Source organism: Eleutherodactylus coqui, chromosome 4 (assembly GCF_035609145.1).
Source record: "Eleutherodactylus coqui strain aEleCoq1 chromosome 4, aEleCoq1.hap1, whole genome shotgun sequence".
Lineage (NCBI taxonomy): Eukaryota > Metazoa > Chordata > Amphibia > Anura > Eleutherodactylidae > Eleutherodactylus > Eleutherodactylus coqui.
Genome location: NC_089840.1, coordinates 7,973,820 through 8,099,169, shown reverse-complemented (window position 1 = coordinate 8,099,169; position 125,350 = coordinate 7,973,820). Strand labels below are relative to the sequence as shown.

At 50.0% G+C, this 125,350-nt stretch overlaps 3 protein-coding genes across 3 annotated transcripts; all 3 read right to left on the bottom strand.

The window, feature by feature from the left end:
* Positions 1-8,662: 8,662 nt before the first annotated feature.
* On the bottom strand, positions 8,663-31,419 carry LOC136625080 (interferon gamma receptor 2-like). Its single transcript, XM_066599034.1, has 7 exons — positions 31,116-31,419; positions 24,505-24,619; positions 19,206-19,369; positions 18,623-18,768; positions 16,573-16,714; positions 15,229-15,380; positions 8,663-12,071 (listed from the first exon to the last, which is right to left on the bottom strand). Exons 1-7 carry the CDS (start codon positions 31,177-31,179, stop codon positions 11,913-11,915), a joined length of 942 nt encoding a protein of 313 aa, XP_066455131.1. The 5' UTR covers positions 31,180-31,419; the 3' UTR covers positions 8,663-11,912.
* A 7,505-nt stretch (positions 31,420-38,924) lies between these two features.
* IFNAR1 (interferon alpha and beta receptor subunit 1) lies at positions 38,925-76,612 on the bottom strand. The gene is made up of 11 exons (XM_066599033.1): positions 76,473-76,612; positions 65,709-65,820; positions 64,881-65,050; positions 63,550-63,671; positions 58,298-58,451; positions 55,750-55,855; positions 52,840-53,009; positions 51,244-51,404; positions 48,413-48,554; positions 43,581-43,735; positions 38,925-43,020 (listed from the first exon to the last, which is right to left on the bottom strand). The coding sequence occupies exons 1-11, from the start codon at positions 76,552-76,554 to the stop codon at positions 42,829-42,831; spliced, it is 1,566 nt and encodes a 521-aa protein (XP_066455130.1). The 5' UTR covers positions 76,555-76,612; the 3' UTR covers positions 38,925-42,828.
* A 12,065-nt stretch (positions 76,613-88,677) lies between these two features.
* TMEM50B (transmembrane protein 50B) lies at positions 88,678-121,009 on the bottom strand. The gene is made up of 7 exons (XM_066599032.1): positions 120,932-121,009; positions 114,127-114,260; positions 110,335-110,447; positions 106,439-106,506; positions 102,295-102,387; positions 99,767-99,824; positions 88,678-95,070 (listed from the first exon to the last, which is right to left on the bottom strand). The coding sequence occupies exons 2-7, from the start codon at positions 114,223-114,225 to the stop codon at positions 95,025-95,027; spliced, it is 477 nt and encodes a 158-aa protein (XP_066455129.1). The 5' UTR covers positions 114,226-114,260; positions 120,932-121,009; the 3' UTR covers positions 88,678-95,024.
* Positions 121,010-125,350: the final 4,341 nt, after the last annotated feature.

Here is a 125,350-nt window from a genome sequence, read left to right as displayed (position 1 = left end):
CCCCATTGGGAATAACCAACATGGAAGCTGCGGTGCACCGCCAGCCATTGGTGTGAGAGGTGGACGTCGGCTACAAAGGTGCACGAGGGACGACCGATACCCTACAGTGGAGCAGCGAACCATGGAAATGAACCAGGGGGCTACCAGACGTGTCTAAAACAACAGTTCAGTGAGCCCTCCTGCGTATGGGGGTCTGAAGCAGACGGATGGTCACTGCCAACAAGGATGTAACGGAAGGAAAGGCTGCAATTTGCACAGCAGTATTGGGATTGGACCCCCGCTGATTGGCAGAGGGTTGCCTTCTCCGATGAGTCACGTTTTCTGCTTCATCGAATGGATGGATCTTAGCGCATCAGGCAAGAGACATCAGAGAACAAACTCCCTGCAACCATTGCTGGAAGAACACAAGCTGGTGGCGGCAGCATTATGGTCTAGCGAACGTTTGTGTGGTGTTCTCTGGGCCACTCATCCATATGGAAGGCACTCTGAACCCATCATTGCAGATCACGGACACCCATACAGGCTGCCTCTCTTCACCGGGGCAGATGGGATCTTCCAGCCAAACAAGTGACATGTCACACGGTAGAAATGCCTGACAGTGGTTGGAAGAACAAGACCAAGTCTTCCAAGTACTTTATGGCCCCGATTTCTAAGACTAGAACCCAAATGAACCTCTATGGGACCCCGATCGTCGCGTTCGTTCTATGGATCCTCCACTGCATTCAGCATGGCTCCAGCTACCTGCGGCCACCTACCTACACCTTACTGAGTCGCTCCTAGGCCGTCTAGCTCCTGTCCGTACGGCACACGGCGGTTACTCCGGATATTAGCAGGTGGTCATAATAATGTCACTCGACTCCGTATGTCCACAAAACAACTGCAGTCAGTGGCTATTGCAGTTTGCATCACGCTGTGCGGCTCACGCATTTCTAGACTGGGGGCATACTAAGTCCTAAGCGTATGCTCGCTTACCATATAATAAAACCTATCTTATAATAACCAATACTTACAACTTCTTGCTGAAAACGTGGGTTGGCCACAGCTTTATTAACATTTTAAAACATATATTATAAACTTTATTTTATAACCTGAACTACCTAAGTCTAAATTCCTCACGCTTTCCCATGCCTAAACTGTCGAACTTTTATTACCGGAACGGCCACAGGACGTTCGTAAGCCCCTTGTTACCTCGGGCTTGCAAACCCTCCTCTAAGCCGTAGCCCGCATGGGAAGCTCCCGGCCTACCATTCCCCAGCTGTGACAACTTCCGCCTCTCTAGAACGCCTTGCATCCTTGCACCCTACCCCTTACCTGGGCGGGTGGGTGGGCGTCTGCTCTCCTCCTACGTCCTTCTTCTTCCACTCCTCGGTCGTTTGTGGCTTTTCCCGCTCTTCTCCTTACTACTTCCTGTTCTAACTCCTCCCACCCCACTACCTTGCTCGCTAATTGACTAACCCCCTCACCCCCCTGCCCCCAGTCCTACGCCGCCTCGTTAATCACTTTGCGGCTTGCAAGACTGGGGGCATACTAAGTCCTAAGCGTATGCTCGCTTACCATATAATAAAACCTATCTTATAATAACCAATACTTACAACTTCTTGCTGAAAACGTGGGTTGGCCACAGCTTTATTAACATTTTAAAACATATATTATAAACTTTATTTTATAACCTGAACTACCTAAGTCTAAATTCCTCACGCTTTCCCATGCCTAAACTGTCGAACTTTTATTACCGGAACGGCCACAGGACGTTCGTAAGCCCCTTGTTACCTCGGGCTTGCAAACCCTCCTCTAAGCCGTAGCCCGCATGGGAAGCTCCCGGCACGCGGTATGCGCCGTATTCCTATGGCGCATCCCGCCCCACCACGCCAACCCTAGCCAATGCCATTTCCACACCGTCCTGGAGTCCTGACAGAAACGTGTCCAAACCAACATCGTTAAGGTGCACTCCATCCTCCCTGAGTGCTCCTCTTTCCTTGTCCTCGAGTTCCCAATGGCGAACTGCCACTCCACCCAACGATTTAACAAATTTGGACATCCTAAGGTTGATTAATCTTCTTACTCTCTCAATCGCGTCACCGTCTCTGGCACCCCGCCAGCATCTCCTGGCCACGATGTCTGACCATACGAGCACACAATCCTGGAAACAGTCCCGGAAACGCATCATGTCCTGTTTCATGAGTACTAGCAATTCGTTCATTTTTGTTTTTCCTAAGTCGTTCCCCCCGGCGTGAACGACCAGTATAACTCTCCGGGGGGTCCACCTGCTAATTTTGAGAACGAATTGCAGAATCCTGGGCCATAGAAGCCCCCGCACACCCATCCAGTTTACGAGCGCGCCACTCAGACCCAGATTCCGTCCCATCGGTCGAGTGGCTGCTCTTCTCTCCGCCCAATGTATAAACGAATGGCCGATGATCCAAACGTGCCATGGGTCCGTCGCTGGAACAAGAAAAACATAGCAAATACCCGCAAATTGCAAGAAAACACGCCTACATAACGCTAAGCTTTTTATACACATCAGTCCTATTCCAAAAGAACGTCTACCGTACGGTCCGGTCGTATATACGACTTGTACGCTTGCGATTTCCATCGCCCCAATCGTTTTAAGCCGTCCTCCGACATACCATGGGCTTCCGCTGTTGTAGCGGCCCCAATCCTAAAAGAATGCGTCCCGAATTCTCCCGGCTCCAAACCGCACTTCTTTAACGCCGAACGTAAAACCGCCGAAAATTGGAAACGCGTGAGTGGGGAACCAGAGGAATGTACTAAAAACTGCCCACTATGTGGGCGCTTTTTTAAGAACTCACTAATGACCTGGACCGGGCACCATCCTGCCCCTAATTGGTTAATGGTGAGCCATTCACCTCTTCCATATACATCCGTCTTCGACTTCCTTATACCTATCCGTATGGCTGTTCCCGTAGCTATCACGTCGGCGGCCCGTAGGCCACCCAACTTGACTTTACTCGCCGGGACCATCTCCCCGATACGTAAGGCCGCGAAAAATGCTATTGAAAAAGCAGTCCTAAACAACAGAGTCTCGTATTCGTTCGCACAGACCGACTCCAAAACTGACAACAGGCTTGTCAGCACTGGAAACGTGATTGGACGGCGTGTGTCCGTCTGGACCTTTTCTTTTTTCCACCCGCGAATTATTTGCTGAAACACGAAATCCTTCGTGACATCAATCATACCGTGTAATTTTAACAAAAACGCCACACCCGCTAGATGCTTTTTGGCTGCTCCCACCGACAAACGCTTTTTCCGCAACTCCGTCAGCATATCCAAGGTTGCTGACTTTGCCCTTTCACCTCCTACCACTGCTCCCCCTGCAAATTGCAACCATAATAACCAGACTGAATTGTAATTTTTCCAAGTTGCAGCCGCCACCGATGACTCCACCAGCTTCAACAACTCTCCTCTGCCAGATTCCATAAGGAAGGCGGGCAGCGTACCCCTTCGGCATCCGCCTGCGGGTACCGTTCCCTGAACAGCTCCATCTGTGAACGAGAGAGTGCATCAGCCGCTCTGTTGTCATATCCCGGGACATGCTTTGCACGCAAATACACATTGCCCTGTAAGCATCTCAGCACCACGTGTCTCAACAAAGCCAAAACCGGCGGGGAGGCCGACGATTGTTTGTTTATCGTCTGTACGACCGCCGCATTATCCGACCAAAAACAGACTCTCCGGTCTCGTAACTCTGCTCCCCATAACTCAATTGCTACCACCACCGGGAAAAATTCCAGCAGAGTTACGTTCTTAGTCCACCGTTTTTCTCTCCATGACCTTGGCCAGGATTCCCTGCACCAATGTCTGTTGAAGATAACGCCAAAACCGCCCGAACCCGCTGCATCGGCAAACAAACTGATTTCCGTTCCTTCCACATCTTCCCTAGGGCAAACCACTTGCCCGTTGAAAGAATGCAGGAAAACCGTCCATAAATGCAAGTCAGCCTTAATTCCTGCCGTCACACGTATAAAATGATGTGGTTCGCGGACCCCCACGGTTGCCAATGACAGTCTCCTGGCAAACGGCCGCCCCATGGGAATCACTTTGCAGGCGAAATTTAAAAGACCCAGCAAAACTTGCGCCTGCCGCAGCGTCACCTTTTTACATTTAGCCACTTCGCCCACTGTTTGCCGCAACCTGGCCACTTTATCCGCCGGCAACCTGAACACCATCTCCACCGAATCGATTTCTATACCTAAAAACGTGAGGCATGTAACTGGGCCCATTGTCTTTTCCTCAGACAACGGAACCCCAGCTAACCGCATTAACCTCTTAAAATTAGTCATTAGGAAACCGCAATCACCCGATGCCTCTGAGCCGACGAACAAAAAATCGTCCAAATAATGGATCACCGATGTGATGCCCGTCTCATACTTCAACATCCATTCAAGGAAGGAACTAAATAACTCAAAAAAATAGCATGAGATCGAGCATCCCATCGGTAAGCACATGTCGACAAAAAACTGGTCCTCGATTCTACAACCCAAAAGATGAAAGCACTCCGGGTGAACCGGAAGCAAACGGAAAGCTGATTCAATATCAGCTTTTGCTAAATGCGCAAATCTACCCGCCGACCTTACCAGCCGAACCGCACAATCGAATGACGTGTAGGCTACTGCTGCTTCTTCTTTTGAGATGCCATCATTGACCGATCCCCCTATTGGGAACGATAAATGATGTATCAACCGGAACTTGCCGGTTTCCTTCTTAGGTACCAGACCCAAAGGAGACACTCGCAAGTTCTCGAAAGGAGGAATACTGAAAGGGCCGGCCATCCGGCCCAACTCCACTTCCTTTTGAACCTTCTCTTTTACCAATTCGATATCGTCCCTTGCCGATTTCAAATTGGGGCATAACACAGTGGCAGGCTGATGCGCGTACGGAATTCTAAAGCCTTCTCGAAATCCTAACCTAAGGATTTCTGCTTCCTGTTTCCTGTGGTACATGTTTAACCACGGATCCAGGTACTGGCTTCTCACCGGAGTTCGCATTACCGCCGGTGCTACCCACCGCGGGTACCGACCTCTGTTTCTTGAAACAGCGGATCGCTGCATGCTGCCCCCCGCATACCGAGCACTCGTGCCGGAATTTGCAGGTTGCGTAAAATCGACAATGGCCCTCGTTGTACAACCAACAGGAGCCATTCGGCCTTGGAGATGCCGCGGGTGGTTGAGATGCCCCTCCCGCGGCTCCCCCGGGAAAAGAAGTCCTAGCTGGACGCTGCGCTAGGATCAACTGAATCCATACATCCGTGGCCTTAGAGGCCCAACTCGTATGCGTTCCCGACACGCGACGCCGAAAATCTTCGTCGTAGCGCCACCATGCTGCACCTCCGTGCAACCGATACGCGCTATAAATGGTATTTAGATATACCATCATCTCCGTCGCTTTGCGCGGCTGAAACTGACACGTTACATGAACCAAAATCACAAAAGCCTGCAACCAATTTCCGAAAGTCTTTGCAATCTTCGGTTTTTTGTCAGCACCTCGCTCTGCCGACCGCTCCTTGTCAACCATGACGTGTTCCGAAGAGAGCAAAGACCATATATCAATATACAAGCCATTTTTAATTTTCTCCACTACATCATCGGGCAGACCCACCCCCAGGGGGGCAACACCACAAAACAACGAATCAGCATATTGTAAGCTGTCCGTTGGGACACTTTCTGTGCCCGCTGCTGAGCAAGCACCAACATTACCCACAGGCGGGCCTGCGCCCCCTGGAGCCACACAGGACACTGAAAGCCCCTTTTCGGAATCAACCTTGCTCAACAGCGACCTCAGAACCGAAACCAAATCATCGTTTTCCGCACCCGCTGCGGGATCCGACACACTTTTAAGGACATTGTATAAGGTAGACTCACCGCCTGGACGGACCTCCGGCGTTGCCAAGGGTGACGCCCTCGCTGTACCGCTCCCTTGGTTCCGTCCTACTTCGTACGCGGACTGCCGACCAATCGATTGCCGAACCCTCCTCGTGTCATCCGATTGGGACGTGCCAGGCTGGTCCGGCCCTGACCGATCCTGCGCAAGCTCTTGCCACCTCCTGCGTTCCCGGACCTTCCGATAAAGGGATGACTGCGGGTCCGCCCTCCGTGGCTGCTCCTCTCGCCCGCAATACTCGTCCTGGTCGCTGCTAGGCACTTCGTCGCTTGACTCTCGCGGCCTGCCGCTGGCACTACGCACTACGCTGGCCTTCTCTAGCTGCGCCTGGAACTCTCTATCCTGCCTCTCCTGCCTGGCTCGCTCTTTCTGCCTCTGCCTAGCGCCTTGGCCCTGCTTCTTAGAACTACGGCGTGGGACCTGGCTATGTGTGGGAAGGTAAACTGCGGGGTCTGCTGGTGGGGGAATGTAGTGGGGGTTCACGTAGCACTGTCTATACTCGTTAGACTGGGCTGGTGGGCGCTGGTACAGTGCATAGGAGGGTGGGAGTTGTTGTTGGTGGGGGTGGAAGGCCTGGAATGTGTCCATGTATCGGGGAGGGGGGGGTTGTTGGCTAGGCCATGTGTCTAAATGTACCCTCCCCGCTCCCCCCTGAGGGCTATATGGGGTCCTGCCTGGCCTGTTGCCTACCCTGTAGTGTGCTGGCCCTGCCACTTGTACTGGCTCTGCAGGGTAGCGTGACCTGCCTCCCCCCTCCCTGCTGCTGCTGGACCCTGTGGTGCTACCCGGGCTGTGTGTCAGGGGGGTGTTGCGTGGGCCCCAGCTTTCCCTGCTCCCCCTCTCTCTCACTCTCCCCCCACCCCCTCCCCCCCTGCCCGCCGGGCTTCTACTTTTTCGCGCCCTCGGCGCTGCCTGTGCCGCCACGTGCGCTGTGCCGCCATCTTGCGGGGACGTGCGGCCGGACCGCGCGCTCCCCAGCTCCTCCCCGCTACTTGCGCTCGGCTCACCTCGGGCTCCTCCGCTCATCCTGCGCCCGGCTGCGCGATGCTTACTCCGTTCGGCGCCCGCTGTCACTCCCGAGCGCCGTCCTGCGAGCTCCGGACCCTCCACTGGCACAGTCCTCTGAGCCTCCGATGCCGGTCCTCCCGCCGTACCTCTCAGTGCCGGCGCCGACTTCCGGTTAGCTCCTCCGTCCTTCCTGGGGCCTGCGCTGCCCTGGCTGGCTCTTCCTCCTCCCCTCTTCGGCGCGGGGCTCGGACTGAGCCTCGCCGGGGGCTGCTTTCGCCGGCGCGGTCTCCCTCGCGGTGCCTCTTGCTGGCTGCATGGCTCCTGTCCCGAACTCCGCTGCGGTCTCCCAGGCGGTGTATCTTGCGTGCTGGCTGGCCCCTTCCTCGGTCTCTGCTGCGGTCTTCCTCGTGGTGTAACTTGCGTGCTGGCTGGCTCCTTTCCAGGTCTCTGCTGCGGTCTTCCTTGCGGCGGTTCTTGCGTGCAGGCTGGCTCCTCTCCCGATCTCCGCTGCTGTCCTTCTTCTCCGGCTGGTTCTCTGGCTCCGGCGGTCGTCCTGTAGCTTGCCAGCACCTCTTCAAGCCATCCGGTGCCGTCTTGCATCACAGCTTCTTGAATCATGGCACGTAAGTCGTCCATTTTCTTTCTTCTTCCTCCGCTGTTACTGTCTTCCACCCGACTCTTCAAGCTTGTCAGCTGATGGCTTCTCACTTGCCCGACTCCTGTCTTCAGCGCTTCCCGACTTGCTTTTTGTTCTTTTATCTTTTGCTGCTCCTATCTTTCTACTGCTCGTCTGCTCTCCTCCTACGTCCTTCTTCTTCCACTCCTCGGTCGTTTGTGGCTTTTCCCGCTCTTCTCCTTACTACTTCCTGTTCTAACTCCTCCCACCCCACTACCTTGCTCGCTAATTGACTAACCCCCTCACCCCCCTGCCCCCAGTCCTACGCCGCCTCGTTAATCACTTTGCGGCTTGCAATGGGAAGCACAAGCTTATTTTCCTACATGCACACACTGGGGTGGATTCCAGATGGGGGCAGTTTGAACGCTGTAGATTTGCAGATCTGCAGTAAGTTCCAGTACAAAGCATGTGGTTGGTGATTTGAAAACATGTAGTAGAAGCATGTCCAGGTCTACAGCATGCTCGCTGTGCTCCAGCTTTACACACCTTTAATGAGGGTGAAATCATCAGCAGAGGTCATAGTAACATCCACCTGGACCGAGTGCGTTGGGCTGGGGATTGCAGCAAAATCCATGAAAAATTCTGCTTTAACTCTTAGCAATCCAATTTTGGATTCAGGGTTTCCTAGGGGGCTTTCACTTTCTGCCATTTTGTAATCTGCTGACTTAGAGCCAGTACTGCAGTATGTGACAAGCCGGAGAGGCCCCCGACAACAGAGAGGCAAGTAATTTACGGTAAGAATACCCTGCCGGACATCTTTTGACATTGGAGCTGTAGATGCTTCAATCAGAATGTCTTTAGACGTCAGACAGTGGATTGGAAAGGGTTAAAGCCTTTAAAGCTTTGGGGTCTCAATGCAAATCTGTAACAGACCTCCACCTACCATGTGCAAATTGTAACACTTCTTACATGGCAGAGGGGTCTCTGCACCCCTCAGGCACCAGGGCCTGGGTGCAACTACTACCCCTGCCCCCTTTACCCCTAGTAAGTCCACAGATACACATGTAAAGTACCAGGAAGTGATGCGGCTGTGACATCACCGGCTTGCAGAACGTCTTCCAAGTATAAGCAACAATCATAAAACGTAAAAAAAACCTCTTTATTAGTGCATTTCTGTAGTTGCATTTGTACAAAATAACAGCAAAGATCCCTAAGATTTGCCTGTCAGAAGTTTTGAGCCTGTAATTGTGAAGAGAGAACAGAATCCCGTCTGCATAGTGTCCCTCTGTACATGCTGCACATTGATAGGGATTGATGCATGCAGGACTGGATGGAGAAGACCAAATGATCGAGCGGCATCCCCGCAGCAGCAATGTGGCATCTCCCAGCGGCCGCTACTGACAGACCAGCGTGACCAAGCAGACCCCCCCCCCCACCACCACCACTATTTAATATAACAGTGCAATTGATTTTATGAAAGCCCATACTGCAGTCAATGCTCTGTTTGGCAGTTTGGAGGGAGTCCGCCAGAGGCGTAGCTAAAGGCTTGTGGGCCCGGATGCAAAAGTTCAGCAAAAGGGCCCTTCCACAACTTTCCTCTGTATCCTTGGGTCTCTTAAGAAGCCCATCAATGCAACACTAGCAAAACGCTCTCATTTGGCAGAGACTAAATGTCGGGGGCCCCAATGCAAAATCTGTAGCATGGCCCCCCAACCATCCATGTGCCCCTTATAATACTGTTTTTTTCCTGTATGATAGAGGGGTCTTTGGGCTCCCAAAGCCTCCAGGACCCGGTAGCAACTGCTACCTCAACACCCCCTATAGCTACACCCCTGGGAGATGCCATATTATTTGGGGAGGAACTTTAGATCAGTGTGTAGCCGAGGGCTCAACCGATTAATTACAGCAACTTTGCTCTGTAAACATTCCAGAATCTTGGCATTTACCCCGATTACATTGACTAGTGGTTGTAACTGCACCCATTTAATGCTTCATCACCCTTAAAGGACCACTTGACCTCCTGAAATGAATCATGAACTATGAAAGATTCTCCCGGCTCCTCAGTGAGCCAATATGACAAAATTAAGTGCAAAGAACCCATAAGTCAAGTTTCCCCATCCTTAGACTAGTTTGAGCCAAAATGCACATTAAATGAGGTCTCTGACCGGTGGAGCGGCCTCTTATAACACTGAATGAAAGTTCTGCTAAATCAAGTGTGGAGGTCGGCTGAAAGAAGAGCGTTGGTTAGACCGGCTTCCCATCCATCAGTTGTGTCTGACCAGTAGTTTAATGCCATAGCTGGCATCCAGCATTGACGTACGGGATGCCATTAGTGCTAGGATCAGTTTCTCATCAGCATTTCACAGCAACATCAGAGAGAAAAACTGTCCGAGGAGCCGAGCGTATGGGCCCCCGGCCTTATCGCAGTAGATAGCGCAGGTCCAATGAGTCCAAAGGAACTGCAGGTAAATTACCTTCTCACACCAACCAAAGAAATGTGGTTTGGCAAGAACCTGAAGATGATCTTCTCTAGAGGAAGTAGCAGCATGGGGACTCAGGGGTCCCACTGAGCCACATTGGGCCAGCACAGCCACGTAAACCATCTGAGGGGTGTTGGTGAAGTTTCGGTTCAGTTAGAACTAATTCAGACTGAACCGAACATTTTTCCAAAGTTCACCAAACTGTCCGAACCAAACTTTACAAAAGTTTGTTCAATATTACTCCTGACCCCGGTGACCGGCCTTGTTACAGCAGGCGTTTGTATCAGCGGCACACAGGAATCTTCCTAATATGTATTCACATCCTCAGATGTATCTTTATTCAGTCCACTAAAACCAACGTTTCAGCCATATTATATAGTCTTTATCAAGCCCATATAATTGGGTCGAACCTGCTTATACAAACGCCTGTTGTAATAAGTGTCTGTGGATTCCTTGCAGTCGGACTCTGGAATGATGAGCGCTTGCTTTCTTAGGTCCCCCATCTATCTTGGTTTAATGGCTGTGCTGCTGGATATTACAACTATTTGAAGCGAACCATGTGACAGGCCTCTCACCCAGCCAACCAGAAACCCAATGTGCACTGATGAGGGGCAAAAACTCCAAACTGCTCTTTGTAGATGGTTATCTTTGACTTCTGGTGAGGTTTCTAGCTTTGGCTTATATCCCAGTCATGTTACAAGGCTTGTTAGAAGGTCAGACATTGACTTATAGGAGAGCTACTTTCTAATGGCTGATGCTATGGAGGCGTTGTAACACCTACAATTGGCATAGAATCTAGGTGTTACACACCCAGCAAATATATACTGCAGTTTATTATACATAGTGGAGGTAGGTTTGATGAAGACATGGCTCCACCATAATGGCTTCACTAATGGTGAGTATAGGCACTTATATCAGCTGCACCAACTCCATACTCTCAACCTGGCTTCCTCCCAATGGAGATGCATCCAATGAGGACAAAGCTTCCTCCAAGAAACCAGATTAGGAAATAAGGATAGGCATTACTATTGGTTTCATGTTTCCCCATGTGTAAGCCCCTCTGGGGAGAGCTGGGAAATATTCACACGGAAAATGGGGTTTGCAGTACTTCCTTGACTTCTACAGTCTTAGATCTACACCCAGTCAGCTAGAAGAGACTCCGTTCACTTGATGTCTGCAGCTCAGCCTTAATGACGTATGTCCTTGAACCCTACCCTGACCCTGATCCTATCAAAATGTCCCTAGTAATCTCTTCTATCTGCCTTGTATCTCCACACTCCTACTAAAGAGTTCAATCCTCCAGCAAAAGCTAACAGATGACCCCATTGTTGATGATCACTTGAGGTCTGCAGCCTTGTATCACCTACTTTGCGCCTCTCCTTCCAGCTGGTGGACCACACCAGGTCCGGTCTCCACCAAATGACACAAGCATTGAACTCAACACTCTTACCTAAGGGTCTTCTCCTCTAGTGAGAGCCATTGCTACTGAAGCTGGAAGTGTAAATTATGGAAGGCAGAAGAGTCTCCATAAGTCTCCAACCACAATCCTACCAGTATGTGGACCACAAAATGTAAACCGCTGAAGACCAAAAGGACTATCCTACAAAAATAACCAAGCCTGTCTCATAATCCAGCCATTGGTGGATCACACACCACCGACTTGTCTATAAACAGTAACCTAAGCAATTCACATCTTCATCCGTGTATCTAGAAAGTAATGCTGATGTCTGTCTGAGCCAGGAGTCGTACGATGAGTCCGGTAAAGGTCAGACCCTCCTTGGCACAAGCTGGCACTTGTCCTGAGAGTTTACATGTCACAGAAGTCAGGGTGTTTCTGCCCTGAAAGTAACGTCTGCACAGACTCCATATGTGCAAAGTGCAAGTTGAGTCAATGTTTAGTCGGAGCGGCTTCAGGTTTTCTCAGCAGGCACCAGGTTTGGGTCCGCACACGTCTGGTCAACCTCCGAGAGGACTGTCAGTTCTATAACCAAATCACTATCATCATGTTCATTTGCGTCCCTGTGATTAAACGTGGCCTCGTAGAGTTGCTGTGGAGGATCATCTAAGAACTGAAAAACAAGGTTGTGCACATTAATACTGACATAATCAAAAAGATCTAAACAAGTTTGAACAGTGGGCAGCGACTAACAGAATCATATTTACCAAGGAGAAATGCAAATCCTACATCTGGGCAAGAAAAATGAAAAAAGCGCATACAGAATGGGAGGAATTGGGCTAAGCAGCAGCACATGTGAAAAAGACTTGGGTATACTAATAGATCACAGACTGAACATGAGTCAACAATGTGATGCAGCAGCCAAAAAGGCAAACACAATTGTGGGATGTATTAAGAGAAGCACAGAGTCTAGATCATGTGAGGTCATTATCCCCCTCTACTCTTCCTTAGTCAGACCTCATCTGGAATACTGGGTCCAGTTCTGGGCACCAAACTTTATAAAAGACATAGACAAACTGGAGCAAGTTCAGAGAAGAGTTACCAGGATGGTGAGCGGTCTGCAAATCATGTCCTATGAGGAACGTATAAGGATCTGGGAATGTTTAGCAGAAGAGAAGGCCGAGAGGAGACTTAATAGCGGTCTACAAATATCTGAAGGGCTGTCACAGTGCAGAGGGATCAGCCCTATTCTCATCTGCACAAGGAAAGACTAGAAGCAATGGGATGAAACTGAAAGGGAGGAGACACGGATTAGATATTAGACAGTGAGGGGGATCAATGAGTGGAGCAGGTTGCCACGGGAGGTGGGGAGTTCTACTTCCATGGAAGTCTTCAGAGGCCGGACAGACATCTGTCTGGGATGATTTAGTGAATCCTGCACTGAGCAGGGGGTCGGACCCGATGACCCTGGATGACCCGATGACCCCCGGAGGTCCCTTCCAACTGTACGATTCTGTCATACTATGATTCAACTGTAAGTAGAACCTGAGTGGTTTTTGTACTACTAGTCCAGCTTGCCAATTCATTGCACTGCAGACATCTAAGGGATCAGCAGGGGCGTACCGGAAAGGTGGGTAACAGGGAGGTGACAGCGGGAACCACTTGGCCTGATGTCAGACCATGGATATGTATATACAGCCTGCAGTCCGCTCACAGGATATCAGGCACTTTGCATTCTGTATTATCCCATTTCTGCCACTGATGAAGTGTTTAAAGGGGTTTTCCGCGGCTCTGGAAAAAGTGGCTGGGGCTGCGCTGGGCACAAAATAACACAATAAGGGCTCGTTCACATCTGCACTTTTGTTTTCCATCCAGCTGTTCCATCTGAGGAGCCGCCAAATGGAAAACAACGGCTTTATTTCGGTTCCCATTCAATTCGGACTGAAGTGCTTAAAGAGACCTTCCATCCTGGACAAAGACGGCGGCACGGCTCCTCTGACTACCTGATGTACGCTGGGCACTAGCATGCCAATCAGATCAGCATGTAGTGCCTTAGACTACCTGATGCACCCCATGTTGGTAGTCAGAGAGGCGCTGCGGCCATCTTTATTTGGCCAGGACAGGAGGGTCACTTTCAGTTAAAGCCAGCTTGCCTGCACTCAGATTGATTTCCATTCTTTAAACTGAATTATTAGTGCAGATTGCGGCGCCATTGTTTCCATAAAGAAAAAAACCACCTGCCACCCCGATGACGGCGTCCAAGACCGCTGCACTGACAGCAGGCCGGTGATCAGCTGATCGCTGGGTTCCCAATGGGCAGGTCCCGGCAATTAACTATTGATGACCCATCCGGAGGATAGTTCATCTGTAGGAATTGCCCAGAATCTTAAAAAACGGTCAGTTTCCCTCAGTTTGTTTCCTTTTCCTTCCTCTTCCACGGTTTCTGTCTATGTCGTTTTTTCTTTTTTAAATGGATCCATGTAAATGTGACCGATCCCTCGGGGTGCTTCTACAACTGCCGATCGTCGCGCATGTTAATTGGCACTCATTTAATCTTCTTTTACACAGGCTTATGGGGACAAACAATCAGAATCGTGATCCCTCGTCCTCGGCGGCTGCACATTTCCCCGCGCTCGCGAAACGCCACCAATCAGCCGAGGATAGAGTGTTTGCTCATCCATCAACTGATCGGCATCTTATACACGGCCTGGTAATCGGGCTAACAGAACATTCGGATAACTGTTGGTGCCGATTATCAGACGTGTGGAAGAGCCTTAATGCACCCTGACCGGTCGGATGTCCCGCAGGTCCATCACTACTACGCCGGTTGCTGCCGCCCGGAACCAGACAGTTGCTGCAGCGGTCCCATGCTGTTCATTGTGCGCATGACTGCTCAGCCAATCACAGGGTTCAGAGGTGATTCTGCCATGAATGGCATGTGACTGCTGAAGCCTGTGATTGGCTGGATGATCAGGCGCACAATGAACGGCAACTGCCTGCTTCCAGAGTGGAGCGAACCGGAGCCGCTGTGATGGACCCAGGAGACACCGGACTGGTGAGGAGGCCTCAGTTTGTTAGTTTTTGCCCTCTGCTTCTCGCCCTTCCCCTCTGAGTGTCAGAAAACCCCTTTAAAGCGACTCTCCAGTTTCAGGACACAATTTCGCAGCGAGGGGGACGTAGAACACCTTCAATTTTTTTCTTCACCATCGTCCCTCCAATCTGCAAGGTTCTAGGTCTCATTTTTGTCCATCCATGATGGCCGACGCAATCTTCAGTCTACGTAATCCCCATAGTATATTGGTAGTGTTAGACTACGAATACACTAACTGCTCGCTGATTGGCCAGTGTTGATCACATGAACAACTATAGCCAATCACTGTGCCTAATAACTGCTTGCTGATTGGCTAGAGTTGCTCATGTGATCAGCACTGGCCAATCAGTGTGCACTAGATAGTTAGAAAATTTCTGCAGCCATCTTGATCAGCTGAAAACAGGGCCCGGAGCCAGCGGATTGGAGGGGAGACTGACGGGAAAAACGCAGGTAATATATCCTCCACCCTCTGCGGCCCTTAGACAGAACCTTGTCCTGACACTGGAAGGTCACTTTAATCCACATGGCCTTCTTATTCAAAGTCTATGGGGATACAGGAACAACAAGGATGCGACGTCTCTTCATCGTATGGGTACCCTCGTGACATTTGTGAGCACCGTTCTCCGGCTAGTCGAGGGTCCCTGTGATTGTTCCTCAGTAGTAGGCAGGCGACGACCCCCTTTAAGAACACCCCTTTAGGGCGAAGGTCACACAAGTCACAATGGACCCCGACACTCACCTCCTGCATGTGATACGGCATCCTGAAAGGAGGATACAGAAGACGCTTGAGGACAGCATGGTTCCTATATATCACATATCCAGTGAAGCAGCAGATCCCGCAGACGGCGAACACGACGGTGACGATCAGCGCCAAATCTTTTCCAGAGTATTCTGAATATGGGAGGAAAGAAGAAAGAAAAGGGTATAAAAGCTTATTAATCAGCCCTTGTATCTCTTGTCACAAGGATTGTATTCAGCGCCGGCGGCGATCGGCATCCCACTATCCCAGGTTCCTGCAGGGATTCTACTCCTCGGGACTCTCCGGGTGAGGCAGCGATAATGACCAACATGCGGGCTGTCACCCTCTGCCTCCAGGGCAATATTCTGTCCAGGGACCAGAGGGGGAGTTATTTTACCCGTCGCCCATCTTCTGCGTCATTGTCCCTCACACCGCTGATGCACAGCTTGTATTAGCTAGATAAAAGATTGCAGGGGCCATCTTGGCAGACTGAAAACCGGGAGACGGAAGCGGCGGATTCAAGGGATAACGGCACAGAAGACGGACGACATGTAAGTAATGATACATATATTATATATATACGGTGTTTCCCCAAAAATAAACCCTGTCATATTAATTTTTGTCCCAAAAAAGGTGCTAGGGCCTATTTTCGGGGGATGTCTTATAACAGCGGCAGAGCGCGATTTTACTTTCACATCGTTCCTGCCTCCGACAGCGGCTTTAGCCCCCCCATCATTGATGAGGTGCGCTAAATGCAAAAAATAGAACAGATGGCAGGCAAAAATAGTGCTCGAGCGCATGTCTGCGAGGCTGTTATTGAAATCAATGGCAGCATTATATCAGGATTACTGCGGCGTTCAGAACGCCGCTGTAATCACAGTAAAAAAGTCTGTGTGCAAGTTACCTAGCATGGTCCTTTCCGCTGGTCTCCGGAGTTTCGGCAGCTTGCCTGCAGTAGCCGACAGAACATTGCTTCCTGATAACAGAGCCTGTAAACCCCACCTCCAGGAAGCGATTGCTGTGATTGCGCTACGGCTCATCCAATCAATGCAGCGCTCGATGAACCAATCCCAGCCATCGCATTGAATGGCTGTGATTGGTTCACCGAATTCTGCACTGATTTGCTCAGCCGCCACATTTGAGAACCAAATCAGATGAATCACTTCCTGGAGGTGGGGTTTACAAACTCTGATACCTTATTTTCCAGATAGGTCTTATTTTCAGAGGGAACATGATCTATATGTATATGTATGACACGTGATACATCAGACACCAATGTGCCACACATGGGATACAACATGCATTATGCAGTATGTTGTGATCCACTCATCCGGGTAGATTTACCTCTAGCCATCGTCTTTGCACATTGGGGGTCACTCGTTTGACCTTCCATTCTTTCGGTGGAAGCCTTTACTTGCACACAGTACATGGTCTGTTCTTCCAGGTTGTCCAGCACGTAATGTGTTAACACCAAAGAAACCTCCATCTGTGGGTCACATGACAAATATGATAATATCCGACTGAAGTGGAAACAGTAACTAATTGCATGCAGGTCCGAGGCAGAGTCAGCGGGTCAGTATTTAGGGTGCGTGCACAAGGGGCGGGTTTCCTGCAGCAGCAAACACCAAAAAGGGGCAACAAACCTCAAAACACATTTACTATCAGAGGTCTATATACCTGTAATCAATCCTCCAACCGCATTACATAATGCAAGGCTCTTGGTATATAATGTGATCAAATCATAATGGCCCATCTACCAACGTCCAGGCGACCGAGCGTTCAGATGGGTCCTAACACTAATCCCACCTTCTGTCCCTCCTACTGGAGCATATGAATGATATCCTACCCTCCCTGGTGTTATTTGTAGGCTTAGTCCCAAGAGAGGAGCATTCTGAGAGGTAGCAACCCAACTTTCCCAGGTTGAGATTAAACCACCTGGTATTAGCGTTAGGACCCATCTGAGCGCGGTCACCTGGACGTTGGTAGATGGGCCAATATGATTTGATCACATTATATACCAAGAGCCTTGCATTATGTAATGTGGTTGGAGGATTGATTACAGGTATGTACACCTCTGATAGTAAATGTATTATGAGCGCTGTTGCCACTTTCTGGTTTCTGCTTCTACTGTATGTTGCAGCCGTGGTTTAACATGCGCCTATGGATTTCTGTTGGCAAGATGTGCAGCGGTCACACGGGGAAAGAATCCATGGTCTTCAATGGAGGCTTTTACATGAGCGAGAAAAACTGCAGCATGTCCTATTTTTGGGTGATAGCGCCCATTCTTCTCATCGCACCCGCATGAAAAAAAATAAGAAATCTTTGGATTTGCAATATTATTCTGATTTTCTCCGATGGATAGCGCATTTACATGAGGTGCGTTTACACGAGCGAGCTTCATCTGACATCTTATCAGGTACGGACAGCAAAAAGTTGATTTTGCTGGGAGAAGCTGCGGTCAGCTAGATGTTTTCCTGCAGCGACCTCTGCAGGGGAGACGTAGTATTACATGAAGGCCATTAAGATGAATGTGGTACAAGGACAGCTCGACTCTGCCAGAGCGGCGGCCATTCTTAGAGAACAAGTCTCTGTTCTGGCTCATAGAGGGGATACTTAGAAGATCCCTAGAATCTGACCGCTGGGACCCCAATAATCCTGAGACCCCCTGGATGCCCCATGTGACCAGCACTCCATTCATTTCTATGGGGCAGGCGGACATCGATGTGCTCACAATCTTCATTCATCCCATAGAAATGAAGGGAGAGGTGTTCACACATATGTACCGCCACTCACTTCATATGGGGAGTCCTGGTGGCCGGTCTCAACATCACTGGGGTCCCAGCGGTCGGACATTTATCACGTAAGGAATGAATGTCAGTAATGGGAAACACCTTTAATAGTTGCTAATACTAGAGTCACTAGTGGAACATAAAACAGATTATTATATGGAGAGTAAAATCTGAGCTCGTCTGTTTGTGCACTTTGGTTGCGCTCTTTGAGTTGGTTCGGATTTCTGAGCATTGCATGGCGGTATTATACAGCCTTGTCAGCTGAGCACAGTATGCTGATTACTGACACAGTGGCTACATTTGAGCACAATGTAGCCAATTTTCAGCACAGTCAGTATTATTTGTGCATTGCATAGCCATTCTTCTTTTTACAACAGTATGCTGGTATTATTTGGGTACTATATGGCGGTAGGATGGTATTTTGTGATATATCATTCTTGCGATCGCTTATGTATATTAGTTGTTAATCGTTTTGCAGATTTGTATTGGGAAAAGCTCATCTTTGCTTGGAGGTCTCCTGTTTACACTCCAGAGACGCCAATCTAAAGCTTCCTGCGTAGAACGGCTCATACCCAAATGTTACAAGGGTCATTGAAGTGACGCACCTTATCATCAGCGCCTTCCTTCCCGTAATACAGCCGGTATTTAAACCTAAAAGTGTCTGAAACTGGTGGAAATGGAGGAGAAAAATCTACAGTCATGGAGTTTCCGTGGGGCTTCAGGACGAGGGATTGGACCGGACCAATTTTCGCTGCAAAGCAGAAGACGACACATAAATTACCATAAAAACACAAGAGGCGAACGACGATAACATAATACAAGCAGGAAAGGTTCAGGTAGTACATAAACATCAGGGCAATATGGCCCAGCACTCCTGAGGCCGCCAGTTTGGGAAATTTGGAGCCCCTGTGCATTACAGGGACAGTCAAGGGTTGTGAATTGGCGCTGTGTAATGCTCCATTTCCCCTCTGGGGGCGCTGCAGGGTTACTGCACACATTATAGTGAATCATTGGGGACCAGCAGCAGGATATCTTGTGATCGGCTTAGAGGGACACTTATAAGTAAAAGGGAAGAACCCCTTTAATGTTCCAACCATAACAGGCCGCCCTTCTGTCCACACAGACATAAAATTGCACAAGCGGGGGAACTCCTAATGTGCAGCAAGTCAAGTTACTCCTTCTACTTACTGTCTTTATTTGCTTGAAATGGAGGTACTTCGGCCCAGGCGGACATCCTCTGTCCCTGCTCAGCTCGGACTTTATATATCGCTCTCCAAAAAGGTTGTATTTTGTGTGTGAAATCACAGTGAGTCTCAGTGATGTTCTTACACATCGGATAAGAACTAATGCGCCTGGAATATATAGACAGAGAACATATACACGCATCACATATAGTATCCAAAACACGGTTGGAAGAGTGAGTCCAACAGTGAGGAGCTTTTTACAGAATATTCTATGTTACATCCTGTATTATACTGCAGAGCTGCACTCACTATTCTGCTGGTGGAGTCACTGTGTACATACATTACTTATCCTGTACTGATCCTGAGTTACATCCTGTATTATACCCCAGAGCTGCACTCACTATTCTGCTGCTGGTGGAGTCACTGTGTACATACATTACTTATCCTGTACTGATCCTGAATTACATCCTGTATTATACTCCAGAGCTGCACTCACTATTCTGCTGGTGGAGTCACTGTATACATACATTACTTATCCTGTACTGATCCTGAGTTACATCCTGTATTATACTCCAGAGCTGCACTCACTATTCTGCTGGTGGAATCACTGTGTATATACATTACTTATCCTGTACTGATCCTGAGTTACATCCTGTATTATACTCCAGAGCTGCACTCACTATTCTGCTGGTGAAGTCACTGTGTACATACATTACTTATCCTATACTGATCCTCAGTTACATCATGTATTATGCTCCAGAGCTGCACTCACTATTCTGCTGGTGGAGTCACTGTATACATACATTACTTATCCTGTACTGATCCTGAGTTACATCCTGTATTATACTCCAGAGCTGCACTCACTATTCTGCTGGTGGAATCACTGTGTATATACATTACTTATCCTGTACTGATCCTGAGTTACATCCTGTATTATACTCCAGAGCTGCACTCACTATTCTGCTGGTGAAGTCACTGTGTACATACATTACTTATCCTATACTGATCCTCAGTTACATCATGTATTATGCTCCAGAGCTGCACTCACTATTCTGCTGGTGGAGTCACTGTGTACATACATTACTTATCCTGTACTGATCCTGAGTTACATCCTGTATTATACTCCAGAGCTGCACTCACTATTCTGCTGGTGGAATCACTGTGTATATACATTACTTATCCTGTACTGATCCTGAGTTACATCCTGTATTATACTCCAGAGCTGCACTCACTATTCTGCTGGTGAAGTCACTGTGTACATACATTACTTATCCTATACTGATCCTCAGTTACATCATGTATTATGCTCCAGAGCTGCACTCACTATTCTGCTGGTGGAGACACTGTGTACATACATTACTTATCCTGTACTGCTCCTGAATTACATCCTGTATTATACTCCAGAGCTGCACTCACTATTCTGCTGGTGGAGTCACTGTGTACATACATTACTTATCCTGTACTGATGCTGAGTTACATCCTGTATTATACTCCAGAGCTGCACTCACTATTCTGCTGGTGGAGTCACTGTGTACATACATTACTTATCCTGTACTGACCCTGAGTTACATCATGTATTATACTCCAGAGCTGCACTCACTATTCTGCTGGTGGTGGAGTCACGGTGTACATACATTACTTATCCTGTACTGATCCTGAGTTACATCCTGTATTATACTGCAGAGCTGCACTCACTATACTGCTGGTGGTGTCACTGTGTACATACATTACTTATCCTGTACTGATCCTGAGTTACATCCTGTATTATACTCCAGAGCTGCACTCACTATTCTGCTGGTGGAGTCACTGTGTACATACATTACTTATCCTGTACTGATCCAGAGTTACATCCTGTATTATACTCCAGAGCTGCACTCACTATTCTGCTGGTGGAGTCACTGTGTACATACATTACTTATCCTGTACTGATTCGGAGTTACATCCTGTATTATACTCCAGAGCTGCACTCACTATTCTGCTGGTGGAGTCACTGTGTACATACATTACTTATCCTGTACTGACCCTGAGTTACATCATGTATTATACTCCAGAGCTGCACTCACTATTCTGCTGGTGGTGGAGTCACGGTGTACATACATTACTTATCCTGTACTGATCCTGAGTTACATCCTGTATTATACTGCAGAGCTGCACTCACTATACTGCTGGTGGTGTCACTGTGTACATACATTACTTATCCTGTACTGATCCTGAGTTACATCCTGAATTATACTCCAGAGCTGCACTCACTATACTGCTGGTGGTGTCACTGTGTACATACATTACTTATCCTGTACTGATCCTGAGTTACATCCTGAATTATACTCCAGAGCTGCACTCACTATTCTGCTGGTGGAGTCACTGTGTACATACATTACTTATCCTGTACTGATCCTGAGTTACATCCTGTATTATACTCCAGAGCTGCACTTACTATTCTGCTGGTGGAGTCACTGTATACATACATTACTTATCCTGTACTGATCCTGAGTTACATCCTGTATTATACTGCAGAGCTGCACTCACTATACTGCTGGTGGTGTCACTGTGTACATACATTACTTATCCTGTACTGATCCTGAGTTACATCCTGAATTATACTCCAGAGCTGCACTCACTATACTGCTGGTGGTGTCACTGTGTACATACATTACTTATCCTGTACTGATCCTGAGTTACATCCTGAATTATACTCAAGAGCTGCACTCACTATTCTGCTGGTGGAGTCACTGTGTACATACATTACTTATCCTGTACTGATCCTGAGTTACATCCTGTATTATACTCCAGAGCTGCACTTACTATTCTGCTGGTGGAGTCACTGTATACATACATTACTTATCCTGTACTGATCCTGAGTTACATCCTGTATTATACTGCAGAGCTGCACTCACTATACTGCTGGTGGTGTCACTGTGTACATACATTACTTATCCTGTACTGATCCTGAGTTACATCCTGAATTATACTCCAGAGCTGCACTCACTATACTGCTGGTGGTGTCACTGTGTACATACATTACTTATCCTGTACTGATCCTGAGTTACATCCTGAATTATACTCAAGAGCTGCACTCACTATTCTGCTGGTGGAGTCACTGTGTACATACATTACTTATCCTGTACTGATCCTGAGTTACATCCTGTATTATACTCCAGAGCTGCACTTACTATTCTGCTGGTGGAGTCACTGTATACATACATTACTTATCCTGTACTGATCCTGAGTTACATCCTGTATTATACTGCAGAGCTGCACTCACTATACTGCTGGTGGTGTCACTGTGTACATACATTACTTATCCTGTACTGATCCAGAGTTACATCCTGTATTATACCCCAGAGCTGCACTCACTATTCTGCTGGTGGAGTCACTGTGTACATACATTACTTATCCTGTACTGATCCAGAGTTACATCCTGTATTATACTCCAGAGCTGCACTCACTATTCTGCTGGTGGAGTTACTGTGTACATACATTACTTATCCTGTACTGATCCTGAGTTACATCCAGTATTATACTCCAGAGCTGCACTCACTATTCTGCTGGTGGAGTCACTATGTACATACATTACTTATCCTGTACTGCTCCTGAGTTACATCCTGTATTATACCCCAGAGCTGCACTCACTATTCTGCTGGTGGAGTCACTGTGTACATACATTACTTATCCTGTACTGATCCTGAGTTACATCCAGTATTATACTCCAGAGCTGCACTCACTATTCTGCTGGTGGAGTCACTGCATACATACATTATACTCCAGAGCTGCAATGTAAGAACAGAATTCCAAAAATGAAGATTATCGGCAGCAGTTCTGTACAGACATTGAATCAATATGGAATACAAGGAGATTTCAGCACTGAAGCCAGCAGAACTGTGAATGCAGCTCTAGAATATAATATATGCTGCGACTCAGGATAATCTTTTTACCATCTTTGTTTCTATTTGTACTTAATTCTATATAGACCAAATCTGAATCGGCGATCGTCACCCGTACGGTCCATCCACGGCTGTCTGCACACATTACAGAAATAGAACATTCGCGTATGCGCTCAGATTAGCGAATAGCAATTTCCACGAGCAGAAATAAAATGGCAGCCTGTTCTATTCCTGTGTGGATTCCGCACGGACGACCCACGGCCCAACAACAGTCATTGCAGATTGGCGCAGGTACCCGCCACCTTCGCTTAGTGATGGCGCGGGGGAAACAAAAAACTAAAAAATATATATCTGTACTGCGCATGACCGACGGCGAGCGTCCGCAGTCATCAGCATTACAGAAGACACCAGGCATGCGGGGTCGCCGGCCGGGACAGGGCTGGATTACACTGCGGGCTCCCACATGCGATATCTGACCCCCCCCCCCCCGCGCGTGCCGCCGGCCTAATGGTTTCCGGTATTGTTTTACAAATATTGACGCTAACCAACGCTCTGCCCCCCCCGATCTGAGTTCTGGATCTATGTAGAATAAGTAAAGAAAACCTCCTGCCTCCGACCGCCATCATTAACCCCTTCACGATCCTAAACCTCATAACAATAAGGTATATACTGTTACATAATATTAAAGAGGTTGTACCACAATTACACGTTATTGGCTATCCACAGCATAAGGAATAAGTCGCTGATCAGTGGGGGTCTCGCTGCTGAAACCCCCACCGACCTTGAAGATCTTACTGTGGGGTCGTTCCTCCCCCAGCAGCGAGGTCAGCATCGAGGGAGGGCTGGCTGAGTATGTGCGGTTGGCACTCCATTCATTTCAATAGGGGGACGGAAATACCCAGGTGGGTTCCGCAGTCTCCTCCTCACTGTGGGGGGTGCAGCAACCCTGCAGTGAGGAGGACAGGGAACGTGGGACCCCCATTCTCTGGATCAATGGAAGAGCCCCACCAATCAGCAAATGACCCCCTATCCTGCAGGGAGGGGAGAACTTGTAATCTTGGTACAGCCCCTTCAAGTGTTAACAACTCCAGCCCTCCAGGGGTATTAGATATTAACCCCTAACCTTCCTACATCAATGGATATCAACAAAAACCCCTTCATTATCCTAGACCACCAGATATTAATTGCTACCTACTGTAGACCCCGGGGATATTGCAAGAATGTTATCACTAACCCCTAGACCACCCGATGCAAAGATGTAGGAAGTTAGCAATGTGAGTATTATACATCTTGCCATCTCTGCTGTAGGCACCAACGCACCCGGACTGTAAAAATCCTGTATTTTCCTTGGGCAGGTTCATAGAATGATCCCTGGTGGTCCTCAGACCGTAGTGATAGAGATATGTATCATGCAGGACTTACAGTTCACATTCTACGCTGTACGTTACAGGCAGCGAGGCATCTGGCACCGGATCCCATCTGAGCACGTGCTTCATGTTGTAGGAATCAACGTGAACGTTAGTTGGTGCCGCAAGATCTGCGAACGGGAAAACACACAGGTAAGTATAAACCGATGAGACGGGGAGTAGTGGAGGGTGGAGGAAACTCAATGGTCACCCCATAGTCATCGCCACTTATTGTCAACATACACTGAATGGCCCCTTTATTAGAGCCCTCGCCCCTCTCATGATTGGCGCCCCCTGTATGGTAATTCTCCCCGTGACCCTGCAGTGCGGTATAAAATCACGTAACAAGTTTTCCGCGGATCAGTTTTAGTGTGAATCCACATTAAATGGGAAAATCCGGCGACCGGAGCGACTTCCAGCGAGGCCGGTCATCAGTGCTAGACTAGCCGGGGGCTCACTGCCAACTGCGGGGGTTTCTCATGTAACGGCGTAGAGAGTATACTGAAAGGCAAGACTCCAGCAGGCAAAACAGCAGAAAACTTGCATCACTGAGCAGTGGAGAAACATCTCCTGGTAAGATGGACACGCCCACTTATGTATAGACCACGCCCACTGATGCGCGTGTGTAGACCACACCCACTAATGTATAGACCACGCCCGCTAGTGAATAAATAATAAAATTAAACACCTGAAAAACAATACAAGAACATAAGATCAGATCGGAGGCTCCGGCTGCGCCGAAATCTGTCTTTTTAACCGCATAATCCAGGAAGCCATTTTTTGGCTGTTTGAGACGTATTTTACCTTTTTACGGTTTATACATCTATAATCTCTCCTATATTTCTATGTTGGATCCTCGCCGCACTCCTCGATGTTTCCAGGATAATAGTTTCCTGAGGGCCGGCTCACAGATAATGTCATTGCGTATTACGCGTGCGATGTACACGCACATAACTGAACAGTAGATGTCAATGAATTCACACAACTCTAAACTGTTCTTCTTCCCGTATCCTCTTATAATGTAACAATCCAGCCAAGATGGCTCCCATTACATCCCCAGGGGCGGGGCTTGGTCCCCATTTACAGTCCCAGCAAGACCGTCCCAGTGATTTCTAGGACCTTTCTAGGGTGTGGCCAAAGCTCCTTTTCACCCTGAAGCCCCAACATCACAGTAAACCATGTGACCTCTGCCTCTGAAGGTCCACAACCACAGAGAAGTCTACAAGCACAATGGCATTTAACCCCTTCCGTTCTCCCGTTACAGTTCCATCTGCTGCATCCTACGTCGCTAGACCTCAACCCAACACAACAGTAAGCAGAAATAATAAACGGCAGATGAGAACAGCGACTTTTCAGACCACATCTGTGCACTTCTGCTTTCATCTGTCCCACAGAATCAAGTGAGATACTCTGCAAAGAAAACCCCCCTCTGCAGGAGCTTGCAGCACTATAAGCAAGCCGCAGCGCAGGTCACACTTCACAGCATCTTCTTACAATAAATGGCTGGAAATCACCTTGTTGGGTGGAGTTATGTGATCACAGATAACGCTGGAAACAGCGGAATCAACAATGAATGGACTGGGTGAGTCAGAAACCCCCCAAAAACAGGATGGTGCCAACCAGAAAACAAACACCGTCAGCGGCTCAACCCCGCCCTCAATAGATGTTAGCGCAAGGCCATCAAATACCTGAAACCAGCGGAACAGCCCAGATTTCCTTCACTTAGGGCAAGGATTCCATTCACAGCCTTAGTACTATGTATAAATAGTGCAGCCAAGTGAAAGGAACTTGTTGGCGTCCCTCCCGGTGTGGCAGGTGGAGGTATGGCGACGCAGGATTTAGGATGTGATACAGCAGATGGGGCAAAGTCTACAGTATTTGAGAACACAAACAAAAATAAACAATGAAAGGATAAGGATTAAGCAGCTGGACTTGTACCTTCGATTCACAACGTTCTATCAGCTAATAGGTAACAGTACCTACAGAGCGATATAGTTAACACTCTGCTACTAGCAACACAGTCTCCTAGAACCATAGAATGGTAGAGTTGGAAGGACCTCCGGGGTCATCGGGTCCAACCCCCTGCTCAGTGCAGGATTCACTAAATCATCCCAGACAGATGTCTGCCCGGCCTCTGAAGACTTCCATTGAAGGAGAACTCCCCACCTCCTGTGGCAACCTGTTCCACTCATTGATCCCCCTCACTGTCTGATATCTAATCTGTGTCTCCTCCCTTTCAGTTTCATCCCATTGCTTCTAGTCTTTCCTTGTGCAGATGAGAATAGGGCTGATCCCTCTGCACTGTGACAGCCCTTCAGATATTTGTAGACCGCTATTAAGTCTCCTCTCAGCCTTCTCTTCTGCAAACTAAACATTCCCAGATCCTTTAACCGTTCCTCATAGGACATGATTTGCAGACCGCTCACTATCCTGGTAGCTCTTCTCTGAACTTGTTCCAGTTTGTCTGTCTTTTTTTTTAAAGTGGGGTGCCCAGAACTGGACCCAGTATTCCAGATGAGGTCTGACTAAGGAAGAGTAGAGGGGGATAATGACCTCACGTGATCTAGACTCTATGCTTCTCTCAATACATCCCAGAATTGTGTTTGCCTTTTTGGCTGCTGCATCACACTGTTGACTCATGTTCAGTCTGTGATCTATTAGTATACCCAAGTCTTTTTCACATGTGCTGCTGCTTAGCCCAATTCCTCCCATTCTGTATGTGCTTTCTTCATTTTTCTTGCCCAGATGAACGACTTTGCATTTCTCCTTGTTAAATACCATTGTGTTAGTCGCTGACCACTGTGCAATCTTCTCTACATCTTTTTGAATACTCTCTCTCTTCCCTGGTGTTAGCTATCCATCCTAGCTTTGTGTCATCGGCAAATTTGATCAGTTTCCCATCAATTCCCTCCTCCAGATCATTTATAACAATGTTGACCAACACGGGGCCCAGGACAGAGCCTTGTGGTCCCCACTTGATACATTCTTCCACTTGGATGTGCAGCCATTTATGACCACTATTTCAGTACGATCACTCAGCCAAGTATGAATCCACCTAACAGTTGCCTTGTCAATCCCATATTTGGTTATTTTTTCAATAAGTATGGTATAAGATACTTTGTCAAATGCTTTACTAAAGTCAAGATATACTATATCCATCGCATTTCCCTGATCAACCCAGTCGGTGGTTTTGTCATAGAAGGAGATTAGATTAATCTCGCATGACTTGTTTGTTACAAACCCATGCTGGCTCTGGTTAATTACTGCATTTTTATCCAAGTACTTTCATACATGCTGTTTAGTAATTTGTCCAAAGATCTTTCCCGATATAGAGGTCAGGCTCACAGGCCTGTAGTTTCCTGGATCCACCTTCTTCCCTTTTTTGAAGCTAGGGACAACATTTGCCCTTTTCCAATCTTCTGGGACTTCTCCTGCTCTCCAGGAATTACCAAAGATTCCAGCGAGTGATTCAGCAATTTCCTTTGCTGCTTCCTTTAGTATCCTAGGATGTAATTCATCTGGACCTTGAGACTTGAATTCATGTAAGTTAGCTATGTGTTCCCTCACCATCTCTCTGCTTATAGATAGCCTGCATTCTTTTATTCCCCCAATAGCCCAGGGAAGATCAGCTGATGTTGCATTTACTTTCTGAGAGAAAACAGATACAAAAGAGGAACCAATTTACCATTTTCATCCTCTAAACATCTTTGATTTTTGCTTTTGACATACTGACTCTGGATGTCTGTGATCTAAAGCTTACACACCTCCACCTGTAAAGATACCTCAGGCTGTAAACAGTCCAGTCCCCTTGGTGCAGCCTCTGTCTTCTGCAGCAGGCCTGCTGACTAACTCCTTGTAATCCTACGGTGAGTAAACCCAGTGTCCATTTGAGGCCAACCTCACTTATAATTTGTTGAGCAGTCGTCGCACCTTCTACCAACCCCAGCGGTCGAACAGCGTTGCCTGCAGGAGTCAGGAGCGCTCTTCTCCGCAGATGTTGAGCGCTCCTGCTCCTCCCTGGGCAGTGCTGCCCCCAGCTCTCTCAGGCTCAGTCACCTCAGCACTGCTCTTTCAGCTTCTTTAGCCTCTTCTACACCAGCACTGCATGCCATATCCTTCCTCTATTTAGCACCTGCTCATCTCATTACGTGGCAAGAAATGGTCCTTTTTAAATCAGGGTAAGCACAAAATCCCAGAAAGCATCCATATATTTACCAATATACTAATAGAAGAGGGCAGATAGAAGCACCACAACCCTCAGCATGCAAACAGCCAAACTGCTATATGGAAGAAAATTGCACAGCTGAAGTTACTGATGAACAACCACTCACACACCTTCCATATATTGAGGGGAAGGCTGCTTAGTACAATATCTGCACATAGATAAAGAATGCCAAGAGCGTCAGGCCCTATAGTACGTGTAGTGCACCATGCAGGCTTGCAACCTATTGATGACACCATATTTCATTCCAGTGGGTGGCTCTGCACCTCATAGGTGAACGACACTGGAGTGGCGCCCCGGGCTCCCTCAGGGTTCAAAGCCGCCCCGCGTGTTACTGATAAATACGAGGTATTGGTGAATATTTTGGCCAAAACAGCCCCCTTATACTATATGCGCAAGTATCGGGCTAAGCAGCCACCCCGTATGCTTTCATCTGTCCTGTAGTGCATAAAACACTGCGTGAGTCACTCAATGTTGTACTGCTGAGGAGCCGCCGGTGACCGGCATATCATACACATACTGGGCCAAATTAGACCAAAATTAGTTAGACCAAATATCCTTCCGCCAAGCGCTTGGGTGTAATGATAGCGCCCCCTATCTCTGGATGGCAGACAATGAAACACTTGGAGCTGCTGGTGCTTGTTGGACGATCAGACCCTCCTCTCAGCTGGTGGTCTGTAGGGGGCATCCTGAGCCCGGTCACCTTGTGTGCCCTCACACATCCACTAGTCCCAACACTTCCTAACAGTCTGGTCAGAAGCTCCTCTACTAGTGGTCTTTATGGAGGTCCTGAGCCCGGTCACTTTGTGTGCCCCCCATCCACTGGTTCCAATACTTCCAGACAGTCTTGTCAGAAACTCCTCTCTACTGGTGGTCTGTAGGGGGGTCCTGAGCCCGGTCACCTTGTGTGCCCCCATCCACTGATCCCAACAGTCTAGTCAGACACTCCTCTCTACTGGTGGTCTGTAGGGGGCGTCCTGATCCCGGTCACATTGTGTGCCCCCATCCACTGATCCCAACAGTCTAGTCAGACACTCCTCCTTACTGGTGGTCTGTAGGGGGCGTCCTGATCCCGGTCACATTGTGTGCCCCCATCCACTGTTCCCAACACCCCCTAACAGTCTGGTCAGACGCTCCTCCCTACTGGTGGTCTGTAGGGGGCACCCTGAGCCCGGTCACCTTGTGTGCCCCTCATCCATTGGTCCCAACACCTCCTAACAGTCTGGTCAGACGCTCCTCTCTACTGGTGGTCTGTAGGGGGTGTCCTAAGCCCGGTCACCTTGTGTGCCCCCATCCACTGATCCCAACAGTCTAGTCAGACACTCCTCCTTACTGGTGGTCTGTAGGGGGCGTCCTGATCCCGGTCACATTGTGTGCCCCCATCCACTGTTCCCAACACCCCCTAACAGTCTGGTCAGACGCTCCTCCCTACTGGTGGTCTGTAGGGGGCACCCTGAGCCCGGTCACCTTGTGTGCCCTCATCCACTGGTCCCAACACCTTCTAACAGTCTGGTCAGACACTCCTCCTTACTGGTGGTCTGTAGGGGGCGTCCTGATCCCGGTCACCTTGTGTGCCCTCATCCACTGGTCCCAATACCCCCTAACAGTCTGGTCAGATGCTTCTCTCTACTGGTGGTCTGTAGGGGGTCCTGAGCCCGGTCACCTTGTGTGCCCTCACCCATCTACTGGTCCCAACACCTCCTAACAGTCTGGTCAGACACTCCTCTCTACTGGTGGTCTGTAGGGGGCGTCCTGAGCCCGGGGTCCCCTTGTGTGACCCTATTACCTCCTAACAGTCTGGTCAGAACGGCCGGTGGGGGACAATTCATGGATACGACCATCCAGCTTCTCCCATCCCAATAATGCGCCCCCTCTGGTAACGGGGTGACATCTCTTCTCTGCGTCGTAGAGGCGTCTAGTGGTCAACAAGATCTACAAGTGGAAGAAGAGGTCACTACACACAAGGAGCCTCCGAGAGCCTCTTATAGGCCAAGGGGGGGGGGAACCACTTTTAGGGCCTCCGGTGAGAAGACCGTTCATCTAATCACCACAACTCTCATCATCTACAGATCTGCCTGAGATGGAACCACAGGACGGGGTCTGCAGCAGAATGACAACTTCGTCTGGGGGCGGATTGTTTTTGACACAGTATACACACACATTAATATATATATATGTATATACACACACAGTATATTCTATCTCTACACAGACTGTTGCCGTATTGCTGATTTAGCTGTCCTTTGTAAAACCTATTGAATAGATGCGTTATCAAAATGACAAACTCAGCTCTACTACATCAACAATGCAACAAGCCGAGCTATTCAGAACATATAACAGTCTGGGAGCCATCACCCTCACACACCGCTGCCAGGCTGCAGGCATCAGCCCTGGCAGCAACTCACCCCTTGTAATGCTGCTGAAGGAGACGGGCATCAGGGTGGTCAGTGCCAGGAGAAGGGGCCACATTCTATAGGATGTCTTCTTGATCAGACCCAGGAAGGTACAGGGTCTCCAGGAGGCCTACAGCCGCTGCCAGGCCCTGATGGCAGTGAGCGCTCTTCCTACCCCTCCCTCTCTGGAGCCCAGCCAGGACCTTCCCAGCATCCAGGGCCTTCCCACCGGCTTGCTCCTTCCTTCTCTGCTCTTCTGTACCGAAATGGATGTCAGCAGAGCTAAACCTCTTCCTTGTCCCGGGACAATGGCCACACATCCGCTAAGACCACAATATGGCGTTAGGCTGCGTAGTGCTATAGTTACAAGGTCTCCTCAATGTACAGAATGCCAGAGGTCGGCAGGAGGAAGTTTTGTAATTTCACACGTTTCCTCTTTTGTATTTTGCAAGAATGTGTTGCTTGTGATTCTTAAAGGTAACCTGTCCTGCCTTAGAAGAAGCATAAACTAAGGTTATGGGGTCACAGGACAGGGGGCATTCCCACATGTATGAGGGGAGTCTGATGCATGTACCCGGCCCTGGCTTCCTGAGCGGACAGCTGGGGAGAGGGAGCCAGGTAGAAAGCACAGCCTTGCACTCAGTGACCCTTGTCATATGCAAACTATTGATGGATTATCCAAAGTACACGCCATCAAAAGCACAGTGGCAGGGGTCCGCCACCTGGGACCCCCGCTAATCAGCTGTTCACAGGGCAGGTGTGCTAGTACAAGGAACTGATTTCTGCAGGAAGCAGCTTCATGTCAACTTCTGTGGCCATGCATGGTATTATAAGCCAAGTTCCCATTCTCTTCAATGCCGGCAATACCAAACCTGGCCACTACTGTGGAAATGGAGCTGTCCATTTCCTGCAGAAATCTGCTCTGCCCATGAGCACACTGACCCAGCAAACAACTGATCAATGGGGTTCTGGGCAGTGGACCCTCACCGATCTACTATTGATGGCCTTGTAAGAGGGAGGCACTGCTTACCCTCCCACTGCTTACCCTCCCACTGAATGGAGCTGCTGACAGAGCAACTGACACTTCAAGACCTGGCTGGGAGGGTGAGCGGGAAGAAATAAAGAGACCAGCGCTTGCAAGCCTAAAGCCTGGGGAAACAATTTGTATACTAAGGAGTATCTTACTCACCTCTATGTGTATATACTAAGGACACGCTAACTGACCTCTATGTATATATACTGAGGGGAATCTGCCTCACCTCTGTGTGTATATACTGAGTAGAAACTAACTTGCCTCTCTGTGTATACACTGAGGAGAATCTACCTCGCCTCAGTGTGTATATACTGAGGAGAATCTACCTCGCCTCTGTGTGTATATACTGAGGAGAATCTACCTCGCCTCTATGTGTATATACTGAGGAGGATCTACCTCGCCTCTATGTGTATATACTGAGGAGGATCTACCTCCCCTCTATGTGTATATACTGAGGAGAACCTACCTCCCCTCTATGTGTATATACTGGAGGAGAACCTACCTCACCTCTATGTGTATATACTGGAGGAGAACCTACCTCACCTCTATGTGTATATACTGAGGAGAATCTACCTCACCTCGGTGTGTATATACTGAGGAGAATCCACCTCACCTCGGTGTGTATATACTGAGGAGAATCCACCTCACCTCGGTGTGTATATACTGAGGAGAATCCACCTCACCTCGGTGTGTATATACTGAGGAGAATCCACCTCACCTCGGTGTGTATATACTGAGGAGAATCCACCTCACCTCGGTGTGTATATACTGAGGAGAATCTACCTCACCCCTGTGTGTATATAGTGAGGAGAATCCACCTCACCTCTCTGTGTATATACTGAGGAGAATCCACCTCACCCCTATGTGTATATACTGAGGAGAATCTACCTCCCCTCTGTGTATATATGCTGAGACGAATCTACCTCCCCTCCGTGTGTATACGCGGAGGAGAATCTGCCTCCCCTCCGTGTGTATACGCGGAGGAGAATCTGCCTCCCCTCCGTGTGTATACGCGGAGGAGAATCTGCCTCCCCTCCGTGTGTATACGCGGAGGAGAATCTGCCTCCCCTCCGTGTGTATACGCGGAGGAGAATCTGCCTCCCCTCCGTGTGTATACGCGGAGGAGAATCTGCCTCCCCTCCGTGTGTATACGCGGAGGAGAATCTGCCTCCCCTCCGTGTGTATACGCGGAGGAGAATCTGCCTCCCCTCCGTGTGTATACGCGGAGGAGAATCTGCCTCCCCTCCGTGTGTATACGCGGAGGAGAATCTACCTCCCCTCCGTGTGTATACGCGGAGGAGAATCTGCCTCCCCTCCGTGTGTATACGCGGAGGAGAATCTGCCTCCCCTCCGTGTGTATACGCGGAGGAGAATCTACCTCCCCTCCGTGTGTATACGCGGAGGAGAATCTACCTCCGCTCCGTGTGTATACGCGGAGGAGAATCTACCTCCCCTCCGTGTGTATACGCGGAGGAGAATCTACCTCCCCTCCGTGTGTATACGCGGAGGAGAATCTACCTCCCCTCCGTGTGTATACGCGGAGGAGAATCTACCTCCCCTCCGTGTGTATACGCGGAGGAGAATCTACCTCCCCTCCGTGTGTATACGCGGAGGAGAATCTACCTCCCCTCCGTGTGTATACGCGGAGGAGAATCTACCTCCCCTCCGTGTGTATACGCGGAGGAGAATCTACCTCCCCTCCGTGTGTATACGCGGAGGAGAATCTACCTCCCCTCCGTGTGTATACGCGGAGGAGAATCTACCTCCCCTCCGTGTGTATACGCGGAGGAGAATCTACCTCCCCTCCGTGTGTATACGCGGAGGAGAATCTACCTCCCCTCCGTGTATATACACTAAGGAGAATCTACCTCACCTCCGTGTATATACACTAAGGAGAATCTACCTCCCCTCCGTGTATATACACTAAGGAGAATCTACCTCACCTCCATGTGTATATACTGAGGAGAATCTACCTCACCTCCGTGTGTATATACTGAGAACCTACCTCACCTCTATGTGTATATACTGAGGAGAATCTAAGTGTTCTTTCTCATGGTGGGCAGCTCCTTCAGAGATTTCCCACTGTGTAGCCCCTCTGACATAGGTACTGTGGCGGTGGCTAAGGCGCCTAGTGCTGCTCTGCCTCAGGGTCTGGTCTGTGACGCAGCTCCAACCCTTTTATATGCCGTCAGCCTGGCACCAAACTTTCTCCTGCACTTGGGAGGAGCGAGATCCGTCACCTCATTACCGCAGGGACAGAGCCGCCATCTAAAGCCTCACTGAGGTTGAAAGAAAATGGCGCAATATGGTGCTGGCATGCTCTGAAACTCTCCTTCCTCCGACTCGGCTTTGGCCAGTGGAGAGGCTGTTTGTGAAGCAGCGCTGTTCAGACCAGCACCTCGCGGGAGGGTACCGGGTTGGAGGTGGGGCCTACGACCGCTTCCGCTGTCAGCAGCGCTATACCGCTCCAGTCAGTAAGGAGGGCAGGCAGCGCCTTCCGCTTACAATGGCGGGAGGCAGTATTTTGGCCCATGAAGTCTGACTTGAGAGAGCTGGTGTGTGAGTATAACATGCGGGCTTCTCCTGATGTGGCCGGGCCCGCAAAGTTTGATGCGCCCGACGCCTTAAAGTGACCCTCTGGTCCCAGACAAACCAAGATGGCCACACTTTTTTGACTACCCGATGTACATTGTGTATAGCCCATGCAGTCTAACATGCTACCGTATGCACTGCTCCGATTGGCCAGCACTGCTCACATGACAAGACATGGTCACCGACTACCAGACTACTCCCTATTGAGAACTAAACTGGGAACCATCACTCAGGAGCTCTCAAACTTCTGCTTCACAAATGAACGTCATGTACTCCAACGCAGAGAACGAATATTAGTATTCAGCATGAACAACACGAGACTCTTCCTCTTCGCCACAAGACCATTTACCAATGTACGCCATCAATAGTAGATTAGTGATAGACTACTGTCTGTGACCCCTGCAATCAGCTGTCCTCTGGGCCACTATACTTGTGCACTGAGTAGGAAGCAGACAGCTCCGCTCCCCCTATAGTGGCCAAGCTCGGTAGTACAGGGCAAGTTCACATTGAAGTACCAAAGCCTGACCAGTGCTTTCTGCATTTATCAGGCCTGTACATGAGGACACTGGCATCGTAAGCTAATCATCAATTAACCTGAGGACACCCCCCAGCAATCTAGTATTTATGGCCTATTCTAAGGATCCTCAACAGTTCACAATTGGACAATTCCTTTATTGCCTTAGTGACAGAGCCAAATTTTGGAGACCTGACGTGTCAATCTATAATGGAATAACACCATAAAATTTTGCAGATCCCAGTGATTCTGACATTGTTTTTTCGCCAAATATTGTACTTAATTTAGGTGGAAAAAACAGATCCATAGAATTTGTGCATTTTTATTCAAACTGCCAAAATTGGAAACATTTTGTAAAAAATGTTTTGTTTTTTTCTTTACATTTTCAACTGTAAAATCTCAAATATGTGCGAACACACTGTACAAATTTTTGCTAAAATACAATATATTTCCATCTTTTTACTTTATTCTGGAAGCACATTTGAAAAACTTTAGTTTTTTTTAACCATTTAGGGGGACGTACAAATTTAACATTGATTATTAACATTTTGAGGAACACGTTATTTTCCAGCACCAAGCCAAGATAAAAAAAAAAAAAAAGGCTCCTAGGTGTCAGAATGATAGATCCCCCCGCAAATGACCCCATTTTAAAAAATACACCCCTTAATGTATTCACTGAGGGGGGGGGGGCAGGAGTATTTTGACCTCACAGTTTTTTTTTTCAGGAGATAATGCAATTTAGAGGAGAGAAAAAAAATTGCATATTTTCGTAAATATGTTATTTTAAAGACATTTTTTTCATAGTGCACATGAAAATAGGGATTTACGCCCCAAAATAGATACTTGTTTGTCTCGTGTTCAGAGGCACACCCATTGTGGCCCTAATCTTATGTCCTTATGCACAATGGGGCCCAAACCGAAAGGAGCATCAAACTTCAACTGTCTTTAACTTTTACGTGATCGCCATTATCCATTGGATAACTGCGATCAGGTGATCGGAGATGGCTCACCGCACCCCTCGGTCACTGCACCAGGCTCTTACCTACCTTTAGTAGCTAGGAACAAGGGGATATTAAATTTCCCGTGCCCTCCCCCGCTTCTGCGCTTGCATCCGCCATTTTGGTGACAGGTGCATATGCCGAAGTTGGGGAAAGGTCCACAGATAAAGACCCCATCGGAGGACAGCGCCGCAGGCCTTAGGTAAGCAATTTCACCTCTCCTCATGAATCGGATCCGTGAGGTGACATTTGAACTTTTACATGTTCGCCGTTATCCATTGGATAGCGGCGATCCCATGACTAGGGAACGCGTGCTAAGGTAAGGGTAAGGTCTGCAGATAAATCCTGGGGCCTTAGGTATGTCATTTCATCCTCCCTCATGGATATAATCCCAGAGGGGAGATAAAACCAACTTTTTTTTTTTTTTACTTTACATGATCGCTATTATCTATTGGATTACAGTGATCATGTGACCAGGACCCGCATACAACGGTCCCCACTGATTTCTATTTGCAACTGGCTACACATGCTGGCCGGGAGCAGAGGGATTTTTAATTTCCCGAAGCGCAAATACGCAAAAGGCGACGCAAGGTCATGAAAGGACCATATCACCACGGAGGACAGGGGTGAGTATTTTCCCCTCCCCTCATCGATCTGATCCATGAGGGGAGGTGAACCACTAACTTTATTCTACTTTTTTGAACTTTTTCGTGATCGCCGCTATCCATTAGATAGCAGCGATCACAGGCAAAGTGACCGCGGGCGCAGGTGACATCTTCTGCTAACATCTCTTACTAAAGGTAGCCGGGAGCCAGATTTCAAAAGTTCCGCGACGATCTGGTCATTTTTCCTTTGGCGCGCATGCACAGAAGACGGACGAAGGTTCTCTTTGGGCCAGATCATCACAGCCCCCCTCATGGATGCGATCCAGGAAGGGTGCTGAAACCAACTCCTTTTCACTTTCTACTTACTTTATTGTGATCAGCACTATCCATTAAATAGCGCCGATCACATGATCGGGGGGGGGGGGGGGGGGTTTGCCCTGTTTTTCTAACACTGAACAACTCCTTTAACCCCTTAACACCACCCGACATAAGTTTACCCTTAAACGGCTGTTCGAGGACTGCATTCATGGATGGCATGGACAATTATGGCGCACATTCTAAATGGGGGCCGGACAGGTAGATTTTACATGAAAGTAATTATTTCCTGGTCCCCGAGACACTAATACCGGGTCGCCCGCTGGCTTAGGTTTGCTTTATACAGCCCTTCTCTGTAATGCAGTTGTCATACGGCTCAGAAAATCGCGTGAGAATTATGCGTTACAAGATGCACGAACATTAACCCGTATTTTAAATGGCGTCATACACGCAAGCGATTTTTTTTCCCCCCAGGATCACACCGTGGGAAACTAATGGTGGCACGTCCCATCATGGGGAGAGCCCTGCCATCGCATATCCCATTGTTTTTAATGGGGTAGTGACTGCATCGTACCGCGCGACAGTTGCAGGCGATATGAGGTTTCTCCATTGAAAACAATGGGAGAAACCCTGCGGTTCTCCTCCGCGCCCGAGGATCGATACTTCCGCAGCGAAATGGAGCCAAAATGCTTGTTTTCTGCAATTTTGAATGCAGAGGTGCAAAAAAAAAAAAAATGTTTTTTTTTATTATGCAAAAGTGGAAAAACCTGAAAAAAAGAAAATACTAAATTATAGTATATTTATCACGCTGTATAATTAACCCTGTAAATAAAAATCGGTTTGCCCCTTTTTAGCCATTTAAAAGTTACTGCACGATTTTAACCCTTTCCAATCCCCTGTCTGACCTCTGCAGACATTATGATTTAAGGCTGTACAGCTCCAATGTTGGTAGACATCCGTCGGGGTTCTCTTACTGCATATTGCCAGCCTCTCTGCTGTCGGAGCCTATCCAACGTGTCACCTCATGCAGTACTGGCTTTAGCCAGCAGATAACGCCGTTGTATAACGGCAGAAAAAGAGTAAGCCCCCTAGGAAAACCAGGATACAAATTGGATTGGAAAGGGTTAACGGTGGCTTCTAAATAGTTAAGAGCTTTGATCAGTGTTATGCTGTCCCGGCCGGCTATTCGCTGTGGAAGACGTCCGGCGCCTGCTGTGTGTGCAGCGAGCGGGCTTACCCAGGCTCCATACAAACCCTGCCGCCAGAGGAGGTACAAGGATGTCCTTTAGGGCCCTCACATGCGCTTTTCACCGCATCATTATCTGCAGTAATCACGGTACAACGCACACATTGATTTCAATGGGGCCCCGCCAACATGCGCTTGATTGTCGCGCTAGTTAGCTCCCCAATTTTCGAGTGCTTTTAGCTCTATTTCGCTGTGTTTAGCGAGCCTTATCACCCATCACAATGATAGGGGAGTGGGGGGGGGGGGGGGGGCTATAAGCCACAGGAATCTGCGTCCGAAAACAAAAGTAAAATAGCAAAACGCTGCGACCGGAATCTCGTTTTGCCGAGCAAATTTGTGAGACTGGCCTTCGTGTTAAGGTGCTAAAATAAAGGCACACAAAGCCTGGTTACTGACGGATCTGGGAGATTGGATAGTGAGAGCCGAGCCTCCATGAGCTTTCAGAGGACCTCCGAAGAGAGGTTTTTCATAATATCTGTGGGTGATTTTCCCTAACGGAAAGGAAAGGACACCGACCATCACACTGGATATTTTATTGGAAAACATAGAAAAGCAAAAATGGAAGCAACTTATTTTTGGTCCCAACCTCAAAATATCACACAAATACATACATACATTAATAAAAATATACATTAAAGGAGCCGCTCCCCTCCAGCACCATAGACTAAGTTACTGTCCTGTTAGGGGAAGTCACAGGGAGCTGGGCCAGGGATTTTTCATACTCTCCCCATGCATGGTTCCTGCAGTGTCCTCCTCAGAAGTCCACGTGGTGCAGGAAAAGCTGACTTTCTTCAGAAGGGGACACTGCGGGAACCAGGCATAGGGAGAGTATAAAAAAAAAAAAAAAAAAAAAATCTCCCGCCCGGCTCCCTGTGACCTCCCTCCCCTAATGCCACATAACTTAGTTTATGGTGCTGCAGGGAGGGGACCGGTTACTTTCAAGTGCAAATTGCCTTATAGGGAAAAATAAAAATAAAAAAAGGCTTTAGGCACTTTTAACACTGTGTTTAATGTAGTTTCCGTCCCCTTGGAAGGACTAAAACAGGTGACCACTTTTCTGGATTTCCAAAATGGCATAAAGAAATGTAAACCAAGTGAAACAGAGACCAAAGTGATCTCCAGCTGACACATTAGATTAGATTGGTTGGGAATAGGGCCACGGTCCTAGAAGTGGAAACGGAAAGCCTGGCCCATCAGCCATAATGGGCAGCCTATCTTGATCCGCTTAGGGTCCCCGCTCTTATGTAAGCCACTGATTGACACTGCTGATGTCCAGGAACAACTGTACGACCGGGCAGGTAAGATCTCACCTGTTGGATGCCCCATCACCAGCAGCCCCCATGTTCACACAAGGAGGATTTCTGATGGAACCCCCAAATCAGAAACTTGGAGCAGAGAATGTTGTGCAAAGAGCCTTAGACTTAAGAAGGACCCAGCCACCGTCTGCATATGTAATTCTTACTCGCCAGCAGAATTCTCGTCTGTTTCATCCCAGATCAGTTACAATTTTTCTTTTTTCACACTTCTTCATTCCCCACAGGGGACTTGAACTTGCGATCCTTTTAATCGTCTCTACTATATACTTGCAGTAATTCAGCTACACCGAAACGCATGACTCTCCTGGAGGTGGACGCCCGTCTCAAGGAAGACCGAGTGCATCCCTAGATCGATCTCCATAAAGGAACAATGTGCCGGGGAGCGATCTCTGAAGAGCGTTGATCTGGGGATTATTCTGACTGCCATTATGGAGTCGGGAAGGAATTTTTCCCCCCCAAAAGGGGACAATTCGTCTTCTACTTCACTAGAGTTTTTTGCCTTCCTCTGGATCAACACAGGGAGGTGCAAACAGTCTGAGCTGGATGGACACGTGTCTAACATACTATGTTACTGTAAAGTGATCTTTGATGTTGCCTCGGGCGGACCTGATAGGAGTTATGCAGCTCTGTGAGTCTTCGTCAGGATCCACCTGCCGTGCTAGCCCATCGCTCTCACTCGATATTTGCAAGCTCACCCTTCATGCCAAGGACTGAAATCTCCAGCTCAGGCTGGAAACCGTGTCAGCGCCACACTTCGACTTCAGCGCAAGCGTGTGACATCATTGCACATGTGCGAAGCCAGAAACGTGACAGATACACAGCATCTTCATCCCAAGCTGGAAATATCAAACATCAGCATGGGGTTGTGCTTGCAGGTACAGCAAGAGAGAGCCCGGACAGCTTCAGCAGGGGAATCGCCCGTCAGACGGTGTAACCCCTTTAGTTGCTGCACGGACCATGTAGTTAAATCCCGGAGGATTTCCGTGGACAGCTCTAGTGCTGAAATGTGCCGAGCACTGAGCCGTCATCTGAAGTCATCGGGGTTTTAATTGCATTGTTGACTGCCCTGTGAGGCGTTAATGGTAATAATAAACCTGCCACTGAAGGGGTTAATAGTGATTTGCACACCGCACAGAAGTTTCATCAAGTTGCATTTTTCATGTTCGAAAACATGTAGGGAGGTAAGAGGTACGATTAACTTTCATCTGTCGTTGGCACATCGTAAGTCAGGATTAGTGTCATGTACTATATTGATGGACTTCTTTAACTCCTTAAAGGGGTTGTCCCACGATAGCAAGTGGGTCTATACACTTCTGTATGGCCATATTAATGCACTTTGTAATATACATTGTGCATTAATTATGAGCCATACAGAAGTTATTCACTTACCTGCTCCGTTGCTAGCGTCCTCGTCTCCATGGTGCCGTCTAATTTCAGCGTCTAATCGCCCGATTAGACGCGCTTGCGCAGTCCGGTCTTCTCCCTGGTGAATGGGGCCGCTCGTGCCGGAGAGCTGGTCCTCGTAGCTCCGCCCCGTCACGTGTGCCGATTCCAGCCAATCAGGAGGCTGGAATCGGCAATGGACCGCACAGAGCCCACGGTGCACCATGGGAGAAGACCTGCGGTCCACCGTGGGTGAAGATCCCGGCGGCTATCTTGGTAAGGTAAGTAAGAAGTCGCCGCAGCGTGGGGATTCGGGTAAGGACTAAACCTTTTTTTTTTTTAAACCCATCCCTTGGGTTTGTCTCGCGCCGAACGGGGGGCCTATTGAATAAGAAAAAAACCCGTTTCGGCGCGGGACAACCCCTTTAAGTACCAAGAGCTGTAAATTTACGGCGCTTGGTCCTGGGCTTTAATCGCGCCCGATCGCCAAGATACGGAGCAGAATTAAAGTTAAAAAAAAAAAAGAAAATGACCCTCAGCCGACGCCAACCAAGCCAGTCGCCGTATGCGCCTTGTAATCCGATACCATACAGATTATATATCAAAACGTCCAAAACAAAACGAGGAATCCATTCCTATATGGATTTTAGCGTAAATTTGCTAATTAAAAAAACAAACAAACACTATAAATATTAAAACAAAGTCAGTGAAAAAGACAATTTAAAAAAATAACCCTACATGTCACAGGGAAAAAAATGCAGCAAAAATTATTTTGGAAGCTGAAGGTAAAAAAAAAAATTAAAATTAAAAAATAGGGCAGTAAAACCCCCACATGGGTAAAATCCTTAAAGGTACAAAACAGCCTGGTCCTTAAGGGGTTAAAAAGAAAGCATGCTAACTGCCTGCAGCCACCACTAGGGGGAGCTTAAGAGCTGACTGCATACAGTTTATACATTGAACTCCATAATACCGCCGCATGCAGTAAGCGCCCCCTAGTGGTGGCTGCAGGTAGTCATCTTTTAAACCCGATTTTATGCAGGGGACTTTGAACTTTCTATGAGAAAACTAAATCTGATCACTATAAAAAGAGCACCTTTACAGCAGAGACTTTTGAACCTGAAAAATGGCACGATGATAAAAAGTGGAGAGACTATGACTATGGGCCAGGATGTGAGGAGTTGGAGTACGACTCCTGTGCCTCTTCCTCCATGTGTAAGAGTCAGCCGGTGAGATTCAGTCTTAGTACAGACTACAAATGATTGAGGTTAGCCAATGACTAATGTCGGTGTGATCTGTGGTCATTAATGCCTTCATGTCCCTGAGTACGAGATACACCTTGCAAGAGGTCGATCATTTGCATAGAAAAGGGTCCAGAAGTCGGTACTTTGTAGAACCAAAGCAAATATAAAAGCTTGTGCCCACGATGTGAAGGTCTGTATTCCAGTAGCCTAGAGGTAGACTTTGCGACTGTCATGGGGCCGTAAACCCTTGTTGGTCCCATTAAACTCCGCAACTGGGTAGCAGTATTGTGTGCACCACAGTCGCTCCAGAGGAACTGCGTGGTTAGTAACAAGGGGTAGGAAACCAGCCCAAGGGCGATAGTGAGGGCATCAAGGGGCTCCTCTATCCTGGGTGGCAAAACCATAATAAACCACCATTGCATGTAGGAATAGAAGAACTCCGAGTCTTCGGTTATGGCTGTAACACGCCCAATCCATGGAGATCAGTGGGGTGAGGCAGCAGTCACCTCACTGCTTTCAGAATCCTGGCTGCTGTCCTGAGATGTACTTTTATAACTAATTTGCCCCAAGTCTTCTGCATTGGAGTTCTGGACAATGTGGCAACGGTCCAGGATCTCCTCTTGATGCAACAAAAAGGGATGATTGATGCAATTCAAGGGCGACTCCCCAAAACCCTGCAAGAAATACAATTTGAACATCACAGTAATATGATTGTGCAGAAGAGAAAAAAAAAAAAGGTTAAAATGAAGGCCCCCCCCCCCCTTGACCACCACCAGGGGGGGTGTGGGAGCTCGCTGCATACTGTTCATGGACTGCCTTTAAAGGAGTTGTGCCAGGATATAAAGCTATCCCCTATCCACAGGATTGAGCATAGGTTTTTATTAGTGGGGGTCCAATCTCTGAGAACGGGGGTCCTGAAGGTCCTGGCATGAATGGAGTGGAGGTGCCACATGCATGCCACAACACCAATCATTTCAATGGGAACATCAGAAATTGCCAAATACAAGCATTTCTGGTGCTCTCACTGAAATGAATGGAACGGCGGTGAGCATTGCATGTACAACCTCCATTCCCTTCATGCAGGGATCTTCGGGACCGCTGTTCTCAGGATTGATGGGGGTGTCCCAGCAGTTGGCCCCCCACCGATCACAAGGGTGGTGTCAAGATATAAGGAGGCTTTAATCTGCAGTCCAGTGAAAGCATGCAACGTTTCCCTCTGTAGCCGGTCGCTCACCTTCTCGATGCTTGATGGCAATTTGTTGGATGGGAAGAATATATGTTCTAAGTAACGCTTTAAGGGGCAGAAGCATAAATAAAGAGCGACTGCAATCATGACTATTCCCAAAAAGGCGAACGGTGCGATCCAATGAACCAAATAAGACCTGGGATCTAGGAGGAAAGAACAAGGACATTAAGGATGGTATGGTGACCTAAGGCCGCTGCAGCAGGACCACAGGAGGTATTGATATGGTGATCTAAGGCCGCTGCAGCGGGACCACAGGAGGTATTGATATGGTGATCTAAGGCCGCTGCAGCAGGATCACAGGAGGTATTGATATGGTGATCTAAGGCCGCTGCAGCGGGACCACAGGAGGTATTGATATGGTGACCTAAGGCCGCTGCAGCGGGACCACAGGAGGTATTGATATGGTGACCTAAGGCCGCTGCAGCAGGACCACAGGAGGTATTGATATGGTGATCTAAGGCCGCTGCAGAGGGACCACAGGAGGTATTGATATGGTGATCTAAGGCCGCTGCAGCGGGATCACAGGAGGTATTGATATGGTGATCTAAGGCAGCTGCAGAGGGACCACAGGAGGTATTGATATGGTGATCTAAGGCCGCTGCAGCAGGATCACAGGAGGTATTGATATGGTGACCTAAGGCCGCTGCAGAGGGACCACAGGAGGTATTGATATGGTGATCTAAGGCCGCTGCAGCAGGATCACAGGAGGTATTGATATGGTGACCTAAGGCCGCTGCAGCAGAACCACAGGAGGTATTGATATGGTGATCTAAGGCCGCTGCAGCGGGACCACAGGAGGTATTGATATGGTGATCTAAGGCCGCTGCAGCAGGATCACAGGAGGTATTGATATGGTGATCTAAGGCCGCTGCAGAGGGACCACAGGAGGTATTGATATGGTGATCTAAGGCCGCTGCAGCAGGATCACAGGAGGTATTGATATGGTGACCTAAGGCCGCTGCAGCAGAACCACAGGAGGTATTGATATGGTGACCTAAGGCCGCTGCAGCGGGACCACAGGAGGTATTGATATGGTGGATCTAAGGCCGCTGCAGCAGGACCACAGGAGGGATTGATAAGGTGATCTAAGGCCGCTGCAGAGGGACCACAGGAGGTATTGATATGGTGACCTAAGGCCGCTGCAGCGGGACCACAGGAGGTATTGATATGGTGGATCTAAGGCCGCTGCAGCAGAACCACAGGAGGTATTGATATGGTGATCTAAGGCCGCTGCAGCGGGACCACAGGAGGTATTGATATGGTGATCTAAGGCCGCTGCAGCAGGATCACAGGAGGTATTGATATGGTGACCTAAGGCCGCTGCAGCGGGACCACAGGAGGTATTGATATGGTGATCTAAGGCCGCTGCAGCGGGACCACAGGAGGTATTGATATGGTGATCTAAGGCCGCTGCAGCAGGATCACAGGAGGTATTGATATGGTGATCTAAGGCCGCTGCAGCGGGACCACAGGAGGTATTGATATGGTGACCTAAGGCCGCTGCAGCAGGACCACAGGAGGTATTGATATGGTGACCTAAGGCCGCTGCAGCAGGACCACAGGAGGTATTGATATGGTGATCTAAGGCCGCTGCAGAGGGACCACAGGAGGTATTGATATGGTGATCTAAGGCCGCTGCAGCAGAACCACAGGAGGTATTGATATGGTGATCTAAGGCCGCTGCAGCGGGACCACAGGAGGTATTGATATGGTGATCTAAGGCCGCTGCAGCAGGATCACAGGAGGTATTGATATGGTGACCTAAGGCCGCTGCAGCAGAACCACAGGAGGTATTGATATGGTGACCTAAGGCCGCTGCAGCGGGACCACAGGAGGTATTGATATGGTGGATCTAAGGCCGCTGCAGCAGGACCACAGGAGGGATTGATAAGGTGATCTAAGGCCGCTGCAGAGGGACCACAGGAGGTATTGATATGGTGACCTAAGGCCGCTGCAGCAGAACCACAGGAGGGATTGATAAGGTGATCTAAGGCCGCTGCAGAGGGACCACAGGAGGTATTGATATGGTGGATCTAAGGCCGCTGCAGCAGGACCACAGGAGGTATTGATATGGTGACCTAAGGCCGCTGCAGCAGGACCACAGGAGGTATTGATATGGTGATCTAAGGCCGCTGCAGCAGGACCACAGGAGGTATTGATATGGTGACCTAAGGCCGCTGCAGCAGGACCACAGGAGGTATTGATATGGTGATCTAAGGCCGCTGCAGCGGGACCACTGGAGGTATTGATATGGTGATCTAAGGCCGCTGCAGCGGGACCACAGGAGGTATTGATATGGTGATCTAAGGCCGCTGCAGAGGGACCACAGGAGGTATTGATATGGTGATCTAAGGCCGCTGCAGCAGGATCACAGGAGGTATTGATATGGTGACCTAAGGCCGCTGCAGCGGGACCACAGGAGGTATTGATATGGTGATCTAAGGCCGCTGCAGCGGGACCACAGGAGGTATTGATATGGTGATCTAAGGCCGCTGCAGCAGGATCACAGGAGGTATTGATATGGTGATCTAAGGCCGCTGCAGCGGGACCACAGGAGGTATTGATATGGTGATCTAAGGCCGCTGCAGCAGGACCACAGGAGGTATTGATATGGTGATCTAAGGCCGCTGCAGAGGGACCACAGGAGGTATTGTTATGGTGATCTAAGGCCGCTGCAGAGGGACCACAGGAGGTATTGATATGGTGACCTAAGGCCGCTGCAGCGGGACCACAGGAGGTATTGATATGGTGATCTAAGGCCGCTGCAGCGGGACCACAGGAGGTATTGATATGGTGACCTAAGGCCGCTGCAGCGGGACCACAGGAGGTATTGATATGGTGACCTAAGGCCGCTGCAGAGGGACCACAGGAGGTATTGATATGGTGACCTAAGGCCGCTGCAGCGGGACCACAGGAGGTATTGATATGGTGACCTAAGGCCGCTGCAGAGGGACCACAGGAGGTATTGATATGGTGATCTAAGGCCGCTGCAGCAGGACCACAGGAGGTATTGATATGGTGATCTAAGGCCGCTGCAGCGGGACCACAGGAGGTATTGATATGGTGATCTAAGGCCGCTGCAGCGGGACCACAGGAGGTATTGATATGGTGATCTAAGGCCGCTGCAGCAGAACCACAGGAGGTATTGATATGGTGATCTAAGGCCGCTGCAGCGGGACCACAGGAGGTATTGATATGGTGATCTAAGGCCGCTGCAGCAGAACCACAGGAGGTATTGATATGGTGATCTAAGGCCGCTGCAGCGGGACCACAGGAGGTATTGATATGGTGATCTAAGGCCGCTGCAGAGGGACCACAGGAGGTATTGATATGGTGATCTAAGGCCGCTGCAGCAGAACCACAGGAGGTATTGTTATGGTGATCTAAGGCCGCTGCAGCGGGACCACAGGAGGTATTGATATGGTGATCTAAGGCCGCTGCAGAGGGACCACAGGAGGTATTGATATGGTGATCTAAGGCCGCTGCAGCAGAACCACAGGAGGTATTGATATGGTGATCTAAGGCCGCTGCAGCGGGACCACAGGAGGTATTGATATGGTGATCTAAGGCCGCTGCAGCGGGACCACAGGAGGTATTGATATGGTGATCTAAGGCTGCTGCAGAGGGACCACAGGAGGTATTGATATGGTGATCTAAGGCCGCTGCAGCGGGACCACAGGAGGTATTGATCTGGTGACCTAAGGCCGCTGCAGCAGAACCACAGGAGGTATTGATATGGTGATCTAAGGCCGCTGCAGAGGGACCACAGGAGGTATTGATATGGTGATCTAAGGCAGCTGCAGCGGGACCACAGGAGGTATTGTTATGGTGATCTAAGGCCGCTGCAGCGGGACCACAGGAGGTATTGATATGGTGACCTAAGGCCGCTGCAGCGGGACCACAGGAGGTATTGATATGGTGACCTAAGGCCGCTGCAGAGGGACCACAGGAGGTATTGATATGGTGATCTAAGGCCGCAGCAGCAGAACCACAGGAGGTATTGATATGGTGACCTAAGGCAGCTGCAGCGGGACCACAGGAGGTATTGATATGGTGATCTAAGGCCGCTGCAGCGGAACCACAGGAGGTATTGATATGGTGATCTAAGGCCGCTGCAGAGGGACCACAGGAGGTATTGCAAACATAACATATGTAATATACTGTACAGTGAATGACCACTATATTGGAGCCCCCCCCTTATAGTAGAGTTTTAGACCTCCTTTGGACTTCAGAACTGCAGCAATTCATCATAGCATCCATCCACAGGCATCGGAGGACCCCGTGTGCACCAAGAAATCCTTCCCCATCCCATTACTCCACTACCATCAGCCTGACCAGGGTCATCAATTCATGCCGCTTGTGCCAAATTCTGACCTCCCATCAGCACGATGCAAGAAAAATCTGCATCCATCTGACCAGGAGATGATTTTCCGCTGCTCAGTGATACAAGTGTTGCGCTCTTTTGCCTGCTGGAGTCAACCACGCCATTCCATGTATACTCTTCACACCATTGCACGAGAAAACCCCCCCGCAGTTGCAGTGAAATCCTGGCCCCGGCTTGTCTAGCGCCGATGACCCGGCCTCGTTGGAAGTCACTCAGATCGCTGGATTTACACTGGAACTGATCCACAGAAAACTTGTCACATGATTTTATGCCGCACTCCGGGGTGACGGGGAGAATTTACATCCAGGGAAGCGCCAATCGTGAGAGTACGGGGGCCATTCATGTCCATAACATCCCGTATAACACTGGAATGAGCCTCTACTGTGACTGACAGTAATCCAATCACATAAATGCTCACATCTACCTTGTTACGCACCTGTGCTGATGCAGTGAACCTCGCTGTACAGGCTGCTCCTATTGCTGCTCCGGCACGTCATCTTTGCTCTCATACAGTAAGTTGTTGAGGCTTCTAGGGACTTGATCTTAAAAAACGGCGTCTCATTTTCGTTAACCATTACCTAGAACAAAAGGTAGAACACGCCAGTCAGATAACAATGGAGATTCTGACATCAAGCAAGACTGATGGGACCCCAACGGGTCTCTACTAAAGACTCAAGTCAGCATCTGTAGACATCCAGGGGCCACTACTATGAGGTGACCAGAGGCCTCCTCGTGGCGCAGTCTGCAGGACCTCAGAGCGGCGGCGAGTTGCCACCCAGACGGTAGTTATTTTTTACCAGCCATAAAATAGCTGCTAACTGGAAGCCGGCCGGGCAGCAACCCGAGAGGCATTTCATTCCCTCAGTCCGCCGCTGCTGAGTCTGTGAACTCTGACCCCTTTCCCGGCATCTGCATGTGCAGCTTGTACGCAGCGCTAATGCTGACCAGAGGTCAGGGGTCACCAACTCAGCAGCGACTGCCTTACCGGGGCTGTGGCCTAAGTGAATGAAATGCTAGTCGGGTTGCTGCCGGCGCAGTGGTCCAGGCCACTATGTGGGTCATTATTTATACGTGGACTACTAAGAGGAACATTATTACTACTGGGGCCAATAACGGGGAGCCATTACTACTGAAACCACTATCCAATAACAGGGTCACTATTACTACTGGAGCAACCAATAGGGGGCGCTTTTACTACTAGGGCCATTAAACAGGTCACTAGTACTATTGGGGCCACTATTACTCTGTCACTGCAAACAAGTCTCAATGGTTAAAATATGTTGGGTTTCTTGTGTATTGGAGCTTTCAATGCCTGGAAAATTAGGTTTGTTTTTTTCCCCAAAAGCTGTGTGTACAATAGACGCCTCGCTCCCATTTAAATCTTTTACGCTTGCAGTTCTGACTATAAATGCGGACGTCAGTCTTCGCTGCACTGACGGTCGGCCAGAGGATCAATGGCCAATAAATAGTGAAAGATTACACGACGGAGGGCCGATGACATTACAGAGGCCGTGCCTCTCCCCCCACTTGCATGCCGTGATCAATATTGATTGTGGCATGGAAGGGGTTAACAGCAGGGATCTGTTCTCACCAATCCCTGATGTTGCAGCGGTCAGTCATTGCCGGCTTCCGCTGTGGATGGCGCAGACTTTGGCGCCATTCGGTTAAGCTATAAGAGGTTTTCGGGCAGTGGAAAGCACAACGCTAGTGTGGAAGTAGCCGCACGTGTCCGGCGCTTTCCTTCCCCAAGTACTGTGGATGAATGTATTTCAGACCACTAGCATGCATGTAATATACATTTACATGTATGTGTTAAAGGGGCATCCGGGCATTTCTCATTGATAACTTGTCCTCAGGATGGGTCATCAATAGTTGAAGGGATCCACCACTCAGGATCCCAGCCAATCAGCCGATCCTTCTGCCCTATTAACTCCTTCCCTCCCCAGGATGTAAACGCTATAGTATTGCATTATTCTGTGTTCTGACCGGCAGTCCATTAAGGCATGCCATAAGCAGATCTTTAACATAGGTGGCAAGGAAGGGCGTCTACCCACATGACCGCTGCAACCAATGGGAAGCTGGCAAGATCATCAGGGACATCCAGTAAACCTGCCTTAGGGCTTCTACATACACAGACAGCCGACGTGTCATATGATCCTTTATAGCACTTCTGGGGCCCCTAGCTATAAAGAGAATGGGATGCCCCAGCAGCGACTACCGCTAAAATGTATATTGCAGGCAAAAAAACCAAAAAAAAAAAAACCAAAAAAAAAAACCACACCAGCTCAACTAAACCGTCCCAATGAGACCTGCCTAACCTCCACTTTAGCTGGCAGTTGCACCATTACGGTTTTTCTTCAGTCGTCCGCATTAGTAATTCTAACCTATAGTGCTGCGTGTCGTATCCAGGATATCATGTCCACCCCCTGGTAGCCACACTGCAGGTCTGGCATCCTTCTTCCCCCAGACAGACCTTCAAGGTGTGTTCCCAAAGCCAAAAAATGCAGCCGCTCTGTTCCGACCACCCGTCGCTGTTTCTGTAGCTCCCCTTCACTTCAACGAGGGCTACAGAAACATCGCTGCGCCTAACTCTCACTGCAAGCTCCGGCCGGGTGAGCGGCAGCCATAGCAGTGGTTTTCCATCTCGACGATGAAAAGCCGATTTGGGAACATCCCTTTAATTCACTCATTAGCACAAGAAATCTGCTGAAACCTTGTAGCCTAGAAGGGAGCGCAGAGACTGAGCTGTGAGAGACGGTCCACACTCCCATCACAGCTGCTACAAGGGAAGGGTACGTGACACAGCATGACTGTCGAACGCTTCGGTGCCCGACAATCGTCGATGCTTTCACACCGGAGCGATGACCGCTCACTGCATGAGGGGGGAGCGTGCCGGAGATCTCTTCCAGCCACCTACCTCCATTCAGAGTGAACAGGCAGCCGCTCATAGATGAACTCCCTGTTTATATGGGCCGATAGTCGCTTGGTGTATAGGTGAGCTGAAAAGCAAGTGATGCCGACAAGGGAACGATTGTCACTCACCTGACCTGTTGGGCCCCGTGTTTACATGGACAACGGCCACACAGAAGCGGTATTTTTGAGCGATTACTTAGGATACTTTTACATGGGCCGATAGTTGCCCAAGAAACATGCAGTCAAGCCGACCTTCTTACAAGGCGACAAAAGCAGCCGCAGCTCCCAGCCTGGACAAACGAGGTGGATCCATCGCTGAACTTTAATCCGCGATTACTAACATGGAAGACTTACCTCCGAACTGAGTGTCGAGTTGTTCCAATACTTCAGGTGGGTCAGCCAAGTGCAGTATTTTAATATATCGTCATTCTTGAACCCTTCGGGCTCACTCACGTTAATGAATAATTCGTTATGTACAATTTGCATCGTCACATTTTTTGGAGGCCCTAAAATAGCTGTTAAGACAAGATATTACAAATCACACAGTTATACAGGTTTACTGTAATCTGAAGTCTAGCGGTTTATGGCAAGGCCACAGAATAGATTATAGTTACTGTCAGAAGGAGAACGTCATCGCCGGTCACATAACCTGCATGCAAGACCGATCCTTGAGAATTGTACCAAGATTTAAGGTTAGCCCCTATCCACAGGGTGAAGCCTAACTTGCTGATTAGTGGGAGAGGGGGGTCTCTGCTGAGACTCCTGTCAACCTCAAGAAGGGGGTCCCCTGTCCTGTTCTGTCATTGCAGGGGTCACTTTTTCCCCCACAATGGCGTTACAATGAATGAAGCGCTGGACGTTCATGTATGGTGGATTCCCCACTCACTTCAATGGAACTGACGGAAATACCCGAGCGCTTGCTGCTCAGATCTCTCGGCAGTCCAATTGAAAGTGAATTGAGCGCCATTTAGTCTCCTCTTGACTGCAGTGTGTGCAGTAACCCCGCAGTGAGAAGGGAAGGGGACACAGGACCCTCGTTCGAGATAGTCCGCGGTCTCAGAGGAGAGACCCCACTGATTAAAAAGATAACTCGCAATTGTGGTACAACCTCTTTAACCCCACCCCCCACCACCACTATGATCGCACTGATGAAACATTGCAGTAATTCTGTATGGCAATAGATTATTGCTAATCATAGCAACCACGGGCCATGACACACCTGGACACCATTGTCTGGCATCCGGTGACCATGGAGCCCCATCAGCCCACCATTTACATAGCAGGGGACCGATGATGCCACAGAGGGAGGGTCCTCCCTCTATGTTCCCTTTATACGAGGTGATCAATATGCATCGTGGCATATAAGGGGTTAACAGCTGGGATGGTTTCTCTCAGTGATCCCCGCTGTTGCAGCAGGAGGCTGGCTGCCAGTCACAGACGACTCCCACCATGGATGGCGCAATCTCTGCCTCTGAGCCCGGGACATCCATAGGACACAAGCTTACATCTGTTTGCAGGAACCCCTTCCCAGTCAGGGTGTATATTTCTGTCCTGGAGTGGGAAGGGGTTGTCTAGGAATGGGAATAAGGCTGGTTTCCACAGGATGGATCTAAGATGGAAGAGTTCATCTGCACAGCGGAGAGTGCCAGGGTCTAGTACCGCAGTGCTCAGGAGTGTAGCATTAGGCCCCGCCATCTTCCCCCCCATCCACTCTGCACTTATATTTTTCCCGTCCTAGAATGGGTTTCCACTGACTGCACCAACAAGCCATTTAAAGGCTAATCCTGGACAACCCCTTTAAGGGACAACAGCAGCATACACAGGACTACATAGGTTTACAGATGTCACCCATAGCATTCCTGCAAAGGACCAGTCCCAGCACATTAGCTGGGAGGGCACAGACAGTCATATTAAAGGAGTCCAGTATGCGACTATTATATGATCACTTACTATCTTCGGACGGCCTAAACTGCATCACACTGGAACTTTTCTTTCCTCTCTGGCTGTCATACACGGAGACGCGGAGGATATATTCTCCACTGAAGTCCAATGCGGAGCAGTTACACCGAGTGCTCGTTCCATTTTCACATGCCTTTAGTTTTGAACATTTATACGTATGGCTAAAAATAAAGCAGATTATTAGCAGATGATCATCATTCATACCGTGTGGATGCTGAATACACGGATACATGTAAACAACATAGCCACAAAGTATCAACACAGGTTAGCATTCTGCAACTAGAATCTCTAGCAAAAAAAAAAAGTCAGCTTGAGGGATCGGCTTTAAATGGTCAGTAACATTTTAACAGACCTGTGCTAAAAAAATACTTCTAAAGTGCCGCCACTGGGGGTCTCCCTTGCTGTCCACTACCAGCTATCATAAGAAGCCTGTCTCTAGTACCAAGCACCAATTGGACTACAGAAAGTGGAGGAGGATGACCCATGCTGCCCATAGATGTCTATGGAGAGGAGAGAGGGAGGAGAAAGGCAGAGAGACTCACACAGACACTGCTGCAGCTAATAGTAACTGTTTGTGATCGAGGGCTCGTGACAAGTAGGAGCTGTGAGACAGGAGATATCCCTCTGCTGGAGCCCCCAGCGATCAGCAGTAATCTGGGGAAGCCTGGCAGTAAGTCGGTTGCAGCGATCACATGATCTCCTGTGACATCATCCCTCACAACAATCACTGGGCTGGGCAGGAAGGGTTCAGTAGGTAGTTCGCTGACAGCCTATCTCAAGGGAAGACAGTTGTAGCACAACGGCTCAGACTGTCCGCATCGAAATTTGGTACTGCAGGGAGAGCAGACAATGTGAGTGGGCCCTGTCTGGAGCCTTCAGCTCTGGAGTCAGACGTCAAAATAATGGTTGACCATGCCTCCTTGTCCGAGGGTCGGGTTGGTTAATGCCAGTCTGTTTGACCTCCTCAGTTGGGCAACAGGCAGAAAGAAGCCAGTGTCGGCCGTGTATTCTCAGGTCCAGAAAGGTAACAGCTACAGACTGAATGAAGAGGTCTGCCTCCTAAAACGGATTAGATTGGTGCCTGCAGGAGGGTATAGCTGGAAGGAGGAGCCAACACTTTTTTTTTGCTTTGCGTCCGCCTCTTAGTGGCAGCAGCTATACCCACCATCTTCAGCTGTGTCTCTGAACGCAACGGCCGCCTGGAAAATCCAGACTCCTCCATCACTGACGCACCATTCCAAGACATGACAGGAAGTCATGTACTCTCAATGAAAAACAGCACGTCACTGAAAAAACTGAATGAAGGGAAAGCGAGGTCCCGTGACCGACAACCCGAATGGGAAAAATCAGCCACAACCGAAAGTGCATCACAATTTAGAGGGGTTGTCCCGAGTTTTTTTTTTTTTTCCCGTAAAACACATGTGCCCCATACAGCAACATCACAAACAAACCGTCATATAGTCTCCTCTCCTGGTGCTTAGTGTTGGTTTACAGGCTGCAGTCAGCCAATGATGACCTGTAAACAGCGAGGACACAGCCGGCAGCGAAAACTGCGATAAAATTGACATGCCGCAGCTTCGAATTCCGCACGTCAGTTTCAGCGCAGCTTGGCCGCAACGGACTGTCCACAGCGTGTGGATGAGTTTTTTGCAAATCTCATGCAGCTTGCTACTTCATTTCGGGCTTAGGGTTGCCGTCGGAATTTCTGTGCAGAGTCAGCGCAAAAATTCGGCTGCAATTCTGTCCCGTGTGAACCCGGTCTTCTGTTGCTCATTGGGTCATGCTTTATTTTTTTTGCAAACTCAGACAACCCTTTTAACGCAGAGCTCCAGATGGCAACTAAAACTGTTGCTAATGCATCCAAGGGCTAGTGGATGGCAACCAGGTTTTTCTGTCCGGTCGACCAGGCTGGCAGCCGCATCTTATTTTAATTCTATGCTCATCTTTTATCTTGTGCCTTGCATGAGGCATGTCTGCAGCGTCTCCTGTGAGGGTCTGGATCCACCCAACGCTCTGCCGGGCGGCCCAGAAGTAGCTGAAGGAAAGGCTTCACTCCCGCAGAACTGTCAGTAAGAAGTGTGTGGGGAGGGTGGAGGAGAGGTTCTCCCAGCGGGACATGATATGAAGGACATTACATCATGTAGAAGGTGGTTCGCTACCCGGGGAGGAGGAATCTTGGACATTTTCTTTGTATGCTCAAGCAGAAGTATCAGCGGGGGAGGGGATTGCGCTGCCGTCTTTATACACATTACAAAAAGGGACTCCAGATAGCGACTAAGCCGATAATAATCAGGTGGATTCACACAATCCAGCAAGAATCTGACCGATTATCGTTCAGTGTAAACGCACGCCAAGACCGAACGCAGAAAAATTCATTTGTCGTTCAGTTTCTGCCGATGATAAAAAACAAAACAAAAACACTGACTACCATTCAGTTCGTGTGAACAGGCAGTTACTCATCTATGAATGACTGCCTGTTTACTGTGAATGGAGGCGGGCGACCAGAGGTGATCTGCGGCCCGCTCCGCCTCCATCCACTTAGCAATGATCGCTCGGGTGTACAAGCATCGACAGCTGCCCCGTGTAGAAGGGCTTTAAAACAAGTTTCCATTAGTTTCTCTTATATTTGGAGTGTAGAAGAAGTAATCGACTGAAGTATCCTAAACTACAATGGAAACGGACAGAAACCTTGTAAGACAGAGACCAAAGTGGGGGCCGCTTCATAATGCAAGTGCATGGTTGCGTTCTGCGGTTCCAGGACCTGAGACGTAATGTGTGTTGGGAAACGGGGCACAACGGAAGTTTTATGATTCTGCAATCCAACACCCCATTTAAAATGTGGAAACACAACTGCAGACCTTCCCCTCTTACATTAATAAGTTGGGGTTTTTGGGCACTTACCAATCTTCCACAGAAAACGTGACATTTGGAGACTGCTCAAAGTCCCAGTCCCACCTGAGTATGTACGTTGCGTCTAGTGCCTCCATCCTCAGATTATTCGGTGGTCCTGGAAGACAAAAAAAAGGCTTTTCAAAAATTCTTAAAAGCAATTCTCTGATTTCAGAACAAAATTCTGTCCTGAGACCAGAAAGGCAAAAGTTACCTGCAGTTCTTCCCCAACGTCCCTTTATTCCGCTGGCTCAGGATCCGGTTTCTGACTGTCCGAGATAACCTCTGCAATTTGCAAACTATCTAATGCACACTGCTCTCTGATTGGCCATCGCTGCTCATGTGACCAGTGCTGGCCAGTCAGAGAGCAGGTATTGAGTATTAACAATCTAACACTAGCAATGCACTGTGGGGGATCAGGTAGTCTACAGTTTACATTGGCCAATCTTGGATGGCTGAAAGAGTTTTGTCCTGAAACCAGAGCGTCACTTTAAGGGCCTTTTACACGGCCTGATTATCCATCAAGTACCTTTATACTGTAGGAAGGTTTGCTTGCCTCATCATCAGGCTGTATTAACTAGTTAATGTGACTGCTTGCTTCCATAGAGCGGTCACTGGTTGGCTGCACGTCTCCTCATACAGCTCGCCATGCAAAAAACAAGCTTTCATACGGCCATGGAAAAATAAGTTATTCCTTCTGAAAAGTGGAGATGAAAATCCCTAAAATATTGTAGCGTCCTTTGGGTCAAAATATGCCTGGACCTTTAGGGGTTAGATTTTTTCCCTCCTTTAATTCATACTAGACATTAAAAAAAAAAAAAAAAACCCAACCCACCTCTATATAAATGTAGTATTGATGTAATCGTACTAACCCACAGAATAGATACAATGTTCACAACGCAGTAAAAATTACCCAACCTCCAACCCTCGCAGTTGCATTTTTTCTCTAGATTTCTCATCACTTAGAAGTTTTTAAAAGTTTTCCGTTTCTTATCCACCGCCGCTTTATGAGGGTTTGTCTTCTTCAATGGTGCTACTTAATGTATCATAGAATGTGCTGGAAAATTTCTAAAATATTTTAAGTACAGAGAAATGGAAAAAAAGAAATCCCGCCATCTTTTGGTGCGTTTTGTTTCTACGGCGCACAAACTGCAACAAAAATGACATAACGTTATTCTATGGGTCGGTACGATTACTACGATACCAAAAACTTTGGGGGTTTTTTTGCTGTACCACATATTTTTTTCAAAGATATTTAATTTTTTTTCTGAAGCCATTTTCTGCACGCAATAGTTTTATTTTTTTCGGCGACTTATTTGTGTGAGGGCTCATTTTTTGCGTGACGTTCTGTAGTATGCGTTGGTACCATTTTGGAATATATACAACATTTTGATCATTTTTTTATTGCATCTTTTCTTGAAAAAAGGGTGACCAAGAAAAGGGCAATTCTGGCATTCTTTATATATTTTTTTCAGACAACGTTCACTGAGCGGGGTAAATAATGCATTACTTTGATAGATCGTACTTTTACGGATTCAGCGATACCAAATATGTATTTTTGATTATTTAGATTCTTTTTTTTTATAAAATATGGCAAATGGGGGGGGGGGGGGGGAAAGAGTCTTTTAAAGTTAGTTTTGCTTTTGTTTGTTTTTTTAAATTAGCAAAACTTTATTGATCCAAGTCCCCCCAGGGAGGTCCACAACTTGCAATGCTTTGATCGCTCCTGCATTATGATGTAATGCCATAACATTAGATCATACTACAATCTGACAGACAGTTTATCGAGCTACCCCACAGGAATGCCTTGATAGGCTTTCTGCCATGACAGCTCTGGGGCCTTTAAGAAGGCCTCTGGCTGCCATAACACCCGCATGGCTCCCTGCAATCTCCTCGCGGAAGTGGTGGGGGGCTGAATATCGTTCGGTTGATTTAAATGACTGTGGCATTTTAAGGGTTAACAGCCCTGATGAGCCACGTGGCTCATCACAGCAGTCGACAACCGGAAGGTATTGAGGGAAGGAGGTCGCCCTGCGATCTTCCCTCATGTACGTCCTGCATTTGCAGGACGTAAAAACACTATGGGGCAGTCACTAAGGGGTTAAAATGATACCAATGAAAAATTCAACGGGTTCTGTGAAAAACAAGCCCTCTTGTAGCGATTCCACCATAAGGCTTTATTCACATGGGCTGCAAAATCACGCTATTTTGGAGCGCTACAAAAACGCACATATGTGAAGCTGATGGTTTCCAATGAGGTCATTCACATGAGATGTTTTGTAGCCTGAAAGAACCCATCGGAAACCATCAGCGTCACATACATGTGTTTTTGTAGCCCGTGTGAATAAGACCTTAAACTAAAAAAGAGTGAGGATTTTTTTCAAAGTAGGAAGGAAAAAAAAAAAGAAAAGTGAGAAAAAGAAAAAGGCCGCAGCAGGAAGGGGTTAAGAGCTCACATCATCCTGTATGACGTTGGATACACAGTTTTGTAGAAAGTGTCTGGAAGTTCAGCGTATAAGCAGCAGGCAGTCGGTTCTCATTCAGTACATCAGCTCCTCACCGTTAGCAGGCGCCAGAAAACATTCCTCCGGGCTAAACGGAGTGACTTCCCTCTTCAGAATGTTGTATTCCTTCAGTTTCACGCAGTAGGTCTGCCCCGGAAGCAGCTCGCTGGGGGGGATTATATAAAAGCTCATTCGGAAGTCTGCAGCTGTCTAAACAAAGGAAGAAATATATCAATAAGAGTCGGTGACTTTGTGACAAAACTTATTCCATTAGCGGTCAACAGGCTGCGGTGGAGCCTACATCCTGTGAACTATACTAGTGAGCAACTGCACCACTAACCACCCCCAAAATAACATGTGGGGGGCTGATAAAAGCTGCCCCCGATTCCCTGCTGTCACATGATGATATGGTAACACTACACACAATCTCACCATTGGCAGAAGCAAGAAAAGTATTAGCAAGAAAATCTGCCGTTTCTTGCTGCATGTAAAGGGGCCTCCAGCCACAGTGATAAATGTAAGATCATGGAGGTAAACAGCCGAGAACAAGGGAACTCAAGGTACCTTTACAAAAGGCGACCATCGGCCACATAAGCGCCTGACAGCCATTCTACGAACTCCTGCCCAACTACTGCTTACACAGCAGCGATGGTTGTTTAACTGGATGGAAGCGAAGCGGCTGCAGAGCATTCCGCCGCCTCCGCTCACAGTAAGCAGGAGTCACTCATACATTGGGCGGCTCCTGTTTACTCAGCTGTCCGGAAAGCACTGAACGTATGATTATTTAGATTTTAATTCATCCATTTTATGTTCAAAAGTCTTTTATTAGACTGCAAACAACATTTGACATAAACATATACAGAATATATGAAGCACATGCCTCCACCGGCGCCCGGAGAACAGAAACAAAACACCACTGGCCATTTGTAAAGTGCTGTTAGAAAAACCAGTCCACTAAACCCAAATAACCCTGGATGTATAGAACAGACCGGGGGGGATGGGTGTCTAGACGCAGCCATCGCTTCTTAACCAAAGGCCGGCTGCACACGAATGGATATTTGCTGCGGAATCCACGGACGGTGTCCGCACGGAGGATCCGCAGCACATACTGTTCAGAACAGGCTTTGGAGAGAAGATCAAGCAATCACTTTTTCCTTACACTCACAGATACAATTTGCAGTTTCCGTGAGCGGAGGAAAAAATCATAGCATGTTCTATGAAAAAGCTTCTGCCCATCTCCTTCTTCCACACATCTACACAACCCGGCCGGGTGCCCCCTCATCTCCCGGGTCACCAGCATCCTATAGATCCCGGATGTGGTGTGTCTGGGAGGTTCTGGGGCCATGCACAGGACTTCCCATGGACAGAGGGCTCTACTGAGGTTCCCCCGGCTGTCGGGGAGCTCACAGAACTTTTCCACCTAAAATGCTGCGCAGCGGTTTAATTTCCATTTCACACAGATCTGGTAGCACCTTTCTGTTTAGAAGACTGGAATGGGAGCATGTGGCCACCGGTACTAGAATAGTATAAGAGGGCCCGATTTCTCAAGTCAAATTGTAAGTTTTGGAAACTTTGGTGATGGATGAGGAGGTGTCATATCTGTGGAACCCCTAGAAGTGAGGGGTACCTTGGGTGATGGGATGAGGTGTCATATCTGTGGAACCCCTAGAAGTGGGGGAACCTTTGGTGATGGGATGAGATGTCATATCTGTGGAACCCCTAGGAGTGAGGAAAGCTTTGATGAGATGAGGAGGTGTCATATCTGTGGAACCCCTAGAAGTGAGGGAACCTTTGGTGATGGGATGAGGAGGTGTCATATCTGTGGGACCCCTAGAAGTGAGGGAAGCTTTGATGACGAGATGAGGAGGTGTCATATCTATGGGACCACTAGAAGTGAGGAAACCTTTGGTGATGGAATTGGGAGGTGTCACATCTGTGGAACCCCTAAAAGTGAAGGGAAGCTTTGATGACGAGATGAGGAGGTGTCATATCTGTGGGACCCCTAGAAGTGAGGGGAAGCTCTGGTGACAGGATGAGGAGGTGTCATATCTGTGGGACCCCTAGTGAGGAGAAGCTTTGGTGTCCTATTTGTGTGACCCCTAGAAGTGAGACGAAGCTTTGGTGACAGGATGAGGTGTCATATCTGTAGGACCCCTAGAAGTGAGGGGAAGCTTTGGTGATGAGGGATGAGGTGTCGTATCTGTGGAACCCTTAGAAGTGAGGGGAAGCTTTGTGATGAGGAGGTGTCATATCTGTGGAACCCTTAGAAGTGAGGGGAAGCTTTGTGATGAGGTGGTGTCATATCTGTCGGTCTACTGGAGAAGTTACTCTGTCTTAGTACTGTTTGGCTTCCCCCGGGTTGTGATCAGAGCCGACTTCCCAGTGATGTTCCTGCTAACATGTAAGCTGTAACCTCTTAGCTAATGATGTGATAGAAGATGTAACCCTCATACTTAGCAAGTTACATCACATCATTAGCTATCGTTATACTGCAGCCTTTATGCTTTGTATATAGATATAAATAATTTACAAAAGTGGGACAATTGTTCACCACTTCGCACGATCATCACTTAGTTTGAATACATTATTGTTAAACCTTCCATATTGTCGTACTCTCTTTAAAGCGTAATCTGAACTTTAAAGGCCCATTTACACAAGACGAGTGTCGGGCAAACGATGTCCAACACTCGCCCCTGTGGTCCTGCACGGGAACTAGCAGAGCCAGCTCGCACACGGACCGGCCAGCAGGGGGGCGGGGCAGTACAGGAGATTTCTCTCCTCTCGCTCCCCCGCCCCCCTCCATTCACATTTCACTGTAAAACTGCTGTTTAAACTGCACAATGAGCTTCATCGCTGATCTTTTATGCTGCATAAAGCTCATCGCTCAGTTTAAACAGCCGCCGTTCAGTAGTGAATGGAGGAGGGCGGGGGAGTGAGAAGAGAGAAATCTCCTGTACTGCCCCGCCCCCCAGCTGGCCACTCCATGTGCGAGCCAGCTCTGCTAGCTCCCATGCAGGAGCACAGGAGTACGGAAACACAGGGTCGAGTGTCGGGCATCGTTTGCCCGACACTCGTTTTGTGTAAATGGGTCTTACGTCTTGCAGCAATACAACAGCCCAACAGTCGCTTTGTTTTTAGTTCTGCTACAAAGCAAGCGAATCCAACAGGTGAGCGGTTTCTCGCTCTGTGCCCTGTCGGCAGCAGCGTGTACTCGGGAGGAAGGAGTGACAGTCCTGGGGCTGTTCAAAGGGAGCCCACCATCTCCTCCATTGTATGGAGTGGGCTTGGCTCCTGAGCTCATACAAACCCCAAGCACATCTGCTGTACATGTACAGTGAATGTACCCAAGGGGTTAAATGTCCTGGTTTATGAGCCAATTGGAGTTTTTAGAGAGGACAGGAGAAATCTGTTTGACTGCTGTGACATCAAGGGGTCCGACGAACAAGTCAGTGTGAGTATATAATATATACAGTGACTGCAGCGTGTGCCGGTCAACACCAACGCCATCAAAGCATCGCAGCCATCTTTCATTGCCAACAATCAGCTACTGGGTCATTCTGTGTCAGTTCAACCAATGCCCCCGGTCGACCATCTCAGATTTCAATGAAACTTTGCAAAAAGATAGACCCTGACCCTAAACTAAGATAGCCAGAATATTAGGCTTCAAAGTGCTTTGGTTCCCGAGCTACAGGTCTTAATCTAGGGGGTTGTCATGTGATTACAGCCTACAGGTCTTAATCTAGGGGGTTGTCATGTGATTACAGCCTACAGGTCTTAATCTAGGGGGTTGTCATGTGATTACAGCGCGCAACCTGAAAAAAGTGGCGATTTCAATCCATTGCCAAGCCAGTTCCAATGACTCTAGAGCAATGAAACTTCACACACTAGGAGAACTTTTGGTGCTGAGTCCAGCTAAGCTCCTCAGACTGCCCCTCGTATCATCATTCTGCCACCATTGCAGGTCAAAGGAGCTGAAAAATTATAAACTATAGTTATTTATTACACAAATGCTAGCCTTAGATAATCTTAGTATCCAATATGGATCGAGTGCTAAATAAGCCCAGTGATCACTGTATATACCACACTCAATGATATTCTGACCATCTTAGGCCAAAGCTCGTGGCTCACCTGAACTCGCCAGGCAATTTTTGATCACATAAGTTTCTTGAGCACAAAAAGTTGTCTCATTCCAAAAATAATTTACCTTCTCATGATTTCTAAACTAATTATACATCCGCAAAACTTCCACTTATTTTATTATTTGACCTCCGCGAGTGCATAGGACCTTCACAGGCATTGATATTCTCCCATCTAGAAGGTCTGGGAACAAAATGAAAAACATCGAATCTTGTAGAGCAAAAATTTCTCTTCCAAATAGAACAAAAATGAAAAAATAAAAATGGAGTACATTCCGATTTTCGCCTTTGAAAAAGGGAAAAATTACAAAAAAGTGTTTTTTGCCATTTTTGACTCCTTGTATCTTAAGAGCTCTGCATCCTTTTGGGTCCATAATGTGAATAATGAGGACCATTTCCATGGAGTACACATTGATACATTCAGAGCCGAGTTGGATCGCATTGATTAGGAGTTATTACTGCTTAAAATATGAGTTATTTTGCGCGATAGAATTTTTCAGCTCCTTTGACATGCAATGGTGGCAGAATGATGATACGAGGGGCAGTCTGAGGAGAAGAATGATGATACGAGGGGCAGTCTGAGGGGCTTAGCTGGATTCAGCACCAAAAGGTCTCCTAGTGTGTGAAGTTTCATTGCTCTAGAGTCATTGGAACTGGCTTGGCAATGGATTGAAATCACCACTTAATTCAGCTTGCGCGCTGTAATCACATGACAACCCCCTAGATTAAGACCTGTAGGCTGTAATCACATGACAACCCCCTAGATTAAGACCTGTAGCTTGCTGTAATCACATGACAACCCCCTAGATTAAGACCTGTAGCTCGCTGTAATCACATGACAACCCCCTAGATTAAGACCTGTAGGCTGTAATCACATGACAACCCCCTAGATTAAGACCTGTAGGCTGTAATCACATGACAACCCCCTAGATTAAGACCTGTAGGCTGTAATCACATGACAACCCCCTAGATTAAGACCTGTAGCTCGTGAACCAAAGCACTCTGAAGCCTAATATTCTGGCTATCTTAGTTTAGGGTCAGGGTCTATCTTTGTGCAAAGTTTCATTGAAATCTGAGATGGTCGACCGGGAGCGTTGGTTGAACTGACATGGAATGACACTACTGAAAGACGACTTCTCACCTCTCCTGACATTTACCCGAAAGCCTCTTACCTCCTCCGTGGAGTCGTTTTGTCTGAGAATTAGCTTGTAGCTGTAGTAAATGTCTGGAGTGGAGATCTTCACCATTACCAAGGCATCGCTGGCGGCGACACGGAAGCCAGGAGGTCTAGTCTCTGGTGAAACAGGCAAGAATAAAAAATTATGAGGTTACGTGATTTTAAATAAAGATTGACGTAAGCGCTGCATCCCCTACATTTAGACAGGCTCAGCGCCGTATATATGATTGTGGCTTTGCCTGGTACTGCAGCACATTTACATTCACTTCAATGCGATTCAGTTGCAGTACCTGGCAGAGCCACAACTGGACGACCCTATTCTTCTGCTGATTGACGGGGTTGCTGGGTCACCGTGTGCGCTGAGCTCTTGGTGGTGACAGTGAATGCTTGGTATTCGAAGGCGAGAGGAACGGCGTTCTGTGCGGGCTGAAACCAGGTGTGGATCCACACAACGTTTGATGTGGAAATGCTGTAGATTGACGCGGATTATCCTTCTGCTACGTGTGAATGTACCCATATGGTCACTGCATAATATGCAGCAGATACACATGTAACATGCGTATTTTCAGCGTATTTTCGACTCCCATAGACTATAAGGTGCATGACACACACCAGAGTAGGACATGCTGCGTTTTTTTTTCTCGCACGTGAGAAGCACACCGGTGTGAGTGACCCAATGTAAATCAATGGGCTTTTAGCACCGCTTAACACGCAGTGACAATACGCCTGGGTGAGGGAGCCCTTAAAGGGGTTTTCCAGGACTAAGAAATTGATTACCTATCTTCAGGATAGCTAATCATTATCAGATCAGTGGGCGTCCCCCGCTCGTGAGCCCTGCCGATCAGCTGATTAGAGAAGACATGGCACACAAATAAAAGCAGTCGCCTCTTCAGTGACATCATGTTTATCAGTCATGTGGCCTGAGAGCAGCGCAAGTGAATGGAATTGAGCTGCTATACAAAGTACTGCCACTATGGAATGTATGGCGCTGTGCCTGGCATACAATGAAGTGGCATTCACCTGAGCACTGGGCCAATTTCAGATGAGGCTCCAAGCAGCGGATCCGTACGGATCTCATACTGATGATCGTGGCCAATCAGGTTGAACGGAACTTGTTGACTGCTGGGTGTAAAAGAAGCGGTGGATTTGGAGAAGCAGGAGAGTTTTACTTGCATGTATGCAGCCTGATATGTGAGCACTCTGAAGACTGGAGAACGGACAGATGTAATCACCACAGGAAGAGCAGCTCTGGAGCACAAACTGCTGCTCTTAGTCACTGACCACGTGATGGAGTGAAGCACTCACTGCACATCATCATCTACTCACCGCGGTTGGGATCAAAGTCTCTGGAGGATGAGAGTTTTCTTCCATCAGTTGTTGTAGCCGAAACCAGTAGAGTATAATTAGAACTGGGATCCAGTAAGTCAGACGGGATCTCACAGGAGCATTCTGCAGTGGCAGCGCAGTCCTGCGGCTCGCTGTCCGGGACGCCAATCCTAAGAACGATATAGAAAGGAGTCAACGGACACCAGGATGAGCTCTTACATGGCTACCACTGATCCATCTATGGCTCCGCTGGCCGAGGTGGTCGTTTAATGGTAAGAATAGCGCAGTCTGCAGCGCACGTCGTACCGTAAACAAAATGGAACTTTAACGGATCCCCTTAACCCCTGCGATCTTCATACACCGAGACTGCGGACCGCGTGTGAATGAGCCCCAGCACTGATGTCAAAGGGGAAAAAGTTGTTTGTGACCAAAATCAAACGGAGATGTTTTTTTTGTGACTGGGGTGCCACAGTCATGTCAGGTTTCAACACAACACCCTTGATAAACAGATGCAACATCGTCGCGCAGCCCTACCCTAGGAGGTCCCGCCATTGTTGTAGTCTGTCTTTGGACTCGATCTATCGATGTCTCTCTGTGGGCGAGATCTCCAGAACAACATCAGTAACCCAGATGTGTCTCCCCGGGGCTCTATACAGCGGATCACAATCTCCCCCTTTCTACTGGTTATACCTGTGCAGCCTCCTACTCGCCTTCTATTACACCAGTTATGTAGTGTCGTTGCATTGGGGGGGGGAGGCAGCGTGCATAAACCGTTTTTCTGATCCCCCGGACTATTAGATGCAGACAGGACACCAGTGAAGAACGTACTTCTCATAAACCGCTGTGAAGGTGACGTCCTCCGGACACCGATCAGCCCAGTCCCACTCTGCTGCAAACCTCAACGGAGATTTTCCGATTAAAATGCTGATTGTACCCAGATCTGCAAGAGAAAGAAAGTTCATTAGCGGCTCCTATCGCGCACGCCCAGGCCCGCCAGCCGCTGCTGCTGCTGCCCCGCGCGCACGCCCAGGCCCGCCGGCCGCTGCTGCTGTTCCCCAGCGCGCACGCCCAGGCCCGCCGGCCGCTGCTGCTGTTCCCCAGCGCGCACGCCCAGGCCCGCCGGCCGCTGCTGCTGCTGTTGTTGTTGTTCCCCAGCGCGCACGCCCAGGCCCGCCGGCCGCTGCTGCTGCTGTTGTTGTTGTTCCCCAGCGCGCACGCCCAGGCCCGCCGGCCGCCGCTGCTGCTGTTGTTGTTGTTCCCCAGCGCGCACGCCCAGGCCCGCCGGCCGCCGCTGCTGCTGTTTCCCCGCGCGCACGCCCAGGCCCGCCGGCCGCCGCTGCTGCTGTTTCCCCGCGCGCACGCCCAGGCCCGCCGGCCGCCGCTGCTGCTGTTTCCCCGCGCGCACGCCCAGGCCCGCCGGCCGCCGCTGCTGCTGTTTCCCCGCGCGCACGCCCAGGCCCGCCGGCCGCCGCTGCTGCTGTTTCCCCGCGCGCACGCCCAGGCCCGCCGGCCGCCGCTGCTGCTGTTTCCCCGCGCGCACGCCCAGGCCCGCCGGCCGCCGCTGCTGCTGTTTCCCCGCGCGCACGCCCAGGCCCGCCGGCCGCCGCTGCTGCTGTTTCCCCGCGCGCACGCCCAGGCCCGCCGGCCGCCGCTGCTGCTGTTTCCCCGCGCGCACGCCCAGGCCCGCCGGCCGCCGCTGCTGCTGTTTCCCCGCGCGCACGCCCAGGCCCGCCGGCCGCCGCTGCTGCTGTTTCCCCGCGCGCACGCCCAGGCCCGCCGGCCGCCGCTGCTGCTGTTTCCCCGCGCGCACGCCCAGGCCCGCCGGCCGCCGCTGCTGCTGTTTCCCCGCGCGCACGCCCAGGCCCGCCGGCCGCCGCTGCTGCTGTTTCCCCGCGCGCACGCCCAGGCCCGCCGGCCGCCGCTGCTGCTGTTTCCCCGCGCGCACGCCCAGGCCCGCCGGCCGCCGCTGCTGCTGTTTCCCCGCGCGCACGCCCAGGCCCGCCGGCCGCCGCTGCTGCTGTTTCCCCGCGCGCACGCCCAGGCCCGCCGGCCGCCGCTGCTGCTGTTTCCCCGCGCGCACGCCCAGGCCCGCCGGCCGCCGCTGCTGCTGTTTCCCCGCGCGCACGCCCAGGCCCGCCGGCCGCCGCTGCTGCTGTTTCCCCGCGCGCACGCCCAGGCCCGCCGGCCGCCGCTGCTGCTGTTTCCCCGCGCGCACGCCCAGGCCCGCCGGCCGCCGCTGCTGCTGTTTCCCCGCGCGCACGCCCAGGCCCGCCGGCCGCCGCTGCTGCTGTTTCCCCGCGCGCACGCCCAGGCCCGCCGGCCGCCGCTGCTGCTGTTTCCCCGCGCGCACGCCCAGGCCCGCCGGCCGCCGCTGCTGCTGTTTCCCCGCGCGCACGCCCAGGCCCGCCGGCCGCCGCTGCTGCTGTTTCCCCGCGCGCACGCCCAGGCCCGCCGGCCGCCGCTGCTGCTGTTTCCCCGCGCGCACGCCCAGGCCCGCCGCTGCTGCTGTTTCCCCGCGCGCACGCCCAGGCCCGCCGCTGCTGCTGTTTCCCCGCGCGCACGCCCAGGCCCGCCGGCCGCCGCTGCTGTTTCCCCGCGCGCACGCCCAGGCCCGCCGGCCGCCGCTGCTGTTTCCCCGCGCGCACGCCCAGGCCCGCCGGCCGCCGCTGCTGTTTCCCCGCGCGCACGCCCAGGCCCGCCGGCCGCCGCTGCTGTTTCCCCGCGCGCACGCCCAGGCCCGCCGGCCGCCGCTGCTGTTTCCCCGCGCGCACGCCCAGGCCCGCCGGCCGCCGCTGCTGTTTCCCCGCGCGCACGCCCAGGCCCGCCGGCCGCCGCTGCTGTTTCCCCGCGCGCACGCCCAGGCCCGCCGGCCGCCGCTGCTGTTTCCCCGCGCGCACGCCCAGGCCCGCCGGCCGCCGCTGCTGTTTCCCCGCGCGCACGCCCAGGCCCGCCGGCCGCCGCTGCTGTTTCCCCGCGCGCACGCCCAGGCCCGCCGGCCGCCGCTGCTGTTTCCCCGCGCGCACGCCCAGGCCCGCCGGCCGCCGCTGCTGTTTCCCCGCGCGCACGCCCAGGCCCGCCGGCCGCCGCTGCTGTTTCCCCGCGCGCACGCCCAGGCCCGCCGGCCGCCGCTGCTGTTTCCCCGCGCGCACGCCCAGGCCCGCCGGCCGCCGCTGCTGTTTCCCCGCGCGCACGCCCAGGCCCGCCGGCCGCTGCTGTTTCCCCGCGCGCACGCCCAGGCCCGCCGGCCGCTGCTGTTCCCCCGCGCGCACGCCCAGGCCCGCCGGCCGCTGCTGTTTCCCCGCACGCACGCCCAGGCCCGCCGGCCGCTGCTGTTCACCCGCGCGCACGCCCAGGCCCGCCAGTGGCTGCTCCCCCTCACTCAGCCTACACGGCAAAATCTGACTGATACATTTTGCTTGCAAGTTGCATGCGACTTTTCCACCAGACATCAATGTACTCTGCATGTAACTGACTTGCCTGCAGCTCTGAACTAGTCGCAGACCAGGTGCGTAATTTGTCACCGTGTAGCCCGGGCCTTATGGATTATATAGGGGGGCTCAGAAGTATGGAAACACCTTTAGGCCGGCTTCACACGGCCAAGAAAATCATGTGAGATTTGTTTGTTGCCGCACAGATCGCATGAATATGAACCCCATTCTTTTAAATAAGGGTCGTTTACAGGAGCGATTGTTTCCCACATCACGGCGTAGGAGAAAATAAAACCGTGGCGCGCCCCATCTTTGTGCGCACTCTTGCATTGCAATGCCGATTGGTCTCAATGGGGCCGGCGCAGCAGCGTATCACGTGCTAGGTGCATGCGGTGCGATGCTCCCCTATTGAAAGCAATGGGAGAATCTCTGCGATCCTCTGCCGCTGCTGACAGCTACTGCCCGAAGGGATGTCGGGGAGCGCGATATCGGGCCATGAGTGACAGCTGACATCGCACTCGCCCGTGTGAAATTAGCCTAATAGAATGAAATTTGTTTAGTAGGCGGTGATACAAATTTCGCATACAAGTTGTGGGGGAAACCTGGTAGGCCGGGTCACCAACATGAGGGCCATCTTGAATTAAACTTAAGTTTTCTAATGGAAGGTCAAGCATGTAGAACGATGGCGAGAACGTGCCGAGATCATCCTTACATCACGTGAACAAAGCAGACGTGTCATCGCCCCCAAACCAGACCTCCCATTACCCACAATGCAGTTGGACAAACATCTTTCCAAGTTTCGATAAACGTGGTCTGTTGTCGACAAACCAAAATCCGGATGTACTAGGAACGCCATATAAATAAGCCCGCCCCCTAAATGGCCCAAAATGTGCGTGTGTCCCCGCTTCACCTTACTTAGAACATTACAAAAGTCTCCCAATACATTATATGGCGCCAATGAAAAATACAACTCGTCCCGCAAAAAACAAGCAGTCGTGTAAATGTTACCCAAAAACAAAAAGTTGTGATTTTTTTTTTTATTTTAAAAGGTGGGAATAGCGGAACTATAGAATGTGACTTGGATGAAGGAGCCTCAGTGACCGCCGGTGGTGACGGGGTTAATGCACTCACATCCACATTAGGGATTTCCAGAAAAACTGAATTAACTGTTTCCATTGTTTTCCTCATCAATTTCATTAGGTTTCTGGTTTTTTTAACGGCACAAATAGCGCTAAATGGCCCCCCACCCCGCGCAGGAGCCGCGGTCGCCGTCGCTCTGAACCAAGAAGAAACTGGAGGCGGTGACATACTGTTCATTGTGCACATGACTGCTCGACCAATCACAGGCTTCCACAGTCATGTGACACACATGGCATCACCACCATTGTAGCCTGTGAGTGGCTGAGTGGTCATGTGACCGCTAGCAGCTTCCTCCTGGGTGGGAGCGGCGGGGGCCCCTGCGTTGGACTGGGGGCCACTTATAGAGGAAACTAGGACTTATTTCTTCATTTTACAACATTCCATGTCCAGAAAAAAAAAAAATGATTGAGTCCTGAGAAGCACTTTTAGGGCTCATTTACATAGGAGTGTTTTATGTGTGTAACACGGACAGCGGGACGCCAAGGATTTGTGTTCGGGTCTTCAGACATGTTTTTCATGCCGCCTGGATTACGGAACCAAATTGTTAACCGAAGTCTAAAGAATTGCGTAAAAACACGGAATGATGGAGAACAATGGAAGCACCTTGTTTTTTGCGTACCTGAAGCAAGATCTACAGTAAATATCTGCAGCTCCGATGCACATAAGCAGCATCCACCGGCGTGAACGCGCCCCGAGGGCGAGCCAAGACGCGGGTACGGACGCCAAACACAATCCACGGCAGAATTTGGTGCTGCAAATTTCAGTGCAAAAACTGCACCATTTGGCGTGGATTTGCACTCTGATCCGCAGTCGATGTCTCCCGTTTAATGGAGGGCGTGAAGTCTGCGGCAGATCCGCGCCAATATCCACACCATTGCTGCGTATGGCCGTACTTACACGGGCGACTTCTCTGCACAGATATCTGCACAGTTGGCCATGCAATCAACCGATTACTGCAGATCCGTATTCCATCAGGAGGCGCGGTGCGGCATTACAAGACGTCTCAGCGTATAAGTGATTCGGACCAATCCACAATATGGAGAGCCGCTCGCTGTCAGCAGCCCTCCGGGAGGCGCCATCTCTAAGTTCTGGCTGATGGAAAGGAACAGGCCATCAGACTAATTAGGATAATAGTGTGGTGTTGGGGCCACGGAGTCTGGGGGTTAGGGCCCTTTTATACGGGACAGCTGTCAGGCGCAGATACCCGACAGGCCGCCCCAATCGTTCCGCTGCTTTTACACATGGACAAGCATTTATCAGCCCCAATGTGAAACACACCGACCACTTCCTTCCCTTCCAGCTGGCGGGATTGTTGGCGTCCTGCCTGCAGCTTATGGGGGGGGGGGGGGGGGTGTTGGGCCCAAAAACTTCTTTCCTGTTTTTTTTTTTTCAACTTTGTTTGGTGACCGCCAAGACATCCTTTTCCAACAGTCACCAGGGCGGGGGGTCTCATCCTGATCCATGCACCATCCCACAGCTTATCGGAAGGTGTCCGTGAGGAAAGGGGGTTCAGCCGCCTTGTGACAGCCAGGTTCCAGCTCTAAAGCCTGACTTACATTGGTCAGGCTTTAAATATAAGCCCTACTCCGAAAGGAAAGAAAAAAAAAAAATATATACACATCACCTTCGAAGCGCCGTCCGGCTCCGCTGCAGCTTCTTCCCGGCCCCCGGCAATGTTGTTCTTCATCTCTTCTGGACGAGGATTGAAAATTCCCCACCTCCTGGAAGAGCTGCCTCTGATTGGCTGACATGTAGCCAATCTCAGCCAGAGCTCAATGAACCAATCGAGCGCTGGCTAAGCGTCACCTGTGTGAACGAGGCCATAAGTACATAAATCAGGGAGAACAAGACGACTATCCGGCACGGCGGAGGGATGAGCCCCAGTAACGGGGGGCCTGGAACCCCACTGGCCCCTTCTAAAACCTCGGCATGTGACAGCTATGGGATTTGCATAATATTATTGCAGAGACAGAAACTTGAAAGAAAAGGGAAACCAACGGAAGGGAAACTGCAGTCACGCGACCTCGGCTCTGCTATATCACAAGATCTGTGCCAACGAGTGACTCAAAGGCTGAGAAACAAGAAGGGTGAGAACGCGGAAACAATCTAGGAAAAGCTGATAAACTGTTGCGCAACGTGATGCATAATACCGTAATGGAGACAAAAAGATCAAAAAGAGGGAGGCGAGCGGCCCCGGCGGACGATGTGGAAACATCTCAGCGCGGACACGAAAAGCAGAAGACGTCCTGTGGCAACGTCCGCGACCGCTCACCTCCTCTAGCACAGCAGGGAGAGAACAACCCCCCCCAGCCCACATATTACACCGCCACCGCTCGCAGGATTCTTTTTGTTGACCTAATAAATGCGATTTCTTTTTGCGACGCGTCTTCTGCATCCGTGGAACACGCCGCAATTCATTTTTGGATGGAATTAGACCGAAAATAACCCCCCCCACCTTGTACGGCTCCGGATATCACTGGAAGTACAGTGCCAGAACATATACCTGCTGCAGTATAGTCTTAGGGTACTTCACAAGTAGCGGTAACGCTACAGACCTCAGATGGTCATGTGATCTCCGCTCTGACCGCTCAGATCTACTTGGGTTATGGATTCAGTTTCTTCTTAGTCTGCATGATGCTAATACATGGATCCGCCACAGAAAGTGCCGCCGAGGGGACACAGACCCTTCTGTCACAGATACGGATGATGGTCACACAGGTATAATAGAGGAGATCACAGCTCATCCTCCTGACTGTATGCTTATGGGCTGTAGCTTATTTAGGCGACTATAAAAGGTAAATGCTAAACTGCCCCCCCAGCAGGAGGAAATTATATAACCTCTAGCTAATGCATTATGGGATTAATCTCACTCTCAGGGCTTCTTCAGACGACCGTCCGCACAAATACGCGCTTATGGCAATTTATTTACGCAAAGAATGAGGTTGATTTGTGTGTTTTGGTCAATAGCTCTGTACTTCTTGCACACGCATCGCCTGTTCACATGCAACACCCCCCCCCCCCCCTCCTAATTTAAAAAGTTAATTAGCCTAATGAGGTTCAGACGAGTTCTGTTTTTCACAGAGTCTCCCCCCTCCCCCCCCCACTGCAGGCTCATTGGTTGTTGAATGGCGCTGCGTTCATCTTCAGTAGGGTTGATGGAGATCGCTGAGTGTTTGTACTCTACTACTTCCATCAGCTCCATTGAAGTTCGTGGAGCAGCGCCACACGTGTGACCACCGCGCCATTACATTTCCACATGACTGGGGTTGGTGCAGGGAGGAGAAGAGGAAATTGCGGGACCCCCATTCTGCAGAGCGTTGGGGGTCTCGGTGACGACCTAGAAATAGTTGATAAGTCTACTTTGGACAACCCCTTTAAGCATATAATGTAACACGGCGAGTTACACTGTTTCCATGGCGGATATCTATGGGAGTTACAGACGCCACGTAGCGCAACCCGCTTGGCCATTTTCGTAAGTCCTGCCGGTCACAGTATCAGCCGCTCTGGTGCGGTGGGGACCACAAGAAGAGATCAATGCCGCTTCTATCAGACCGCCATGACACGTCCAGTAAATACACCGTGAGAGTCGCTGACTAAATACCCCTTTAAATCAGTCATCCTGACATTGGGCTTCCCTCCCCGGAGCCCCATCACATATTCCGCAGCCCCAATGCCCCCCTCACGCAGGCGTATTTTCTGTCAGTCGGCTGATCATTATTTTTACGGATTGAATCAGCCGGCACACGGAGCCATTAGAGTAAACTGTGGTACTCCGACTGTTGTGTGCAATTGGTTTCTTCTTTCCCCCTAACTCATTCTTCCCGTCGCCGTCCGGGCGCTCGCTGTTTTCTGCGGGACGAGTTGTATTTTAAATGGTACTAATTAATGTACGGAAAAGTTTTAAAGGATTTCTAAGTGAATTTCTGCCATCTTTGGGAGGGACTTGTCTCTGCGGCGCCCAAACTGCAGCGATTCCGTTATTCTGCGGGTCGCTTCCTACAGGGTCACATTTAGATCTTCTTTTTGCTGCACTTCTGTTAAAATATAACATCTCTGAAATGTTTTTTACCTTTTTGCCTTCGTCTTCAGAGCGACATCAGTTTACTTCCCCGCCGCAGATCTGCGCGGCTCGCTGACGCGGGACGTTCTGTCGTTTCCATCGGAATCATTCTAAAGTTCACACGACTTTTTGATCGATTTTTATTACATTCTTCCTTGGGGACGAAGTGAGCAAAAAACCCGCAAGTCTGACAGGTATTTTTTTTCCAACGGCATTCGCGGTGCGGGATGGACTTTTACGCACACAGCGAGAGCAAACATGGTTGTGGTTTGTTTGTTTTCATTTTTAAAATCCTAAATATGGGGGGGAGGGGACTTTTATTGCCCTTTATATTTTTTCTAATAAACTTTAAGGTCTCATACAGGCGCTTTTTACCGCTATTAACGCGCCGTTTTAAACACCGCAGTTTAACGCTCCCATTGACATCAATAGGCTTCACAGATTGGGGTTCGATCACAGCACTTTCCAGGACCGCAGTTTGAGCGCTATCTGCTATATCTTTAAAGTCCGCTAAAACACGCCGTCAGCTGCGGACAAAGCCGAAAGTAAAATAGCGTTGCTTTGCCGCGTTTGTGTGTCAGAGGAGCTTAAGGCGGCTTTCCGACAGGCGACAAAATCGCGCCATTTACCAGGGATGAGACAGCGCTACAAAACGTCTGTTTCTGAATCCCCACTTTCCTTCACATTAGTGAAGTTTTGTTGCAAGGAAAAAAAATGGCGGCTGCCCCATCTTCCTGCGATTCCCTACGGAGCCTCCTTGTTTATCGCATGAACTTGAGATTTTCATGTGATTTTAACATTAGAAACTCCGATTGACTTTCGCAATTTAAAAAAACGCACCATTTCATCGCGGTCGGCGGCGGTGCGAGATTATTGTCAGGAAAAAGCATCGCTGACGCCACAAACGTCACAGAACAAAGCTGCGATATCGCCGCCGCCCGTGTCAGGGAGACCTACAACCAACTTCTATGTTTTTTCCTTAGCCCCAATAGGGGACTCGAACTTGCGATCATTGGATCACTCAGAGTATAATGCAATACTGCAGTATTACATTATATGTCAGTCTGACACCGGCACAGCTGCCATGACAGCCGAAAGGCACCCGGCGATCTCATCATGGGGAGGCGGCCGTACGGGACCCAGGAGTGCCGACCGCGACGTTTAGAGGATGAACAGCCGCGATCAGCGTCCATATTCATCGCAGCTGTTGCTGCCAGTTGTCAGAGACAGCCGGTACCCCCATCGTACGGAGTGCGAGTCGCTCCAACAACCCCCCCCCCCCCCCCCCCGGATGTAATTATATGTCCGGTGGAGATAAGGGGTTAAAAAAATGCAGCCCGTCCTACTTGGCGTTTTTGTACAGTGTTTAGCGCTCCCGTTGGTTTCAGCGGGCGGCTCACACAAGCGTCTTCAACACTGCGCTGACAGCGATGCAGGCTCTATCTTTGGCCGTATTAAGCCCTGCCTTACCCCCTGAAATGAACGGGCCGCGGTTTCAGCGTTGCCGAAGACGCGGTACAACTTGGTACGGCGCTTTTGGCAGCGCTAAAGCACTATAAGCCCTTCCCTGAAAATCATCCCTCATGTCTGATTGGCTGAGCGGGGATTTTTAAATAGCTTCAGAAGAGTCCCGGGGAAGCCAGCGAGAAAACGGTCCGAGCCCCGACAGCGGCAGAGGGCGGGGTTATATTTTATTTTTTACAGCAGCTAGGGATGATTTTCAGGGAAAGGACTTATATTTCACGCCCCCCCCCCCTTCCCAAGATCACTGCGGGGGTTGCCTGCATTCCATAGCTTTCAATATGGTGGTGGCAGTCGTGCCGCCCCATTAAAAGCAACGGGCACGGAGCTTCGGTCACGCTCATTTTTAACATGCGAGGAGCGTATTTTTTTTTGGCACACATAAGTGCGCAAGTAATAATTTTGGTCTGACGGAGCCCTCAGTGCGCGTTGTGCCCGCAACGTCAGGATACTACATGGCGACTCGCACCAAGCACACAGCGTCACTGCGCACTTGTGGTATGCTGCACGAACATCACCTGCGGGCATCACACAGTGAACCGCGCTCGCATGAAGCCGCCCTCAGGCCTCATGTCCACGGGCAGCTGGTAAAACACCGTACGGCGCACATTACGCTCGCGGTCAGGCGCCCTGCGACTTGTTTAATCCCCGCTCTGTCACAGAGGGGCCGAATGGCCGACCGTATACAACGTACCGCATACCGACAGCGGTGTATACGCTGCCCATATCCGTGTATACGGCGCCCGCTGCCATCTGTTCACAGCGTTATCATCCGCTCATGTAATAAGAGGTGGAAAACCACAGGCCTCAGCTGTTGCGCAATTCCACACCAAAACCTGGAGGCGAAAATACAAGCAGGTTTTACGCCAGTTTCAACTCAAGCGGTTTCATAAACAGCGGCAGATTTGTGTGTGAAGTTTAGACCGCGGCGGGCGGACGCGGCCTCGGAACCTACAACACCGCGCGAACGCTCGCACGGACGGCGGACTGCTTTGTCGCGGTCTGGAATCAAACATTTCTGTTAAACTTTGAATTCTGAACAAACGCCGTATAATCGGCTTACTAATACGGCTGAAAAACCACAAGTCTTATTTGGGGCGTTTTTGTAGAAAGTGGCCATTACTGCATGTAATTATATACATTAACGCTTCTCTGCGGTCATTCCCGTACGGCGGTAGGATAAAAGTGGCGAAACCGCGTCCAGTCGTATCCGTAGAGCTGCCGTGAGGTGAAATAACAACCAATCAGATTGCAGCTTTCACTTCCCACAGGCAGAGAGACTAATGAAAGCAGCTTCCTGATTGGTTGATTTTACCGGCAGGTCTAGTTCTCTCATAGGGCGATTCAAGACCCCCAGACAGCACGGGCAGCTGAAGGGGCGCAGAAGCTGGCACGAGTCTAGTTGGCACAAGCCCACATGAATGCATCCCCAGTATAACTGACCTTCCGTCCCGGCTGCCATGGCGACCGTCCATGTAGCAGGCAGCAGCAGGACAACAAGCCGCGCCACCATGTCCTCCCGCATCCCCTTCGGATCTCCGCTATGATTACTCTGACATAACACACCTCATTTCTCTCTTCATCCCCCCCTCCCCTCCTCAGCTCGCATCCCTCTCCAGTCCCACCCCGAGAAATGTCTCCAGAGTTTTATCTCAGCGGCCATTTTGTAGAAGTCCAAGCCTCATAGTATTGAGTGGGGCAGACCTCAGGAAAATGGCGGCAGTGCAGGGGACAGCAGAGCGCACGTCGTGTTCTACCGGGTTTTGTGTGTCTCCTATATCTGAGATGAGTTTCAAGGGAAAGTCCCTATTTTAGAAGGTGCCCCCAAATCATTGCTGACCAGCACCCCCATAATAGTGTCACCCAGCAGATACTGTGAAACCAATGCCAGCCAGCATCTCCGTGCCAACCACAGCGCCCCCCTAAAAGCACCATCAAGCGTGAACCAGGGTGTCCTACGTAACCGTGCCAACCAGCATCGCCATAACATAGCCATGGGGTACCCCATGGGTGAGCCGGCCCTAAGGAACCCCCTCAAAAAACAACAAAATGGTGAAATTGTCAACCAACCTTAAGTGGCATCATTAAAAAACGCTAGTCCCACAAAAAAACCCTCGCGGCGCTGCGTCACCGGAGGAAGAAAAAACAGATGATTGTTTGAAAGTGGGGAGGAAAAAAAATGAAACCACAAGAAGCGCCGCAGCAGGAAGGGGTTACATATATTAAGTTATTTTTGCAGAAAACCAGCTCCCCTCCACAAGGACGCCATGACATCACTGCGCCTGCTTGTCCCTCCCCTCCACAAGGACGCCATGACATCACTGCGCCTGCTTGTCCCTCCCCTCCACAAGGATGCCATGACATCACTGCGCCTGCTTGTCCCTCCCCTCCACAAGGACGCCGTGACATCACTGCGCCTGCTTGTCCCTCCCCTCCACAAGGACGCCGTGACATCACTGCGCCTGCTTGTCCCTCCCCTCCACAAGGACGCCGTGACATCACTGCGCCTGCTTGTCCCTCCCCTCCACAAGGACGCCATGACATCACTGCGCCTGCTTGTCCCATCAGCGTGTAAGGGGCGCAGAGATCTCCTCCGTCGCCTCCAGACATCTCCTACCCCACCAGCCGTATCCAAGAAACGAGGCGCTGTACGAGATGTCCGCCGTTTACACGCGGCTTGCGGATACGCTGGAATGAAGCCCAGATTTAGTTGTTCAGCACAAGGCGCAGTCCAGGCCGGCTTCACACGGGCGTCTTTGCGTGCGCAAAATTTGATTTCAATGGGCTTGTTCACATGCACATATTTTTCCTGTGGTCACTCTAACGTGGCGGTTTAGCGCGTTTTCAAACAAGCCCAAAAGCCATTGACCGTGGTTTTTAATGCACCCCATCATAACAGTGGACGATGAGGGGTTAAAATGCACTAAAAAGAGCGGTGTCCAAAAATCACGGCTAGAAACGCCACGTTCGAACGCTAATCTGTGAAGCCGCATTGAAATCAATGGAGGAGTTTTACAGCATTCAGTGCGGCGTTTGAAACACCGCGGTAAGCGCGGTAAAAAGCAGGTGTGAGCGTGGCCTAAGGCCGCCTTCACCCGGGCGAGAAAATCACGCAAGATTTGTGCGTTGTGAGACGCGCAAATGTGAACCTTCTTTTGGCTGGAGTCATGCACATAATCGGTGTTGTCTTGCATGGCACCGCGATGCGGGAAACAAGTGGCGGCACGTTCTATCATGCTCCGCGCTCACGTATAACAGCGCCCACTGTGAAACACTGCGATCCTCTGCCGCGGCTGTGACAGTGGGGCGGGGCTTCCCTTCATCCCCGCAGTGATTGTCGCACAAAAGACACCGCAGCAGGCGGCATTTTCCTGCACATTTGCGCACCAAAAGTCCTCATAGGAGTCAATGGGGATTCACGAATGCGCACAAAATACGCGAGAAGATACGTGAAACGCTGCAGAATTGCGCTGGGAAAAAACATCTGCACTCATCAGACTGATTAGCCATTCCAATTCGTACATATTTTGTGCCCCGTGCGGAAAATGTATAGCGGAATACGCCGGTGCGCAGGAAAAAACGTCATTAAGCCAGATTCACAAATACGCATACGCTCGTGTGAATCCACAGTCACCCCTGTGTATCCAATTGCAGCCACACTTCATGTATGATCCATGTCGCTGGAGTGCCCCCTAGTGGCTGCTCTCATGACAATTTAAAGGGCCCTCTCACACGAGCGTTTGGTAATTGCTTATTACGTGCACCGTTTTTGTGGGCGTAATACACTGTACCAATATCACATGGACGGCCATGTTGCCGCTCACACAAATTGCATATATTACGCACGCAAGAAAAATCACAGCATGTTCTATCTTGATGCGTATTACGCGCGCGTACACGCCAAGATAGTACACAGCGATGGCGGCCCGCGGCCTGTGCACAATGTCATTGGGTACTGGCTGCATGCCACAGCCCATATCTCATGGCCCAGCGGACTGACTGCCAGGAGGCATATCAGCGTTATCAGACAAACCAGCAGCCAGACCTCTAGAGGTTCCTTGAGTCTCATCTGCAAATAAGGGAGATGGAATAAAACCTCTACAGCGCCACCTATTGCTCTTAATTCCCGGTCATTGTTACAAGGCTTGTATAAAAAGTCAGACTTTGACTTGAAGGAATGCTGCCTTCCAATAGGTGGCACTGTAGAGGTTTAATTCCATCTTCCTTATTTGCATATTACCCAGAGGAGTGTGCACGGCCATTTGAGTCTCCTCACTCACCGTCTAGTTGCCCTCTCTAAGGAGAAAAGAGAGCGTTTCTGACCCTTGAGTCTCCTCTTACATTCCGGTTTAACTGCTATCAGCACTCCCCATGGAGAACGACTGATAAAAGTGAACAATGATTTTTAGGTTGGACTGAATTTAACGATCAGCCAGCAGTGCCCGAAAAGCGGACGATGGGCACACATTTACACACACCGATTATCCCTGAAACGATCGCCGATCAGGATCAGCGTGAGGGCTCACCTGTGCACCACTCCAAGGTCGCCTTCACTCGCAGCGCTGTTACCTGTTAGCAGGGGTGTAGAACAGGCGTAGTCTGTCCCACTGGAAACGTCTTATACACCTTCAGTGCTACAGAAACGATTTCATTCCATCCTATTTCCTGATTATGGATTTTGTATTCTATCCTCTGTACACGTCTATGGGGCGGCCATTGTGCCTGAGTTGCAGTTAACACCAGTGAGAAATATGCTTTACAGCAGCTACATAGACACAATGGACAGCAGATGACTCACAGACTTCTTTGGCAGAGTGTTGTGGGCATGCTCAGGGACCTGTGCAGGGAAGGGGAAGAGGTGAGCTGTGATATCACCTATTATGAATGGTGGGTCCTGTGTTATCTACATAGGTGTCACCTCTCAGTGTAATCCTACCTGTGATCATAATGAGATGACAGTTTTCTCTATAGAACAGGAAGTGTCAAACTATTATTAGGCTTACTGGTCAGTGTGCAGGGAGGGGAAGGAGGTGAGCTGTGACATCACCTATTGTGAATAGTGAATGCTGTGTTATTTATATCTAGGTGTCACTTCTCAGTGTAATCCTGCCTGTGATTATAATGAGATGACAGCTGAGAAATTTAGAGAACAGGAAGTGCCAGACTATAATTAGTGACCCTAGTGGTCAGTGTGAAAACTGCAGGATTTTAGGATTTATTTTTTTTAATAAATATCGGGACATTAAAAATAAAAAAAGGTTCTTAAAGAATATATTTCTCATAAAAACCTAATTTATACATTAGGGCATTTTCTGGTGGCACACGCCCTATAAAAAGCTTCTAGTTGTTTCCTTTTTTAAAAAAAAAAGAAAAAGTATTAAAAAAAAAACACGGATATTTCAACAAGATGCAAAAAAATAAAGTGTGAACCGATAGTACGAGAGCATAACACAGCTTATTGGCAACATCTTCCAACAAATGGGCACAAGTAAATGGAATTTTAGTTGCATGGGGCAGCAGGGTGGCTCAGTGGTTAAAGCTCTGGGGTTCAAATCTGACAATGGCCAATATCTGCATGGAGTTTGTATGTTCTGCCGGTGCTCCAGCTTCTCTCCAAAGACACACAAATAGGAAACTATAGATCATGGGCACGGGGCCCAATGGAGGTGATCGGTGTGCTGCGCTGCCGGATATGTATCAGCATTTTGCAAAGCCCAAGCGGCCTCATCACATCCGGCAAACTGCATCCCAAAGGGCGTCATAAACCAGAAGTGTCCGTCTCTTCGAAAACACCAAAGACCGTGTTCTGCTGATACAAACAAAAGGAGCGGATACCTTTAAGACAAAGATAGAACCGACAATCATGTGACAAAGGGATGACCAGACAATAAAGGGACTGATGATGAGACGACCAACCAGGAAATGCTCACTCATTGGATGATTGGCAAGCATTAAAATGTCCGTTGATGGGTTGTCCAGCGGGTGTTCTCTGCAGTGATGGTGGCGGAATAAGTCCTATAAAGTGTAAGGGAGGGGGATAATGGTTGGAAGGTAATTCAGCAGACATAGCACGAAGCTCCTCCCCCTTGTCATTGATTTCTTGTGCTGCAGATAGTGTCTGTGATATGGAGTCTCCACTTATCTCGTCTTGATCCTGAAGAGTCCTTGGAGGTGGCTTATGTCCTCAAAGACATTGCTGAAGCACATCCTATGGACACGCAGTAGGGTTACAACAGGTTTGGTAGATTTCCTGCTTCCAGCTGTTCGCTCATCATGGCAGCTCATACTGTCATATGCTGACGTGTGCAGGAAATCTGCTCTCATTGCACCCCGGAATAGCTGCAACAACTATGCTGTCATTGCAGAGGTGCTCTTAGGATCTTAGGAGCCATGGCTCATGATTCCCTTGGTGATGCCAGTCACTGTAATAAGGTCTTCAGGTGTTGTGAAAACCTCAGGGTTCTCTTCTCTCTGTTGTAACATCTCCTTTGTGTTACTCGTTAGTAATGTTCCTGCAGGCCAGGTGAATAAGCCCTACACTAACGTAACAATCCTGCGGCATCTTCCTGGACGGGTAGGCTTCTCATCCAAACACGGGTGTATGTGATGCCAACATGATATCCTTCACTCCATGACAAAACCACCTCCATAACGGATCCCTTCATGAATATTGGGATGGGCTGTATCTACACTAAAGACTAATATGGACTCATTGGTAATTATCTTACTATTCCTGAGTCCAAGCAGCAGGATAATCAGTGCTTCAACATCAGCTGGGGAGCCGAGGGCGTCATGTACCGGACTATCAGGTCATCTCCTGCCGATCCCCCATGGATCCACTAACTTGCATCTGTTAAAGGAATTGTCCAGTTGCTGGACACCCCCACTTCCATAGGGCCCCCTGCATTAAAATAATAAACTGTCCATCCCAGACGTCTCTGGTTAGAACTGCTACAAATACATACCTTCATCTGAACCCTAATAACAACATCCCCGCAGGAAAACCCACTGGCTTTGAGAGACTATGTGTATGCTCCTCCCTTCAGCCGGGTGTGATATCTTCTCTATATACTAATATGAATCGGCCGGCACTGGGAAATAAGCTCCCATTTATGCTACGCTGGGAATCATCTAAATATCTCCCTCTCCCTACCTCGATGGCATCACTGCTGAACCTTTATATCGAAAGGCAGCCATCAGGTAACCCTCGCCGAAACATCATTAAAATACTTCATAGAACACATTTAGTTCCCTCTATAATCCACAAGTACTCCCTGAGTACCTCACCAAACGAGTCTCAAGAATGATGCTATACGAAAAACTGCCGGCCATGAGAGAAGACACAGTGGAGCTATTCATAAAAACTTGGCAACCATGGTGCGACTCCCTGGATGTACCTGGACTGCCCAGTATGGATAGAGCAGGAGCAGAAGGAATGCTAGCGACCCTCTCCCCTCACACCTCCTCCGATCCCTCTCCCCAGTGGTCATCTCTCATCTCACCACTATATTCAACCTCTCTCTGACCTCTGGCATCTTTCCCTTTTCTTTCAAACATGCCATTATATCCCCACTCCTAACGAAGCCGTCTCTTGACACAACTGATGCTGCCAACTACCGACCCATCTCTAATCTCCCCTTCATCTCCAAACTACTTGAATGCCTAGTTTACTCCCGCCTTGTAAGCTACCTATCAGAGCACTCTCTCCTAGACCCCCTACAGTCTGACTTCCGACCCCAACACTCGACAGAAACTGCCCTTACAAGGGTATCCAATGACCTACTGACAGCCAAATCGAGGGGCGATTACTCCCTACTAATCCTCCTTGACCTCTCTGCAGCATTCGACACTGTTGACTAAAAACTCCTCCTCAGTATGCTCCGCTCCATCGGCCTAAAGGACACTGCCCTCTCCTGGTTCTCCTCCTACCTATCTGACCGCTCATTCAGCGTCTCCTTCGCTGGCTCTACCTCCCCTCCTCTTCCCCTTGCTGTTGGGGTCCCCCAGGGCTCAGTCCTCGGCCCCCTCTTTTTCTCCATCTACAAAGCCCCTATTGGACAAACCATCAGGAGATTTGGCCCCCAATACCACCTGTATGCTGACCACACCCAGCTATATACCTCTTCCCGTGACATCTCTGCACCTTTCTTCCAAAACATCACCGACTGTCTGTCCGCTGTCTCTAACACTATGTCCTCTCTCTACCTAAAACTAAACCTCTCTAAAACTGACTTACTGGTATTACCACCCTCCACTAACCGACCTCATCCTTACATCTCCATCTCAGTGTGTGGCGCCACCATAACTCCTAGACAACATGCCCGCTGCCTTGGGGTCATATTTGATTCTGATCTCTCTTTTACCCCCTACATCCAATCTCTGGCCCGAACATGTCAGCAGCACCTCAAGAACATCGCAAGAATCCGCTCTTTTCTCACCGTGGGCACGCTAAAAACGCTTACTGTTGCCCTCATCCACTCCCGGCTCGATTATTACAACTCGTTGCTGATCGGCCTCCCGGCACCAGACTCTACCCTCTCCAATCCATCCTGAATGCGGCAGCCAGGCTCATCTTCCTGTCCAGCCGCTACTCGGACGCCTCCGCCCTGTGCCGGTCATTGCACTGGCTGCCCGTTAAATACAGAATTCAATTTACACTCACTACCTTCATCCACAAAGCCCTCCACAGTGCAGCGCCACCCTCCATTATATCCCTCATCTCAATCCATCACCCAGCCTGGGCTCTCTGCTCTGCTAACGAAACTAGACTGAGCGCTTCTCTAATTCGACCTTCTCATTCCCGCCTCCAAGACTTCTCCAGAGCAGCACCGGTCCTCTGGAACGCACTACCAAAGGATACCCCAGCAATCCAGGACTCGCAGAACTTCAGGCGTGCTCTAAAAACGCACCTCTTCAGGGAAGCATACCGCATTCCCTAAACAAACCCCTCTGTACCCCCCTGATAACATGCTCCCTGACCTACTGACTGCAATCCCTGCTAGCCATCATAAACCGCTCCTGCAGTCATACTGTTTCTTCCGTTACACGGCTAAATGTCTGACCATTGTCTGTGTATATCACCCCTCACTCTCCACCCCGCCATACCGTGCACATCTCCACCCCGCCATACTGTGCACATCTCCAGCCCTTTACCTTCTGTATCACCCCATTCTTGTAGTATGTAAGCTCGTTGGAGCAGGACCCTCACGCCTATTGTTTCCATCAATTGATTATGTAACCGTGGTTCTGTAATTTTTGTATTTTGTCTCTCTGTATCCCCTGTCTATGTAAGCGCTGCGGAATATGTTGGCGTTATACAAATACAGATTATTATTATGTGTAAGGGTGGATGTACGCCCTGACCCCAGCTCCCCTGCCGGGCTTCATGGTTTCACATCCTCCCCAGAAGGAGAGAAAGATGATCTAAAAGAGCAACAGAAACACCTGTTAGATTTCCTGTAGGCGGAGTGGAAGGTAATTGTTGTTTTTATGGTGTAATTCCATTCTTGTGAGGGGAACCTTCTGGCTGATCAGCGTCTGATAACTCGCTTATCCTTTTACTAATAAAAATTAGTGGAGGGACGCCAAAGCTCAGAACACAAGACGGCACCCGCTCCCTGTGCTGGCGCTGCCCCTCTGCCAAGCGCTGCGCCCTCCAGGGAAAGTGGAGAGCCAGTCCTTCTACACCCGGATCTCGTTGAGGGCCACATAAAGTGATGTGACGGGCCGGATTTGTCCCGTGGGCCTGGAGTTTGACACATGCGCTGATGCATATAGCATTTATAGGATGTGGCTGTATGAAAGAGCGTTCACTCCTACGCCAAAAGTGTCTCCATCTGCTGGACGGGGTGGGCAAGCAGCCTGACACTACAGGTACCAGCAGGGCATTCTGCAAGCCGTCGCAGCCTGAAGGGGCAAAGCTCAGATATTACACCATCAACACATTTATATATTCACAGGCGCCTTTTATTACAGGTCAAGATACAAGAATATTCTAGCAGAATGTGCGACGTTACCGCGACAAAGCTGAAGACATCCGTTTGCATTCACATTCTTTATTACAGTCATTCATGGCGGCTCCGGCACCTCCAGATCACAGGGATCGGCTCCTGGCTTCATATCCTGCGTCTATGACTCCATCATACACCCGGCCTGCACCATCTGGCTCAGTAGTCTGTACGGTCGGCACAAGCTGGAGCGGTAAGCAGTGGTGGACGAGCACCATGCAAGGACGGAGCTTATGCTCTTTGACCCCATAGTGATGGCCAATACGCCTTTTTACTGACCTCACTAATAGGCTTTAAACCTGCACATACAACTTTTTACAACTACTGACAGCCCGGCTCCTGCTCTAACGGCCAGCAGCAGAGAAACCTCAGATCCTGGCAGTTTAACACCTTGCATGCCACAATCAATAGCAGCAGCATGTAAGATAACAGGGGAAGGGGGGCTCTGTCTGCAACCCTTCGCACCGCGCAGTGTGATTGCAAGGTACCAATGTGTTCCCATGGCAGCCGGAAGCCCGACAAAGACCTCCTTGTCTGCCATGTAACTCATCCTATTAAACCCCGCTTCCTGCAGAGTCTAGTAGGCTGCTGCCATAGGCTTATAGTACACTGCATTACTTCTGCAGTGCATTCTATCTTAGTGACTGAACTATTGCATCTTCACATGGTCTTCAAAATATAGCATAAAAAAGTTCAATAAAGTTTAATTTAAAGAAAAGAAAGCAGTTTGAAAAAATACACATTTTTTTCCCCACAAAATACCTTTTTAAATGGATAAAATACCAAAAAATTGTTTAAGAAGCAGCAGATAATCGGTATTACCGGTTCACAACGGCCCAAACAATGAGAATATTTCCTTATTTATCTCACATGGTGAAGACTGGAAAAATAATTTAAGAAAGTAACGCCAAAATTGTTATTTTTCTACGGTTCGCCTCCCAAAAACGCAATAAAAAGCGATCCAGCGGTCCCACGCACCTCCGACTGGTACCAATAAAAACTACAAAAACAACAAGCCCCCACAGAGCGCCGGCAAACTAAATAGTGCTCTGGGTCTTAGACTGCGGCGCTGTGGGGTCCACTGTTATTGTGCGCTCTCTAAACATGGTGCCGCAGGAATCGCGCCGATCAGATAAGAACGTTATCAGGTTATTATTACCGAATGGTCAACGTTGTAAAAACAAACCCAAAACAATGGCGGAATTTCTGGGGAGAAAGGAAAGTCTCCTTCTCCTCCCAAAAAAATGTAGTAAGAGTTCTACAACAGATTATATGGACCCTGGAGGTGGGCCATTACAATATACAACTTGTCCCAAAACTAACAGGAGCCCTTCGTACAGCGACGTCAGCGAGTTATGGCGTGCCACTAAGGGGTTAATATCACTGGCAGCGAATTCATGGCTCATTGATGAAATATCCATCATGATCGGATTATACCTACAAACAATAACTAGAGAATGACTGCACCCGCTGAGGGTTCATATGGACTGGGATTAGTACAGAAGACAGTGAGGGTGAAGAGACTGACCTGTACCCGGCCGTGCCCCTTCTCCGACAGGATGATTGTTATGGGGGATGTGCTGCCGCCAGCGGTGACTCTATTGGCAGTATGATTGTTGTGGGGGGGATGTGCTGCCGCCAGCGGTGACTCTATAGGCAGTATGATTGTTGTGGGGGGATGTGCTGCCGCCAGCGATGACTCTCTAGGCGGGATGAATGATTGTTGTGGGGAATGTGCTGCCGCCAACGAGGACTCTCTAGGCGGGATGAATGATTGTTGTGGGGGATGTGCTGCCGCCAGCCCTGACTCTCTTGGCAGGATGATTGTTATGGGGGATGTGCTGCCGCCAGCCCTGACTCTCTTGGCAGGATGATTGTTGTGGGGGATGTGTTGCCGCCAGCGATGACTCGCTAGGCAGGATGATTGTTGCGGGGGATGTGCTGCTGCCAGTGGTGATTTTCTAGGCAGAATGATCGATCATTGTGAGGGATGTGCTGCCACCAGCAATGACTCTATAGGCAGGATGATTGTTGTGGGGGATGTGCTCCCACCAGCCCTGACTCTCTAGGCAGGATGAATGATCGTTGTAAGGGATGTGCTGCCGTCAGCAATGACTCACTATGCAGGATGAATGATCATTGTTGGGAGAGGGATGTGCTACCGCCAGCGGTGATTTTCTAGGCAGAATGATCGATCGTTGTGAGGGATGTGCTGCTGCCAGCAATGACTCTATAGGCAGGATTATTGTTGTGGAGGAAGTGCTGGTGCCAGTGATGACTCTCTAGGCAGGATGAATGATTGCTGTGGGGGGATGTGCTGCCGCCAACAATGACTCTATAGGCAGGATGATTGTTGTGGGGGATGTGCTGCCGCCAGTGATGACTCACTGTGCAAGATAAATGATGGTTGATGGGAGAAGGATGTACTACCGCCAGCGGTGATTTTCTAGGCAGGATGATCGATCGTTGTGAGGGATGTGCTGCTGCCAGCGATGACTCTAGGCAGGAGGAATGATCGTTGTGGGGGGAGGGATGTGCTGCCGCCACCATTGATTCTCTAGGCAGTATGAATGATGGCTGTGAGGAATATGCTGCCGAAAGCAATGACTGTCTAGGCAGGTTGAATGATCATTGATGGGGGGGGGGGGGGGGAGATGTGCTGCTGCCAGCGATGATTTTCTAGGTGGAATGAATGATCATGGGGGGGTGGGGGGGGGGGGTGGAGGGATGTACTGCTGCCACCGGTTACTCTTTGGCAGTCTGAATGATCGTTGTGGGGGATGTGCTGCCGCCAGCGATGACCCTCTGGGCAGGATGATTGTTGTGGGGGATGTGATGCTGCCAGCGATAACTCTCTAGACAGGATGATTGTTGTGGGGGATGTGCTGCCGCCAGCGATGATTCTCTAGGCAGGATGAACAATCTTTGTGGAGGGGGGGGGGGTAGGGGTGGTGGAGAGATGTAAAGCCCTGACTCTCTAGGCAGGATGAATGATCGTTGTAAGGGATGTGCTGCCGTCAGCAATGACTCACTATGCAGGATGAATGATCATTGTTGGGAGAGGGATGTGCTACCGCCAGCGGTGATTTTCTAGGCAGAATGATCGATCAGTGTGAGGGATGTGCTGCTGCCAGCAATGACTCTAGGCAGGAGGAATATTCGTTGTGGGGGGAGGGATGTGCTGCCGCAACCGATGATTCTCTAGGCAGTATGAATGATGGCTGTGAGGAATATGCTGCCGAAAGCAATGACTGTCTAGGCAGGTTGAATGATCATTGATGGGGGGGGGGGGGGGGAGATGTGCTGTCGACAATGACGACTCTTTAGGCAGAATGATCGTTGTGGGGTAAGGGATGTGCTGCCGCCAGCGATGAGTTTCTAGGTGGGATGAATGTTCGTGGGGGTGGGGGGTGGAGGGATGTACTGCTGCCACCGGTTATTCTCTAGGCAGTATGAATGATCGTTGTGGGGGGATGTGCTGCCGCCAGCGATGAGTCTCTAGGTGGGATGGATGTTTGTGGGGGTGGGTGGAGGGGTGTACTGCTGCCACCGGTTATTCTCTAGGCACTATGATCGATCGTTGTGGGGTAAGGGATGTGCTGCCGCCAGCGATGAGTTTCTAGGTGGGATGAATGTTCGTGGGGGTGGGGGGTGGAGGGATGTACTGCTGCCACCGGTTATTCTCTAGGCACTATGATCGATCGTTGTGGGGGGATGTGCTGCCATCAGCAATGACTCTCTAGGCAGGATGAATGATCATTCTGCATAAGGCAGAGCAGGCTCGTGTAAGGGTGCTTTCACTAAGGAGGGGACTGCCCACTACGCTTTTGTCAAATAGTACTAATTTTATTCTGTTTGTAGCTGAGGAATGCGTTTAACGTAATGCTTTACCCGCAGATCTTAACTGCCGAATTACATCTCCTGTAAGAAAGCCACTGCAACAATACAGCAAGACGTCCTTAACCCCTTAATGCCACAGTTTACATACAGGGAGCATGGTACTTAATGTAACAGGACATAAACTTACGCCCTGTGGATGACGTAGGCTCAACGGCAGAGATCAGGGCGGGTAGACCCGATCACGTTGATCAGTCCTCAATAACCGGAGCAAATTGCTTCATCTAATAGGACCTCTGCAGTCCCAACCCCCGGACTCCCACATCACCATAAAACCTGCAGGCCGCTCGGTTCTGCGCTGTAATACCGACCCCGCAATCTAACCATATTATAGCATTGCGAAACTGATCAGAATCAGATGTTTCTTTCTCACTACCGATGTGGAGAACCCCTTTAAGTCCTTATTAAACCGCCTGCAGCAGAGCTTATAACAGAAGCACTCTTACTATAAAATGTCTCTGGTGACATCATGTAACTCTCCGGTCACCTATAGAGATTCTAAAAAAAATATAACAGAGGAAAATACTCAAAATTGGCACACAGGAGAAGTTGGGTCAGGTGACCAGGGCAGCCAATCAGATTTAACCTAGCATTTTTCACAGATCCTTTTGAAGATGAAAGAAGCAATCTGATTGGTTGCTGGGCGCACGCCCCTCTTCTCTCATTTGCTAAATTACCAGGCAGAGCTAAAGTTCCTGTATCTGCCCAACCCCGAGGCTGCAGAGATGACACTTCTCTCTCCCCAACTATATGTGTAATGTCCATTGTGTTCATATTAATAAAGCTTGCATATTAGAAAAACATGGCTGCTCTCTTCCAGAAACATCCACCACTCTTCTCCACAGCCTGTATCTGGTACTGTAACTCAGTCCTGCAATACCAGACATGGCCTGTTGGTGCTGTTTATGCAAGAACACAGCCATGTTCTATCTAGGCCATATTCACATGGGGCGCATTTAATCTGGTTTTTGCCACAGATCTGCAGCAGAGATCACCCTTTGAATTGTGCAGATTTTGATGCAGATTTTGGTGCAGAGTTCCCTCCGCAGAACCCTGCACTACACCTGCTCTCTGATTGGCCAGCACTGGCCACATGAGCAGCGCTCACCAATCAGAAAGTAGCAAGCGCTGTTAGAGGTTTATAATAGATAACATTGTAAAAACTGGGAAAAGATTTCTTTGGTCCCTTCAAACCAACGCGGTGTTGAGCTGCCAGACCACCAGATACCAAACGGGGTCCCGATGATAGAAAAGGGGTCCTGCGCCTCTGTGGGATAATACAACCCGCTGCGGATCATGTGATGCCACATTTCTATCATGTAGATGGGCTACATGGGATTGGCTTACTTCTATAATGGTCACATCCGCTTATATGGCAACCGCAGTGCTGTCCTGTCCTGACCGGCTCAGGAGTGCAAAAAGAGGACCCGCCGCCCCCGCCGCCCGGACGTCTGCAGGCAGAGAAAACCTTTTATTGCACAAGGGCTTCAGAGATTTGTTTCCCTGCAGCAGCGGTTCAGACTTTGCATCTTTGGTTGGATGCATCGTGTACCAAACCTGAAGAAGGGCCCAATGTCCGAAACGTGGCTGCAGGGACACTAAATCTCTGAAACCCTTGTGCAATAAAAGAAGGTTAAACAGTTTCATCTGCACCCAAAGCCTGCGGGACGGTTCCTTTTATTCCCCTGCTTTGCCTTCTGTCCCCCATCGCTACGGTCGGGGATCCCCTTTAGGCACGACTCCGCAGCCGCTTCAGCCGCCTATTTTTTCGCCGCTTTCTTCTGATGGGGTCGACTCTCGATTTTGCCAGAAATAGAGAAAAAAATGTGGCAATGTAAACGTTAAGCAGGTCAGTGGCTCCAGCAGAGGGCAGAGTGAGATGGAACGTGAGGCGCTGCTCACCAGCGCCATCAGTAGTGCTACGGTGTGTATAACATGCAGTTATCTACTCAGCAGGACGAGCGTGAAGCCGGCCATACACATTCAGATCAGCCACACCCAGCGATTATGGCAGGAAGGGTCACCGTATAATGTGTACTGGGGACCTCCCAACGGTGGGTGTAAGGAGCGGGACGCTGGATTTAAAGGGAACCTGACACAGGTTTTCAGATCTAAATCTGTCTAAATCCAGGTAAACCTGATGAAACGAGTATCTTCAGTTGCTGTGGGCCTCGTGTGGCGCAGAGTGTTAAGACAGCAGCATGCCTTAAGGTTGTGGGTTCAATCCCCGCACGGTTCAAGTAGCTCAAGGTTGACTCAGCCTTCCATCCTTCTGAGGCTGGTAAAGCCTAATAAGTTGGCGCAATAAAAACAACAAGTCCCATACATATGTCCATACTATATTAGATGTACTGTGTATGCCCCTATGTATGCCCCCATGCCACTGGCAGAGAGGGGCGAGTTACTCAAAGTTCCAGGGAGGGTCTGGACAACCCCCTACAAATGGTCCAGCATGCCCATCAGAAAAATCGCACAAAATTGGTATGCTTGACCTGCGGTGAACAACACAGTAACTGCTGAAATGCTCATTTCATCAAGGGTTAAGGGTTATAGGCAGATTTAGGTTCCCTTTAAACATGCCTGACCCCCTTGTTCTCAAGGGAGATAAGCTACTACTGGCAGATGTCTCCCCACTGAGACCCCATGCATGCTCAGCCAAGTGTAGGGGGGGGGTCAGGAGGGACGGCTGACCGCTCTGTAACGCGTATGGCCAGCTTTAGGTTTACAACGGCCATTGTCATGGTTCAACGGAAGACAATACATACAAGACGTGCAACACGGCGACTTCATAGCAGCAGTCAAGTAAATGAGACATCAAAAACAGCAGTTCACACCTGAAGGTACAATAAATATGCTTTCTGCGAACCGCCTGTTCCCATTGTATCACTCTATATGGCTTTTGTGATTGACACTATGCAGCATCATTATGTCCCATCTGAGGTCACTTAATAAAGGGGTTGTCTGAGTTTACAAAACAGGGTCTGTTTATTCTTCCAAAAACGCTTGTCCATGGGGTAAAGTCTGGTATTAAAGACAGTCACTGGAACAAATTGCAATACCAGAAACAACCTATGAACAAGGGTGGCGCTGTTTGGAAATGACTGATTTTTTTTCCTCCTAATTTTGGACAACCCCTTTAAGCCCAGGTTACACAACAAAATGCAATGATGGGATTCAGTTGATGGACTTGAAGGATAGGTTAGAGAAAAACTATCTGGATAGTTGCTCTGCTAAGACTACTGTATTTCATCGGGTCGTGCACACAGGGGCTTCATAGTCTCAGAGCAGCGCTCCTTCCAATAACTGCATGCTCCCCATGCTAATGTCTGGACTTATTACAGCAGCATGGCGGCCGGCCCCTGCGGGGGCTTGTTCACAGCAGACTGGCCTATTTAGAGGTTAATGAATGGACATTGATCTGTCTCGCATTGCTTAGAACAAGAAAGGAAAGGTTACGGGTGCCGGGCATCGCACTGCGGAAGATAGCTGCCCATCCATGAATCCCTTGTGTGCCGCCAGCAGACAAAAGTGGCCACTGTACCCGACTGTACAAGAATACAGGGGTTCTCTGGTTACGGGACACCCGCTTCTATGGCAGTGCCTGCATTAACACAATAAACTGAAGCATACAGTGGGGGAAAAAAGTATTGAGTCAGATCCCAATTGTTCAAGATCTGTAATTGGCATCATAGGTAGACCTCAACTATGAGAGACATGAGGAAACATCCAGAACATCACATTGTCCGATTTATAACGAATTTATTTGTAAATTATGGTGGAAACTAAGTATTTGGTCGATAACAAAAGTTCATCTCAATAGTTTGTTATAAATCCTTTATTGGCAATGACCGAGGTCAGACGTTTTCTGTAAGTCCTCACAAGGTTGGCACACACTGAGGCTGGTATGTTGGCCCATTCCTCCATGCAGATCTCCTCAAAAGCAGTGATGTTTTGGGGCTGTCGCTGGGCAACACGGACTTTCAACTCCCTCCAAAGGTTTTCTATAGGGTTGAGATCTGGAGACTGGCTAGGCCACTCCAGGACCTTGAAATGCTTCTTACGAAGCCACTCCTTCGTCGCCCTGGGAGTGTGCTTGGGATCATTGTCATGCTTGAAGACCCAGCCACGTTTCATCTTCAGAGCCCTTGCTGATGGAAGGAGGTTTGCACTCACAATCTCACGATACATGGCCCCATTCATTCTTTCATGTATACGGATCAGTCGTCCTGGTAACAGCCCCAAAGCATGATGTTGCCACCCCCATGCTTCACAGTAGGTATGGTGTTCTTTGGATGCCACTCAGCATTCTTTCTCCTCCAAACACGACAAGTTGTGTTTCTGCCAAACAGTTCTACTTTGGTTTCATCTGACCATATGACATTCTCCCAATACTCTTCAGTCGGCCCCGGACATGTACTGGCTTAAGCAGGGGACACGTCTGGCACTGCAGGATCTGAGTCCCTGGCGGCGTAGTGTGTTACTGATGGTAGCCTTTGTTACGTTGGTCCCGCTCTCTGCAGAATCTGAGTCCCTGGCGGCGTAGTGTGTTACTGATGGTAGCCTTTGTTACGTTGGTCCCAGCTCTCTGCAGGTCACTCACTCGGTTCCCCCGTGTGGTTCTGAGATTTTTGCTCACCGTTCCTGTGATCATTTTGACCCCACGGGGTGAGATCTTGCGTGGAGCCCCAGATCGAGGAGATCATCAGTGGTGTTGTATCTCTTCCATCTCTAATTATTGCTCCCGCAGTTGATTTCTTCACCCCAAGCTGCTTGCCTATTGCAGATTCAGTCTTCCCAGTCTGGTGCGGCTACAATTATGTTTCTGGTGTCCTTCGACAGCTCTTTGGGCTTCACCATAGTGGAGTTTGGAGTGTGACTGCTTGAGGTTGTGGACAGGTGTCGTTCAAACAGGTGCCATTACTACAGGTAATGAGTGAAGGACAGAGGAGCCTCTTAAATAAGAAGTTACAGGTCTGTGAGACCCAGAAATCTTGCTTGTTTGTAGGCGACCAAATACTTATTTTCCACCATAATTTGCAAATAAATCCGACTGTGATTCTCTGGATGTTTTCTCATGTTGTCTCTCACAGTTGAGGTCTACCTATGATGCCAATTACAGGAGAACTTGTACAATTGGGATCTGACTAAATACTTTTTTCCCCCACTGTACTTACCCCTCCACAGCCGCTGGGATCCAAATGAGGTCACAGGAAATCAGGTGACCGCTGCAGCCAATGAGAGGCTGCAATATCACCTTTCTGAGCTCCTGGCATCATGGCGCTCAGGACGTGTGTGCCTATGCCAGGAGTACAAGCGGTGATGCTGCAGCCTCTCATTGGGCAGCGGGCACCTGTTTTTTTGTGATATCATCCATGGCAAAAACTGTCGCAACTGCAGGGGCCGTGGAGGGGTAAGTATACTTGAGTTTGTTATAAAGCAGGCAGTGCTATTGCAGTGGGGGTGTCCAGTAACCGGCGACCCCTATAGTTCCAGTGTATCTATAACTAAAAAAATAAAACCGCTTTTCAAATAGTCTTAATTTGAAAAGTTTTCATTGTGGGTCTACAGCTTCTATGCGGACCTACGTTTCCATGGTAACAGACTACAAACGCTGTGCAGTCAGATCATGCAGATACACTCTTCTAGATGTCCCCATACTTCTTGCTGACATACGTTCAGTAGGTGAGCAAGAAGTAGGGGACAGACTGATGCCAATATAACTGCAGGATTGGACAGATTGTTTATAGTTGTCGCCATGGAGACACATAGTTCTGCACAGGGTCTGTAGACACAGATAATACTATTTTAATGGAGACTATTGGCAAAGTTGCTCCTTTTCTCATTTTACATAGGCTTTAACAATAAAATATGGCAGAGGTTTCCTTTAAAAGGTTGATAAAGAGTTGGAATAACCAGAGTAGACTTCACATTAACTAAACCCGTCTGGCGATGTGCAGGGATGAGCCAGGGCATCGCTGCCGCCGAAGTCTTCTGGTCTTTACTGGAGATCGTGTTGGAGATGTCGTCGATGTGTAGAATACAAAACCAGCAAAACATTCTAACTAAGGAGAAAACATGGCCGCCGTCTGCTTCACGACCAGAGCTCTTCGGTTCTTCCAAACTTGTAGATGAGGGTGCTGCAAATGACAGAGAATGGTAATCACATGGCGGCAGGCGCCCAGGCGGTTGTATGTAGGACTGTCAAGGTAAAACGCTCTATATGTGGTAATAGGACACATGGACGTTATACGGCCCATACGGACAGCGCTCACGCTGCGGCTCTTGTTCTGGCGCCAGCAGACGGGGTCAGCCATGGAAAGTCAGTCATATAAATGCAGGATTTAATTATACATTTTCTGCTGTAGTCACCGCTGCAAGAAAAAACGTACGGCCATCCTCATCCTCCACTAGCAAAATTCCCTGTGTCATGGCTGACTGCCATTGGGGCTTATGTATTACAAGGGGTTTCTGGATCTAAGATACTGATCACCTATCTGCCCTGCTACATACACACGCAGCCGATACCTCACACACCTCCGCTACATGCACGCACGAACAGCAAGCGCTTCTTGCAGTCCTGCTGCTACCGAAAGCCCTTTTTTTGCCATTATCTGTCCCTGTGTGTACAGAGGAGGACCTGCACCCCGGGGGAGATGAGTGATCTCTAGCGTTATCTGCACTGATGGGGCAGGGAGAGGGAGGACGATGCAGCCATGGTATGTACAGCTGCAGAGTACTCCCGCTCAGCGCACTGCCGGATCACTAAGACATTGGTCAGGGGTGTCTGGACCTATCAGACCACCCTGCCTCTGGAACATGAGGCACAGATGCTTTTTTTTTTTTAGCAGGATTTCTGAAAACTGCATTTTATAGTCAGAAAAATATGGTTAGGGTCTTGTAGAGAAAAGTATGGCAGCAAACCAGGTGCAGATAAATGATGCAGAGTTTTATTCCTCCACAAGTCACAGATACATGACGTTTCGACACAAAGTCTTTTTCAAATGCAATGAAAGCAATGGTACACCAGGGTATATATGCAGTCAAACAGCCAATCAGTTGTTAATTGCAAATTAGTACCTCATGTGGAGGGTTCAGAATCAATGCATGGATACCTGTGGGCACGTCCGGCATCAGGCGTCGTCATGGAGAAAGTCATGTGATAGAACGTCATGATGCCACGACGTACCACGCATAGGAGCCTCATACAGCGTGTCTACACTGTCACGTGAACACACGTCATCGAATGTGCCACATGTGCGCATCAGAGTCAGCGCTTCCAAATAGGGCGCATAAATTAATCGCAAACTTGCGAAAAGGGGCCTGCGTGTCAGAATGTACAAATCGCTACAAAACGCAGCAGATTCCAATATCTCAAACGAATATATATTTCACCACTATAACTGTTATAATGGTGAAATATATATTCGTTTGAGATACTGGACATTGGAATCTACCGGAGTGAACTTGGAGCCCCACATGGGGACTTACATCCCTTATTAGCAAACACATTCTGTACATATTCATATACGGCGGTTTGTAGCGATTTGTACATTCTGCACCCTTTTCCTTGGTGCCACTGATCCCAGCTGTTATATCTGCTATGTTTCCATACATTGCCATATTTGGATGTTTGCTCTGTGTTTTGCCCTTGTTCCTCCCGTACTGTTTGTATTATTTCTTGTATTTGACTAATTAATGCACAGACTCTTGTTGACACTTTCGGCTTTTTTTCGTCCTTTTTTTGCATTGAATACGTAGTATTTATGCGCCCCGCTTTGTAGCGATTTGTACATTCTGACACGCAGGCCCCTTTTCGCAAGTTTGCGATTAATTTATGCGCCCTATTTGGAAGCGCTGACTCTGATGCGCACATGTGGCACATTCGATGACGTGTTTACGTGACAGTGTAGACACGCTGTATGAGGTTCCTATGCGTGGTACGTCGTGACATCATGACATTCTATCACATGACTTTCTCCATGACGACGCCTGATGCCAGAAGTGCCCACAAGTATCCATGCATTGATTCTAAACCCTCCACATGAGGTACTAATTTGCAATTAACAACTGATTGGCTGTTTGACTGCATATATACCCTGTTGTACCATTGCTTTCATTGCATTTGAAAAAGACTTTGTGTCGAAACGTCCTGTATCTGTGACTTGTGGAGGAATAAAGCTCTGCATCCTTTATCTGCACCTGGTTTGCTGCCATACTTTTCTCTACATACTTGGATTATTTTGGAAATTATTTGGATGCATTTCCTTGTGGCGATTGCAATCTACCAGTTCATCCCTTATTGGGTTAAGGTTGTGCTGTCTGCAACTCTGCTTGTCTTTATTGGTTAGGGTCTTGTTAATTAAACTTTACATCAAGCAAAAAAAGAACAGTGTTGCTGCGATTACGTTCTGTACATGAATTGGGGCCAGCGTCCCACCACAAGCCCCTTCTTTTACACCTCGGTGCGGCCCATCTACATTTACCTCAAGATGACATTTCACTCACTCGCTGCAGCCTCCCTCCTTGAACAGCTGATCAGCCTATGGAGCCTTCCTCTATACTGCATTGCAGGAAATCGCAGTTTCCGTGCGGTACGATGCAACTTTGACAGTAGTATTTCCTACTGTCAAAGCCCTAAACTGAGTCCAGGCTGTAGAAAAAAAACCAAAAATACATACATCACCTTAGAAGCGCTGTCCGTCTCCGCTGCATCTTCCCCCTGATCCTCGGCAGTTGTCTTCAGTATCTCTTCTGGCCGGGAATTGAAAAATCCCCGCCTCCAGAAAGCGCTGGCTCTGATTGGCTGAGCACATGGCACACAGCCAATCAGAGCTAGCACTCGATGGACCAATCACAGCCATTCATTGCAGCATTTGTAGCACCACTTGCAACTTTGTAGCGCCACAAAATCACGGTATCGCCGCAAGAGAATGCAGGGATATTGCACGGACCACCAATGTGACGTCGCCCGTGTAAAACAGGCCTTAGTTCCAGAAAAATCCTTTTATATATCAGCCACAAGGCATATGCCACAAACGTATGAGAGGGGAATCCCGCTTTTAACAGCTAGGTGCATTTCTGCAAACATTGGGGGATAGTTATCAGTACCGGCATGTGCGGTTAGTGAACTCCGCACAGACTAAAGACTATTCCACTTGGATGTTAACCCCTTGAGTGGCGGGTTTCCTACCACCCTGTCAGACCCATCAGGGCAGGTTTTTTAAAATGGCCTAATCATTGAATTTCAACTAATTTTTCAGTTGCGTCTCAAGAGCCATAACTTTTTCATTTTCCATTGACATGGCCATGTGAGGGCTTGTTTTTTGTGGGACAAGTTGTGATTTTTGTTAAACAGGGGGGAGGAAAAAAAGAAATGGGGAAAAAAGAAAAAAAGGGGCCATGTCATTAAGGGGTTAAATAATGTATTAACTTCCTTCTCTGGGTCATTACGACGCATGGATACCACATGTGTGATTATATTTTTGATTTTTTACAAAGTAAAGGGAGACCAAGTGTTTTTATAATTTTTTTTTATAATTTTTCACTTTTTTTTTTTTACATTTTTTTTTTTGTTCCTTTAGGGGACTTCCACAGGGACCCATCAGGACCCCTGATCACATTCCGGGGGTCCGATGGTGACAGCCCTTTACATGCTGCAGTGACAGCCCTTTACATGCTGCAGTGACAGTCACATAGACTGCAGCATGTAAAGGGTTAACACAGCAGAGATCGGAGGTTTTCTCTGATCTCTGCTGTAAGAGCAGGTACCTAGCTGTCCTCTGATAGCCAAGCACCAAGCTCTCCCTGCCACAGAGACCATCGGCTTGCTTCTGACAAGCCGATGGTCTCTATGGCAACCTGTAAACAAAGCAGGACATTGCCGGCAGATCGGCAATATCTTCTGCTGGTTTTTCAAAGCCCTTGCACTGCTCTGTGTGGGTCTGTGCAGGCAGAGCACACTGTTAGTATCTCCACAGCTTGTGGCATTGTGCTCTGCAGCTCCCATAGTAATACATAGCCTGGAAATCTTCCGGGCTATGACGCTATGAGCAGTGGAGCTCGTCCCGGAAAATTTCCGGGCGTGCCACTCAAGGGGTTAATTCTCTTCCATCTTCCTATTGCTCCACTATGTTAAAATAAAGACATGAGGAAACTTGGTAAACAACCTTGCTTTTAAAAATCTCCTGCCGTTCTGTGTCTACAGCTACTATGCAGACCTATGCGTCTCCATGGTTACAGACTACAATTAAAGTCAGTATGTAGTCTGATCCTACAGCCATCTGTTATCCATCTGCAAAGTGTGATTGTTCTCAGTAAGAGAAACCGAGTAATCTTGTAGATAAGACCTTTTACTGGCTAACACAAATACATGATGTTACAGCGAGCTTTCGGATCCTCTATGGACCCTTCATCAGGCTGAACTGATCGCTGTAACATCATGTATTTCTGTTGGCCATTAAAAGGTATCATATCTACAAGATGACTTGGTTTCTCTCACTGAGAACGATCACACTTTGCTCTACTGGCGACACAACGGACCAAACCTTTTTTCTGTTTATCCATCCGCAACTGTTGTCTCTTCTACTGTGCACAAATAGTAAGTGGAGGGAAAGCGACAGGAAGCTGAAATCAGACTACACAGGAGGTTGATTGCAGTCTGTTACCATGGAGACGCACAGCCCCATGGTAACAGACCAAATGGTGATTTTTTTTAATCTAGACTATTCGCAAAGCTACTTTTTTAAATGCCTTGCAGCAATAAAATAGTTACAAAACTGTTATATAAATGCATGGGGTGACAGGAAGTGACGTGTATGATAACAGGTAACATACCTAAAAAATATCAGAGCGTTCTGGAAAAATACGGCCAGCCCAGGGTAGACATTGATATCTAGAGAAGGGGAGACAGCAGAAAATAAAGAGCGGATTATGGAACATATAGAAGATGTTGAGGAGTGCAGTATGGTCACACCGGTGCTCTTACGGCGTTTGCCCACCTTCACTGGCAGGGACACAAATTAGGGCCCTTTTACCCCACGATTCTCAGGCCGTGGGAAACCAGTGATCAATAAAGCGTATCAATCAGCGCTCGTTCCTAACGCTCACCCACGGAAGAGACTTGTTGGCAAGGGGAAGATCTTTCTTCCGATCGTTCATCTCACTGGACGGCTGCTCTGCCTGTTAACACGGGAAGATGTGCCGCCAACAGGGAGCGTTTTATGCCCGAAACAGACATAATTGGGCAACAAATGAGCGTTTGCTTATTTTTTTTAACTTTGTTTTTATTAAACAGGTTAAAGCAAACATTCAGTGTTATCACCGTTTTGCAGGATTTTTTCTTTGTGTGGGTGTGGCTTGTCTCAACCTGCATTTTTTTATATTAATTATATAAAACGTAAAATAAAACACTAAATCAAAACTTTGACCCATTTTGACCACGGATTTTTTGGTCTACTGACCTGTATGTTGAGGATCTGCAAACTTTATGGAGGCCCCGCACGGCTACGGCACGGTCTGTGTTTCACCCTAGGTAGGTGTGTCTCCTATTGCCACCTGTTCCTGGAACCAGCAAGTGTAGTAGAAGCAGTTTCTCAATCTATCTTTTACCCTTTGTGGTAGTAGTTGAATAAAACTCCCCCAGGTTTCGAAGAAGGCTTGTACCTTCTTTTCTTTAAAAAGTGATGTTTCTGCCCAGTCCATTTGAAACAGAAACGCTAGCTTGTCCAGGAACAGTCTGAATGGAGGCCCTGCTGGTTGTATCCATGTCTGTGAGCGTTTGCTTATTAGACGATTGTCTGCACTTTCACAAGGACCGATGATCAGGGAAACGACTGTCGTTCCAATCATCGGCCCCTAGAAAAAGGCCTGCACTAGCCGTAAACTGGCCATAAACCCGGTAGGGGTCCTTCAGCCCCAGCTTACAATGCCATAAAATAACAAAAAAGGGTGATAGTCACCTTACCGCTCCTCCAGATCTGATGCTTCCCCGCTGGTCTTTGTTCACTTGGCTCCAGCAGCAACCTCAGCAGTGATCCCAGTGTTGTCAACACATCATGACAACAACTAGTGGTAACACATCGTGTAGACATGTCACTGCTGGAGACGGGTCAAGAGAGACCAGTGGGGGCCAAGCCCATAGCGGAGGATTGGTAAGGTCACTATTACTCCTTTATCCATTTTACAGCATTGAGTTCAGGCACTTGGCTCTCTCCAGTAGTCCCAACGAGATGAATGGAGGAACACCACGGATGAACGACCGTAGTTCCGTTCATTCTGGGACCTTCAGGACCCCTGCTCTTGTGGTCAGTGGGGGTTCCAGTGGTCGGATCCCCACTGACCAGTTACTTATCCCTATCCACATAACTTCCATTGGTGGTGCACCCGACCACTGGCCCAACATTGCAGGTTGCATCCAGTGTCTTCCCTAGATCCCATATCTCACCACAAACTGGGGACTTTGTTTCCCATATATTGTACCCTGTGCTCTTCCCCGGGTCTGGAAGGGGAATGGGTGGCCCATTCTGGAGTTGGATTCTCAATAGTAGGTTTAGAGCCCAAGATTTTATTCTGGTAGGTGATTGCCTTTCCAACCATCTTCTGACTAATGTCCTCATTTCCTGTCCTCACTGCCTTCTGCGGCATGTTACAAGCATGGAAGGACACCTCTGCTCATCACCTTGTACCATGCGGCACGCTCTCTTGGGTCTATACGAGTTACCGAATTGGCCCCCACCCTAGTCGAATATTCAGATTTACAAGATGTCCCATAAAACTTCCATAGCCAATAGGGTGCAAGAAGCAGGTTCACGCTGGCATAGAGTCTCTGGTAAGCTGCATGCCTTGATGCCTTCAGTCTCCGCTATGCGTTGGAGACGTGGGCAAGAGGGGAGCAATTTATTACACGTTTTTGGAGGACTTGTGGTTGACCGGATTTTGGTCAGGAGGTCTGGTGCTTACCCCCCACATTCACCGATTTCACCCTACCACGGTCTCCAGACATTTTGCTGCTCCATCTCAGCAATGTCCCTACATACAGGGGCTTTGTGGTCCGTCATCTGGTCAATGCCACACGTGCCCGCATTCCTTGCTTGTGGAGACGGCCCTCCTCACCTACAGTCGCCCAGCGGCTTAACAGAGTACTGGAAGCTACGAGGATTGACGACCTCACGGCTTTTCTCGAAGGAACTCATGACAAGTTTTTAAAAACATGGAATTATTGGATGAATTTGTTCCTAAGAGTCCGATGAACACAAAGAGGTCCCAGCGGTCTGGAGGTAGGGTTGGTTGGTTGGTTGCTATTGGCAACTGACTGACTTTTTACTTGCAGTAAATTTGATAAACCTTAACAATCAGATACTTACGTTGTGTGACATAAGCTCCAAAAAGGATCCACATGGAGGCGATGAGCGATCCAAACATCATCATAAAGCCAAGGAAGAGCCAGACCCGAGCACCTGCGGAGCAGAGAGGGGTGAGATCTCCGGCGGGGCTCCAAAGGTAGTCATTTAGGAAACAAAAACAAGGGTCCATAATGCCAACGACTGCAGCTTAAAGGACACGTATATCAACAACCCCTCAACGGTCCATAACACAGTTACATCATGGAGGTCCGGGGTTTGTATGGAGCAGGATCAGGTGGTGGAGAGATCTCTCGCTCCATACAACGCGGGTGTCGGCTGTTTTTGGCAGCAACAGCCACAATCAGTGTGAGCGCTCATCATGGCTGTTAGCACTTTAAATGCCACCTGTATTTAAATGCCCCAATCGGAGTTCGGGGGTCCTGAACAGCTCCCCCACGATGAGATCTCAGGGTGCCGTTCAGTTGCCATAGCCTTCTGAAGTCCCCAGGGCTGCCATGACTGACTGCCCATCAAGGCATGCCTGTGACAGCAGACTGCCCTCTCTGCTCCCCCATCCCTTCTCCCAGTGTTGGGGCAGATTCTTCTACATGGATTCTCCCTCTAAACACCGCAGCAGAAATCCACAGATTATACGAATGTACGGCCATGGATCTGCATCCGATTTATCCCCTTTCAGTGAGCAAATCTGAATTCCCTACGTGGATTCCATGACGCCAAATTACGTGTCACTCTTTCCCACACATGGATTTGAAATCCGTATGTGAAGAGGGGGGGTCCATACCACATGTATCAGTGTTGGAATCAGGCAGGAAACGGAAGTTCTGACACCGCGGGTCCGGGTAATTTGTCCAAGTATTCAGGGAGGGCAGATCACACAGAATGTACTTTATTAATGTGTAGACAGGGAGGAAAGCACATACATGACAGAATCTGTAGGGAGAAGGGGGGGAATCAGTGTAAGAGGGGGGACAACCCTGCAGACTCCGAAGAATCGCACACCCAACATCAATGGGAGAAGAGATCCCTCATGACATGTGGAAGGAGTAAGCAGTCCAGGAATGAAGCTGTGCTGATCCATGAGAACTAGTGAGAGCAGCAGCATCCTGGATGCACAGACCTCACAGCCAGCATGGATTACTGGAAGGATGGGGGAACTCCTACTGCTCAGGAGGGATCTGTTCTTCCTTCTGCTGACAGATCTCACATCCAGCATGGATTACTGGGAGCAAAACGGCTGCATGAGAAAAGTCTAAGGCCGAATGCTGACGGTCTGATCGGATTCCGACTGCGAGATTCTCACAGTGGGGTGGGATGCGACCCTGTGCCTCCGCCTCGGCTTACCTGTTTGGCATCGTTAATATGCGCTGTGAATGTCCCGGCTGGCGCGCAGCCGCACATGCTCGCACTGAAATAGGACATGCCGCGATTTCCACCCCACCAAGCAGAATATCGCAGTTGATTTCCGCTCGTGGGCATGGAAAGGCATTTTTCAATGCATGTCCTATGGGCTGTATTTGCTGCGGGATCCAGATCCCACAATGCAAATACGCCCATGTACATTAGGCCTTAAAGGGGTTGTCTCGAGGCAGGAGTGGATTTTTTTTTATTGCCCAGTCCCCCTAATTAAGCATACATTACTAAGCCCCCCTGTAAATGACTCTTCTAGCTGGTTTGTACTTACCGTTCCAGCGTTTCAGCAACTTATAAAAATTTTCCCAAGATGGCCGCCGGCTCTTTTCCCTTCGCTTGCTGTAGCCCGACGTGCGCGCTCCCGAGACGCTACCAGCTGTGTCTCCCTGACAACCAGACGCCCCGCAGCCGCCGACCGGACCCCTGGAGTGAACACGGCCGACCAGTCACCCACCGCCAGGCAGCAGGTAACCGGCGCAGCCCCCCCCCGGCACAGCGGCAGCCCCCATCGCAGCGGCAGCCCCTCCCATCGCAGCGGCAGCCCCCCCCGGCCCATCACTTACCAGGGCGGCGGGACAGCTGGACGGCAGGAGAGCTGGGCGGCGGGACAGCTGGGCGGCTCTGCACCTTCCTCTAACAGAGGATGGTACAGAATGGCCGCTCCAGCGCGCTCCCGAGCAGTGACAGCTCGTCTGCGCATGCGCAGAAGAGCTGTAGCGGGGAGCACACTGAAGCGGCTCGTGCTGAAAGGAGAAGACCGGACTGCGCAAGCGCGTCTAAAAAAGCAAGCTGCCAGCGAATTTAGACGGAACCATGGAGACGAGGGCGCTAGCAACAGAGCAGGTAAGTGAATAACTTCTGTATGGCTCATAATTAATGCACAATGTATATTACAAAGTGCATTAATATGGCCATACCGAAGTGTATAACCCCACTTGATTTCGCGAGACATCCCCTTTAAGCTAGGAGCAGGTTACAAACTGCATATCGGGGGTGAGTGGGGGGGCTGAAAATGAATGAAGGAATGAAAATCGCAGCCTGAAACAGAGGAACTTTTTAAAATCACGATAATCACTTACATTCACAATCTCACAGAGAAAATGCCAAACCATGAGGAGCTCGGCGCGGCACGATGCAATAGTCAGGGTATACTCAGACAAACAGGTTATGCAAACTGATGCAGTTTGGAGCCAATTAGTGATTGAACAGCACGATAAAAGGCCAAAATCAGTCTGTAAAGCTAAATTTGGAGGCGTCACACTGCTTTATGTCTGGATAACCATCAAGGAGTGAAGATTGCTTTAAGATGACATCAAGAGCCATTTCATCGGAAGGACACGTCTACTAAAGGCTTCAGTCTCAGGGCTTCGTACAGCCGGCTGGTCTCTACATTGTAGAAGCTCAGTAGGATGCCACAACTGTGGGATGAATTTGGAGCTGGTGGTCAGCAGAACGAAACGTGCATCAGATTATTGGACTGAGATGAGGGTGACGACACACCGAACGATGCATCCATCATGGAGTAGCGGCTCCACCATCCACAGCCGGCGGCATTCAGTGGTGTATGCCGGCAGATATGGATGCTCCAATATCCACCATGACGGTTTCTTGAAGATCGGCTAAGCAGGTTTGCGCTTAGTCTGTGGGCTGCGAGGACGGCTCATCACACTGCAGCATCGCTGTGAACGCTTGCAGTGGTGCCGCTCCAGAGCCAACAGGCATGACGAGTGCGAGGTCTAGCAACGAATCTAGATTGTCTCAGCAATGAGGATTGCCAAGCGAGCGTCTGGAGGCGACGGAGTAATCAGGCTGATCCTTCCACCATTCTGGAGCGCCGCACAGTCAGTGTGAAGTCATGCACTGAGGTGCCATCAGCCAATTACCTCTACCATGTACAAGGGGCACAGTGACGGCACAGCGTTATGTTGGTGAGGTGCTGCCGCCCGTCGCACTACCAGATCTTCAGGGAATTGCCAACACTATTTTTCAGTAGGGTAACACACGACCCCACACATTATCAGGCGGCTCCACAAGGTGTCCAGGCACCACCCCAGTCCAGGATTCCAGCACTCGCTGAATGGATACGACGTCGTATTAACGACCATCTCACCCAATATGGTGGCCCCACTACTTGCTGATCATCCTGTTTATTGGGCCGCAGGAGGATCACTTTAAATTAAAATTATTTTCTGGTTACTGGGTGTTATTTCCAGTTTTCATACATCCACTGGTTGGGTGAAAACTGATGGATCAGTGGGGTCCGTTTGCCACATTTCCCCTGTAGGTCATCCGCCTCCATAGAGAGCGCCCGTGGGCATGTGTGCGGCGGCGCCACTTATTTCAATGGCTGCAACAAAAAGCTGCACACAGCTATGTCCGTCAGAGTCCACATGGATGGAGCGCACGCACGCACACGGCTGCACTCCATGGAAAGAGACATGATACAGGTCGGATCAGCACATTGAATAGGTCGGAGGGGAAGTGGGGCAGAAGGGGCCCCCAGGATCGGTGGGAGCCCCCGCGATCAGACCCCCACTGGTCCATCAGTTTTCACATTTTCATCCCTTCAGTGGTTGGGGGAATACTGGAACACACTTAGCATCCAGAAGACCCCTTTAACTCTGTGTGGCGAGTTCCATCTTGCTTTGAGCATTTCATGGCGCGGCGTTCCTCTGCGAGGCGGTGGATGTAAGCAGTCATGTCAGAGGCGTCCGAAGTCTAACACAATACTCACCGGTCCGGCCCAGGCAGCCATCACTGTAGCTGTCCCCTCGCACTTGGGCATTGGATACGGCATTTATCCTGTGAGGACAAGGACAAGTCGGTTACAGGAAATCACAAGATGCAGGTGGAGCAGAAACTGACTGAACCCGATTGTAGCCTGCGGCAAAACATGATTCACAGGCGAATCTAAGAGGCTGCAAGAAGGAAAGTGGAGGTAGAAATGGAAGAGGGAAGATGTGTAACGATTTACTGCTATATCATATATACAAATTAGGAGCTCCTAGAGCGACGCCACATGTAGCAACCCCGCTTAGGTCACAACTAAATCGTACGCGGCGTTGCAGCCAGTTGGCGCGGTGTGCGATGCTCGTTTTTGGCTGCGAGGTATTTGCAAGCGAAACAAATCAAACACCTCAAAGCCAAAACGCAGCAATGAGGAAACCTGTTAATACAGAATAAAGTGCTCTGTAAAGCAGGGGTCCCCAACCCCAGTCCTCAGGGACCCCCAACAGGTCATGTTTTCAGGATATCCTATGGTAAGAACCCCTGTGGCAATGTCTGAGGACCGCCAATAAGGACATCACCTGTGCAACACTGAGGAAATCCTGAAAACATGACCTGTGGGGGGCGCTGAGGACTGGAGTTGGGGAACACTGCTGTAAAGGACGCTGCTCAACTGACGCCCGAGTGTGCGACCTCCTAGTACAAAAGTATTGGCCCCCAGCAGTCCTCTGCGGTCAGGTATTGTGAGAGCATCAGATGCCCCCAGGTGTAGAGCCAACAACGGGTTCTGGCCGGAGGGGGGCGCCACCAGGTGTAGAGCAGACAACGGGTTCTGGCCGGAGGGGGGCGCCACCAGGTGTAGAGCAGACAACGGGTTCTGGCCGGAGGGGGGCGCCACCAGGTGTAGAGCAGACAACGCGGTCTGGCGGGCCAGGGGGGAGCCACCAGACGTAGAGCCGACAATGCGGTCTGGCGGGGGGACGTCACCAGGTGTAAAGCAGACAATGCAGTGTGGCGAGGGGACGTCACCAGGTGTAGAGCCAACAACGGGGTCTGGCGGGGGAATGTCACCAGGTCTGCTTTCGCTCAGGAAGTCTCACAGGTCATGGGACATCCATTAGCATCAGAACCTTCCGTAGGGAACAGCAAGTGAAGGGTTACCATGGAGAAGCGGCTGCACACAACATCACAGCAGTGACTGCACAGTGGCGCCTGCGATGGGGCGTGGAGCGACGAACTGTAAGTGGAAGCAAATGTTGTGGACCCTCACCATACGGGTACTGAGACATCCTGGACAATGTGGCAGTAATACTCTGGTACAGCTCCATGTCTCCACCGACATGACATAAGGTACGCGGTGTGGAGGAGCAGAACGTCTGCAGACTTCGAGCATCTTTGAGAATAACTAGACCGTTGTATCCGTGCGCCCAACACCCCCACATCACTATCTCTCTCCTGTGGGAATGCAGACAAATCCCTCCACACATCTGTGGGAATTTGATGGGAAGCGGCCGCGGAGGAGGACTGCAGTCATGGAGGCCAAAGGGGCCAACATCGGATGGTAAAATGGGAATAACATCCAATATTATCCCCTCCTCCGTGTCCCAATACTTGTAGCAGCACAGTGTATGTCTGTATATGGAAAACGTGTTGCCAAGATGAGACAATCCCTTTAAATGTAACACAGCATGGCTCCTTTAACTGGTACAAACAAGAGAACTGGCATTCCAGGACTGGTTACTAAATAATCTGCAGGGAGATATCAGCGCCCTTCAGATAAAGTCCGCGGTGCGGGGAAAGCAAGGTCATTACCGGAAAGAGAAAGGGAAAGTCGAGAGAAAGAACTTCTCTCTGCAGGTGATTACTGTCGGCGCGATGCGCTGCAGCTACTTACTGTCGGCGCGATGCGCTGCAGCTACTTACTGTCGGCGCGATGCGCTGCAGCTACTTACTGTCGGCGCGATGCGCTGCAGCTACTTACTGTCGGCGCGATGCGCTGCAGCTACTTACTGTCGGCGCGATGCGCTGCAGCTACTTACTGTCGGCGCGATGCGCTGCAGCTACTTACTGTCGGCGCGATGCGCTGCAGCTACTTACTGTCGGCGCGACGCACTGCAGCTACTTACTGTCGGCGCGACGCACTGCAGCTACTTACTGTCGGCGCGACGCACTGCAGCTATTAATCGTCACGGAGCATCAAGTGGCTTCAATCCTCTCTGCTAACTGTGTATTAACTCCCGCTCTAAGAGCCTCTAATAACTGCGGATGACCGCTTACTGCAAAGTCCTCAGACTATCAGATGTCTCCACTTCTCCCAAAGCGAAGGCGCCGAGAAGATAATTCACTCAGCGCTGTTCCCCCTCCGGTCCACAGCCTCCTTCCCAGGCTGTGGCGGTGATGCTCCGCAGGCACATGCGACCACTGCAGCCAATCACCGGCCTCAGCGGTATATGCCCAAGATCATGCAGGCCAGCATCTCATATGCGTACGGAACATCACCGCTAGACAATGTAGGGAATATCAGCGGTGGCGACGGGAGCAACGGTGCGGGAGCGGACCAGCGATGCGGCTGGGAGCAGTGAGGAGATCGGAGCTGGTCGGTCGGTTTTAGAACTAGAACTCAACAAACCCTTTTAACCCCTTCCTGCTGCAGCACTTCTTGTTTCTTCCTCATTTTCCTGGGGAGCGTGAAGCTTGTACTTTGCAGCGCTGCCATTGCGCCTTCTTCGGGGGGTTCTGTTCCTACAATATTCGGGGTGCTGCAGACCCGCAGAGAGAACTGTTCCATCACTACCAGACTGATGTGGTTTTATGCTGCACTCTTATAAATAATTGCTCTGTGTCGCCATCGTTTCACCCCATAACCCTTTATTTTCCCGCTGGCGGCGCGGTGTAGCGGCTCGTTTTGTGGGACGACCTGCGGTTTTTATTGGTACCATTTTCAATATGAATTTTAAACATGCTTTTTTCAATTTTTTTACTTGGTAACAAAAAACCCCCCCCCGTAGTTCTGGCATTGCGTATCATATCTTCGGACAGCGTTCACTGTGTGGATTCATAATCTTTGCAGATGCAGCCGTAACCGTTTTAACTTTTTTTTTGTAAATTATTTGATGTAAAAACTCGGAAAAGTGCAGTTTTAACTTTATATTTTTTAATTTAAATTTTTTTTAAATTCTTTATTTTCTTTTTTTTGTCCTCGTAGGGAACATAAACCTCTGATTATCTGATTCATGTATGGAGTGGGCCCATCCCCACCGATAACCCATGTCCGTCAGACATCAGAACGAGGTTATGTGGACATACATGCTGGGTAGCTGGCAGCAGCTATTCATCCCCATTCCCCCCCACCTCCCCCCACACACTCGGCACGTGAAGTTAGTGGCGATCAGATCAGGGCTTCAGTCAAGTCTTCCAGGAAATAGGATTAGATCTCTATGGGCCAATGTCTAAACCCCTTATTGCACTTGCTGCTTCGGCTTCCATTGCTTCTTTTGAGTTGAACCCCAAGTAGTCATTCACGACCCTACGCTCTTCACAAGATGCCCAGGTTTGTATCTGTCCCCAAGTGCATCTCATTGGCCATTAGCCTCCATCACACTTGGATTTCAGTGGGCACCATGTAATACTTCACTTTACCTGTGGAGGCACTGCAGGGAAACTGAACACTTGTTGCAATGTTCTCCTGGAGAACAAAGCTGAACAATGTGAATGTGGTCTTCAGGGGACTCTTCTAACCACACGGGATTGTCCAGACCTCTCTAGCGGCATCTCCTGAACCTCTAGATTACATCTAATAGTTACAAACACACCCAGAAAGTGTCCCAGAACTGCACGGAATTTGGTATAAGAACTGAACAATAAGTTATAGTCATTTATGACGGCGTTTTATCACACACTTACATGAAAAACGCCACCGTAGAGAAGACGCCGCACGTGTGAAAAGCGTGATTTAGTTCTTCCTGTCCGGGGTAGACCACAGCGGCATCGATCATAATCCACCACCCTGAAAAAAACTGAACCAGAAGCAGAATCAACATACAGAGTACTTAAAGTGGCTGTCACTGCATTCCCACAGAGACCCAGCTTTCCCAGACTGCTGAGCGGCAAACATACCCAGTTACACTGATGTGCCAAAAGTCATGGGACAGGCACTAGCATTGTGCAGCACCCCCTCTAGTTGGTGAATTGGATAGTTGTCCAATTCACACAGAGGCAGCACATTGACACGCAATAGAAGGTCCTATTTCTCAGGAGGCAAACTGGCTGCATACACAGCGGCCATCGGATGTGTTTGACAGCAACAGCTGCTATTGGAGATGGCACTGGTTGCTGCCGCTAACCCTTTAAATGCCACGGTCAATTCTGATAGCGGCATTTAAGTGTTCCAACAGATTGGAATTTAAATGTTCCGAATGGCCCTGCCGTGATAGGATCGCAGGGGTGTCGGCCGAGCGTCATAGCAATCTGGAGTCTTCTGAAGCTACAGGGCTGCCACGATTGGTTGCCCATTAAAGACATGCCTGTAGTTTGTCTTAATAGACGGCCTGTCAATACAGTATAATGCAATACCATAGTATTGCATTATACTGTATAAGTGGTTATACAATTAAAAGTTCAAGACCCCCAATAGGGACCAATAAAGAGAAAGTTACATAAAAACTAAAAAAAGGTTAAAGGGGTTTTCCAAAGAGAATACTACTGATGGTGTATCCTTAGGAGAGGTCATCAATAGTTGATCAGCTGGGGTCCGTCACTCGGGACCCTGATGGATTAGCTGAGCAGGCGCATGCTGTCAGCACTGCAAATACACAGAGGTCGGAGTGGAAGCAGCAGAAGTCTCTGCGCCGACCCCTGCGTAGTGGCCGATGCTTGTAACTGCAGAAGTCTCTGCGTGTGCAGATTTTACTGAGTGCTGTGTCTGCAGTTACAAGCGCCGGCCACTACACTGAGGGCGGAGCGGAGACCTCTACTGCGTCCGCTCTGACGTGTGCATTTGCGCAGCTGACCCGCAGAAGGCAAAGTGTCGTTTTCACTGCACCAAGATCGCCGTAAATATAACCCCCCCTAAATGGTGCAATTGCGCATTTTTTTCCAGCTGTCCCCACTTACAAATGTTTAACAGTCTAATACATTACATGGCGCCATTAGACAATACAACTCATCCTACAAACAAGCAGACGGGTCACCGGAAGTGGAAATACCAGATCACCACCTGGACGCAGGAGCACCAATGACTCGCGGACATGAAAGGGTTAAAGTGAAGCCTGCTCAGCGCTGTATGACAGCATAAAGAGGTCATCCTCCCCTCACCCCTTGAACCACTTCAAGACCGGAGGCAGTTTCAATTTTTGTTTTTTTCATCACCGCCTATCGAGAGCCGCCACTTCTCTGTGTTCCCACTGACGGAGCGGCCGGGGGCTCTCTGTGCGGCCGGCTGTAGGAGGTGACGGAGCGGCCGGGGGCTCTCTGTGCGGCCGGCTGTAGGAGGTGACGGAGCGGCCGGGGGCTCTCTGTGCGGCCGGCTGTAGGAGGTGACGGAGCGGCCGGGGGCTCTCTGTGCGGCCGGCTGTAGGAGGTGACGGAGCGGCCGGGGGCTCTCTGTGCGGCCGGCTGTAGGAGGTGACGGAGCGGCCGGGGGCTCTCTGTGCGGCCGGCTGTAGGAGGTGACGGAGCGGCCGGGGGCTCTCTGTGCGGCCGGCTGTAGGAGGTGACGGAGCGGCCGGGGGCTCTCTGTGCGGCCGGCTGTAGGAGGTGACGGAGCGGCCGGGGGCTCTCTGTGCGGCCGGCTGTAGGAGGTGACGGAGCGGCCGGCTGTAGGATGTGACGGAGCGGCCGGGGGCTCTCTGTGCGGCCGGCTGTAGGATGCGACGGAGCGGCCGGGGGCTCTCTGTGCGGCCGGCTGTAGGATGCGACGGAGCGGCCGGGGGCTCTCTGTGCGGCCGGCTGTAGGAGGTGACGGAGCGGCCGGGGGCTCTCTGTGCGGCCGGCTGTAGGATGTGACAAACCACAGCTTGTACTTAAAATAAGTGTTCAGTGCGGTGAAATGTGAAGCCCGATGCAGCTGCCCCGTTATTGGGGTTACTCTCCATGGCGTCCCCAGTGACACTCTGCGCTCGCTGTTCCATGGTCAGTAGGGTTATACAGTTTTTGTAATGCCGCCTCCTCCCATTTTGTCGTCGATGACCTCGAGATTCTATCAGAATATTTTCAGATCTCTTTGATCAATTTTTATTCCATTTAATTTGGAGTTCGGTGACCAAAATCCCTGAAGTTCTGCCCGCGTGAGATGTGAGATAATCGTGCCGTATCTTAATAGCACAGCAATATGGTATTTTTTTTATAAAAAACAAAAATTATTAACCCCTTCTTTATATTCCTTTTATCCCCCAAATATGAAGGCCTAGATCCGCTGAGCGATGGTATGAGGCACGGGAGCCTGGGAACCCCAGAACTAGGACTCCAATTTTGCTCTCCCGCATCGCTCCAAGGGCGCCTTCACACTGGCGAGAAAATCACGTTGTGAGAGTGATGAAGACGCGCGATTATGAAAGCAATGATTTTCAATGGTTTCATTCTCATTTGCGGTCTTCACTCCTACAAGAAGAGAAAAAAAAAATCGCAGCATGTCTTTTCTTTCTGCGATATCGTCCATTGTTTCCACCAGACACATTGAAAGCAATGAGAGAGGACTGCGATGCCCTGCTGCAGCTATGACAGCTGTAGCAGGTGATTCCTTCATCCAGAGGCTTCACCTTCTCCTCAATGGGGCTGGCGGCAGCAGCGATGGCCCCACTGAAAACATCGCAATCATCTGCCGCTGCTGTCACAGCTGTGGCAGGGGATTCCTTCATCCCCGCGGGGAGTCCCCTCCTCACTGTACACTGTGAAAGCAGCGGCAGCAGGGATGAAGGGAACCCCTGCAGGGATGCGAGGCTGTTTTCACATGAAAACACCTTGCATCCAGGGTTTTTTTTAGAAGGTTTGCGAGAGCAATATCAGCCCCGAATCACAGCCCAATATCGCTCTCGCCAGTGTGCAGGAGCCCTAGGTTTGGTGGGACCGCTGCTATAACTGTAGCAAGGCTAACTTCATACGGCTAGCGCGATATGGGGCTGCGAATATCGCGCTCCCCGCCATGTGAATTCTCCGCAGATTTATTGCATAACAGCTTTGCATCACTTCAGGGGGGGGGGGGGGGGGGGGTAGGATCACAGAGCTCTTCCCCATTGTTTCCAATGGGAGACATTGAATCGTATGGCATGCGCCTAGCCATGGTGCGATGCTGCAGCCGGCCCGTTGAAAACACTGGGCGCTGCAATGTGCAAGATAGAACATGCCGGGACTGGTTTCCTGCATCGCATGTGTGTCTGACTATTAAAGAAGGATGGGGTTCATATTTGTGCGCCTCACAAAGTACAAATCTCGCATGGTTTTCACACCCGTGTGAAGGCGCCCAAGAAAAGCGCACTGGAAGTGGCCGCCTCCTGCTGCGATACGGTCACATGACCCAGGAAGTCATCACAGTCCACCATCCGCGTTGGGAGTCCCTGGAATGAACACGGGTCCAACAACGGCTCCATGCGTGTCGTAGCAGGAGGGGCCACTTCCAGTACCTCCCTGACTGCAGTCAGCGGTCTCACAGGACAAAGAGTGACTGTCTGTGACGAGGCAGCGACGCAATGTATCACCTACCAGGACCCCGGCGACCACCGATGCGATCATGTTCCTCTTCTCTCCCCAGTCGATGCACTCACACTGCGGCCATCGGAAGTTATCCAGGAAGCCGGCCATTGTGACTAGTGGTCTGCGAGAGGCTGCGTCATTCACTACGGAGAAGCAAGACGCTTATTAGTGAGAGAGAACAGTCAGCGACCAATGACAGCCCAGACATTAACGAGCGAAGAGGTACGGTGCTATATCTTATACCTGACACACGAGCGGCGGCTGCGGACCCGCCTTCCGGAAGAGGCGGAGAACTTTACTTCCCAGAACCCTCGAGGGCTTATTATGCTGATGAAAGAGGGCGAATCCGAAAATACTGTCAGTTCACGGCTCACAATGTAACCGGCAGAGTCTAGTAGAATGCAGTACATAAGTAATGCAGTGTACCATCCTAGTGATCGGACAATCACATCTTCAGGGCTGAGAAGTACAGTGAAACCTCTACTAAGGCTGCCTGTCCACGGGCGAGGATCTGTGATTCTCCGGCCATGGGATTTAAATCACGGCATGCTGCGATTGCCGTGATTCTCCGCTGTGGACACGGAGCCTGATGTTGGTCATCTGTCCGAAAGCACTCGGCTTTACCTGAAACCACTGCTACTCCAGGTCATAGGAATCCATGTAAATACTATTATGAAAAAATCTGACAGCGGCATTTAAATTCCCCGATGTTTGGGGGTTCCTGTACGCGCCCCCCCCCCCCCATGAGATCGCAGAGAGCCGTGCGGGCGTCATGGCAGCCGGAGGCCTTCTGTCCACAGCGTTATCACTGTGTTCTCTGTGCTTACATAGGACTGCAGGTGACATCATTATCTGTCCTCGGCGTTATCACTGTGTTCTCTGTGCTTACATAGGACTCTGGAGCGGCGCCATTAAAATATATGCATCTCTCAAAAACAACCCCTCATACGGCGACGAGTTAGCGCTCTGGCAATGCGACAATGAATATCGCCCAGTCCTTAATTGGATCCGGTCATCCAGGTTTTACAATCCAACCCCCGATAAACCTCTAACCGCCTGTCAGATCCCCCGCCGCTCTCCGCTTCTGTCATCCAACCTCTAACCGCCCGTCAGATCCCCCGCCGCTCTCCGCTTCTGTCATCCAACCTCTAACCGCCCGTCAGATCCCCCGCCGCTCTCCGCTTGTCATCCAACCTCTAACCGCCCGTCAGATCCCCCGCCGCTCTCCGCTTCTGTCATCCAACCTCTAACCGCCCGTCAGATCCCCCGCCGCTCTCCGCTTCTGTCATTCAACCTCTAACCGCCCGTCAGATCCACCGCCGCTCTCCGCTTGTCATCCAACCTCTAACCGCCCGTCAGATCCCCCGCCGCTCTCCGCTTCTGTCATCCAACCTCTAACCGCCCGTCAGATCCCCCGCCGCTCTCCGCTTCTGTCATCCAACCTCTAACCGCCCGTCAGATCCCCCGCCGCTCTCCGCTTGTCATCCAACCTCTAACCGCCCGTCAGATCCCCCGCCGCTCTCCGCTTCTGTCATCCAACCTCTAACCGCCCGTCAGATCCCCCGCCGCTCTTCGCTTCTGTCATCCAACCTCTAACCGCCCGTCAGATCCCCCGCCGCTCTTCGCTTCTGTCATCCAACCTCTAACCGCCCGTCAGATCCCCCGCCGCTCTCCGCTTCTGTCATCCAACCTCTAACCGCCCGTCAGATCCCCCGCCGCTCTCCGCTTCTGTCATCCGCTACCTTAAAAATCTGCTTTTGAGGTTTACACGCCGTATTCTAACGAGCTGAAAGAGTCCGGTTTCCCCCCAGCGCCGGCCGGCCCCGATCTTGAGTAGCATGCATACTGATTTCTCTTCTGCGCTGTCATCCCACGAAGGCGCCATAGCGAACGCTCCGCACGCGGTAGAAGTCAGTATGCACACCAACCAACTCCAGCGGCGTACTGCGCATGCGCCTTGAGGACTGTTACTCCTCTGTGTCCGAGGTCAGACGGCTGTGGACCCTCCAGGCGCAGGACGCTCTACCGCTCATCGGGAAGACAAAGACTAATTAGGGATACAGAAATCTCCTGAGCCGCGCTGGTAGAGGACGGTGATTGTAGAACCGTGACGACAGACTCCCTCTAAGGAAAGAATAGGCTGGTCACTAAGGGGTTAATGCCGAAGCTGAAGGTCCCAAACGGCGGCTGATAATCACACAAGCACTTTCATGTTAGGAAGCCTGTAGGGGCGCACGGCATGCGGTATGTACGGCTCATGTCACACGTCTGCCGTTTTGCAATCATAAATCCAGCAGTGTTTGATTTCTAGCAATCATCGCAGATAGTCACCGACTAATAGTCTGACAGATGTCACCCCCGGGCTCTAAGGGAACTAAGTAATGTGATACACAGACCCTTGTTTCTTATATTTAAGGACTCCATAGTGACGGGTCTGTGCCACTGGGTTGGCAAGTAACCAATGTGGTGGCAATATTTAAAAAGTGACCCTGGAAACTACAGGCCGGTAAGTCTGACTTCTACTGTCAGTAAGATGTCTGAAGGGTTTCTATGAGACGCCATCCTGGAGGACCTCAAGGACAATGTCTGTATAACTCCGTATCAGCGGGTTTATGAGAGATCGCTCCTGTCAGACCACCCTGATCAGCTTCTACGAGGAGGTAAGTTCTAGACCGGACGGGGCAGTCACTGGATACTGAGCTGCATAAAAGGTTGGTATAGAACATGAGATGCTTGGCCTGGTGAGAATGTGTGTAAGTGGGTGAGTAACTGGTCAGTGATAGAAAGCAGAGGGGGTTATAAATGGTACATACTGTGATTGGGTCACCGTTACTAGTGGGGTACCACAGGGGGCAGTATTGGAAGGGTCACTGTAACTAGTGGGGTACCACAGGGGGCAGTATTGGAGGGGTCACCGTTAGCAGTGGGGTACCACAGGGGGCAGTATTGGAGGGGTCACTGTTAGCAGTGGGGTACCACAGGGGGCAGTATTGGAGGGGTCACCGTTACTAGTGGGGTACCACAGGGAGCAGTATTGGAGGGGTCACTGTTACTAGTGGGGTACCACAGGGGGTAGTATTGGAGGGAGTCACCGTTACTAGTGGAGTATCACAGGGGGCAGTATTGGAGAGAGTCACCGTTACTAGTGGAGTACCACAGGGGGCAGTATCGGAGGGGTCACCGTTACTAGTGGGGTACCACAGGGGGGCAGTATTGGAGGGCTCACCGTTACTAGTGGGGTACCACAGGGGGGCAGTATTGGAGGGGTCACCGTTACTAGTGGGGTACCACAGGGGGGCAGTATTGGAGGGGTCACCGTTACTAGTGGGGTACCACAGGGGGGCAGTATTGGAGGGGTCACCGTTACTAGTGGGGTACCACAGGGGGCAGTATTGGAGGGGTCACTGTTACTAGTGGGGTACCACAGGGGGCAGTATTGGAGGGGTCACTGATACTAGTGGGGTACCACAGGAGGCAGTATTGGAGGGAGTCACCGTTACTAGTGGAGTACCACAGGGGGCAGTATCAGAGGGGTCACCGTTACTAGTGGGGTACCACAGGGGAGCAGTATTGGAGGGGTTACTAGTGGGGTACCACAGGGGGGCAGTATTGGAGGGGTCACTGTTACTAGTGGGGTACCACAGGGGGGCAGTATTGGAGGGGTCACCGTTACTAGTGGGGTACCACAGGGGGGCAGTATTGGAGGGGTCACCGTTACTAGTGGGGTACCACAGGGGGGCAGTATTGGAGGGGGTCACCGTTACTAGTGGGGTACCACAGGGGGGCAGTATTGGAGGGGGTCACCGTTACTAGTGGGGTACCACAGGGGGCAGTATTGGAGGGAGTAACCGTTACTAGTGGAGTACCACAGGGGGCAGTATCAGAGGGGTCACCGTTACTAGTGGGGTACCACAGGAGGCAGTATTGGAAGGGTCACTGTTACTAGTGGGGTACCACAGGGGGCAGTATTGGAGGGGTCACCGTTAGCAGTGGGGTACCACAGGGGACAGTATTGGAGGGGTCACCGTTACTAGTGGGGTACCACAGGGGGGCAGTATTGGAGGGGTCACCGTTACTAGTGGGGTACCACAGGGGGGCAGTATTGGAGGGGTCACCGTTACTAGTGGGGTACCACAGGGGGGCAGTATTGGAGGGGTCACCGTTACTAGTGGGGTACCACAGGGGGCAGTATTGGAGGGAGTCACCGTTACTAGTGGAGTACCACAGGGGGCAGTATCAGAGGGGTCACCGTTACTAGTGGGGTACCACAGGGGAGCAGTATTGGAGGGGTTACTAGTGGGGTACCACAGGGGGGCAGTATTGGAGGGGTCACCGTTACTAGTGGGGTACCACAGGGGGGCAGTATTGGAGGGGTCACCGTTACTAGTGGGGTACCACAGGGGGCAGTATTGGAGGGAGTCACCGTTACTAGTGGAGTACCACAGGGGGCAGTATCAGAGGGGTCACCGTTACTAGTGGGGTACCACAGGGGAGCAGTATTGGAGGGGTTACTAGTGGGGTACCACAGGGGGGCAGTATTGGAGGAGTCACTGTTACTAGTGGGGTACCACAGGGAGGTAGTATTGGAGGGGTCACCGTTACTAGTGGGGTACCACAGGGGGGCAGTATTGGAGGGGTCACCGTTACTAGTGGGGTACCACAGGGGGGCAGTATTGGAGGGGGTCACCGTTACTAGTGGGGTACCACAGGGGGGCAGTATTGGAGGGAGTCACCGTTGCAAGTGGAGTACCACAGGGGGCAGTATCAGAGGGGTCACTGTTACTAGTGGGGTACCACAGGGGAGCAGTATTGGAGGGGTTACTAGTGGGGTACCACAGGGGGGCAGTATTGGAGGGGTTACCGTTACTAGTGGGGTACCACAGGGGGGCAGTATTGGAGGGGTCACCGTTACTAGTGGGGTACCACAGGGGGGCAGTATTGGAGGGGTCACCGTTATTAGTGGGGTACCACAGGGGGGCAGTATTGGAGGGGTCACCGTTACTAGTGGGGTACCACAGGGGGGGCAGTATTGGAGGGAGTCACCGTTACTAGTGGGGTACCACAGGGGGCAGTATCAGAGGGGTCACCGTTACTAGTGGGGTACCACAGGGGGCAGTATCAGAGGGGTCACCGTTACTAGTGGGGTACCACAGGGGGGCAGTATTGGAGGGGTTACTAGTGGGGTACCACAGGGGGCAGTATTGGAGGGGTCACTGTTACTAGTGGGGTACCACAGGGGGCAGTATTGGAAGGGTCACTGTTACTAGTGGGGTACCACAGGGGGCAGTATTGGAAGGGTCACTGTTACTAGTGGGGTACCACAGGGGGCAGTATTGGAGTGGTCACAGTTACTAGTGGGGTACCACAGGGGGCAGTATTGGAGGGATCACTAGCAGGGTACCACAGGGGGGCAGTATTGGAGGGGTTACTAGTGAGGTACCACTGGGGGGCAGTATTGGAGGGGGTCACCGTCCCTAGCGGGGTCACTGTGATTGGAGTCCGGAAGAACTTTAGGGAGGATTGTCTTCTGTCTCATCTGTTCGCCTTCCACTGGAGCTACATGAGGGTATTTGGGGGGGGACGGGGGGCGCTCCACATGAGGGTATTTGGGGGGGGACGGGGGGCGCTCCACATGAGGGTATTTGGGGGAGGACGGGGGGGCGCTCCACATGAGGGTATTTGGGGGAGGACGGGGGGGCGCTCCACATGACGGTATTTGGGGGGGGGACGGGGCGCTCCACATGACGGTATTTGGGGGGGGACGGGGCGCTCCACATGACGGTATTTGGGGGGGGACGGGGCGCTCCACATGACGGTATTTGGGGGGGGATGGGGCGCTCCACATGATGGTATTTGGGGGGGGACGGGGCGCTCCACATGACGGTATTTGGGGGGGGGACGGGGCGCTCCACATGACGGTATTTGGGGGGGGGACGGGGCGCTCCACATGACGGTATTTGGGGGGGGGACGGGGCGCTCCACATGACGGTATTTGGGGGGGGGACGGGGCGCTCCACATGACGGTATTTGGGGGGGGACGGGGCGCTCCACATGACGGTATTTGGGGGGGGACGGGGCGCTCCACATGACGGTATTTGGGGGGGGACGGGACGCTCCACATGACGGTATTTGGGGGGGGACGGGGCGCTCCACATGAGGGTATTTGGGGGGGGACGGGGCGCTCCACATGAGGGTATTTGGGGGGGGACGGGGCGCTCCACATGAGAGTATTTGGGGGGGGACGGGGCGCTCCACATGAGGGTATTTGGGGGGGACGGGGCGCTCCACATGAGGGTATTTGGGGGGGACGGGGCGCTCCACATGAGGGTATTTGGGGGGGACGGGGCGCTCCACATGACGGTATTTGGGGGGGGACGGGGCGCTCCACATGAGGGTATTTGGGGGGGACGGGGCGCTCCACATGAGGGTATTTGGGGGGGACGGGGCGCTCCACATGAGGGTATTTGGGGGGACGGGGCGCTCCTCAGCCTCACACTGTTACGGTCACCTTGCCCCAAAGGACCATCTTCTCCGGTGACACATTTCGGGGGCCCCAGGTCTTCTCCCGTTGGGGGGGGGGTGTCCCCCCAGATAGGAGCCAGTTTTGTGCGGCTCCCCGACAGCCCCTGCCATGTCCTGTCATCAGAGTACAGGCTGCCGTCCTGCTGATGGTTTCCAGGGGTTGTCACTACAATCACCCATCTGCCCCCAGTACTAGGGGGAGGCGGGTGACGCTGCAGACCCCTGCGCCATCGTCCCACCGCAGCAGCAGAGGGACAGCAGGAGGCCGGCAGTGAACGGGTGTCTAACTTACCCGCCGCAGCTCGGCCGCTCACTCCGCACTTCTTCCATCGGGGGCGGGGCTATACAGCGCGATATCACGGCGTGCAAGGGCGGGAGCGACGCCAACCAATCGTCATCCGTGCCGCAGCGGATAGGCTGCGAGCGGCGGCCATGTTGGGAATGGCAAACGTGCGCACAGCGCTCACAGGAACTGTCTTTTTTTTCCCAACGAACTTTATTTCTTATAGACAACAACTGAAAGCGAACAAGAGATGGTTTTATACGGTTACTTCACCCTCATAGATTCTTTCTTCAGTCTTTAAGACAACAGGAAAATGTTTGTTTTTTGGCAGGTTTCTAACTGATCCACAGATTTACCCTTGTGGCCACTACAGGTCATAACACCCAACCCCCCCTGGACCCAGCAGGACAGTCCCAGTACAGGTGCAGTCCCCAGGACTGTGGCCCTGTCAGCAGATAGTCCTAGTGGGGGGCAGCATGGTGTCTGCATTCAATACTTGCATTACGATGCCCCCCTTGTGTGCAGAAATGCATTGTAATGGTTTCAGAACGGCGCCTGCAAAATGTCCCATGTTTGTAATGCCTCAGGGTTATTTACAGGGTGATTTCGGGCGGGGGGGCGTCCTTGTAAACCACAGACAGGACACAACCCCATTATAGTCTACGCATCGGCACACATCAGCCATTTTTCACACGGACTGATCGGCTGCGGGTCAACATGGCCGACCTTAGCTACACAAAACCCATGCGGTCACAGAGGGCGCCGTCTACCATCTTGTAAGGGGGCACCAAGCGGATGTAGGCTATTGGTGATCACCCCCATTAGGTCCACCCCTGCTGGTGATCTTCCGAGGCGCCGCTGTCAGTCCATTGCTGCCTTAGTTCTCCTCCTGTATATATGCTATCAGCTTGCTTCTGGTGCTGTATTTATGAATCAATCTTGGTTCTTTATTTAAGTACTAGTAGTTATTAGGAAATTATAGTACCAGTGTTTCTGGTGGCGCACTGTGCCACCCAGCTCTGCTACATGCACGTCACACACACACAGCTCTGGTACATGTACATCACACACACACAGCTCTGCTACATGCACATCACACACACACAGCTCTGCTAGATGCACATCACACACAGCTCTGCTACATGCACATCACACACATAGCTTGCTACATGCACATCACACACACACAGCTCTGCTAGATGCACATCACACACAGCTCTGCTACATGCACATCACACACACATAGCTCTGCTACATGCATATCACACATACACAGCTCTGCTACATGCACGTCACACACACACAGCTCTGGTACATGTACATCACACACACACAGCTCTGCTACATGCACGTCACACACACACAGCTCTGGTACATGTACATCACACACACAGCTCTGCTACATGCACGTCACACACAGCTCTGCTACATGCACGTCACACACACACAGCTCTGGTACATGTACATCACACATACACAGCTCTGCTACATGCACGTCACACACAGCTCTGGTACATGTACATCACACACACAGCTCTGCTACATGCACATCACACACAGCTCTGCTACATACATTGCTCATACCATACAACAGGGATCAGAAGCAGCACAGCAGTGGAGATGAAAGACCTGTGAATATGTCACCGTCATGCTCCGCCCCTGATCACATGACGGTGAAGCTCATCCTGAGTGAATGACTTATATGCTCCGCCCCTAATCACATGATGGTGACGTCATCAAAGGTCTTTCATGGGCAATGAGGGAGTTACATGCTCCGCCCTTTATCACATGACGGTGACATCATCAAAGGTCCTACATCCTTGTGCAGATTACGGGTGGACTAAAACCCACTGTGGCTTCAGTTGCTATGGAATACTAACGAACACCTAGCCGTCCAGCGGGCATATATCTATATTACACTCAAGCTCAGTACTATGGAGCTATTCCAGCAACCTCATTGGTTCTGATTCAGAATTCCAGCAACATAATTGGTTGTTTGGGTTCCCTGGTTCAACCTCATTGGTTCTGATTCAGAATTCCAGCATAGGCTTGAGAAAGGTGCATGCTGCACCGAAACGCGTTGCCTTCTTGTAAAATTTGTTTTTAGACAAATAAAACCGAACAAATCAACTTGCTTCCTGCAAATTCCATCGGCGACTAAGAGGACCTTGAGGAGTCAGCACTTAGAGGAGGGGGCTTCTTGTTTCATACACCCCCCTCCTTTTGAGTAAGTGCCTTTCTATTTTATTTTCTTTTCCGTCCCTTACAGGACGGATATCATATACATTCCGCTTGACTTGTCTGCTATCTTCGTGAGCGCATAGCTTTTTTATTGAAACCCTACTGTTTGTTTTTATTCGGGGGTTCACTCTCCTGGTGAGAGTTCCCCATTACTGTCATTGCAGCTCTCCTCCTTTACAGGGGATAGGAGAAAAAGCACATTTGAAGCCTGTTTAATATCCGTTGGCGCTGTCTGAACTATTGTGTATATAAGTGTTTCTGGTGGCGCACTGTGCCACCCAGCTCTGCTACATGCACGTCACACACACACAGCTCTGGTACATGTACATCACACACACACAGCTCTGCTACATGCACATCACACACACACAGCTCTGCTAGATGCACATCACACACAGCTCTGCTACATGCACATCACACACATAGCTTGCTACATGCACATCACACACACACAGCTCTGCTAGATGCACATCACACACAGCTCTGCTACATGCACATCACACACACACAGCTCTGCTACATGCACATCACACACACAGCTCTGCTAGATGCACGTCACACCCAGCTCTGCTACATGCACGTCACACACACACACAGCTCTGGTACATGTACATCACACACACACAGCTCTGCTACATGCACATCACACACACACAGCTCTGCTACATGCACATCACACACAGCTCTGTTACATGCACATCACACACACATAGCTCTGCTACATGCACATCACACATACACAGCTCTGCTACATGCACGTCACACACACACAGCTCTGGTACATGTACATCACACACACACAGCTCTGCTACATACACGTCACACACAGCTCTGCTACATGCACGTCACACACACACAGCTCTGGTACATGTACATCACACATACACAGCTCTGCTACATGCACGTCACACACAGCTCTGGTACATGTACATCACACACACAGCTCTGCTACATGCACATCACACACAGCTCTGCTACATACATTGCTCATACCATACAACAGGGATCAGAAGCAGCACAGCAGTGGAGATGAAAGACCTGTGAATATGTCACCGTCATGCTCCGCCCCTGATCACATGACGGTGAAGCTCATCCTGAGTGAATGACTTATATGCTCCGCCCCTGATCACATGATGGTGACGTCATCAAAGGTCTTTCATGGGCAATGAGGGAGTTACATGCTCCGCCCTTTATCACATGACGGTGACATCATCAAAGGTCCTACATCCTTGTGCAGATTACGGGTGGACTAAAACCCACTGTGGCTTCAGTTGCTATGGAATACTAACGAACACCTAGCCGTCCAGCGGGCATATATCTATATTACACTCAAGCTCGGTACTATGGAGCTATTCCAGCAACCTCATTGGTTCTGATTCAGAATTCCAGCAACATAATTGGTTGTTTGGGTTCCCTGATTCAACCTGATTGCTTGTTAGTGCCGAGCTTGAGTGTAATATAGATATACGTGTCCAGCGGCCGTGTGCGTACAGGACCTGTGATGTCACCATCATGTGATCAGGGGCGGAGCATGTAAGTCACTCACAAACCCATTCATGCACAGACGGACAGGTCGTTGATAGTAGTTCGGTTGAAGCTGGTTCTGGTGCTGTATTTATGTTATGAGCTTCGTTCCAGCACTGTATTTATGTATTGAGGTTGGTTCTTATAATGTAGTTATGTTAAGAGCTTGCTTCTGGTGCTGTAATTATGAATTGAGCTCGGTACTGGGGCTGTATATATGAACTGAGGTCGTTCTGATGCTGTATTTATGTACTGAGGTCGGTTCTTGGTTAACAAAGCTTTTATTAGTTTTTTGGAAAGTTCAAAACATATTAAACATGACTTTCAATATTCCATTCATTTACATAGTCAGGGGGTTACAAAGTTGGGCAAAATGTTTAAAAATTACATCTCAGGTATTACTTCTTACAGAGTAGAATAAAGTAGAATTCAAAGTTTTATTACTTTTATTAGATAAACCCCCTGAAACAAAATATAATCGGCCTGAAGAGACCTGAACCAAGAGTAACATTAAGGGAGAGGCAAGTATAAAGACAGGGCAAACACGTAAGGAGAGGATCAAGGGGTTGGGGGGTTGGGCTATGCTTGTAGCTTGTCATATCGGCGCACCTGAGTGGAGAGGGTACAAAAAACTCTTCTGTTGATTTAGCTCCGTAGATAAAT

What these genes read in the sequence shown, in the direction of transcription:
- LOC136625080 (XM_066599034.1), bottom strand. Translation starts at nt 31,179, where the DNA reads ATGTGGCCCCTTCTCCTGGCACTGACCACCCTGATGCCCGTCTCCTTC. An exon ending in ATTTCAAGCAAATAAAGACA is followed by an intron (nt 18,769 to 19,205) that starts GTAAGTAGAAGG and finishes TCTGCTTTGCAG; the next exon opens with CGAAAATTGGTCCGGTCCAA. An exon ending in TGCCGTATCACATGCAGGAG is followed by an intron (nt 12,072 to 15,228) that starts GTGAGTGTCGGG and finishes CTTGTTTTTCAG; the next exon opens with TTCTTAGATGATCCTCCACA.
- IFNAR1 (XM_066599033.1), bottom strand. Translation starts at nt 76,554, where the DNA reads ATGCGGGAGGACATGGTGGCGCGGCTTGTTGTCCTGCTGCTGCCTGCT. An exon ending in ACGTTTTCTGTGGAAGATTG is followed by an intron (nt 53,010 to 55,749) that starts GTAAGTGCCCAA and finishes CTTTATTTTTAG; the next exon opens with CCATACGTATAAATGTTCAA. An exon ending in TGCCATCAAGCATCGAGAAG is followed by an intron (nt 43,021 to 43,580) that starts GTGAGCGACCGG and finishes TATTTCTTGCAG; the next exon opens with GGTTTTGGGGAGTCGCCCTT.
- TMEM50B (XM_066599032.1), bottom strand. Translation starts at nt 114,225, where the DNA reads ATGGCCGGCTTCCTGGATAACTTCCGATGGCCGCAGTGTGAGTGCATC. An exon ending in TCTACGGTGGCGTTTTTCAT is followed by an intron (nt 106,507 to 110,334) that starts GTAAGTGTGTGA and finishes TTGTCCTCACAG; the next exon opens with GATAAATGCCGTATCCAATG. An exon ending in TGGAGCTTATGTCACACAAC is followed by an intron (nt 99,825 to 102,294) that starts GTAAGTATCTGA and finishes CCCCTTCTCTAG; the next exon opens with ATATCAATGTCTACCCTGGG.